Raw genomic sequence first — 144179 nt, 5'->3', positions numbered from 1 at the left:
GACTGTCTTCCATTCTTTTTATTCTTTTTTCTTTTTCCTGCTCTGTGGCAGTTATTTCCCCCATTCTATCTTCCAACTCACTTGTTCATTCTTCTGCCTCAGTTATTCTGCTGTTTGTAGCATCTAGAGTATTTGTAATTTCGGTTATTTTGTTATCTATTACTGTTTGTTTGTTCTTTAGTTCTTCTGAGTCCTTATTAACTGTTTCTTGTATTTTCTCTATTTTGTTATCGAGATTTTGGATCATCTTTACTATCATTACTCTGAATGCTTTTTCAGGCAATTTTCCTATTTCCTCTTCATTTATTTGGTCTTGTGTATTTTCACCTTGTTCCTTCATCTGTGACATATTTTTTTGTCATCTCATTTTTCCCCCACTTTGGATGGGTGGGATTGTGTTCCTCTCCCACTGGGTGTTTGGTCTGAGGTTTCAAGCACTGGAGTTTGTAGGCTGTTGAGTATAGCTGGGCCTTCGTGTTGAGTTGAGAACCTCTGGGAGACCTCACTCAGATGAATATTCCCTGCGAACTGGGTTTCCCTGCTAGTCCAATGTTTTGGACTCAGAGCTCCCACCTCAGGAGCTCAGACCTGACCCTGGGCTTGTGAATCAAGATCCCACAAGCCATGTGGAGCAGGAAAATGAAAACAATTTTAAAAAAAGGTAGGAGAAGAGCAGAGCAATAGCAAGATAAAAAATACGGTAATAGGAAACTAACAGATGTGTTAGAAAATTTTAAAAAACAATGGAGCAACAGCTGGAAGGTAAAACAACTGCAATCGCCTAAGTGAGGAGGTGGAAAGAAAAAAAAAGAAAACAAAAAGCCAGAAAAGGCCTTGGCTGTGGGGGTGGGTCTTAGACAAGGGATGGCGGGGCGGGGGGGGGGTGATTTCAGCAGTGGGCAGGGCCTACACTGCGAAAAGGCCTTGGGGGTGGTGGGGAATGGGGCTTAGGCCCAATGAGGCAGAGGGGCCCAGGAATGCCTCTGGTCCTGCGGGCAAAGGACCAGGTCAAGGTACCGAGTGAGCTCCCTGGGCCCGAGTTGGTGGGAGAAATGCTAGGCACCTCCCCTAGTTCTCCAATCTTGGAGGGTCGCTCCCCCTTGGTTTCTCTTCTTCCTCACCCCCTCTCTTCTATTCCCCCAGGACCCTCACAGCTGCAGGGGGCACTGAAAGGCAGGAGACCAGACTCTGATGCCCAACAGGCTTCTCAGGGCCAACTGGGCTAGGGTAACGCCTGCGGCACTTCCCCAGATCTCCCAGTCTCCTAAGGTTCCTGTCTGCCTCTCTTCCTCTCCCCCACCCCCCACTCTCCTAGGTCCCAAGCAGCTGGAGGGGGCCTGGAGTGTGAAAGCCCAGGTCTGTGAGCCTAGCAGGCTTCCCAGAGCTAGTAGGCAGGGGAAATACCTTCTCCGCCTCCCTTGATCCTCCAATCCCAGAAGGCCCCCTCCCCTGCCTGCCTCTGCTCTTCTTCCCTGCTTTCCTTCTACACCCCTAGGACCAGTGAGACCAAGAAGGGCCCCTGGAGGACTGAAGACCAGGCCTGGGGGCACAACAGGCCTCCCGGTGCCAAGTGGGTAGGGAGATTTCCCGCAGTGTCTACCCCTGATCCTCTGGTCCTGCAAGGTCCCCCCCCCCCACTGCTGTCTGCCTCTCTTCCTCTTCTCCTCTCCTACCTCCCTCCCAGGCTTGTACGACCCACTCAGCCAGAGAGACCGAGGGACCAGACTCAGGAGCCCAGCAGGCTTCTTGGGCCAGTGGGCAGCGGAAATGCCTTCCACTCCTCCCCTGATCCTCTGATCCCAGAGCATCCCTCCCCTCTTCTGTCGCTCTTCTTTTCCCCCCACCGCTTCCCTCCTGTACTTCTAGGATCAACGGCCTGGAGGAACCTTGGAAGGTGGAGGACCCGCCCAGAAGAAATACCCAGCGGTGCCTCCCCTATTCTTCTGACCTGGAGAGATCCCTTCCCACCCCCACTGTCTGCCTCGCCACCCCCCCACACCCCCAGGATCCTCGTGCCGGAGGGGGGCCTGGAGAGTAAAGGACCAAGCCTGGGAGCCCAGGTGGCCTCCCTGGCCAAGAGGGCAGGCAAAGTGCCCTCTCGCCTCCCCATCCCCCAATCTCAAGGCCCCCACCCCACCTGTCCACCTCTCCACCTCCTCACTCCTCCTCCCTCCTTCACACACCCCCAGGACCCAGGCAGCGCAGAGGGGGCCTTGGAGGGTGGATGACCCTGCTGGGGGGCCCAGCAGGCCCTCCAGCTGGGGAGCTCAGCAGGCCTCCTGGCCTCCTGGATGGGAGAAACCCAGTTGCAGTTTCCTGATCTCCCCAGCCCTCAACGGTCCCTCCAGACCTCCCCCAGCCACCCCCCAGGGGCGCTGGTCCAGGGTGGCTTCCCCTTCCTCGCCCCCCTGACTTGCCCCAGGTCCTACCTGGTTGCTGCGGGGTTCCCGCAGTCTGCTTGGGTCTCAGGTCCCCCGCTGGCATCTGGCAACTGATCTATTTGTGGGGAGATGTGATCTCTGCGTCTTCCCAGGCTGTCATCTTGACTCCGCCCCCTTCATTAATATGTAAATAAAATATTAATTAACATTATATCATTATGAACTCAGGATCAATGAACAAGTGTAGGATTATGACTTCCTTTATACTTTTACAACATTCCTTGAGGCCTTTAGATTTCCTCCTTTGATTTCCCTACCCCTTGTCTTCCCACTCTATTACAGGAGATTGAATATGGTTCCCTGTGTTATACAGTAAGACCTTGTTGTTTATCTATTTCATATATAGTAGTTTGTATCTGCTAATCCCAAACTCCTAATTTATTTCTTCCCCACCCACTTTCCTCTTTGCTAACCACAAATTTGTTTTCTATGTCTATGAGTCTGTCTCTGTTTTGTAAATAGGTTCATTTGTATCCTATTTTAGATGCCACACGTAAGTAACATCATATGGTGTTTATCTTCCTCTTCCTGACTTATTTCCCTTAGTATGATAATCTCCAGGTCCATCCATGTTGCTTCCAATGGCATTATTTCATTCTTTATCATGGCCCCGTAAGTATTCTATTGTATACATGTAGCAGATCTTTATGTGCTCCTCTGTAGATGGACATTAGTTTGCTCACATGTCTTGGCTACTGTAGATAGTGCTGCTGTGAACATTGGGGTGCGTGTATCTTTTCAAATTGCAGTTTTTTCTGGATAGAGGCCCCAGACTGGGATTGCTGGGTCACATGGCAACTCTATTTTGAGTTTTTCTAAGAAACCTCCATACTGTTTTCTAAAATAGCTGCACCAATTTACATTCCTACCTCCAGTGTAGGAGGGTTCCCTTTTCTCCAGGCCCTCTCCAGCATTTCTTATTTGTAGCCTTTTTCTCTTTTTTTTTAAACCTTGAAGATCACCGTTTTTAAAATTTATTTATTTATTTATTTATTAATTAATTAATTTATTTATTTATTGCCTGCATTGGGTCTTTGTTGCTGGGCCCGGGCTTTCTCTAGTTGTGATGAGCAGGGGCTGCTCTTCATTGTGGTGCGCAGGCTTCTCAGTGCAGTGGCTTCTCTTGCTGCGGAGCTCAGGCTCTAGGCTGGCAGGCTTCAGTAGTTGCAGGGTGCGGACTCAGTAGTTGGGGCGCACGGGCTCAGTTGCTCTGCGGCATGTAGGATCTTCCCGGACCAGGGATTGAACCCGTGTCCCCTGCATTGGCAGGTGGGTTCTTAACCACTGTGCCACCAGGGAAGCCCTGTCGACTTTTTAATGATGGCCATTCTGACTGATGTGAGGTGCTACCTCATTGTATTTTTCATTTGCATTTCTCTAATAATTAGTGATATTGAGCATCTTTTCATGTGCCTGTTGGCCATCCGAATATCTCCTTTGGAGAAATGTCTATTTAGGTACATGGACACATCTTTATCCTCCAGAGTTCATAGTTCACATGAGGGGTTATTCCTGGTATTACACATTCTGTGTGTTTAGATGAATATATAATGATATGTATCCACCATTGTAGTATCATACAGGGTGTTTTCACTACCCTAAAATCCCTCTGTGTTCTGCCTCCCTGCAATACTGTCAACGACTGATTTTTTTATGTCTCCATGGTTTTGCCTTTTCCAGAATTCAGGTGGTTGGGAGGGATCATCCAGTGTGCAGGCCGCCCTTTCAGACTGGCTTCTTTCACTTAGTAGTATGTGTTTAAGTTTCTTCCATGTCTTTTCATGAATTGGTAACTCATTTTTAGCACTGAATAATATTCCATTGTCTGTTTATACCACAGTGTATTTATCCATTCACTTTCTAAAGGACATCTTGAATGCGTCCAAGTTTTGGCAGTTATAAATAAAGTTCCCGTAAGTTTCCGTGTTCAGGTTTTCATGTGGACATAGATGTCAGCATTTGAGTACATGCCAAGAACAGTGATTCCTGGATTGTGTGAGATGAGTATGTTTAGTTTTGTAGGAAACTGCCAGACTGTCTTCCAAAGTGGCTGCATCATTTTGCATTCCCACTAGTAGTGTATGAATTTGCGTTGCTTTGCATCCTCTCCAGTATTTGCTGTTGTCAGTGTTTTGGATTTTGGCCATCCTAAAAGGTGTGTGGTGGTATCTCATTGTTGTAATTCTCAATTCCTGGGACTTCCCTGGTGGCACAGTGGTTAAGAGTCTGCCTGCCAATGCAAGGGACATGGGTTTGATCCCTGGTCCAGGAAGATCCCACATGCCACGGGGCAACTAAGCCCATGTGCCACAACCACTGAGCCTGCACTCTAGAGCCCGCCAGCCACAACTACTGAGCCCATGTGCCGCAAGTACTGAAGCACCTAGGGCCAGTGCTCAGCAACAAGAGAAGCCACTGAAATAAGAAGCCTGTGCACCACAACAAAGAGTAGCCCACCCTTGCTACAGCTAGAGAAAGCCCTCGCAGCAACGAAGACCCAATGCAGCCAAGAACAAATAAATAAATAAATTTATAAAAAAATCTCAATTCCCTAATGACATGTGATATTGAACACCTTTTCATATGTTTCCTTGCCGTGTGTATATCTTCTTTAGTGAGGTGTCTGTTAAGACCTTTTGCCCATTTTTAAAAATTAGACTCTCCATTTTCTTATTGCTGTTTTAAGAATTCTTTGTAAATGTTGAATGATAGTCCTTTATCAGATCTGCCTTTTGCAGATATTTTCTCGTAACCTGTGGCTTGTCTTTCCTTTCTCTTGACATTGTCTTTTGCAGAGCAGAAGTTTTGAATTGTCATGAAGTCCAGTTTACCAATTATTTCTTTCCTGGATTGTACTTTGGTGTTGTATTTAAAATATCATCATCATACTTGTCACCTAGGTTTTCTTCTGTGTTATCTTCTGGGAGTTCTGTGGTTTTGCAATTCAGTGTGAACCATTTGAGTTAATGTTTGTGGAAGGTGTAAAGTCTGTGTCTAGATTCATTTTTTTTTCGCGTGTGGATGTCCAATTATTCCAGCATCATTTGTTGAAAAGACTATCCTTGTTCTACTGTCCTTTGCTGCCTTTGTCAAAGATTAATTGTCTATGTTTGTGTAAGTATTTCTAGGCTCTGTATTCTGTTTCATACATTTATTTTGTTATTCTTTTATGAATATCATCCTGTCTTGATCACTGCAGCTTTATAGTAAGTTTTGAAGTCAGGTGGAGTCAGTCCTCAGACTTGCTTTTCTTTACTTAAAAGTCTGTTCCTAGTTTCTCCAAACCTGTACAACTCCTTTATTTCAGTGGGTTCATGCATGTCTATGTTTTAATCCTTCCTGCTCTTACGAAGCCTATCCTGACCACCTTATCAGTCACTTCACTTTCTTTGTTTATTTAATAATTTATATTGAAATTTGTAGCTAGTCATCTTTTCTTTTTTCTTTTTAAATTTTATTTATGTATTTATTATTTTTGGGGGGTACACCAAGTTCAATCATCTGTTTTTATACTCATATCCCTGTATTCCCTCCCTCCCTTGACTCCCCCCCCACCCTCCCTCGAGTCCCCCCCACCCTCCCTGTCCCAGTCCTCTAAGGCATCTTCCATCCTCGAGTTGAACTCCCTTTGTTATACAACAGCTTCCCACTGGTTATCTACTTTACACTTGGTAATATATATATGTCTGTGCTACTCTCTTGCTTCGTCTCAGCTTCCCCTTCACCTCCCGGCCCCTCCCAAGCCTCGAGTTCTCCAGTCCATTCTCTGCACCTGCGTCCTTGTTCTTGTCCCTGAGATCATCAGTACCATTTTTAGATTCCGTATATGTGAGTTAGCATACAATATCTGTCTTTCTCTTTCGGACTGACTTCACTCTGTATGACAGACTCTAGGTCTATCCACCTCATTACATAGAGCTCCATCTCATCCCTTTTTATAGCTGAGTAATCTTCCATTGTATATATATGCCACATCTTCTTTATCCATTCATTTGTTGATGGGCATTTAGGTTGCTTCCATGTCCTGGCTATTGTAAATAGTGCTGCAATAAACATTATGGTACATGTTTCTTTTGGGATTATGGTTTTCTTTGGGTATGTGCTCAGTAGTGGGATTACTGGATCATATGGTAGTTCTAGTTGTAGTTTTTTAAAGAACCTCCGAATTGTTTTCCATAGTGGTTGTACCAACTTACAATCCCACCAATAGTGCAGGAGAGTTCCCTTTTCTCCACACCCTCTCCAACATTTGTTGTTTCCAGATTTTGTGATGATGGCCATTCTGATCGGCGTGAGGTGACACCTCATTGTGGCTTTGACTTGCATTTCTCTAATGATTAGTGATGTTGAGCATCTTTTCATGTGTTTGTTGGCCATCTGTTTGTCTTCTTTGGAGAAATGTCTATTTAGGTCTTCCGCCCATTTGTGGATTGGGTTATTTGCTTTTTTGGTATGAAGCTGCATGAGCTGCTTGTATATTTTGGAGGTTAATCCTTTGTCCGTTGTTTCATAGGCAACTATTTTTTCCCATTCTGAGGGTTGCCTTTTAGTCTTGTTTATGGTTTCTTTCGCTGTGCCAAAGCTTTTAAGTTTTATGAGGTCCCATTTGTTTATTCTTGATTTTATTTCCGTGATTCTAGGAGGTGGGTCAGAAAGGACCTTGCTTTGATGGATGTCATAGAGTGTTCTGCCTATGTTTTCCTCGAGGAGTTTGATAGTGTCTGGCCTTCCATGTAGGTCTTTAATCCCTTTGGAGTTTCTTTTTGTGTATGGTGTTAGGAAGTGTTCTAAGTTCATTCTTTTACATGTTGCTGTCCAATTTTCCCAGCACCACTTATTGAAGAGGCTGTCTTTTTTCCATTGTATATTCGTGCCTCCTTTGTCAAAGATAAGCTGCCCATATATGCTTGGGTTTACCTCTGAGTTCTTTATTCTGTTCTATTGATCTCACTTTCTATTTTTGTGCCAGTACCATACTGTCTTGATCATGGTGGCCTTGTAGTATAGTTTGAAGTCAGGAAGCCTAATTCCACCAACTCCGTCTTTCCTTCTCAAGATTGCTTTGGCTATTCGGGGTCTTTTGTGTTTCCATACAAATCGTAAGATTTCTTGTTCTAGTTCTGTGAAAAATGCCGTTGGTAATTTGATCGGGATTGCGTTGAATCTGCAAATTGTTTTGGGTAAGATAGTCATTTTCACAATATTGATTCTTCCAATCCAAGAACATGGTATGTCCCTCCATCTGTTTGTGTCGTCTTTGATTTCTTTTATCAGTGTCTTAAAGTTTTCTGCATACAGATCTTTTGCCTCCTTAGGCAGATTTACTCCTAGGTATTTTCTTCTTTTGGTTGCAATGGTAAATGGGAGAGTTTCCTTAATTTCTCTTTCTGCTCTTTCATTGTTAGTGTATAGGAATGCAAGAGATTTCTGTGCATTAATTTTGTATCCTGCTACTTTACTAAATTCATCTATCAGTGCTAGCAGTTTTCTGGTAGCATCTTTAGGGTTTTCTATATATAATATCATGTCATCTGCAAAGAGTGACAATTTGACTTCTTCTTTTCCAATTTGGATTCCTTTTATTGCTTTGTCTTCTCTGATTGCTGTGGCTCAAACTTCTAAAACTATGTTGAATCTTCGCCCTTTTTTTCCTGATGAGACTGGCTAATGGTTTATCAATTTTGTTATCTTCTCAAAGAACCAGCTTTTAGTTTTATTGATCTTTGGTGTTGTTTCCTTCATTTCTTTTGCATTTATTTCTGATATGATCTTTCTGATTTCTTTCCTTCTGCTCACTTTGGGGTTTTTTTCTTCTTTCTGTAATTGTTTTAGGTGTTAAGGTTAGGTTGTTTATTTGATATTTTTCTTGTTTCTTGAGCTAGGACTGTATTGCTATCAACTTCCCTCTTAGAACTGCTTTTGCTGCATCCCATAGATTTTGGGTTGTTGTGTTTTCATTGTCATTTGTTTCTAGGTATTTTTTGATTTCCTCTTTGATTTCTTGAGTGATTTCTTGGTTGTTTAATAGCATATTGTTTAGTCGCCATGTGTTTGTATTTTTTCCAGTTTTTTTCCAGTAATTGATATGTAGTCTCATGTCATTGTGGTCAGAGAAAATGCTTGATACGATTTCAATTTTTTTGAATTTACTGAGGCTTGATTTGTGACCCAAGATGTGATCTCTCCTAGAAAATTTTCCATGTGCACTTGAGAAGAAAGTGTATTCTGTCGTTTTGGGATGGAATGTCCTATAAATATTCATTAAGTCGAGATGGCCTAATGTGTCATGTAAAGGTTGCATGTCCTTATTTATTTTCTGTTTGGATGATCTGTCCATTGATGTAAGTGGGGTGTTCAAGTCTCGTCCTATTATTCTGTTACTGTCGATTTCCCCTTTTATGGCTGTTAGCATTTGCCTTATGTATTGAGGTGCTCCTATGTTGGGTGCATAGATATTTACAGTTGTTCTATGTTCTTCTTGGGTGGATCCCTTGATCATTCTGTAGTGTCCTTCCTTGTCTCTTGTAATAGTCTTTACTTTAAAGTCTAATGTGTCTGATATGAGTATTGCTACTCCAGCTTTCTTTTGACTTCCATTTGCATGGAATATCTTTTTCCATCCCTTTACTTTCAGTCTATATATGTCCCTTGGTCTGAAGTGGGTTTCTTGTAGGCAGCATATGTAAGGGTCTTGTTTTTGTATCCATTCAGCCAGTTTATGTCTTTTGGTTGGAGCATTTAATCCATGTACAATTCATGTGATGATTGACATGTATGTTCCTATTACCATTTTGTTCATTGTTTTGGGTTTGTTTTTGTAGATCTGTTCCTTCTCTTGTATTTCCTGCTTCGAAAAGTTCCTTTAGCAATTGTTGTAAGGCTGGTTTGGTGGTGCTGAATTCTCTTAGCTGTTGCTTGTCTGTAAAGCTTTTGATTTCTCCATGGAATCTGAATGAGATTCTTGCTGGGTAGAGTATGCTTGCCTGTAGGTTTTTCTCTCTCAGGACTTTCAATATATCCTGCCACTCCCTTCTGGCCTGCAGAGTTTCTGCAGAAACATAAGCTGTTATCCTTTTGCGTTATTTGTTGCTTTTCTCTTGCTGCTTTTAATATGTTTTCTTTGTGTTTAATTTTCATTAGTTTGGTTAATATGTGCCTCAGTGTATTTCTCCTTGGGTTTATTCTAGATGGGACTCTCTGCACTTCTTGGACTTGATGAATTATTTCCTTTCCCATGTTGGGGAAGTTTTCCACTATAACCTCTTCAAATATTTTCTCAGACCCTTTCGTTGTTTTTCTTCTGGGATGCCTATGATTCGAATGTTGGTGGGCTTAATGTTGTCACCAAGGTCCCTGAGACTGTCTTCCATTCTTTTTATTCTTTTTTCTTTTTCTTGCTCTGTGGCAGTTATTTCCCCCATTCTATCTTCCAACTCACTTGTTCATTCTTCTGCCTCAGTTATTCTGCTGTTTGTAGCATCTAGAGTATTTGTAATTTCGGTTATTTTGTTATCTATTACTGTTTGTTTGTTCTTTAGTTCTTCTGAGTCCTTATTAACTGTTTCTTGTATTTTCTCTATTTTGTTATCGAGATTTTGGATCATCTTTACTATCATTACTCTGAATGCTTTTTCAGGCAACTTTCCTAATTCCTCTTCATTTATTTGGTCTTGTGTATTTTCACCTTGTTCCTTCATCTGTGACATATTTTTTTGTCATCTCATTTTTCCCCCACTTTGGATGGGTGGGATTGTGTTCCTCTCCCACTGGGTGTTTGGTCTGAGGTTTCAAGCACTGGAGTTTGTAGGCTGTTGAGTATAGCTGGGTCTTCGTGTTGAGTTGAGAACCTCTGGGAGACCTCACTCAGATGAATATTCCCTGCGAACTGGGTTTCCCTGCTAGTCCAATGTTTTGGACTCAGAGCTCCCACCTCAGGAGCTCAGACCTGACCCTGGGCTTGTGAATCAAGATCCCACAAGCCATGTGGAGCAGGAAAATGAAAACAATTTTAAAAAAAGGTAGGAGAACAGCAGAGCAATAGCAAGATAAAAAATACGGTAATAGGAAACTAACAGATGTGTTAGAAAAATTTAAAAAACAATGGAGCAACAGCTGGAAGGTAAAACAACTGCAATCGCCTAAGTGAGGAGGTGGAAAGAAAAAAAAAGAAAACAAAAAGCCAGAAAAGGCCTTGGCTGTGGGGGTGGGTCTTAGACAAGGGATGGCGGGGCGGGGGGGGGGTGATTTCAGCAGTGGGCAGGGCCTACACTGCGAAAAGGCCTTGGGGGTGGTGGGGAATGGGGCTTAGGCCCAATGAGGCAGAGGGGCCCAGGAATGCCTCTGGTCCTGCGGGCAAAGGACCAGGTCAAGGTACCCAGTGAGCTCCCTGGGCCCGAGTTGGTGGGAGAAATGCTAGGCACCTCCCCTAGTTCTCCAATCTTGGAGGGTCGCTCCTCCTTGGTTTCTCTTCTTCCTCACCCCCTCTCTTCTATTCCCCCAGGACCCTCACAGCTGCAGGGGGCACTGAAAGGCAGGAGACCAGACTCTGATGCCCAACAGGCTTCTCAGGGCCAACTGGGCTAGGGTAACGCCTGCGGCACTTCCCCAGATCTCCCAGTCTCCTAAGGTTCCTGTCTGCCTCTCTTCCTCTCCCCCACCCCCCACTCTCCTAGGTCCCAAGCAGCTGGAGGGGGCCTGGAGTGTGAAAGCCCAGGTCTGTGAGCCTAGCAGGCTTCCCAGAGCTAGTAGGCAGGGGAAATACCTTCTCCGCCTCCCTTGATCCTCCAATCCCAGAAGGCCCCCTCCCCTGCCTGCCTCTGCTCTTCTTCCCTGCTTTGCTTCTACACCCCTAGGACCAGTGAGACCAAGAGGGGCCCCTGGAGGACTGAAGACCAGGCCTGGGGGCACAACAGGCCTCCCGGTGCCAAGCGGGTAGGGAGATTTCCCGCAGTGTCTACCCCTGATCCTCTGGTCCTGCAAGGTCCCCCCCACCACTGCTGTCTGCCTCTCTTCCTCTTCTCCTCTCCTACCTCCCTCCCAGGCTTGTATGACCCACTCAGCCAGAGAGACCGAGGGACCAGACTCAGGAGCCCAGCAGGCTTCTTGGGCCAGTGGGCAGCGGAAATGCCTTCCACTCCTCCCCTGATCCTCTGATCCCAGAGCATCCCTCCCCTCTTCTGTCGCTCTTCTTTTCCCCCCACCGCTTCCCTCCTGTACTTCTAGGATCAACGGCCTGGAGGAGCCTTGGAAGGTGGAGGACCCGCCCAGAAGAAATACCCAGCGGTGCCTCCCCTATTCTTCTGACCTGGAGAGATCCCTTCCCACCCCCACTGTCTGCCTCGCCACCCCCCCACACCCCCAGGATGCTCGTGCCGGAGGGGGGCCTGGAGAGTAAAGGACCAAGCCTGGGATCCCAGGTGGCCTCCCTGGCCAAGAGGGCAGGCAAAGTGCCCTCTCGCCTCCCCATCCCCCAATCTCAAGGCCCCCACCCCACCTGTCCACCTCTCCACCTCCTCACTCCTCCTCCCTCCTTCACACACCCCCAGGACCCAGGCAGCCCAGCGGGGGCCTTGGAGGGTGGATGACCCTGCTGGGGGGCCCAGCAGGCCCTCCAGCTGGGGAGCTCAGCAGGCCTCCTGGCCTCCTGGGTGGGAGAAACCCAGTTGCAGTTTCCTGATCTCCCCAGCCCTCAACGGTCCCTCCAGACCTCCCCTAGCCACCCCCCAGGGGCGCTGGTCCAGTGTGGCTTCCCCTTCCCCGCCCCCCTGACTTGCCCCAGGTCCTACCTGGTTGCTGCGGGGTTCCCGCAGTCTGCTTGGGTCTCAGGTCCCCCGCTGGCATCTGGCAACTGATCTATTTGTGGGGAGATGTGATCTCTGCGTCTTCCCAGGCTGTCATCTTGACTCCGCCCCCTTCATTAATATGTAAATAAAATATTAATTAACATTATATCATTATGAACTCAGGATCAATGAACAAGTGTAGGATTATGACTTCCTTTATACTTTTACAACATTCCTTGAGGCCTTTAGATTTCCTCCTTTGATTTCCCTACCCCTTGTCTTCCCACTCTATTACAGGAGATTGAATATGGTTCCCTGTGTTATACAGTAAGACCTTGTTGTTTATCTATTTCATATATAGTAGTTTGTATCTGCTAATCCCAAACTCCTAATTTATCTCTTCCCCACCCACTTTCCTCTTTGCTAACCACAAATTTGTTTTCTATGTCTATGAGTCTGTCTCTGTTTTGTAAATAGGTTCATTTGTATCCTATTTTAGATGCCACACGTAAGTAACATCATATGGTGTTTATCTTCCTCTTCCTGACTTATTTCCCTTAGTATGATAATCTCCAGGTCCATCCATGTTGCTTCCAATGGCATTATTTCATTCTTTATCATGGCCCCGTAAGTATTCTATTGTATACATGTAGCAGATCTTTATGTGCTCCTCTGTAGATGGACATTAGGTTGCTCACATGTCTTGGCTACTGTAGATAGTGCTGCTGTGAACATTGGGGTGCGTGTATCTTTTCAACTTGCAGTTTTTTCTGGATAGAGGCCCCAGACTGGGATTGCTGGGTCACATGGCAACTCTATTTTGAGTTTTTTTAAGAAACCTCCATACTGTTTTCTAAAATAGCTGCACCAATTTACATTCCTACCTCCAGTGTAGGAGGGTTCCCTTTTCTCCAGGCCCTCTCCAGCATTTCTTATTTGTAGCCTTTTTCTCTTTTTTTTTAAACCTTGAAGATCACCTTTTTTAAAATTTATTAATTATTTAATTAATTAATTAATTAATTAATTTATTTATTGGCTGCATTGGGTCTTTGTTGCTGGGCCCGGGCTTTCTCTAGTTGTGATGAGCAGGGGCTGCTCTTCATTGTGGTGCGCAGGCTTCTCAGTGCAGTGGCTTCTCTTGCTGCGGAGCTCAGGCTCTAGGCTGGCAGGCTTCAGTAGTTGCAGGGTGCGGACTCAGTAGTTGGGGCGCACGGGCTCAGTTGCTCTGCGGCATGTAGGATCTTCCCGGACCAGGGATTGAACCCGTGTCCCCTGCATTGGCAGGTGGGTTCTTAACCACTGCGCCACCAGGGAAGCCCTGTCGACTTTTTAATGATGGCCATTCTGAGTGTTGTGAGGTGCTACCTCATTGTATTTTTGATTTGCATTTCTCTAATAATTAGTGATATTGAGCATCTTTTCATGTGCCTGTTGGCCATCCGAATATCTCCTTTGGAGAAATGTCTATTTAGGTACATGGACACATCTTTATCCTCCAGAGTTCATAGTTCACATGAGGGGTTATTCCTGGTATTACACATTCTGTGTGTTTAGATGAATATATAATGATATGTATCCACCATTGTAGTATCATACAGGGTGTTTTCACTACCCTAAAAACCCTCTGTGTTCTGCCTCCCTGCAATACTGTCAACGACTGATTTTTTTATGTCTCCATGGTTTTGCCTTTTCCAGAATTCAGGTGGTTGGGAGGGATCATCCAGTGTGCAGGCCGCCCTTTCAGACTGGCTTCTTTCACTTAGTAGTATGTGTTTAAGTTTCTTCCATGTCTTTTCATGAATTGGTAACTCATTTTTAGCACTGAATAATATTCCATTGTCTGTTTATACCACAGTGTATTTATCCATTCACTTTCTAAAGGACATCTTGAATGCGTCCAAGTTTTGGCAGTTATAAATAAAGTTCCCGTAAGTTTCCATGTTCAGGTTTTCATGTGGACATAGATGTCAGCATTTGAGTACATGCCAAGAACAGTGATTCCTGGATTGTGTGAGATGAGTATGTTTAGTTTTGTAGGAAACTGCCAGACTGTCTTCCAAAGTGGCTGCATCATTTTGCATTCCCACTAGTAGTGTATGAATTTGCGTTGCTTTGCATCCTCTCCAGTATTTGCTGTTGTCAGTGTTTTGGATTTTGGCCATCCTAAAAGGTGTGTGGTGGTATCTCATTGTTGTAATTCTCAATTCCTGGGACTTCCCTGGTGGCACAGTGGTTAAGAGTCTGCCTGCCAATGCAAGGGACATGGGTTTGATCCCTGGTCCAGGAAGATCCCACATGCCACGGGGCAACTAAGCCCATGTGCCACAACCACTGAGCCTGCACTCTAGAGCCCGCCAGCCACAACTACTGAGCCCATGTGCCGCAAGTACTGAAGCACCTAGGGCCAGTGCTCAGCAACAAGAGAAGCCACTGAAATAAGAAGCCTGTGCACCACAACAAAGAGTAGCCCACCCTTGCTACAGCTAGAGAAAGCCCTCGCAGCAACGAAGACCCAATGCAGCCAAGAACAAATAAATAAATAAATTTATAAAAAAATCTCAATTCCCTAATGACATGTGATATTGAACACCTTTTCATATGTTTCCTTGCCGTGTGTATATCTTCTTTAGTGAGGTGTCTGTTAAGACCTTTTGCCCATTTTTAAAAATTAGACTCTCCATTTTCTTATTGCTGTTTTAAGAATTCTTTGTAAATGTTGAATGAGAGTCCTTTATCAGATCTGCCTTTTGCAGATATTTTCTCGTAACCTGTGGCTTGTCTTTCCTTTCTCTTGACATTGTCTTTTGCAGAGCAGAAGTTTTGAATTGTCATGAAGTCCAGTTTACCAATTATTTCTTTCCTGGATTGTACTTTGGTGTTGTATTTAAAATATCCTCATCATACTTGTCACCTAGATTTTCTTCTGTGTTATCTTCTGGGAGTTCTGTGGTTTTGCATTTTAGTGTGATCCATTTGAGTTACTGTTTGTGGAAGGTGTAAAGTCTGTGTCTAGATTCATTTTTTTTTCGCGTGTGGATGTCCAATTATTCCAGCATCATTTGTTGAAAAGACTATCCTTGCTCTACTGTCCTTTGCTGCCTTTGTCAAAGATTAATTGTCTATGTTTGTGTAAGTATTTCTAGGCTCTGTATTCTGTTTCATACATTTATTTTGTTATTCTTTTATGAATATCATCCTGTCTTGATCACTGCAGCTTTATAGTAAGTTTTGAAGTCAGGTGGAGTCAGTCCTCAGACTTGCTTTTCTTTACTTAAAAGTCTGTTCCTAGTTGCTCCAAACCTGTACAACTCCTTTATTTCAGTGGGTTCATGCATGTCTATGTTTTAATCCTTCCTGCTCTTACGAAGCCTATCCTGACCACCTTATCAGTCACTTCACTTTCTTTGTTTATTTAATAATTTATATTGAAATTTGTAGCTAGTCATCTTTTCTTTTTTGTTTTTAAATTTTATTTATGTATTTATTATTTTTGGGGGGTACACCAAGTTCAATCATCTGTTTTTATACACATATCCCCGTATTCCCTCCCTCCCTTGACTCCCCCCCCACCCTCCCTCGAGTCCCCCCCACCCTCCCTGTCCCAGTCCTCTAAGGCATCTTCCATCCTCGAGTTGAACTCCCTTTGTTATACAACAGCTTCCCACTGGTTATCTACTTTACACTTGGTAATATATATATGTCTGTGCTACTCTCTTGCTTCGTCTCAGCTTCCCCTTCACCTCCCGGCCCCTCCCAAGCCTCGAGTTCTCCAGTCCATTCTCTGCACCTGCGTCCTTGTTCTTGTCCCTGAGATCATCAGTACCATTTTTAGATTCCGTATATGTGAGTTAGCATACAATATCTGTCTTTCTCTTTCGGACTGACTTCACTCTGTATGACAGACTCTAGGTCTATCCACCTCATTACATAGAGCTCCATCTCATCCCTTTTTATAGCTGAGTAATCTTCCATTGTATATATATGCCACATCTTCTTTATCCATTCATTTGTTGATGGGCATTTAGGTTGCTTCCATGTCCTGGCTAATGTAAATAGTGCTGCAATAAACATTATGGTACATGTTTCTTTTGGGATTATGGTTTTCTTTGGGTATGTGCTCAGTAGTGGGATTACTGGATCATATGGTAGTTCTAGTTGTAGTTTTTTAAAGAACCTCCGAATTGTTTTCCATAGTGGTTGTACCAACTTACAATCCCACCAATAGTGCAGGAGAGTTCCCTTTTCTCCACACCCTCTCCAACATTTGTTGTTTCCAGATTTTGTGATGATGGCCATTCTGATCGGCGTGAGGTGACACCTCATTGTGGCTTTGACTTGCATTTCTCTAATGATTAGTGATGTTGAGCATCTTTTCATGTGTTTGTTGGCCATCTGTTTGTCTTCTTTGGAGAAATGTCTATTTAGGTCTTCTGCCCATTTGTGGATTGGGTTATTTGCTTTTTTGGTATGAAGCTGCATGAGCTGCTTGTATATTTTGGAGGTTAATCCTTTGTCCGTTGTTTCATAGGCAACTATTTTTTCCCATTCTGAGGGTTGCCTTTTAGTCTTGTTTATGGTTTCTTTCGCTGTGCCAAAGCTTTTAAGTTTTATGAGGTGCCATTTGTTTATTCTTGATTTTATTTCCATGATTCTAGGAGGTGGGTCAGAAAGGACCTTGCTTTGATGGATGTCATAGAGTGTTCTGCCTATGTTTTCCTCGAGGAGTTTGATAGTGTCTGGCCTTCCATGTAGGTCTTTAATCCCTTTGGAGTTTCTTTTTGTGTATGGTGTTAGGAAGTGTTCTAAGTTCATTCTTTTACATGTTGCTGTCCAATTTTCCCAGCACCACTTATTGAAGAGGCTGTCTTTTTTCCATTGTATATTCGTGCCTCCTTTGTCAAAGATAAGCTGCCCATATATGCTTGGGTTTACCTCTGAGTTCTTTATTCTGTTCTATTGATCTCACTTTCTATTTTTGTGCCAGTACCATACTGTCTTGATCATGGTGGCCTTGTAGTATAGTTTGAAGTCAGGAAGCCTAATTCCACCAACTCCGTCTTTCCTTCTCAAGATTGCTTTGGCTATTCGGGGTCTTTTGTGTTTCCATACAAATCGTAAGATTTCTTGTTCTAGTTCTGTGAAAAATGCCGTTGGTAATTTGATCGGGATTGCGTTGAATCTGCAAATTGTTTTGGGTAAGATAGTCATTTTCACAATATTGATTCTTCCAATCCAAGAACATGGTATGTCCCTCCATCTGTTTGTGTCATCTCTGATTTCTTTTATCAGTGTCTTAAAGTTTTCTGCATACAGATCTTTTGCCTCCTTAGGCAGATTTACTCCTAGGTATTTTCTTCTTTTGGTTGCAATGGTAAATGGGAGAGTTTCCTTAATTTCTCTTTCTGCTCTTTCATTGTTAGTGTATAGGAATGCAAGAGATAACTGTGCATTAATTTTGTATCCTGCTACTTTACTAAATTCATCTATCAGTGCTAGCAGTTTTCTGGTAGCATCTTTAGGGTTTTCTATATATAATATCATGTCATCTGCAAAGAGTGACAATTTGACTTCTTCTTTTCCAATTTGGATTCCTTTTATTTCTTTGTCTTCTCTGATTGCTGTGGCTCAAACTTCTAAAACTATGTTGAATCTTCTCCCTTTTTTTCCTGATGAGACTGGCTAATGGTTTATCAATTTTGTTATCTTCTCAAAGAACCAGCTTTTAGTTTTATTGATCTTTGATGTTGTTTCCTTCATTTCTTTTGCATTTATTTCTGATATGATCTTTCTGATTTCTTTCCTTCTGCTCACTTTGGGGTTTTTTCTTCTTTCTGTAATTGTTTTAGGTGTTAAGGTTAGGTTGTTTATTTGATATTTTTCTTGTTTCTTGAGCTAGGACTGTATTGCTATCAACTTCCCTCTTAGAACTGCTTTTGCTGCATCCCATAGATTTTGGGTTGTTGTGTTTTCATTGTCATTTGTTTCTAGGTATTTTTTGATTTCCTCTTTGATTTCTTGAGTGATTTCTTGGTTGTTTAATAGCATATTGTTTAGTCGCCATGTGTTTGTATTTTTTCCAGTTTTTTTCCAGTAATTGATATGTAGTCTCATGTCACTGTGGTCAGAGAAAATGCTTGATACGATTTCAATTTTTTTGAATTTACTGAGGCTTGATTTGTGACCCAAGATGTGATCTCTCCTAGAAAATTTTCCATGTGCACTTGAGAAGAAAGTGTATTCTGTCGTTTTGGGATGGAATGTCCTATAAATATTCATTAAGTCGAGATGGCCTAATGTGTCATGTAAAGGTTGCATGCCCTTATTTATTTTCTGCTTGGATGATCTGTCCATTGACGTAAGTGGGGTGTTCAAGTCTCGTCCTATTATTCTGTTACTGTCGATTTCCCCTTTTATGGCTGTTAGCATTTGCCTTATGTATTGAGGTGCTCCTATGTTGGGTGCATAGATATTTACAGTTGTTCTATGTTCTTCTTGGGTGGATCGCTTGATCATTCTGTAGTGTCCTTCCTTGTCTCTTGTAATAGTCTTTACTTTAAAGTCTAATGTGTCTGATATGAGTATTGCTACTCCAGCTTTCTTTTGACTTCCATTTGCATGGAATATCTTTTTCCATCCCTTTACTTTCAGTCTATATATGTCCCTTGGTCTGAAGTGGGTTTCTTGTAGGCAGCATATGTAAGGGTCTTGTTTTTGTATCCATTCAGCCAGTTTATGTCTTTTGGTTGGAGCATTTAATCCATGTACAATTCATGTGATGATTGACATGTATGTTCCTATTACCATTTTGTTCATTGTTTTGGGTTTGTTTTTGTAGATCTGTTCCTTCTCTTGTATTTCCTGCTTCGAAAAGTTCCTTTAGCAATTGTTGTAAGGCTGGTTTGGTGGTGCTGAATTCTCTTAGCTGTTGCTTGTCTGTAAAGCTTTTGATTTCTCCATGGAATCTGAATGAGATTCTTGCTGGGTAGAGTATGCTTGCCTGTAGGTTTTTCTCTCTCAGGACTTTCAATATATCCTGCCACTCCCTTCTGGCCTGCAGAGTTTCTGCAGAAACATAAGCTGTTATCCTTTTGCGTTATTTGTTGCTTTTCTCTTGCTGCTTTTAATATGTTTTCTTTGTGTTTAATTTTCATTAGTTTGGTTAATATGTGCCTCAGTGTATTTCTCCTTGGGTTTATTCTAGATGGGACTCTCTGCACTTCTTGGACTTGATGAATTATTTCCTTTCCCATGTTGGGGAAGTTTTCCACTATAACCTCTTCAAATATTTTCTCAGACCCTTTCGTTGTTTTTCTTCTGGGATGCCTATGATTCGAATGTTGGTGGGCTTAATGTTGTCACCAAGGTCCCTGAGACTGTCTTCCATTCTTTTCATTCTTTTTTCTTTTTCCTGCTCTGTGGCAGTTATTTCCCCCATTCTATCTTCCAACTCACTTGTTCATTCTTCTGCCTCAGTTATTCTGCTGTTTGTAGCATCTAGAGTATTTGTAATTTCGGTTATTTTGTTATCTATTACTGTTTGTTTGTTCTTTAGTTCTTCTGAGTCCTTATTAACTGTTTCTTGTATTTTCTCTATTTTGTTATCGAGATTTTGGATCATCTTTACTATCATTACTCTGAATGCTTTTTCAGGCAATTTTCCTATTTCCTCTTCATTTATTTGGTCTTGTGTATTTTCACCTTGTTCCTTCATCTGTGACATATTTTTTTGTCATCTCATTTTTCCCCCACTTTGGATGGGTGGGATTGTGTTCCTCTCCCACTGGGTGTTTGGTCTGAGGTTTCAAGCACTGGAGTTTGTAGGCTGTTGAGTATAGCTGGGTCTTCGTGTTGAGTTGAGAACCTCTGGGAGACCTCACTCAGATGAATATTCCCTGCGAACTGGGTTTCCCTGCTAGTCCAATGTTTTGGACTCAGAGCTCCCACCTCAGGAGCTCAGACCTGACCCTGGGCTTGTGAATCAAGATCCCACAAGCCATGTGGAGCAGGAAAATGAAAACAATTTTAAAAAAAGGTAGGAGAACAGCAGAGCAATAGCAAGATAAAAAATACAGTAATAGGAAACTAACAGATGTGTTAGAAAAATTTAAAAAACAATGGAGCAACAGCTGGAAGGTAAAACAACTGCAATCGCCTAAGTGAGGAGGTGGAAAGAAAAAAAAAGAAAACAAAAAGCCAGAAAAGGCCTTGGCTGTGGGGGTGGGTCTTAGACAAGGGATGGCGGGGTGGGGGGGGGTGATTTCAGCAGTGGGCAGGGCCTACACTGCGAAAAGGCCTTGGGGGTGGTGGGGAATGGGGCTTAGGCCCAAGAGGCAGAGGGGCCCAGGAATGCCTCTGGTCCTGCGGGCAAAGGACCAGGTCAAGGTACCCAGTGAGCTCCCTGGGCCCGAGTTGGTGGGAGAAATGCTAGGCACCTCCCCTAGTTCTCCAATCTTGGAGGGTCGCTCCCCCTTGGTTTCTCTTCTTCCTCACCCCCTCTCTTCTATTCCCCCAGGACCCTCACAGCTGCAGGGGGCACTGAAAGGCAGGAGACCAGACTCTGATGCCCAACAGGCTTCTCAGGGCCAACTGGGCTAGGGTAACGCCTGCGGCACTTCCCCAGATCTCCCAGTCTCCTAAGGTTCCTGTCTGCCTCTCTTCCTCTCCCCCACCCCCCACTCTCCTAGGTCCCAAGCAGCTGGAGGGGGCCTGGAGTGTGAAAGCCCAGGTCTGTGAGCCTAGCAGGCTTCCCAGAGCTAGTAGGCAGGGGAAATACCTTCTCCGCCTCCCTTGATCCTCCAATCCCAGAAGGCCCCCTCCCCTGCCTGCCTCTGCTCTTCTTCCCTGCTTTGCTTCTACACCCCTAGGACCAGTGAGACCAAGAGGGGCCCCTGGAGGACTGAAGACCAGGCCTGGGGGCACAACAGGCCTCCCGGTGCCAAGTGGGTAGGGAGATTTCCCGCAGTGTCTACCCCTGATCCTCTGGTCCTGCAAGGTCCCCCCCGCCACTGCTGTCTGCCTCTCTTCCTCTTCTCCTCTCCTACCTCCCTCCCAGGCTTGTACGACCCACTCAGCCAGAGAGACCGAGGGACCAGACTCAGGAGCCCAGCAGGCTTCTTGGGCCAGTGGGCAGCGGAAATGCCTTCCACTCCTCCCCTGATCCTCTGATCCCAGAGCATCCCTCCCCTCTTCTGTCGCTCTTCTTTTCCCCCCACCGCTTCCCTCCTGTACTTCTAGGATCAACGGCCTGGAGGAGCCTTGGAAGGTGGAGGACCCGCCCAGAAGAAATACCCAGCTGTGCCTCCCCTATTCTTCTGACCTGGAGAGATCCCTTCCCACCCCCACTGTCTGCCTCGCCACCCCCCCACACCCCCAGGATGCTCGTGCCGGAGGGGGGCCTGGAGAGTAAAGGACCAAGCCTGGGAGCCCAGTCGGCCTCCCTGGCCAAGAGGGCAGGCAAAGTGCCCTCTCGCCTCCCCATCCCCCAATCTCAAGGCCCCCAACCCACCTGTCCAACTCTCCACCTCCTCACTCCTCCTCCCTCCTTCACACACCCCCAGGACCCAGGCAGCCCAGCGGGGACCTTGGAGGGTGGAGGACCCTGCTGGGGGGCCCAGCAGGCCCTCCAGCTGGGGAGCTCAGCAGGCCTCCTGGCCTCCTGGGTGGGAGAAACCCAGTTGCAGTTTCCTGATCTCCCCAGCCCTCAACGGTCCCTCCAGACCTCCCCCAGCCACCCCCCAGGGGCGCTGGTCCAGTGTGGCTTCCCCTTCCCCGCCCCCCTGACTTGCCCCAGGTCCTACCTGGTTGCTGCGGGGTTCCCGCAGTCTGCTTGGGTCTCAGGTCCCCCGCTGGCATCTGGCAACTGATCTATTTGTGGGGAGATGTGATCTCTGCGTCTTCCCAGGCTGTCATCTTGACTCCGCCCCCTTCATTAATATGTAAATAAAATATTAATTAACATTATATCATTATGAACTCAGGATCAATGAACAAGTGTAGGATTATGACTTCCTTTATACTTTTACAACATTCCTTGAGGCCTTTAGATTTCCTCCTTTGATTTCCCTACCCCTTGTCTTCCCACTCTATTACAGGAGATTGAATATGGTTCCCTGTGTTATACAGTAAGACCTTGTTGTTTATCTATTTCATATATAGTAGTTTGTATCTGCTAATCCCAAACTCCTAATTTATCTCTTCCCCACCCACTTTCCTCTTTGCTAACCACAAATTTGTTTTCTATGTCTATGAGTCTGTCTCTGTTTTGTAAATAGGTTCATTTGTATCCTATTTTAGATGCCACACGTAAGTAACATCATATGGTGTTTATCTTCCTCTTCCTGACTTATTTCCCTTAGTATGATAATCTCCAGGTCCATCCATATTGCTTCCAATGGCATTATTTCATTCTTTATCATGGCCCCGTAAGTATTCTATTGTATACATGTAGCAGATCTTTATGTGCTCCTCTGTAGATGGACATTAGGTTGCTCACATGTCTTGGCTACTGTAGATAGTGCTGCTGTGAACATTGGGGTGCGTGTATCTTTTCAAATTGCAGTTTTTTCTGGATAGAGGCCCCAGACTGGGATTGCTGGGTCACATGGCAACTCTATTTTGAGTTTTTTTAAGAAACCTCCATACTGTTTTCTAAAATAGCTGCACCAATTTACATTCCTACCTCCAGTGTAGGAGGGTTCCCTTTTCTCCAGGCCCTCTCCAGCATTTCTTATTTGTAGCCTTTTTCTCTTTTTTTTTAAACCTTGAAGATCACCTTTTTTAAAATTTATTAATTTATTTATTTATTTATTTATTTATTTATTTATTTATTTATTGGCTGCATTGGGTCTTTGTTGCTGGGCCCGGGCTTTCTCTAGTTGTGATGAGCAGGGGCTGCTGTTCATTGTGGTGCGCAGGCTTCTCAGTGCAGTGGCTTCTCTTGCTGCGGAGCTCAGGCTCTAGGCTGGCAGGCTTCAGTAGTTGCAGGGTGCGGACTCAGTAGTTGGGGCGCACGGGCTCAGTTGCTCTGCGGCATGTAGGATCTTCCCGGACCAGGGATTGAACCCGTGTCCCCTGCATTGGCAGGTGGGTTCTTAACCACTGCGCCACCAGGGAAGCCCTGTCGACTTTTTAATGATGGCCATTCTGAGTGTTGTGAGGTGCTACCTCATTGTATTTTTGATTTGCATTTCTCTAATAATTAGTGATATTGAGCATCTTTTCATGTGCCTGTTGGCCATCCGAATATCTCCTTTGGAGAAATGTCTATTTAGGTACATGGACACATCTTTATCCTCCAGAGTTCATAGTTCACATGAGGGGTTATTCCTGGTATTACACATTCTGTGTGTTTAGATGAATATATAATGATATGTATCCACCATTGTAGTATCATACAGGGTGTTTTCACTACCCTAAAAACCCTCTGTGTTCTGCCTCCCTGCAATACTGTCAACGACTGATTTTTTTATGTCTCCATGGTTTTGCCTTTTCCAGAATTCAGGTGGTTGGGAGGGATCATCCAGTGTGCAGGCCGCCCTTTCAGACTGGCTTCTTTCACTTAGTAGTATGTGTTTAAGTTTCTTCCATGTCTTTTCATGAATTGGTAACTCATTTTTAGCACTGAATAATATTCCATTGTCTGTTTATACCACAGTGTATTTATCCATTCACTTTCTAAAGGACATCTTGAATGCGTCCAAGTTTTGGCAGTTATAAATAAAGTTCCCGTAAGTTTCCGTGTTCAGGTTTTCATGTGGACATAGATGTCAGCATTTGAGTACATGCCAAGAACAGTGATTCCTGGATTGTGTGAGATGAGTATGTTTAGTTTTGTAGGAAACTGCCAGACTGTTTTCCAAAGTGGCTGCATCATTTTGCATTCCCACTAGTAGTGTATGAATTTGCGTTGCTTTGCATCCTCTCCAGTATTTGCTGTTGTCAGTGTTTTGGATTTTGGCCATCCTAAAAGGTGTGTGGTGGTATCTCATTGTTGTAATTCTCAATTCCTGGGACTTCCCTGGTGGCACAGTGGTTAAGAGTCTGCCTGCCAATGCAAGGGACATGGGTTTGATCCCTGGTCCAGGAAGATCCCACATGCCACGGGGCAACTAAGCCCATGTGCCACAACCACTGAGCCTGCACTCTAGAGCCCGCCAGCCACAACTACTGAGCCCATGTGCCGCAAGTACTGAAGCACCTAGGGCCAGTGCTCAGCAACAAGAGAAGCCACTGAAATAAGAAGCCTGTGCACCGCAACAAAGAGTAGCCCACCCTTGCTACAGCTAGAGAAAGCCCTCGCAGCAACGAAGACCCAATGCAGCCAAGAACAAATAAATAAATAAATTTATAAAAAAATCTCAATTCCCTAATGACATGTGATATTGAACACCTTTTCATATGTTTCCTTGCCGTGTGTATATCTTCTTTAGTGAGGTGTCTGTTAAGACCTTTTGCCCATTTTTAAAAATTAGACTCTCCATTTTCTTATTGCTGTTTTAAGAATTCTTTGTAAATGTTGAATGAGAGTCCTTTATCAGATCTGCCTTTTGCAGATATTTTCTCGTAACCTGTGGCTTGTCTTTCCTTTCTCTTGACATTGTCTTTTGCAGAGCAGAAGTTTTGAATTGTCATGAAGTCCAGTTTACCAATTATTTCTTTCCTGGATTGTACTTTGGTGTTGTATTTAAAATATCCTCATCATACTTGTCACCTAGATTTTCTTCTGTGTTATCTTCTGGGAGTTCTGTGGTTTTGCATTTTAGTGTGATCCATTTGAGTTAATGTTTGTGGAAGGTGTAAAGTCTCTGTCTAGATGCATTTTTTTTTCGCGTGTGGATGTCCAATTATTCCAGCATCATTTGTTGAAAAGACTATCCTTGTTCTACTGTCCTTTGCTGCCTTTGTCAAAGATTAATTGTCTATGTTTGTGTAAGTATTTCTAGGCTCTGTATTCTGTTTCATACATTTATTTTGTTATTCTTTTATGAATATCATCCTGTCCTGATCACTGCAGCTTTATAGTAAGTTTTGAAGTCAGGTGGATTCAGTCCTCAGACTTGCTTTTCTTTACTTAAAAGTCTGTTGCTAGTTGCTCCAAACCTGTACAACTCCTTTATTTCAGTGGGTTCATGCATGTCTATGTTTTAATCCTTCCTGCTCTTACGAAGCCTATCCTGACCACCTTATCAGTCACTTCACTTTCTTTGTTTATTTAATAATTTATATTGAAATTTGTAGCTAGTCATCTTTTCTTCTTTGTTTTTAAATTTTATTTATGTATTTATTATTTTTGGGGGGTACACCAAGTTCAATCATCTGTTTTTATACACATATCCCCGTATTCCCTCCCTCCCTTGACTCCCCCCCACCCTCCCTCGAGTCCCCCCCACCCTCCCTGTCCCAGTCCTCTAAGGCATCTTCCATCCTCGAGTTGAACTCCCTTTGTTATACAACAGCTTCCCACTGGTTATCTACTTTACACTTGGTAATATATATATGTCTGTGCTACTCTCTTGCTTCGTCTCAGCTTCCCCTTCACCTCCCGGCCCCTCCCAAGCCTCGAGTTCTCCAGTCCATTCTCTGCACCTGCGTCCTTGTTCTTGTCCCTGAGATCATCAGTACCATTTTTAGATTCCGTATATGTGAGTTAGCATACAATATCTGTCTTTCTCTTTCGAACTGACTTCACTCTGTATGACAGACTCTAGGTCTATCCACCTCATTACATAGAGCTCCATCTCATCCCTTTTTATAGCTGAGTAATCTTCCATTGTATATATATGCCACATCTTCTTTATCCATTCATTTGTTGATGGGCATTTAGGTTGCTTCCATGTCCTGGCTAATGTAAATAGTGCTGCAATAAACATTATGGTACATGTTTCTTTTGGGATTATGGTTTTCTTTGGGTATGTGCTCAGTAGTGGGATTACTGGATCATATGGTAGTTCTAGTTGTAGTTTTTTAAAGAACCTCCGAATTGTTTTCCATAGTGGTTGTACCAACTTACAATCCCACCAATAGTGCAGGAGAGTTCCCTTTTCTCCACACCCTCTCCAACATTTGTTGTTTCCAGATTTTGTGATGATGGCCATTCTGATCGGCGTGAGGTGACACCTCATTGTGGCTTTGACTTGCATTTCTCTAATGATTAGTGATGTTGAGCATCTTTTCATGTGTTTGTTGGCCATCTGTTTGTCTTCTTTGGAGAAATGTCTATTTAGGTCTTCTGCCCATTTGTGGATTGGGTTATTTGCTTTTTTGGTATGAAGCTGCATGAGCTGCTTGTATATTTTGGAGGTTAATCCTTTGTCCGTTGTTTCATAGGCAACTATTTTTTCCCATTCTGAGGGTTGCCTTTTAGTCTTGTTTATGGTTTCTTTCGCTGTGCCAAAGCTTTTAAGTTTTATGAGGTGCCATTTGTTTATTCTTGATTTTATTTCCATGATTCTAGGAGGTGGGTCAGAAAGGACCTTGCTTTGATGGATGTCATAGAGTGTTCTGCCTATGTTTTCCTCGAGGAGTTTGATAGTGTCTGGCCTTCCATGTAGGTCTTTAATCCCTTTGGAGTTTCTTTTTGTGTATGGTGTTAGGAAGTGTTCTAAGTTCATTCTTTTACATGTTGCTGTCCAATTTTCCCAGCACCACTTATTGAAGAGGCTGTCTTTTTTCCATTGTATATTCGTGCCTCCTTTGTCAAAGATAAGCTGCCCATATATGCTTGGGTTTACCTCTGAGTTCTTTATTCTGTTCTATTGATCTCACTTTCTATTTTTGTGCCAGTACCATACTGTCTTGATCATGGTGGCCTTGTAGTATAGTTTGAAGTCAGGAAGCCTAATTCCACCAACTCCGTCTTTCCTTCTCAAGATTGCTTTGGCTATTCGGGGTCTTTTGTGTTTCCATACAAATCGTAAGATTTCTTGTTCTAGTTCTGTGAAAAATGCCGTTGGTAATTTGATCGGGATTGCGTTGAATCTGCAAATTGTTTTGGGTAAGATAGTCATTTTCACAATATTGATTCTTCCAATCCAAGAACATGGTATGTCCCTCCATCTGTTTGTGTCATCTCTGATTTCTTTTATCAGTGTCTTAAAGTTTTCTGCATACAGATCTTTTGCCTCCTTAGGCAGATTTACTCCTAGGTATTTTCTTCTTTTGGTTGCAATGGTAAATGGGAGAGTTTCCTTAATTTCTCTTTCTGCTCTTTCATTGTTAGTGTATAGGAATGCAAGAGATAACTGTGCATTAATTTTGTATCCTGCTACTTTACTAAATTCATCTATCAGTGCTAGCAGTTTTCTGGTAGCATCTTTAGGGTTTTCTATATATAATATCATGTCATCTGCAAAGAGTGACAATTTGACTTCTTCTTTTCCAATTTGGATTCCTTTTATTTCTTTGTCTTCTCTGATTGCTGTGGCTCAAACTTCTAAAACTATGTTGAATCTTCTCCCTTTTTTTCCTGATGAGACTGGCTAATGGTTTATCAATTTTGTTATCTTCTCAAAGAACCAGCTTTTAGTTTTATTGATCTTTGATGTTGTTTCCTTCATTTCTTTTGCATTTATTTCTGATATGATCTTTCTGATTTCTTTCCTTCTGCTCACTTTGGGGTTTTTTCTTCTTTCTGTAATTGTTTTAGGTGTTAAGGTTAGGTTGTTTATTTGATATTTTTCTTGTTTCTTGAGCTAGGACTGTATTGCTATCAACTTCCCTCTTAGAACTGCTTTTGCTGCATCCCATAGATTTTGGGTTGTTGTGTTTTCATTGTCATTTGTTTCTAGGTATTTTTTGATTTCCTCTTTGATTTCTTGAGTGATTTCTTGGTTGTTTAATAGCATATTGTTTAGTCGCCATGTGTTTGTATTTTTTCCAGTTTTTTTCCAGTAATTGATATGTAGTCTCATGTCACTGTGGTCAGAGAAAATGCTTGATACGATTTCAATTTTTTTGAATTTACTGAGGCTTGATTTGTGACCCAAGATGTGATCTCTCCTAGAAAATTTTCCATGTGCACTTGAGAAGAAAGTGTATTCTGTCGTTTTGGGATGGAATGTCCTATAAATATTCATTAAGTCGAGATGGCCTAATGTGTCATGTAAAGGTTGCATGTCCTTATTTATTTTCTGCTTGGATGATCTGTCCATTGACGTAAGTGGGGTGTTCAAGTCTCGTCCTATTATTCTGTTACTGTCGATTTCCCCTTTTATGGCTGTTAGCATTTGCCTTATGTATTGAGGTGCTCCTATGTTGGGTGCATAGATATTTACAGTTGTTCTATGTTCTTCTTGGGTGGATCGCTTGATCATTCTGTAGTGTCCTTCCTTGTCTCTTGTAATAGTCTTTACTTTAAAGTCTAATGTGTCTGATATGAGTATTGCTACTCCAGCTTTCTTTTGACTTCCATTTGCATGGAATATCTTTTTCCATCCCTTTACTTTCAGTCTATATATGTCCCTTGGTCTGAAGTGGGTTTCTTGTAGGCAGCATATGTAAGGGTCTTGTTTTTGTATCCATTCAGCCAGTTTATGTCTTTTGGTTGGAGCATTTAATCCATGTACAATTCATGTGATGATTGACATGTATGTTCCTATTACCATTTTGTTCATTGTTTTGGGTTTGTTTTTGTAGATCTGTTCCTTCTCTTGTATTTCCTGCTTCAAAAAGTTCCTTTAGCAATTGTTGTAAGGCTGGTTTGGTGGTGCTGAATTCTCTTAGCTGTTGCTTGTCTGTAAAGCTTTTGATTTCTCCATGGAATCTGAATGAGATTCTTGCTGGGTAGAGTATGCTTGCCTGTAGGTTTTTCTCTCTCAGGACTTTCAATATATCCTGCCACTCCCTTCTGGCCTGCAGAGTTTCTGCAGAAACATAAGCTGTTATCCTTTTGCGTTATTTGTTGCTTTTCTCTTGCTGCTTTTAATATGTTTTCTTTGTGTTTAATTTTCATTAGTTTGGTTAATATGTGCCTGAGTGTATTTCTCCTTGGGTTTATTCTAGATGGGACTCTCTGCACTTCTTGGACTTGATGAATTATTTCCTTTCCCATGTTGGGGAAGTTTTCCACTATAACCTCTTCAAATATTTTCTCAGACCCTTTCGTTGTTTTTCTTCTGGGATGCCTATGATTCGAATGTTGGTGGGCTTAATGTTGTCACCAAGGTCCCTGAGACTGTCTTCCATTCTTTTCATTCTTTTTTCTTTTTCCTGCTCTGTGGCAGTTATTTCCCCCATTCTATCTTCCAACTCACTTGTTCATTCTTCTGCCTCAGTTATTCTGCTGTTTGTAGCATCTAGAGTATTTGTAATTTCGGTTATTTTGTTATCTATTACTGTTTGTTTGTTCTTTAGTTCTTCTGAGTCCTTATTAACTGTTTCTTGTATTTTCTCTATTTTGTTATCGAGATTTTGGATCATCTTTACTATCATTACTCTGAATGCTTTTTCAGGCAATTTTCCTATTTCCTCTTCATTTATTTGGTCTTGTGTATTTTCACCTTGTTCCTTCATCTGTGACATATTTTTTTGTCATCTCATTTTTCCCCCACTTTGGATGGGTGGGATTGTGTTCCTCTCCCACTGGGTGTTTGGTCTGAGGTTTCAAGCACTGGAGTTTGTAGGCTGTTGAGTATAGCTGGGTCTTCGTGTTGAGTTGAGAACCTCTGGGAGACCTCACTCAGATGAATATTCCCTGCGAACTGGGTTTCCCTGCTAGTCCAATGTTTTGGACTCAGAGCTCCCACCTCAGGAGCTCAGACCTGACCCTGGGCTTGTGAATCAAGATCCCACAAGCCATGTGGAGCAGGAAAATGAAAACAATTTAAAAAAAAGGTAGGAGAAGAGCAGAGCAATAGCAAGATAAAAAATACGGTAATAGGAAACTAACAGATGTGTTAGAAAAATTTAAAAAACAATGGAGCAACAGCTGGAAGGTAAAACAACTGCAATCGCCTAAGTGAGGAGGTGGAAAGAAAAAAAAAGAAAACAAAAAGCCAGAAAAGGCCTTGGCTGTGGGGGTGGGTCTTAGACAAGGGATGGCGGGGTGGGGGGGGGGTGATTTCAGCAGTGGGCAGGGCCTACACTGCGAAAAGGCCTTGGGGGTGGTGGGGAATGGGGCTTAGGCCCAATGAGGCAGAGGGGCCCAGGAATGCCTCTGGTCCTGCGGGCAAAGGACCAGGTCAAGGTACCCAGTGAGCTCCCTGGGCCCGAGTTGGTGGGAGAAATGCTAGGCACCTCCCCTAGTTCTCCAATCTTGGAGGGTCGCTCCCCCTTGGTTTCTCTTCTTCCTCACCCCCTCTCTTCTATTCCCCCAGGACCCTCACAGCTGCAGGGGGCACTGAAAGGCAGGAGACCAGACTCTGATGCCCAACAGGCTTCTCAGGGCCAACTGGGCTAGGGTAACGCCTGCGGCACTTCCCCAGATCTCCCAGTCTCCTAAGGTTCCTGTCTGCCTCTCTTCCTCTCCCCCACCCCCCACTCTCCTAGGTCCCAAGCAGCTGGAGGGGGCCTGGAGTGTGAAAGCCCAGGTCTGTGAGCCTAGCAGGCTTCCCAGAGCTAGTAGGCAGGGGAAATACCTTCTCCGCCTCCCTTGATCCTCCAATCCCAGAAGGCCCCCTCCCCTGCCTGCCTCTGCTCTTCTTCCCTGTTTTGCTTCTACACCCCTAGGACCAGTGAGACCAAGAGGGGCCCCTGGAGGACTGAAGACCAGGCCTGGGGGCACAACAGGCCTCCCGGTGCCAAGTGGGTAGGGAGATTTCCCACAGTGTCTACCCCTGATCCTCTGGTCCTGCAAGGTCCCCCCCGCCACTGCTGTCTGCCTCTCTTCCTCTTCTCCTCTCCTACCTCCCTCCCAGGCTTGTATGACCCACTCAGCCAGAGAGACCGAGGGACCAGACTCAGGAGCCCAGCAGGCTTCTTGGGCCAGTGGGCAGCGGAAATGCCTTCCACTCCTCCCCTGATCCTCTGATCCCAGAGCATCCCTCCCCTCTTCTGTCGCTCTTCTTTTCCCCCCACCGCTTCCCTCCTGTACTTCTAGGATCAACGGCCTGGAGGAGCCTTGGAAGGTGGAGGACCCGCCCAGAAGAAATACCCAGCGGTGCCTCCCCTATTCTTCTGACCTGGAGAGATCCCTTCCCACCCCCACTGTCTGCCTCGCCACCCCCCCACACCCCCAGGATGCTCGTGCCGGAGGGGGGCCTGGAGAGTAAAGGACCAAGCCTGGGAGCCCAGTCGGCCTCCCTGGCCAAGAGGGCAGGCAAAGTGCCCTCTCGCCTCCCCATCCCCCAATCTCAAGGCCCCCAACCCACCTGTCCACCTCTCCACCTCCTCACTCCTCCTCCCTCCTTCACACACCCCCAGGACCCAGGCAGCCCAGCGGGGACCTTGGAGGGTGGATGACCCTGCTGGGGGGCCCAGCAGGCCCTCCAGCTGGGGAGCTCAGCAGGCCTCCTGGCCTCCTGGGTGGGAGAAACCCAGTTGCAGTTTCCTGATCTCCCCAGCCCTCAACGGTCCCTCCAGACCTCCCCCAGCCACCCCCCAGGGGCGCTGGTCCAGTGTGGCTTCCCCTTCCCCGCCCCCCTGTCTTGCCCCAGGTCCTACCTGGTTGCTGCGGGGTTCCCGCAGTCTGCTTGGGTCTCAGGTCCCCCGCTGGCATCTGGCAACTGATCTATTTGTGGGGAGATGTGATCTCTGCGTCTTCCCAGGCTGTCATCTTGACTCCGCCCCCTTCATTAATATGTAAATAAAATATTAATTAACATTATATCATTATGAACTCAGGATCAATGAACAAGTGTAGGATTATGACTTCCTTTATACTTTTACAACATTCCTTGAGGCCTTTAGATTTCCTCCTTTGATTTCCCTACCCCTTGTCTTCCCACTCTATTACAGGAGATTGAATATGGTTCCCTGTGTTATACAGTAAGACCTTGTTGTTTATCTATTTCATATATAGTAGTTTGTATCTGCTAATCCCAAACTCCTAATTTATCTCTTCCCCACCCACTTTCCTCTTTGCTAACCACAAATTTGTTTTCTATGTCTATGAGTCTGTCTCTGTTTTGTAAATAGGTTCATTTGTATCCTATTTTAGATGCCACACGTAAGTAACATCATATGGTGTTTATCTTCCTCTTCCTGACTTATTTCCCTTAGTATGATAATCTCCAGGTCCATCCATATTGCTTCCAATGGCATTATTTCATTCTTTATCATGGCCCCGTAAGTATTCTATTGTATACATGTAGCAGATCTTTATGTGCTCCTCTGTAGATGGACATTAGGTTGCTCACATGTCTTGGCTACTGTAGATAGTGCTGCTGTGAACATTGGGGTGCGTGTATCTTTTCAAATTGCAGTTTTTTCTGGATAGAGGCCCCAGACTGGGATTGCTGGGTCACATGGCAACTCTATTTTGAGTTTTTTTAAGAAACCTCCATACTGTTTTCTAAAATAGCTGCACCAATTTACATTCCTACCTCCAGTGTAGGAGGGTTCCCTTTTCTCCAGGCCCTCTCCAGCATTTCTTATTTGTAGCCTTTTTCTCTTTTTTTTTAAACCTTGAAGATCACCTTTTTTAAAATTTATTAATTTATTTATTTATTTATTTATTTATTTATTTATTTATTTATTGGCTGCATTGGGTCTTTGTTGCTGGGCCCGGGCTTTCTCTAGTTGTGATGAGCAGGGGCTGCTGTTCATTGTGGTGCGCAGGCTTCTCAGTGCAGTGGCTTCTCTTGCTGCGGAGCTCAGGCTCTAGGCTGGCAGGCTTCAGTAGTTGCAGGGTGCGGACTCAGTAGTTGGGGCGCACGGGCTCAGTTGCTCTGCGGCATGTAGGATCTTCCTGGACCAGGGATTGAACCCGTGTCCCCTGCATTGGCAGGTGGGTTCTTAACCACTGCGCCACCAGGGAAGCCCTGTCGACTTTTTAATGATGGCCATTCTGACTGTTGTGAGGTGCTACCTCATTGTATTTTTGATTGGCATTTCTCTAATAATTAGTGATATTGAGCATCTTTTCATGTGCCTGTTGGCCATCCGAATATCTCCTTTGGAGAAATGTCTATTTAGGTACATGGACACATCTTTATCCTCCAGAGTTCATAGTTCACATGAGGGGTTATTCCTGGTATTACACATTCTGTGTGTTTAGATGAATATATAATGATATGTATCCACCATTGTAGTATCATACAGGGTGTTTTCACTACCCTAAAAACCCTCTGTGTTCTGCCTCCCTGCAATACTGTCAACGACTGATTTTTTTATGTCTCCATGGTTTTGCCTTTTCCAGAATTCAGGTGGTTGGGAGGGATCATCCAGTGTGCAGGCCGCCCTTTCAGACTGGCTTCTTTCACTTAGTAGTATGTGTTTAAGTTTCTTCCATGTCTTTTCATGAATTGGTAACTCATTTTTAGCACTGAATAATATTCCATTGTCTGTTTATACCACAGTGTATTTATCCATTCACTTTCTAAAGGACATCTTGAATGCGTCCAAGTTTTGGCAGTTATAAATAAAGTTCCCGTAAGTTTCCGTGTTCAGGTTTTCATGTGGACATAGATGTCAGCATTTGAGTACATGCCAAGAACAGTGATTCCTGGATTGTGTGAGATGAGTATGTTTAGTTTTGTAGGAAACTGCCAGACTGTTTTCCAAAGTGGCTGCATCATTTTGCATTCCCACTAGTAGTGTATGAATTTGCGTTGCTTTGCATCCTCTCCAGTATTTGCTGTTGTCAGTGTTTTGGATTTTGGCCATCCTAAAAGGTGTGTGGTGGTATCTCATTGTTGTAATTCTCAATTCCTGGGACTTCCCTGGTGGCACAGTGGTTAAGAGTCTGCCTGCCAATGCAAGGGACATGGGTTTGATCCCTGGTCCAGGAAGATCCCACATGCCACGGGGCAACTAAGCCCATGTGCCACAACCACTGAGCCTGCACTCTAGAGCCCGCCAGCCACAACTACTGAGCCCATGTGCCGCAAGTACTGAAGCACCTAGGGCCAGTGCTCAGCAACAAGAGAAGCCACTGAAATAAGAAGCCTGTGCACCGCAACAAAGAGTAGCCCACCCTTGCTACAGCTAGAGAAAGCCCTCGCAGCAACGAAGACCCAATGCAGCCAAGAACAAATAAATAAATAAATTTATAAAAAAATCTCAATTCCCTAATGACATGTGATATTGAACACCTTTTCATATGTTTCCTTGCCGTGTGTATATCTTCTTTAGTGAGGTGTCTGTTAAGACCTTTTGCCCATTTTTAAAAATTAGACTCTCCATTTTCTTATTGCTGTTTTAAGAATTCTTTGTAAATGTTGAATGAGAGTCCTTTATCAGATCTGCCTTTTGCAGATATTTTCTCGTAACCTGTGGCTTGTCTTTCCTTTCTCTTGACATTGTCTTTTGCAGAGCAGAAGTTTTGAATTGTCATGAAGTCCAGTTTACCAATTATTTCTTTCCTGGATTGTACTTTGGTGTTGTATTTAAAATATCATCATCATACTTGTCACCTAGATTTTCTTCTGTGTTATCTTCTGGGAGTTCTGTGGTTTTGCATTTTAGTGTGATCCATTTGAGTTAATGTTTGTGGAAGGTGTAAAGTCTGTGTCTAGATTCATTTTTTTTTCGCGTGTGGATGTCCAATTATTCCAGCATCATTTGTTGAAAAGACTATCCTTGTTCTACTGTCCTTTGCTGCCTTTGTCAAAGATTAATTGTCTATGTTTGTGTAAGTATTTCTAGGCTCTGTATTCTGTTTCATACATTTATTTTGTTATTCTTTTATGAATATCATCCTGTCCTGATCACTGCAGCTTTATAGTAAGTTTTGAAGTCAGGTGGAGTCAGTCCTCAGACTTGCTTTTCTTTACTTAAAAGTCTGTTGCTAGTTGCTCCAAACCTGTACAACTCCTTTATTTCAGTGGGTTCATGCATGTCTATGTTTTAATCCTTCCTGCTCTTACGAAGCCTATCCTGACCACCTTATCAGTCACTTCACTTTCTTTGTTTATTTAATAATTTATATTGAAATTTGTAGCTAGTCATCTTTTCTTCTTTGTTTTTAAATTTTATTTATGTATTTATTATTTTTGGGGGGTACACCAAGTTCAATCATCTGTTTTTATACACATATCCCCGTATTCCCTCCCTCCCTTGACTCCCCCCCCACCCTCCCTCGAGTCCCCCCCACCCTCCCTGTCCCAGTCCTCTAAGGCATCTTCCATCCTCGAGTTGAACTCCCTTTGTTATACAACAGCTTCCCACTGGTTATCTACTTTACACTTGGTAATATATATATGTCTGTGCTACTCTCTTGCTTCGTCTCAGCTTCCCCTTCACCTCCCGGCCCCTCCCAAGCCTCGAGTTCTCCAGTCCATTCTCTGCACCTGCGTCCTTGTTCTTGTCCCTGAGATCATCAGTACCATTTTTAGATTCCGTATATGTGAGTTAGCATACAATATCTGTCTTTCTCTTTCGGACTGACTTCACTCTGTATGACAGACTCTAGGTCTATCCACCTCATTACATAGAGCTCCATCTCATCCCTTTTTATAGCTGAGTAATCTTCCATTGTATATATATGCCACATCTTCTTTATCCATTCATTTGTTGATGGGCATTTAGGTTGCTTCCATGTCCTGGCTATTGTAAATAGTGCTGCAATAAACATTATGGTACATGTTTCTTTTGGGATTATGGTTTTCTTTGGGTATGTGCTCAGTAGTGGGATTACTGGATCATATGGTAGTTCTAGTTGTAGTTTTTTAAAGAACCTCCGAATTGTTTTCCATAGTGGTTGTACCAACTTACAATCCCACCAATAGTGCAGGAGAGTTCCCTTTTCTCCACACCCTCTCCAACATTTGTTGTTTCCAGATTTTGTGATGATGGCCATTCTGATCGGCGTGAGGTGACACCTCATTGTGGCTTTGACTTGCATTTCTCTAATGATTAGTGATGTTGAGCATCTTTTCATGTGTTTGTTGGCCATCTGTTTGTCTTCTTTGGAGAAATGTCTATTTAGGTCTTCTGCCCATTTGTGGATTGGGTTATTTGCTTTTTTGGTATGAAGCTGCATGAGCTGCTTGTATATTTTGGAGGTTAATCCTTTGTCCGTTGTTTCATAGGCAACTATTTTTTCCCATTCTGAGGGTTGCCTTTTAATCTTGTTTATGGTTTCTTTCGCTGTGCAAAAGCTTTTAAGTTTTATGAGGTGCCATTTGTTTATTCTTGATTTTATTTCCATGATTCTAGGAGGTGGATCAGAAAGGACCTTGCTTTGATGGATGTCATAGAGTGTTCTGCCTATGTTTTCCTCGAGGAGTTTGATAGTGTCTGGCCTTCCATGTAGGTCTTTAATCCCTTTGGAGTTTCTTTTTGTGTATGGTGTTAGGAAGTGTTCTAAGTTCATTCTTTTACATGTTGCTGTCCAATTTTCCCAGCACCACTTATTGAAGAGGCTGTCTTTTTTCCATTGTATATTCGTGCCTCCTTTGTCAAAGATAAGCTGCCCATATATGCTTGGGTTTACCTCTGAGTTCTTTATTCTGTTCTATTGATCTCACTTTCTATTTTTGTGCCAGTACCATACTGTCTTGATCATGGTGGCCTTGTAGTATAGTTTGAAGTCAGGAAGCCTAATTCCACCAACTCCGTCTTTCCTTCTCAAGATTGCTTTGGCTATTCGGGGTCTTTTGTGTTTCCCTACAAATCGTAAGATTTCTTGTTCTAGTTCTGTGAAAAATGCCGTTGGTAATTTGATCGGGATTGCGTTGAATCTGCAAATTGTTTTGGGTAAGATAGTCATTTTCACAATATTGATTCTTCCAATCCAAGAACATGGTATGTCCCTCCATCTGTTTGTGTCGTCTCTGATTTCTTTTATCAGTGTCTTATAGTTTTCTGCATACAGATCTTTTGCCTCCTTAGGCAGATTTACTCCTAGGTATTTTCTTCTTTTGGTTGCAATGGTAAATGGGAGAGTTTCCTTAATTTCTCTTTCTGCTCTTTCGTTGTTAGTGTATAGGAATGCAAGAGATTTCTGTGCATTAATTTTGTATCCTGCTACTTTACTAAATTCATCTATCAGTGCTAGCAGTTTTCTGGTAGCATCTTTAGGGTTTTCTATATATAATATCATGTCATCTGCAAAGAGTGACAATTTGACTTCTTCTTTTCCAATTTGGATTCCTTTTATTTCTTTGTCTTCTCTGATTGCTGTGGCTCAAACTTCTAAAACTATGTTGAATCTTCTCCCTTTTTTTCCTGATGAGACTGGCTAATGGTTTATCAATTTTGTTATCTTCTCAAAGAACCAGCTTTTAGTTTTATTGATCTTTGGTGTTGTTTCCTTCATTTCTTTTGCATTTATTTCTGATATGATCTTTCTGATTTCTTTCCTTCTGCTCACTTTGGGGTTTTTTTGTTCTTTCTGTAATTGTTTTAGGTGTTAAGGTTAGGTTGTTTATTTGATATTTTTCTTGTTTCTTGAGCTAGGGCTGTATTGCTATCAACTTCCCTCTTAGAACTGCTTTTGCTGCATCCCATAGATTTTGGGTTGTTGTGTTTTCATTGTCATTTGTTTCTAGGTATTTTTTGATTTCCTCTTTGATTTCTTGAGTGATTTCTTGGTTGTTTAATAGCATATTGTTTAGTCGCCATGTGTTTGTATTTTTTCCAGTTTTTTTCCAGTAATTGATATGTAGTCTCATGTCATTGTGGTCAGAGAAAATGCTTGATACGATTTCAATTTTTTTGAATTTACTGAGGCTTGATTTGTGACCCAAGATGTGATCTCTCCTAGAAAATTTTCCATGTGCACTTGAGAAGAAAGTGTATTCTGTCGTTTTGGGATGGAATGTCCTATAAATATTCATTAAGTCGAGATGGCCTAATGTGTCATGTAAAGGTTGCATGTCCTTATTTATTTTCTGCTTGGATGATCTGTCCATTGATGTAAGTGGGGTGTTCAAGTCTCGTCCTATTATTCTGTTACTGTCGATTTCCCCTTTTATGGCTGTTAGCATTTGCCTTATGTATTGAGGTGCTCCTATGTTGGGTGCATAGATATTTACAGTTGTTCTATGTTCTTCTTGGGTGGATCCCTTGATCATTCTGTAGTGTCCTTCCTTGTCTCTTGTAATAGTCTTTACTTTAAAGTCTAATGTGTCTGATATGAGTATTGCTACTCCAGCTTTCTTTTGACTTCCATTTGCATGGAATATCTTTTTCCATCCCTTTACTTTCAGTCTATATATGTCCCTTGGTCTGAAGTGGGTTTCTTGTAGGCAGCATATGTAAGGGTCTTGTTTTTGTATCCATTCAGCCAGTTTATGTCTTTTGGTTGGAGCATTTAATCCATGTACAATTCATGTGATGATTGACATGTATGTTCCTATTACCATTTTGTTCATTGTTTTGGGTTTGTTTTTGTAGATCTGTTCCTTCTCTTGTATTTCCTGCTTCGAAAAGTTCCTTTAGCAATTGTTGTAAGGCTGGTTTGGTGGTGCTGAATTCTCTTAGCTGTTGCTTGTCTGTAAAGCTTTTGATTTCTCCATGGAATCTGAATGAGATTCTTGCTGGGTAGAGTATGCTTGCCTGTAGGTTTTTCTCTCTCAGGACTTTCAATATATCCTGCCACTCCCTTCTGGCCTGCAGAGTTTCTGCAGAAACATAAGCTGTTATCCTTTTGCGTTATTTGTTGCTTTTCTCTTGCTGCTTTTAATATGTTTTCTTTGTGTTTAATTTTCATTAGTTTGGTTAATATGTGCCTGAGTGTATTTCTCCTTGGGTTTATTCTAGATGGGACTCTCTGCACTTCTTGGACTTGATGAATTATTTCCTTTCCCATGTTGGGGAAGTTTTCCACTATAACCTCTTCAAATATTTTCTCAGACCCTTTCGTTGTTTTTCTTCTGGGATGCCTATGATTCGAATGTTGGTGGGCTTAATGTTGTCACCAAGGTCTCTGAGACTGTCTTCCATTCTTTTTATTCTTTTTTCTTTTTCCTGCTCTGTGGCAGTTATTTCCCCCATTCTATCTTCCAACTCACTTGTTCATTCTTCTGCCTCAGTTATTCTGCTGTTTGTAGCATCTAGAGTATTTGTAATTTCGGTTATTTTGTTATCTATTACTGTTTGTTTGTTTGTTCTTTAGTTCTTCTGAGTCCTTATTAACTGTTTCTTGTATTTTCTCTATTTTGTTATCGAGATTTTGGATCATCTTTACTATCATTACTCTGAATGCTTTTTCAGGCAATTTTCCTATTTCCTCTTCATTTATTTGGTCTTGTGTATTTTCACCTTGTTCCTTCATCTGTGACATATTTTTTTGTCATCTCATTTTTCCCCCACTTTGGATGGGTGGGATTGTGTTCCTCTCCCACTGGGTGTTTGGTCTGAGGTTTCAAGCACTGGAGTTTGTAGGCTGTTGAGTATAGCTGGGTCTTCGTGTTGAGTTGAGAACCTCTGGGAGACCTCACTCAGATGAATATTCCCTGCGAACTGGGTTTCCCTGCTAGTCCAATGTTTTGGACTCAGAGCTCCCACCTCAGGAGCTCAGACCTGACCCTGGGCTTGTGAATCAAGATCCCACAAGCCATGTGGAGCAGGAAAATGAAAACAATTTTAAAAAAAGGTAGGAGAAGAGCAGAGCAATAGCAAGATAAAAAATACGGTAATAGGAAACTAACAGATGTGTTAGAAAAATTTAAAAAACAATGGAGCAACAGCTGGAAGGTAAAACAACTGCAATCGCCTAAGTGAGGAGGTGGAAAGAAAAAAAAAGAAAACAAAAAGCCAGAAAAGGCCTTGGCTGTGGGGGTGGGTCTTAGACAAGGGATGGCGGGGCGGGGGGCGGGTGATTTCAGCAGTGGGCAGGGCCTACACTGCGAAAAGGCCTTGGGGGTGGTGGGGAATGGGGCTTAGGCCCAATGAGGCAGAGGGGCCCAGGAATGCCTCTGGTCCTGCGGGCAAAGGACCAGGTCAAGGTACCGAGTGAGCTCCCTGGGCCCGAGTTGGTGGGAGAAATGCTAGGCACCTCCCCTAGTTCTCCAATCTTGGAGGGTCGCTCCTCCTTGGTTTCTCTTCTTCCTCACCCCCTCTCTTCTATTCCCCCAGGACCCTCACAGCTGCAGGGGGCACTGAAAGGCAGGAGACCAGACTCTGATGCCCAACAGGCTTCTCAGGGCCAACTGGGCTAGGGTAACGCCTGCGGCACTTCCCCAGATCTCCCAGTCTCCTAAGGTTCCTGTCTGCCTCTCTTCCTCTCCCCCACCCCCCACTCTCCTAGGTCCCAAGCAGCTGGAGGGGGCCTGGAGTGTGAAAGCCCAGGTCTGTGAGCCTAGCAGGCTTCCCAGAGCTAGTAGGCAGGGGAAATACCTTCTCTGCCTCCCTTGATCCTCCAATCCCAGAAGGCCCCCTCCCCTGCCTGCCTCTGCTCTTCTTCCCTGCTTTCCTTCTACACCCCTAGGGCCAGTGAGACCAAGAGGGGCCCCTGGAGGACTGAAGACCAGGCCTGGGGGCACAACAGGCCTCCCGGTGCCAAGTGGGTAGGGAGATTTCCCGCAGTGTCTACCCCTGATCCTCTGGTCCTGCAAGGTCCCCCCCGCCGCTGCTGTCTGCCTCTCTTCCTCTTCTCCTCTCCTACCTCCCTCCCAGGCTTGTACGACCCACTCAGCCAGAGAGACCGAGGGACCAGACTCAGGAGCCCAGCAGGCTTCTTGGGCCAGTGGGCAGCGGAAATGCCTTCCACTCCTCCCCTGATCCTCTGATCCCAGAGCATCCCTCCCCTCTTCTGTCGCTCTTCTTTTCCCCCCACCGCTTCCCTCCTGTACTTCTAGGATCAACGGCCTGGAGGAACCTTGGAAGGTGGAGGACCCGCCCAGAAGAAATACCCAGCGGTGCCTCCCCTATTCTTCTGACCTGGAGAGATCCCTTCCCACCCCCACTGTCTGCCTCGCCACCCCCCCACACCCCTAGGATGCTCGTGCCGGAGGGGGGCCTGGAGAGTAAAGGACCAAGCCTGGGAGCCCAGTCAGCCTCCCTGGCCAAGAGGGCAGGCAAAGTGCCCTCTTGCCTCCCCATCCCCCAATCTCAAGGCCCCCACCCCACCTGTCCACCTGTCCACCTCCTCACTCCTCCTCCCTCCTTCACACACCCCCAGGACCCAGGCAGCCCAGCGGGGACCTTGGAGGGTGGATGACCCTGCTGGGGGGCCCAGCAGGCCCTCCAGCTGGGGAGCTCAGCAGGCCTCCTGGCCTCCTGGGTGGGAGAAACCCAGTTGCAGTTTCCTGATCTCCCCAGCCCTCAACGGTCCCTCCAGACCTCCCCCAGCCACCCCCCAGGGGCGCTGGTCCAGTGTGGCTTCCCCTTCCCCACCCCCCTGACTTGCCCCAGGTCCTACCTGGTTGCTGCGGGGTTCCCGCAGTCTGCTTGGGTCTCAGGTCCCCCGCTGGCATCTGGCAACTGATCTATTTGTGGGGAGATGTGATCTCTGCGTCTTCCCAGGCTGTCATCTTGACTCCGCCCCCTTCATTAATATGTAAATAAAATATTAATTAACATTATATCATTATGAACTCAGGATCAATGAACAAGTGTAGGATTATGACTTCCTTTATACTTTTACAACATTCCTTGAGGCCTTTAGATTTCCTCCTTTGATTTCCCTACCCCTTGTCTTCCCACTCTATTACAGGAGATTGAATATGGTTCCCTGTGTTATACAGTAAGACCTTGTTGTTTATCTATTTCATATATAGTAGTTTGTATCTGCTAATCCCAAACTCCTAATTTATCTCTTCCCCACCCACTTTCCTCTTTGCTAACCACAAATTTGTTTTCTATGTCTATGAGTCTGTCTCTGTTTTGTAAATAGGTTCATTTGTATCCTATTTTAGATGCCACACGTAAGTAACATCATATGGTGTTTATCTTCCTCTTCCTGACTTATTTCCCTTAGTATGATAATCTCCAGGTCCATCCATGTTGCTTCCAATGGCATTATTTCATTCTTTATCATGGCCCCGTAAGTATTCTATTGTATACATGTAGCAGATCTTTATGTGCTCCTCTGTAGATGGACATTAGGTTGCTCACATGTCTTGGCTACTGTAGATAGTGCTGCTGTGAACATTGGGGTGCGTGTATCTTTTCAAATTGCAGTTTTTTCTGGATAGAGGCCCCAGACTGGGATTGCTGGGTCACATGGCAACTCTATTTTGAGATTTTTTAAGAAACCTCCATACTGTTTTCTAAAATAGCTGCACCAATTTACATTCCTACCTCCAGTGTAGGAGGGTTCCCTTTTCTCCAGGCCCTCTCCAGCATTTCTTATTTGTAGCCTTTTTCTCTTTTTTTTTAAACCTGAAGATCACCTTTTTTAAAATTTATTAATTTATTTATTTATTTATTTATTTATTTATTTATTTATTGGCTGCATTGGGTCTTTGTTGCTGGGCCCGGGCTTTCTCTAGTTGTGATGAGCAGGGGCTGCTCTTCATTGTGGTGCGCAGGCTTCTCAGTGCAGTGGCTTCTCTTGCTGCGGAGCTCAGGCTCTAGGCTGGCAGGCTTCAGTAGTTGCAGGGTGCGGACTCAGTAGTTGGGGCGCACGGGCTCAGTTGCTCTGCGGCATGTAGGATCTTCCCGGACCAGGGATTGAACCCGTGTCCCCTGCATTGGCAGGTGGGTTCTTAACCACTGCGCCACCAGGGAAGCCCTGTCGACTTTTTAATGATGGCCATTCTGACTGTTGTGAGGTGCTACCTCATTGTATTTTTGATTTGCATTTCTCTAATAATTAGTGATATTGAGCATCTTTTCATGTGCCTGTTGGCCATCCGAATATCTCCTTTGGAGAAATGTCTATTTAGGTACATGGACACATCTTTATCCTCCAGAGTTCATAGTTCACATGAGGGGTTATTCCTGGTATTACACATTCTGTGTGTTTAGATGAATATATAATGATATGTATCCACCATTGTAGTATCATACAGGGTGTTTTCACTACCCTAAAAACCCTCTGTGTTCTGCCTCCCTGCAATACTGTCAACGACTGATTTTTTTATGTCTCCATGGTTTTGCCTTTTCCAGAATTCAGGTGGTTGGGAGGGATCATCCAGTGTGCAGGCCGCCCTTTCAGACTGGCTTCTTTCACTTAGTAGTATGTGTTTAAGTTTCTTCCATGTCTTTTCATGAATTGGTAACTCATTTTTAGCACTGAATAATATTCCATTGTCTGTTTATACCACAGTGTATTTATCCATTCACTTTCTAAAGGACATCTTGAATGCGTCCAAGTTTTGGCAGTTATAAATAAAGTTCCCGTAAGTTTCCGTGTTCAGGTTTTCATGTGGACATAGATGTCAGCATTTGAGTACATGCCAAGAACAGTGATTCCTGGATTGTGTGAGATGAGTATGTTTAGTTTTGTAGGAAACTGCCAGACTGTTTTCCAAAGTGGCTGCATCATTTTGCATTCCCACTAGTAGTGTATGAATTTGCGTTGCTTTGCATCCTCTCCAGTATTTGCTGTTGTCAGTGTTTTGGATTTTGGCCATCCTAAAAGGTGTGTGGTGGTATCTCATTGTTGTAATTCTCAATTCCTGGGACTTCCCTGGTGGCACAGTGGTTAAGAGTCTGCCTGCCAATGCAAGGGACATGGGTTTGATCCCTGGTCCAGGAAGATCCCACATGCCACGGGGCAACTAAGCCCATGTGCCACAACCACTGAGCCTGCACTCTAGAGCCCGCCAGCCACAACTACTGAGCCCATGTGCCGCAAGTACTGAAGCACCTAGGGCCAGTGCTCAGCAACAAGAGAAGCCACTGAAATAAGAAGCCTGTGCACCGCAACAAAGAGTAGCCCACCCTTGCTACAGCTAGAGAAAGCCCTCGCAGCAACGAAGACCCAATGCAGCCAAGAACAAATAAATAAATAAATTTATAAAAAAATCTCAATTCCCTAATGACATGTGATATTGAACACCTTTTCATATGTTTCCTTGCCGTGTGTATATCTTCTTTAGTGAGGTGTCTGTTAAGACCTTTTGCCCATTTTTAAAAATTAGACTCTCCATTTTCTTATTGCTGTTTTAAGAATTCTTTGTAAATGTTGAATGAGAGTCCTTTATCAGATCTGCCTTTTGCAGATATTTTCTCGTAACCTGTGGCTTGTCTTTCCTTTCTCTTGACATTGTCTTTTGCAGAGCAGAAGTTTTGAATTGTCATGAAGTCCAGTTTACCAATTATTTCTTTCCTGGATTGTACTTTGGTGTTGTATTTAAAATATCCTCATCATACTTGTCACCTAGATTTTCTTCTGTGTTATCTTCTGGGAGTTCTGTGGTTTTGCATTTTAGTGTGATCCATTTGAGTTAATGTTTGTGGAAGGTGTAAAGTCTGTGTCTAGATTCATTTTTTTTTCGCGTGTGGATGTCCAATTATTCCAGCATCATTTGTTGAAAAGACTATCCTTGCTCTACTGTCCTTTGCTGCCTTTGTCAAAGATTAATTGTCTATGTTTGTGTAAGTATTTCTAGGCTCTGTATTCTGTTTCATACATTTATTTTGTTATTCTTTTATGAATATCATCCTGTCCTGATCACTGCAGCTTTATAGTAAGTTTTGAAGTCAGGTGGAGTCAGTCCTCAGACTTGCTTTTCTTTACTTAAAAGTCTGTTCCTAGTTGCTCCAAACCTGTACAACTCCTTTATTTCAGTGGGTTCATGCATGTCTATGTTTTAATCCTTCCTGCTCTTACAAAGCCTATCCTGACCACCTTATCAGTCACTTCACTTTCTTTGTTTATTTAATAATTTATATTGAAATTTGTAGCTAGTCATCTTTTCTTCTTTGTTTTTAAATTTTATTTATGTATTTATTATTTTTGGGGGGTACACCAAGTTCAATCATCTGTTTTTATACACATATCCCCGTATTCCCTCCCTCCCTTGACTCCCCCCCCACCCTCCCTCGAGTCCCCCCCACCCTCCCTGTCCCAGTCCTCTAAGGCATCTTCCATCCTCGAGTTGAACTCCCTTTGTTATACAACAGCTTCCCACTGGTTATCTACTTTACACTTGGTAATATATATATGTCTGTGCTACTCTCTTGCTTCGTCTCAGCTTCCCCTTCACCTCCCGGCCCCTCCCAAGCCTCGAGTTCTCCAGTCCATTCTCTGCACCTGCGTCCTTGTTCTTGTCCCTGAGATCATCAGTACCATTTTTAGATTCCGTATATGTGAGTTAGCATACAATATCTGTCTTTCTCTTTCGGACTGACTTCACTCTGTATGACAGACTCTAGGTCTATCCACCTCATTACATAGAGCTCCATCTCATCCCTTTTTATAGCTGAGTAATCTTCCATTGTATATATATGCCACATCTTCTTTATCCATTCATTTGTTGATGGGCGTTTAGGTTGCTTCCATGTCCTGGCTATTGTAAATAGTGCTGCAATAAACATTATGGTACATGTTTCTTTTGGGATTATGGTTTTCTTTGGGTATGTGCTCAGTAGTGGGATTACTGGATCATATGGTAGTTCTAGTTGTAGTTTTTTAAAGAACCTCCGAATTGTTTTCCATAGTGGTTGTACCAACTTACAATCCCACCAATAGTGCAGGAGAGTTCCCTTTTCTCCACACCCTCTCCAACATTTGTTGTTTCCAGATTTTGTGATGATGGCCATTCTGATCGGCGTGAGGTGACACCTCATTGTGGCTTTGACTTGCATTTCTCTAATGATTAGTGATGTTGAGCATCTTTTCATGTGTTTGTTGGCCATCTGTTTGTCTTCTTTGGAGAAATGTCTATTTAGGTCTTCCGCCCATTTGTGGATTGGGTTATTTGCTTTTTTGGTATGAAGCTGCATGAGCTGCTTGTATATTTTGGAGGTTAATCCTTTGTCCGTTGTTTCATAGGCAACTATTTTTTCCCATTCTGAGGGTTGCCTTTTAATCTTGTTTATGGTTTCTTTCGCTGTGCAAAAGCTTTTAAGTTTTATGAGGTCCCATTTGTTTATTCTTGATTTTATTTCCATGATTCTAGGAGGTGGATCAGAAAGGACCTTGCTTTGATGGATGTCATAGAGTGTTCTGCCTATGTTTTCCTCGAGGAGTTTGATAGTGTCTGGCCTTCCATGTAGGTCTTTAATCCCTTTGGAGTTTCTTTTTGTATATGGTGTTAGGAAGTGTTCTAATTTCATTCTTTTACATGTTGCTGTCCAATTTTCCCAGCACCACTTATTGAAGAGGCTGTCTTTTTTCCATTGTATATTCGTGCCTCCTTTGTCAAAGATAAGCTGCCCATATATGCTTGGGTTTACCTCTGAGTTCTTTATTCTGTTCTATTGATCTCACTTTCTATTTTTGTGCCAGTACCATACTGTCTTGATCATGGTGGCCTTGTAGTATAGTTTGAAGTCAGGAAGCCTAATTCCACCAACTCCGTCTTTCCTTCTCAAGATTGCTTTGGCTATTCGGGGTCTTTTGTGTTTCCCTACAAATCGTAAGATTTCTTGTTCTAGTTCTGTGAAAAATGCCGTTGGTAATTTGATCGGGATTGCGTTGAATCTGCAAATTGTTTTGGGTAAGATAGTCATTTTCACAATATTGATTCTTCCAATCCAAGAACATGGTATGTCCCTCCATCTGTTTGTGTCGTCTCTGATTTCTTTTATCAGTGTCTTATAGTTTTCTGCATACAGATCTTTTGCCTCCATAGGCAGATTTACTCCTAGGTATTTTCTTCTTTTGGTTGCAATGGTAAATGGGAGAGTTTCCTTAATTTCTCTTTCTGCTCTTTCGTTGTTAGTGTATAGGAATGCAAGAGATTTCTGTGCATTAATTTTGTATCCTGCTACTTTACTAAATTCATCTATCAGTGCTAGCAGTTTTCTGGTAGCATCTTTAGGGTTTTCTATATATAATATCATGTCATCTGCAAAGAGTGACAATTTGACTTCTTCTTTTCCAATTTGGATTCCTTTTATTTCTTTGTCTTCTCTGATTGCTGTGGCTCAAACTTCTAAAACTATGTTGAATCTTCTCCCTTTTTTTCCTGATGAGACTGGCTAATGGTTTATCAATTTTGTTATCTTCTCAAAGAACCAGCTTTTAGTTTTATTGATCTTTGGTGTTGTTTCCTTCATTTCTTTTGCATTTATTTCTGATATGATCTTTCTGATTTCTTTCCTTCTGCTCACTTTGGGGTTTTTTCTTCTTTCTGTAATTGTTTTAGGTGTTAAGGTTAGGTTGTTTATTTGATATTTTTCTTGTTTCTTGAGCTAGGACTGTATTGCTATCAACTTCCCTCTTAGAACTGCTTTTGCTGCATCCCATAGATTTTGGGTTGTTGTGTTTTCATTGTCATTTGTTTCTAGGTATTTTTTGATTTCCTCTTTGATTTCTTGAGTGATTTCTTGGTTGTTTAATAGCATATTGTTTAGTCGCCATGTGTTTGTATTTTTTCCAGTTTTTTTCCAGTAATTGATATGTAGTCTCATGTCACTGTGGTCAGAGAAAATGCTTGATACGATTTCAATTTTTTTGAATTTACTGAGGCTTGATTTGTGACCCAAGATGTGATCTCTCCTAGAAAATTTTCCATGTGCACTTGAGAAGAAAGTGTATTCTGTCGTTTTGGGATGGAATGTCCTATAAATATTCATTAAGTCGAGATGGCCTAATGTGTCATGTAAAGGTTGCATGTCCTTATTTATTTTCTGCTTGGATGATCTGTCCATTGATGTAAGTGGGGTGTTCAAGTCTCGTCCTATTATTCTGTTACTGTCGATTTCCCCTTTTATGGCTGTTAGCATTTGCCTTATGTATTGAGGTGCTCCTATGTTGGGTGCATAGATATTTACAGTTGTTCTATGTTCTTCTTGGGTGGATCCCTTGATCATTCTGTAGTGTCCTTCCTTGTCTCTTGTAATAGTCTTTACTTTAAAGTCTAATGTGTCTGATATGAGTATTGCTACTCCAGCTTTCTTTTGACTTCCATTTGCATGGAATATCTTTTTCCATCCCTTTACTTTCAGTCTATATATGTCCCTTGGTCTGAAGTGGGTTTCTTGTAGGCAGCATATGTAAGGGTCTTGTTTTTGTATCCATTCAGCCAGTTTATGTCTTTTGGTTGGAGCATTTAATCCATGTACAATTCATGTGATGATTGACATGTATGTTCCTATTACCATTTTGTTCATTGTTTTGGGTTTGTTTTTGTAGATCTGTTCCTTCTCTTGTATTTCCTGCTTCGAAAAGTTCCTTTAGCAATTGTTGTAAGGCTGGTTTGGTGGTGCTGAATTCTCTTAGCTGTTGCTTGTCTGTAAAGCTTTTGATTTCTCCATGGAATCTGAATGAGATTCTTGCTGGGTAGAGTATGCTTGCCTGTAGGTTTTTCTCTCTCAGGACTTTCAATATATCCTGCCACTCCCTTCTGGCCTGCAGAGTTTCTGCAGAAACATAAGCTGTTATCCTTTTGCGTTATTTGTTGCTTTTCTCTTGCTGCTTTTAATATGTTTTCTTTGTGTTTAATTTTCATTAGTTTGGTTAATATGTGCCTGAGTGTATTTCTCCTTGGGTTTATTCTAGATGGGACTCTCTGCACTTCTTGGACTTGATGAATTATTTCCTTTCCCATGTTGGGGAAGTTTTCCACTATAACCTCTTCAAATATTTTCTCAGACCCTTTCGTTGTTTTTCTTCTGGGATGCCTATGATTCGAATGTTGGTGGGCTTAATGTTGTCACCAAGGTCTCTGAGACTGTCTTCCATTCTTTTTATTCTTTTTTCTTTTTCCTGCTCTGTGGCAGTTATTTCCCCCATTCTATCTTCCAACTCACTTGTTCATTCTTCTGCCTCAGTTATTCTGCTGTTTGTAGCATCTAGAGTATTTGTAATTTCGGTTATTTTGTTATCTATTACTGTTTGTTTGTTTGTTCTTTAGTTCTTCTGAGTCCTTATTAACTGTTTCTTGTATTTTCTCTATTTTGTTATCGAGATTTTGGATCATCTTTACTATCATTACTCTGAATGCTTTTTCAGGCAATTTTCCTATTTCCTCTTCATTTATTTGGTCTTGTGTATTTTCACCTTGTTCCTTCATCTGTGACATATTTTTTTGTCATCTCATTTTTCCCCCACTTTGGATGGGTGGGATTGTGTTCCTCTCCCACTGGGTGTTTGGTCTGAGGTTTCAAGCACTGGAGTTTGTAGGCTGTTGAGTATAGCTGGGTCTTCGTGTTGAGTTGAGAACCTCTGGGAGACCTCACTCAGATGAATATTCCCTGCGAACTGGGTTTCCCTGCTAGTCCAATGTTTTGGACTCAGAGCTCCCACCTCAGGAGCTCAGACCTGACCCTGGGCTTGTGAATCAAGATCCCACAAGCCATGTGGAGCAGGAAAATGAAAACAATTTTAAAAAAAGGTAGGAGAGGAGCAGAGCAATAGCAAGATAAAAAATACGGTAATAGGAAACTAACAGATGTGTTAGAAAAAATTAAAAAACAATGGAGCAACAGCTGGAAGGTAAAACAACTGCAATCGCCTAAGTGAGGAGGTGGAAAGAAAAAAAAAGAAAACAAAAAGCCAGAAAAGGCCTTGGCTGTGGGGGTGGGTCTTAGACAAGGGATGGCGGGGCGGGGGGCGGGTGATTTCAGCAGTGGGCAGGGCCTACACTGCGAAAAGGCCTTGGGGGTGGTGGGGAATGGGGCTTAGGCCCAATGAGGCAGAGGGGCCCAGGAATGCCTCTGGTCCTGCGGGCAAAGGACCAGGTCAAGGTACCCAGTGAGCTCCCTGGGCCCGAGTTGGTGGGAGAAATGCTAGGCACCTCCCCTAGTTCTCCAATCTTGGAGGGTCGCTCCCCCTTGGGTTCTCTTCTTCCTCACCCCCTCTCTTCTATTCCCCCAGGACCCTCACAGCTGCAGGGGGCACTGAAAGGCAGGAGACCAGACTCTGATGCCCAACAGGCTTCTCAGGGCCAACTGGGCTAGGGTAACGCCTGCGGCACTTCCCCAGATCTCCCAGTCTCCTAAGGTTCCTGTCTGCCTCTCTTCCTCTCCCCCACCCCCCACTCTCCTAGGTCCCAAGCAGCTGGAGGGGGCCTGGAGTGTGAAAGCCCAGGTCTGTGAGCCTAGCAGGCTTCCCAGAGCTAGTAGGCAGGGGAAATACCTTCTCCGCCTCCCTTGATCCTCCAATCCCAGAAGGCCCCCTCCCCTGCCTGCCTCTGCTCTTCTTCCCTGCTTTCCTTCTACACCCCTAGGACCAGTGAGACCAAGAGGGGCCCCTGGAGGACTGAAGACCAGGCCTGGGGGCACAACAGGCCTCCCGGTGCCAAGTGGGTAGGGAGATTTCCCGCAGTGTCTACCCCTGATCCTCTGGTCCTGCAAGGTCCCCCCCGCCACTGCTGTCTGCCTCTCTTCCTCTTCTCCTCTCCTACCTCCCTCCCAGGCTTGTATGACCCACTCAGCCAGAGAGACCGAGGGACCAGACTCAGGAGCCCAGCAGGCTTCCTGGGCCAGTGGGCAGCGGAAATGCCCTCCACTCCTCCCCTGATCCTCTGATCCCAGAGCATCCCTCCCCTCTTCTGTCGCTCTTCTTTTCCCCCCACCGCTTCCCTCCTGTACTTCTAGGATCAACGGCCTGGAGGAACCTTGGAAGGTGGAGGACCCGCCCAGAAGAAATACCCAGCGGTGCCTCCCCTATTCTTCTGACCTGGAGAGATCCCTTCCCACCCCCACTGTCTGCCTCGCCACCCCCCCACACCCCTAGGATGCTCGTGCCAGAGGGGGGCCTGGAGAGTAAAGGACCAAGCCTGGGAGCCCAGTCGGCCTCCCTGGCCAAGAGGGCAGGCAAAGTGCCCTCTCGCCTCCCCATCCCCCAATCTCAAGGCCCCCACCCCACCTGTCCACCTCTCCACCTCCTCACTCCTCCTCCCTCCTTCACACACCCCCAGGACCCAGGCAGCCCAGCGGGGACCTTGGAGGGTGGATGACCCTGCTGGGGGGCCCAGCAGGCCCTCCAGCTGGGGAGCTCAGCAGGCCTCCTGGCCTCCTGGGTGGGAGAAACCCAGTTGCAGTTTCCTGATCTCCCCAGCCCTCAACGGTCCCTCCAGACCTCCCCCAGCCACCCCCCAGGGGCGCTGGTCCAGTGTGGCTTCCCCTTCCCCGCCCCCCTGACTTGCCCCAGGTCCTACCTGGTTGCTGCGGGGTTCCCGCAGTCTGCTTGGGTCTCAGGTCCCCCGCTGGCATCTGGCAACTGATCTATTTGTGGGGAGATGTGATCTCTGCGTCTTCCCAGGCTGTCATCTTGACTCCGCCCCCTTCATTAATATGTAAATAAAATATTAATTAACATTATATCATTATGAACTCAGGATCAATGAACAAGTGTAGGATTATGACTTCCTTTATACTTTTACAACATTCCTTGAGGCCTTTAGATTTCCTCCTTTGATTTCCCTACCCCTTGTCTTCCCACTCTATTACAGGAGATTGAATATGGTTCCCTGTGTTATACAGTAAGACCTTGTTGTTTATCTATTTCATATATAGTAGTTTGTATCTGCTAATCCCAAACTCCTAATTTATCTCTTCCCCACCCACTTTCCTCTTTGCTAACCACAAATTTGTTTTCTATGTCTATGAGTCTGTCTCTGTTTTGTAAATAGGTTCATTTGTATCCTATTTTAGATGCCACACGTAAGTAACATCATATGGTGTTTATCTTCCTCTTCCTGACTTATTTCCCTTAGTATGATAATCTCCAGGTCCATCCATGTTGCTTCCAATGGCATTATTTCATTCTTTATCATGGCCCCGTAAGTATTCTATTGTATACATGTAGCAGATCTTTATGTGCTCCTCTGTAGATGGACATTAGGTTGCTCACATGTCTTGGCTACTGTAGATAGTGCTGCTGTGAACATTGGGGTGCGTGTATCTTTTCAAATTGCAGTTTTTTCTGGATAGAGGCCCCAGACTGGGATTGCTGGGTCACATGGCAACTCTATTTTGAGTTTTTTTAAGAAACCTCCATACTGTTTTCTAAAATAGCTGCACCAATTTACATTCCTACCTCCAGTGTAGGAGGGTTCCCTTTTCTCCAGGCCCTCTCCAGCATTTCTTATTTGTAGCCTTTTTCTCTTTTTTTTTAAACCTTGAAGATCACCTTTTTTAAAATTTATTTATTTATTTATTTATTTATTTATTTATTTATTTATTTATTTATTTATTGGCTGCATTGGGTCTTTGTTGCTGGGCCCGGGCTTTCTCTAGTTGTGATGAGCAGGGGCTGCTGTTCATTGTGGTGCGCAGGCTTCTCAGTGCAGTGGCTTCTCTTGCTGCGGAGCTCAGGCTCTAGGCTGGCAGGCTTCAGTAGTTGCAGGGTGCGGACTCAGTAGTTGGGGCGCACGGGCTCAGTTGCTCTGCGGCATGTAGGATCTTCCTGGACCAGGGATTGAACCCGTGTCCCCTGCATTGGCAGGTGGGTTCTTAACCACTGCGCCACCAGGGAAGCCCTGTCGACTTTTTAATGATGGCCATTCTGACTGTTGTGAGGTGCTACCTCATTGTATTTTTGATTGGCATTTCTCTAATAATTAGTGATATTGAGCATCTTTTCATGTGCCTGTTGGCCATCCGAATATCTCCTTTGGAGAAATGTCTATTTAGGTACATGGACACATCTTTATCCTCCAGAGTTCATAGTTCACATGAGGGGTTATTCCTGGTATTACACATTCTGTGTGTTTAGATGAATATATAATGATATGTATCCACCATTGTAGTATCATACAGGGTGTTTTCACTACCCTAAAAACCCTCTGTGTTCTGCCTCCCTGCAATACTGTCAACGACTGATTTTTTTATGTCTCCATGGTTTTGCCTTTTCCAGAATTCAGGTGGTTGGGAGGGATCATCCAGTGTGCAGGCCGCCCTTTCAGACTGGCTTCTTTCACTTAGTAGTATGTGTTTAAGTTTCTTCCATGTCTTTTCATGAATTGGTAACTCATTTTTAGCACTGAATAATATTCCATTGTCTGTTTATACCACAGTGTATTTATCCATTCACTTTCTAAAGGACATCTTGAATGCGTCCAAGTTTTGGCAGTTATAAATAAAGTTCCCGTAAGTTTCCGTGTTCAGGTTTTCATGTGGACATAGATGTCAGCATTTGAGTACATGCCAAGAACAGTGATTCCTGGATTGTGTGAGATGAGTATGTTTAGTTTTGTAGGAAACTGCCAGACTGTTTTCCAAAGTGGCTGCATCATTTTGCATTCCCACTAGTAGTGTATGAATTTGCGTTGCTTTGCATCCTCTCCAGTATTTGCTGTTGTCAGTGTTTTGGATTTTGGCCATCCTAAAAGGTGTGTGGTGGTATCTCATTGTTGTAATTCTCAATTCCTGGGACTTCCCTGGTGGCACAGTGGTTAAGAGTCTGCCTGCCAATGCAAGGGACATGGGTTTGATCCCTGGTCCAGGAAGATCCCACATGCCACGGGGCAACTAAGCCCATGTGCCACAACCACTGAGCCTGCACTCTAGAGCCCGCCAGCCACAACTACTGAGCCCATGTGCCGCAAGTACTGAAGCACCTAGGGCCAGTGCTCAGCAACAAGAGAAGCCACTGAAATAAGAAGCCTGTGCACCACAACAAAGAGTAGCCCACCCTTGCTACAGCTAGAGAAAGCCCTCGCAGCAACGAAGACCCAATGCAGCCAAGAACAAATAAATAAATAAATTTATAAAAAAATCTCAATTCCCTAATGACATGTGATATTGAACACCTTTTCATATGTTTCCTTGCCGTGTGTATATCTTCTTTAGTGAGGTGTCTGTTAAGACCTTTTGCCCATTTTTAAAAATTAGACTCTCCATTTTCTTATTGCTGTTTTAAGAATTCTTTGTAAATGTTGAATGAGAGTCCTTTATCAGATCTGCCTTTTGCAGATATTTTCTCGTAACCTGTGGCTTGTCTTTCCTTTCTCTTGACATTGTCTTTTGCAGAGCAGAAGTTTTGAATTGTCATGAAGTCCAGTTTACCAATTATTTCTTTCCTGGATTGTACTTTGGTGTTGTATTTAAAATATCCTCATCATACTTGTCACCTAGATTTTCTTCTGTGTTATCTTCTGGGAGTTCTGTGGTTTTGCATTTTAGTGTGATCCATTTGAGTTACTGTTTGTGGAAGGTGTAAAGTCTGTGTCTAGATTCATTTTTTTTTCGCGTGTGGATGTCCAATTATTCCAGCATCATTTGTTGAAAAGACTATCCTTGTTCTACTGTCCTTTGCTGCCTTTGTCAAAGATTAATTGTCTATGTTTGTGTAAGTATTTCTAGGCTCTGTATTCTGTTTCATACATTTATTTTGTTATTCTTTTATGAATATCATCCTGTCTTGATCACTGCAGCTTTATAGTAAGTTTTGAAGTCAGGTGGAGTCAGTCCTCAGACTTGCTTTTCTTTACTTAAAAGTCTGTTCCTAGTTGCTCCAAACCTGTACAACTCCTTTATTTCAGTGGGTTCATGCATGTCTATGTTTTAATCCTTCTTGCTCTTACGAAGCCTATCCTGACCACCTTATCAGTCACTTCACTTTCTTTGTTTATTTAATAATTTATATTGAAATTTGTAGCTAGTCATCTTTTCTTTTTTGTTTTTAAATTTTATTTATGTATTTATTATTTTTGGGGGGTACACCAAGTTCAATCATCTGTTTTTATACACATATCCCCGTATTCCCTCCCTCCCTTGACTCCCCCCCACCCTCCCTCGAGTCCCCCCCACCCTCCCTGTCCCAGTCCTCTAAGGCATCTTCCATCCTCGAGTTGAACTCCCTTTGTTATACAACAGCTTCCCACTGGTTATCTACTTTACAGTTGGTAATATATATATGTCTGTGCTACTCTCTTGCTTCGTCTCAGCTTCCCCTTCACCTCCCGGCCCCTCCCAAGCCTCGAGTTCTCCAGTCCATTCTCTGCACCTGCGTCCTTGTTCTTGTCCCTGAGATCATCAGTACCATTTTTAGATTCCGTATATGTGAGTTAGCATACAATATTTGTCTTTCTCTTTCGGACTGACTTCACTCTGTATGACAGACTCTAGGTCTATCCACCTCATTACATAGAGCTCCATCTCATCCCTTTTTATAGCTGAGTAATCTTCCATTGTATATATATGCCACATCTTCTTTATCCATTCATTTGTTGATGGGCATTTAGGTTGCTTCCATGTCCTGGCTATTGTAAATAGTGCTGCAATAAACATTATGGTACATGTTTCTTTTGGGATTATGGTTTTCTTTGGGTATGTGCTCAGTAGTGGGATTACTGGATCATATGGTAGTTCTAGTTGTAGTTTTTTAAAGAACCTCCGAATTGTTTTCCATAGTGGTTGTACCAACTTACAATCCCACCAATAGTGCAGGAGAGTTCCCTTTTCTCCACACCCTCTCCAACATTTGTTGTTTCCAGATTTTGTGATGATGGCCATTCTGATCGGCGTGAGGTGACACCTCATTGTGGCTTTGACTTGCATTTCTCTAATGATTAGTGATGTTGAGCATCTTTTCATGTGTTTGTTGGCCATCTGTTTGTCTTCTTTGGAGAAATGTCTATTTAGGTCTTCCGCCCATTTGTGGATTGGGTTATTTGCTCTTTTGGTATGAAGCTGCATGAGCTGCTTGTATATTTTGGAGGTTAATCCTTTGTCCGTTGTTTCATAGGCAACTATTTTTTCCCATTCTGAGGGTTGCCTTTTAATCTTGTTTATGGTTTCTTTCGCTGTGCAAAAGCTTTTAAGTTTTATGAGGTGCCATTTGTTTATTCTTGATTTTATTTCCATGATTCTAGGAGGTGGATCAGAAAGGACCTTGCTTTGATGGATGTCATAGAGTGTTCTGCCTATGTTTTCCTCGAGGAGTTTGATAGTGTCTGGCCTTCCATGTAGGTCTTTAATCCCTTTGGAGTTTCTTTTTGTGTATGGTGTTAGGAAGTGTTCTAAGTTCATTCTTTTACATGCTGCTGTCCAATTTTCCCAGCACCACTTATTGAAGAGGCTGTCTTTTTTCCATTGTATATTCGTGCCTCCTTTGTCAAAGATAAGCTGCCCATATATGCTTGGGTTTACCTCTGAGTTCTTTATTCTGTTCTATTGATCTCACTTTCTATTTTTGTGCCAGTACCATACTGTCTTGATCATGGTGGCCTTGTAGTATAGTTTGAAGTCAGGAAGCCTAATTCCACCAACTCCGTCTTTCCTTCTCAAGATTGCTTTGGCTATTCGGGGTCTTTTGTGTTTCCCTACAAATCGTAAGATTTCTTGTTCTAGTTCTGTGAAAAATGCCGTTGGTAATTTGATCGGGATTGCGTTGAATCTGCAAATTGTTTTGGGTAAGATAGTCATTTTCACAATATTGATTCTTCCAATCCAAGAACATGGTATGTCCCTCCATCTGTTTGTGTCGTCTCTGATTTGTTTTATCAGTGTCTTAAAGTTTTCTGCATACAGATCTTTTGCCTCCTTAGGCAGATTTACTCCTAGGTATTTTCTTCTTTTGGTTGCAATGGTAAATGGGAGAGTTTCCTTAATTTCTCTTTCTGCTCTTTCGTTGTTAGTGTATAGGAATGCAAGAGATTTCTGTGCATTAATTTTGTATCCTGCTACTTTACTAAATTCATCTATCAGTGCTAGCAGTTTTCTGGTAGCATCTTTAGGGTTTTCTATATATAATATCATGTCATCTGCAAAGAGTGACAATTTGACTTCTTCTTTTCCAATTTGGATTCCTTTTATTTCTTTGTCTTCTCTGATTGCTGTGGCTCAAACTTCTAAAACTATGTTGAATCTTCTCCCTTTTTTTCCTGATGAGACTGGCTAATGGTTTATCAATTTTGTTATCTTCTCAAAGAACCAGCTTTTAGTTTTATTGATCTTTGATGTTGTTTCCTTCATTTCTTTTGCATTTATTTCTGATATGATCTTTCTGATTTCTTTCCTTCTGCTCACTTTGGGGTTTTTTCTTCTTTCTGTAATTGTTTTAGGTGTTAAGGTTAGGTTGTTTATTTGATATTTTTCTTGTTTCTTGAGCTAGGACTGTATTGCTATCAACTTCCCTCTTAGAACTGCTTTTGCTGCATCCCATAGATTTTGGGTTGTTGTGTTTTCATTGTCATTTGTTTCTAGGTATTTTTTGATTTCCTCTTTGATTTCTTGAGTGATTTCTTGGTTGTTTAATAGCATATTGTTTAGTCGCCATGTGTTTGTATTTTTTCCAGTTTTTTTCCAGTAATTGATATGTAGTCTCATGTCACTGTGGTCAGAGAAAATGCTTGATACGATTTCAATTTTTTTGAATTTACTGAGGCTTGATTTGTGACCCAAGATGTGATCTCTCCTAGAAAATTTTCCATGTGCACTTGAGAAGAAAGTGTATTCTGTCGTTTTGGGATGGAATGTCCTATAAATATTCATTAAGTCGAGATGGCCTAATGTGTCATGTAAAGGTTGCATGTCCTTATTTATTTTCTGCTTGGATGATCTGTCCATTGATGTAAGTGGGGTGTTCAAGTCTCGTCCTATTATTCTGTTACTGCCGATTTCCCCTTTTATGGCTGTTAGCATTTGCCTTATGTATTGAGGTGCTCCTATGTTGGGTGCATAGATATTTACAGTTGTTCTATGTTCTTCTTGGGTGGATCCCTTGATCATTCTGTAGTGTCCTTCCTTGTCTCTTGTAATAGTCTTTACTTTAAAGTCTAATGTGTCTGATATGAGTATTGCTACTCCAGCTTTCTTTTGACTTCCATTTGCATGGAATATCTTTTTCCATCCCTTTACTTTCAGTCTATATATGTCCCTTGGTCTGAAGTGGGTTTCTTGTAGGCAGCATATGTAAGGGTCTTGTTTTTGTATCCATTCAGCCAGTTTATGTCTTTTGGTTGGAGCATTTAATCCATGTACAATTCATGTGATGATTGACATGTATGTTCCTATTACCATTTTGTTCATTGTTTTGGGTTTGTTTTTGTAGATCTGTTCCTTCTCTTGTATTTCCTGCTTCGAAAAGTTCCTTTAGCAATTGTTGTAAGGCTGGTTTGGTGGTGCTGAATTCTCTTAGCTGTTGCTTGTCTGTAAAGCTTTTGATTTCTCCATGGAATCTGAATGAGATTCTTGCTGGGTAGAGTATGCTTGCCTGTAGGTTTTTCTCTCTCAGGACTTTCAATATATCCTGCCACTCCCTTCTGGCCTGCAGAGTTTCTGCAGAAACATAAGCTGTTATCCTTTTGCGTTATTTGTTGCTTTTCTCTTGCTGCTTTTAATATGTTTTCTTTGTGTTTAATTTTCATTAGTTTGGTTAATATGTGCCTCAGTGTATTTCTCCTTGGGTTTATTCTAGATGGGACTCTCTGCACTTCTTGGACTTGATGAATTATTTCCTTTCCCATGTTGGGGAAGTTTTCCACTATAACCTCTTCAAATATTTTCTCAGACCCTTTCGTTGTTTTTCTTCTGGGATGCCTATGATTCGAATGTTGGTGGGCTTAATGTTGTCACCAAGGTCTCTGAGACTGTCTTCCATTCTTTTCATTCTTTTTTCTTTTTCCTGCTCTGTGGCAGTTATTTCCCCCATTCTATCTTCCAACTCACTTGTTCATTCTTCTGCCTCAGTTATTCTGCTGTTTGTAGCATCTAGAGTATTTGTAATTTCGGTTATTTTGTTATCTATTACTGTTTGTTTGTTCTTTAGTTCTTCTGAGTCCTTATTAACTGTTTCTTGTATTTTCTCTATTTTGTTATCGAGATTTTGGATCATCTTTACTATCATTACTCTGAATGCTTTTTCAGGCAATTTTCCTATTTCCTCTTCATTTATTTGGTCTTGTGTATTTTCACCTTGTTCCTTCATCTGTGACATATTTTTTTGTCATCTCATTTTTCCCCCACTTTGGATGGGTGGGATTGTGTTCCTCTCCCACTGGGTGTTTGGTCTGAGGTTTCAAGCACTGGAGTTTGTAGGCTGTTGAGTATAGCTGGGTCTTCGTGTTGAGTTGAGAACCTCTGGGAGACCTCACTCAGATGAATATTCCCTGCGAACTGGGTTTCCCTGCTAGTCCAATGTTTTGGACTCAGAGCTCCCACCTCAGGAGCTCAGACCTGACCCTGGGCTTGTGAATCAAGATCCCACAAGCCATGTGGAGCAGGAAAATGAAAACAATTTTAAAAAAAGGTAGGAGAAGAGCAGAGCAATAGCAAGATAAAAAATACGGTAATAGGAAACTAACAGATGTGTTAGAAAAATTTAAAAAACAATGGAGCAACAGCTGGAAGGTAAAACAACTGCAATCGCCTAAGTGAGGAGGTGGAAAGAAAAAAAAAGAAAACAAAAAGCCAGAAAAGGCCTTGGCTGTGGGGGTGGGTCTTAGACAAGGGATGGCGGGGCAGGGGGGGGGTGATTTCAGCAGTGGGCAGGGCCTACACTGCGAAAAGGCCTTGGGGGTGGTGGGGAATGGGGCTTAGGCCCAATGAGGCAGAGGGGCCCAGGAATGCCTCTGGTCCTGCGGGCAAAGGACCAGGTCAAGGTACCCAGTGAGCTCCCTGGGCCCGAGTTGGTGGGAGAAATGCTAGGCACCTCCCCTAGTTCTCCAATCTTGGAGGGTCGCTCCCCCTTGGGTTCTCTTCTTCCTCACCCCCTCTCTTCTATTCCCCCAGGACCCTCACAGCTGCAGGGGGCACTGAAAGGCAGGAGACCAGACTCTGATGCCCAACAGGCTTCTCAGGGCCAACTGGGCTAGGGTAACGCCTGCGGCACTTCCCCAGATCTCCCAGTCTCCTAAGGTTCCTGTCTGCCTCTCTTCCTCTCCCCCACCCCCCACTCTCCTAGGTCCCAAGCAGCTGGAGGGGGCCTGGAGTGTGAAAGCCCAGGTCTGTGAGCCTAGCAGGCTTCCCAGAGCTAGTAGGCAGGGGAAATACCTTCTCCGCCTCCCTTGATCCTCCAATCCCAGAAGGCCCCCTCCCCTGCCTGCCTCTGCTCTTCTTCCCTGCTTTGCTTCTACACCCCTAGGACCAGTGAGACCAAGAGGGGCCCCTGGAGGACTGAAGACCAGGCCTGGGGGCACAACAGGCCTCCCGGTGCCAAGTGGGTAGGGAGATTTCCCGCAGTGTCTACCCCTGATCCTCTGGTCCTGCAAGGTCCCCCCCGCCACTGCTGTCTGCCTCTCTTCCTCTTCTCCTCTCCTACCTCCCTCCCAGGCTTGTACGACCCACTCAGCCAGAGAGACCAAGGGACCAGACTCAGGAGCCCAGCAGGCTTCTTGGGCCAGTGGGCAGCGGAAATGCCTTCCACTCCTCCCCTGATCCTCTGATCCCAGAGCATCCCTCCCCTCTTCTGTCGCTCTTCTTTTCCCCCCACCGCTTCCCTCCTGTACTTCTAGGATCAACGGCCTGGAGGAACCTTGGAAGGTGGAGGACCCGCCCAGAAGAAATACCCAGCGGTGCCTCCCCTATTCTTCTGACCTGGAGAGATCCCTTCCCACCCCCACTGTCTGCCTCGCCACCCCCCCACACCCCTAGGATGCTCGTGCCGGAGGGGGGCCTGGAGAGTAAAGGACCAAGCCTGGGAGCCCAGTCGACCTCCCTGGCCAAGAGGGCAGGCAAAGTGCCCTCTCGCCTCCCCATCCCCCAATCTCAAGGCCCCCAACCCACCTGTCCAACTCTCCACCTCCTCACTCCTCCTCCCTCCTTCACACACCCCCAGGACCCAGGCAGCCCAGCGGGGGCCTTTGAGGGTGGATGACCCTGCTGGGGGGCCCAGCAGGCCCTCCAGCTGGGGAGCTCAACAGGCCTCCTGGCCTCCTGGGTGGGAGAAACCCAGTTGCAGTTTCCTGATCTCCCCAGCCCTCAACGGTCCCTCCAGACCTCCCCCAGCCACCCCCCAGGGGCGCTGGTCCAGTGTGGCTTCCCCTTCCCCGCCCCCCTGACTTGCCCCAGGTCCTACCTGGTTGCTGCAGGGTTCCCGCAGTCTGCTTGGGTCTCAGGTCCCCCGCTGGCATCTGGCAACTGATCTATTTGTGGGGAGATGTGATCTCTGCGTCTTCCCAGGCTGTCATCTTGACTCCGCCCCCTTCATTAATATGTAAATAAAATATTAATTAACATTATATCATTATGAACTCAGGATCAATGAACAAGTGTAGGATTATGACTTCCTTTATACTTTTACAACATTCCTTGAGGCCTTTAGATTTCCTCCTTTGATTTCCCTACCCCTTGTCTTCCCACTCTATTACAGGAGATTGAATATGGTTCCCTGTGTTATACAGTAAGACCTTGTTGTTTATCTATTTCATATATAGTAGTTTGTATCTGCTAATCCCAAACTCCTAATTTATCTCTTCCCCACCCACTTTCCTCTTTGCTAACCACAAATTTGTTTTCTATGTCTATGAGTCTGTCTCTGTTTTGTAAATAGGTGCATTTGTATCCTATTTTAGATGCCACACGTAAGTAACATCATATGGTGTTTATCTTCCTCTTCCTGACTTATTTCCCTTAGTATGATAATCTCCAGGTCCATCCATGTTGCTTCCAATGGCATTATTTCATTCTTTATCATGGCCCCGTAAGTATTCTATTGTATACATGTAGCAGATCTTTATGTGCTCCTCTGTAGATGGACATTAGGTTGCTCACATGTCTTGGCTACTGTACATAGTGCTGCTGTGAACATTGGGGTGCGTGTATCTTTTCAAATTGCAGTTTTTTCTGGATAGAGGCCCCAGACTGGGATTGCTGGGTCACATGGCAACTCTATTTTGAGTTTTTTTAAGAAACCTCCATACTGTTTTCTAAAATAGCTGCACCAATTTACATTCCTACCTCCAGTGTAGGAGGGTTCCCTTTTCTCCAGGCCCTCTCCAGCATTTCTTATTTGTAGCCTTTTTCTCTTTTTTTTTTAAACCTTGAAGATCACCTTTTTTAAAATTTATTAATTAATTAATTAATTTATTTATTTATTTATTGGCTGCATTGGGTCTTTGTTGCTGGGCCCGGGCTTTCTCTAGTTGTGATGAGCAGGGGCTGCTCTTCATTGTGGTGTGCAGGCTTCTCAGTGCAGTGGCTTCTCTTGCTGCGGAGCTCAGGCTCTAGGCTGGCAGGCTTCAGTAGTTGCAGGGTGCGGACTCAGTGGTTGGGGCGCACGGGCTCAGTTGCTCTGCGGCATGTAGGATCTTCCCGGACCAGGGATTGAACCCGTGTCCCCTGCATTGGCAGGTGGGTTCTTAACCACTGCGCCACCAGGGAAGCCCTGTCGACTTTTTAATGATGGCCATTCTGACTGTTGTGAGGTGCTACCTCATTGTATTTTTGATTGGCATTTCTCTAATAATTAGTGATATTGAGCATCTTTTCATGTGCCTGTTGGCCATCCGAATATCTCCTTTGGAGAAATGTCTATTTAGGTACATGGACACATCTTTATCCTCCAGAGTTCATAGTTCACATGAGGGGTTATTCCTGGTATTACACATTCTGTGTGTTTAGATGAATATATAATGATATGTATCCACCATTGTAGTATCATACAGGGTGTTTTCACTACCCTAAAAACCCTCTGTGTTCTGCCTCCCTGCAATACTGTCAACGACTGATTTTTTTATGTCTCCATGGTTTTGCCTTTTCCAGAATTCAGGTGGTTGGGAGGGATCATCCAGTGTGCAGGCCGCCCTTTCAGACTGGCTTCTTTCACTTAGTAGTATGTGTTTAAGTTTCTTCCATGTCTTTTCATGAATTGGTAACTCATTTTTAGCACTGAATAATATTCCATTGTCTGTTTATACCACAGTGTATTTATCCATTCACTTTCTAAAGGACATCTTGAATGCGTCCAAGTTTTGGCAGTTATAAATAAAGTTCCCGTAAGTTTCCGTGTTCAGGTTTTCATGTGGACATAGATGTCAGCATTTGAGTACATGCCAAGAACAGTGATTCCTGGATTGTGTGAGATGAGTATGTTTAGTTTTGTAGGAAACTGCCAGACTGTTTTCCAAAGTGGCTGCATCATTTTGCATTCCCACTAGTAGTGTATGAATTTGCGTTGCTTTGCATCCTCTCCAGTATTTGCTGTTGTCAGTGTTTTGGATTTTGGCCATCCTAAAAGGTGTGTGGTGGTATCTCATTGTTGTAATTCTCAATTCCTGGGACTTCCCTGGTGGCACAGTGGTTAAGAGTCTGCCTGCCAATGCAAGGGACATGGGTTTGATCCCTGGTCCAGGAAGATCCCACATGCCACGGGGCAACTAAGCCCATGTGCCACAACCACTGAGCCTGCACTCTAGAGCCCGCCAGCCACAACTACTGAGCCCATGTGCCGCAAGTACTGAAGCACCTAGGGCCAGTGCTCAGCAACAAGAGAAGCCACTGAAATAAGAAGCCTGTGCACCGCAACAAAGAGTAGCCCACTCTTGCTACAGCTAGAGAAAGCCCTCGCAGCAACGAAGACCCAATGCAGCCAAGAACAAATAAATAAATAAATTTATAAAAAAATCTCAATTCCCTAATGACATGTGATATTGAACACCTTTTCATATGTTTCCTTGCCGTGTGTATATCTTCTTTAGTGAGGTGTCTGTTAAGACCTTTTGCCCATTTTTAAAAATTAGACTCTCCATTTTCTTATTGCTGTTTTAAGAATTCTTTGTAAATGTTGAATGAGAGTCCTTTATCAGATCTGCCTTTTGCAGATATTTTCTCGTAACCTGTGGCTTGTCTTTCCTTTCTCTTGACATTGTCTTTTGCAGAGCAGAAGTTTTGAATTGTCATGAAGTCCAGTTTACCAATTATTTCTTTCCTGGATTGTACTTTGGTGTTGTATTTAAAATATCCTCATCATACTTGTCACCTAGATTTTCTTCTGTGTTATCTTCTGGGAGTTCTGTGGTTTTGCATTTTAGTGTGATCCATTTGAGTTACTGTTTGTGGAAGGTGTAAAGTCTGTGTCTAGATTCATTTTTTTTTCGCGTGTGGATGTCCAATTATTCCAGCATCATTTGTTGAAAAGACTATCCTTGTTCTACTGTCCTTTGCTGCCTTTGTCAAAGATTAATTGTCTATGTTTGTGTAAGTATTTCTAGGCTCTGTATTCTGTTTCATACATTTATTTTGTTATTCTTTTATGAATATCATCCTGTCTTGATCACTGCAGCTTTATAGTAAGTTTTGAAGTCAGGTGGAGTCAGTCCTCAGACTTGCTTTTCTTTACTTAAAAGTCTGTTCCTAGTTGCTCCAAACCTGTACAACTCCTTTATTTCAGTGGGTTCATGCATGTCTATGTTTTAATCCTTCTTGCTCTTACGAAGCCTATCCTAACCACCTTATCAGTCACTTCACTTTCTTTGTTTATTTAATAATTTATATTGAAATTTGTAGCTAGTCATCTTTTCTTTTTTGTTTTTAAATTTTATTTATGTATTTATTATTTTTTGGGGGTACACCAAGTTCAATCATCTGTTTTTATACACATATCCCCGTATTCCCTCCCTCCCTTGACTCCCCACCCACCCTCCCTCGAGTCCCCCCCACCCTCGCTGTCCCAGTCCTCTAAGGCATCTTCCATCCTCGAGTTGAACTCCCTTTGTTATACAACAGCTTCCCACTGGTTATCTACTTTACAGTTGGTAATATATATATGTCTGTGCTACTCTCTTGCTTCGTCTCAGCTTCCCCTTCACCTCCCGGCCCCTCCCAAGCCTCGAGTTCTCCAGTCCATTCTCTGCACCTGCGTCCTTGTTCTTGTCCCTGAGATCATCAGTACCATTTTTAGATTCCGTATATGTGAGTTAGCATACAATATTTGTCTTTCTCTTTCGGACTGACTTCACTCTGTATGACAGACTCTAGGTCTATCCACCTCATTACATAGAGCTCCATCTCATCCCTTTTTATAGCTGAGTAATCTTCCATTGTATATATATGCCACATCTTCTTTATCCATTCATTTGTTGATGGGCATTTAGGTTGCTTCCATGTCCTGGCTATTGTAAATAGTGCTGCAATAAACATTATGGTACATGTTTCTTTTGGGATTATGGTTTTCTTTGGGTATGTGCTCAGTAGTGGGATTACTGGATCATATGGTAGTTCTAGTTGTAGTTTTTTAAAGAACCTCCGAATTGTTTTCCATAGTGGTTGTACCAACTTACAATCTCACCAATAGTGCAGGAGAGTTCCCTTTTCTCCACACCCTCTCCAACATTTGTTGTTTCCAGATTTTGTGATGATGGCCATTCTGATCGGCGTGAGGTGACACCTCATTGTGGCTTTGACTTGCATTTCTCTAATGATTAGTGATGTTGAGCATCTTTTCATGTGTTTGTTGGCCATCTGTTTGTCTTCTTTGGAGAAATGTCTATTTAGGTCTTCCGCCCATTTGTGGATTGGGTTATTTGCTTTTTTGGTATGAAGCTGCATGAGCTGCTTGTATATTTTGGAGGTTAATCCTTTGTCCGTTGTTTCATAGGCAACTATTTTTTCCCATTCTGAGGGTTGCCTTTTAATCTTGTTTATGGTTTCTTTCGCTGTGCAAAAGCTTTTAAGTTTTATGAGGTGCCATTTGTTTATTCTTGATTTTATTTCCATGATTCTAGGAGGTGGATCAGAAAGGACCTTGCTTTGATGTATGTCATAGAGTGTTCTGCCTATGTTTTCCTCGAGGAGTTTGATAGTGTCTGGCCTTCCATGTAGGTCTTTAATCCCTTTGGAGTTTCTTTTTGTGTATGGTGTTAGGAAGTGTTCTAAGTTCATTCTTTTACATGTTGCTGTCCAATTTTCCCAGCACCACTTATTGAAGAGGCTGTCTTTTTTCCATTGTATATTCGTGCCTCCTTTGTCAAAGATAAGCTGCCCATATATGCTTGGGTTTACCTCTGAGTTCTTTATTCTGTTCTATTGATCTCACTTTCTATTTTTGTGCCAGTACCATACTGTCTTGATCATGGTGGCCTTGTAGTATAGTTTGAAGTCAGGAAGCCTAATTCCACCAACTCCGTCTTTCCTTCTCAAGATTGCTTTGGCTATTCGGGGTCTTTTGTGTTTCCCTACAAATCGTAAGATTTCTTGTTCTAGTTCTGTGAAAAATGCCGTTGGTAATTTGATCGGGATTGCGTTGAATCTGCAAATTGTTTTGGGTAAGATAGTCATTTTCACAATATTGATTCTTCCAATCCAAGAACATGGTATGTCCCTCCATCTGTTTGTGTCGTCTCTGATTTCTTTTATCAGTGTCTTAAAGTTTTCTGCATACAGATCTTTTGCCTCCTTAGGCAGATTTACTCCTAGGTATTTTCTTCTTTTGGTTGCAATGGTAAATGGGAGAGTTTCCTTAATTTCTCTTTCTGCTCTTTCGTTGTTAGTGTATAGGAATGCAAGAGATTTCTGTGCATTAATTTTGTATCCTGCTACTTTACTAAATTCATCTATCAGTGCTAGCAGTTTTCTGGTAGCATCTTTAGGGTTTTCTATATATAATATCATGTCATCTGCAAAGAGTGACAATTTGACTTCTTCTTTTCCAATTTGGATTCCTTTTATTTCTTTGTCTTCTCTGATTGCTGTGGCTCAAACTTCTAAAACTATGTTGAATCTTCTCCCTTTTTTTCCTGATGAGACTGGCTAATGGTTTATCAATTTTGTTATCTTCTCAAAGAACCAGCTTTTAGTTTTATTGATCTTTGATGTTGTTTCCTTCATTTCTTTTGCATTTATTTCTGATATGATCTTTCTGATTTCTTTCCTTCTGCTCACTTTGGGGTTTTTTCTTCTTTCTGTAATTGTTTTAGGTGTTAAGGTTAGGTTGTTTATTTGATATTTTTCTTGTTTCTTGAGCTAGGACTGTATTGCTATCAACTTCCCTCTTAGAACTGCTTTTGCTGCATCCCATAGATTTTGGGTTGTTGTGTTTTCATTGTCATTTGTTTCTAGGTATTTTTTGATTTCCTCTTTGATTTCTTGAGTGATTTCTTGGTTGTTTAATAGCATATTGTTTAGTCGCCATGTGTTTGTATTTTTTCCAGTTTTTTTCCTGTAATTGATATGTAGTCTCATGTCACTGTGGTCAGAGAAAATGCTTGATACGATTTCAATTTTTTTGAATTTACTGAGGCTTGATTTGTGACCCAAGATGTGATCTCTCCTAGAAAATTTTCCATGTGCACTTGAGAAGAAAGTGTATTCTGTCGTTTTGGGATGGAATGTCCTATAAATATTCATTAAGTCGAGATGGCCTAATGTGTCATGTAAAGGTTGCATGTCCTTATTTATTTTCTGCTTGGATGATCTGTCCATTGATGTAAGTGGGGTGTTCAAGTCTCGTCCTATTATTCTGTTACTGCCGATTTCCCCTTTTATGGCTGTTAGCATTTGCCTTATGTATTGAGGTGCTCCTATGTTGGGTGCATAGATATTTACAGTTGTTCTATGTTCTTCTTGGGTGGATCCCTTGATCATTCTGTAGTGTCCTTCCTTGTCTCTTGTAATAGTCTTTACTTTAAAGTCTAATGTGTCTGATATGAGTATTGCTACTCCAGCTTTCTTTTGACTTCCATTTGCATGGAATATCTTTTTCCATCCCTTTACTTTCAGTCTATATATGTCCCTTGGTCTGAAGTGGGTTTCTTGTAGGCAGCATATGTAAGGGTCTTGTTTTTGTATCCATTCAGCCAGTTTATGTCTTTTGGTTGGAGCATTTAATCCATGTACAATTCATGTGATGATTGACATGTATGTTCCTATTACCATTTTGTTCATTGTTTTGGGTTTGTTTTTGTAGATCTGTTCCTTCTCTTGTATTTCCTGCTTCGAAAAGTTCCTTTAGCAATTGTTGTAAGGCTGGTTTGGTGGTGCTGAATTCTCTTAGCTGTTGCTTGTCTGTAAAGCTTTTGATTTCTCCATGGAATCTGAATGAGATTCTTGCTGGGTAGAGTATGCTTGCCTGTAGGTTTTTCTCTCTCAGGACTTTCAATATATCCTGCCACTCCCTTCTGGCCTGCAGAGTTTCTGCAGAAACATAAGCTGTTATCCTTTTGCGTTATTTGTTGCTTTTCTCTTGCTGCTTTTAATATGTTTTCTTTGTGTTTAATTTTCATTAGTTTGGTTAATATGTGCCTCAGTGTATTTCTCCTTGGGTTTATTCTAGATGGGACTCTCTGCACTTCTTGGACTTGATGAATTATTTCCTTTCCCATGTTGGGGAAGTTTTCCACTATAACCTCTTCAAATATTTTCTCAGACCCTTTCATTGTTTTTCTTCTGGGATGCCTATGATTCGAATGTTGGTGGGCTTAATGTTGTCACCAAGGTCTCTGAGACTGTCTTCCATTCTTTTTATTCTTTTTTCTTTTTCCTGCTCTGTGGCAGTTATTTCCCCCATTCTATCTTCCAACTCACTTGTTCATTCTTCTGCCTCAGTTATTCTGCTGTTTGTAGCATCTAGAGTATTTGTAATTTCGGTTATTTTGTTATCTATTACTGTTTGTTTGTTTGTTCTTTAGTTCTTCTGAGTCCTTATTAACTGTTTCTTGTATTTTCTCTATTTTGTTATCGAGATTTTGGATCATCTTTACTATCATTACTCTGAATGCTTTTTCAGGCAATTTTCCTATTTCCTCTTCATTTATTTGGTCTTGTGTATTTTCACCTTGTTCCTTCATCTGTGACATATTTTTTTGTCATCTCATTTTTCCCCCACTTTGGATGGGTGGGATTGTGTTCCTCTCCCACTGGGTGTTTGGTCTGAGGTTTCAAGCACTGGAGTTTGTAGGCTGTTGAGTATAGCTGGGTCTTCATGTTGAGTTGAGAACCTCTGGGAGACCTCACTCAGATGAATATTCCCTGCGAACTGGGTTTCCCTGCTAGTCCAATGTTTTGGACTCAGAGCTCCCACCTCAGGAGCTCAGACCTGACCCTGGGCTTGTGAATCAAGATCCCACAAGCCATGTGGAGCAGGAAAATGAAAACAATTTTAAAAAAAGGTAGGAGAAGAGCAGAGCAATAGCAAGATAAAAAATACGGTAATAGGAAACTAACAGATGTGTTAGAAAAATTTAAAAAACAATGGAGCAACAGCTGGAAGGTAAAACAACTGCAATCGCCTAAGTGAGGAGGTGGAAAGAAAAAAAAAGAAAACAAAAAGCCAGAAAAGGCCTTGGCTGTGGGGGTGGGTCTTAGACAAGGGATGGCGGGGCAGGGGGTGGGTGATTTCAGCAGTGGGCAGGGCCTACACTGCGAAAAGGCCTTGGGGGTGGTGGGGAATGGGGCTTAGGCCCAATGAGGCAGAGGGGCCCAGGAATGCCTCTGGTCCTGCGGGCAAAGGACCAGGTCAAGGTACCGAGTGAGCTCCCTGGGCCCGAGTTGGTGGGAGAAATGCTAGGCACCTCCCCTAGTTCTCCAATCTTGGAGGGTCGCTCCCCCTTGGTTTCTCTTCTTCCTCACCCCCTCTCTTCTATTCCCCCAGGACCCTCACAGCTGCAGGGGGCACTGAAAGGCAGGAGACCAGACTCTGATGCCCAACAGGCTTCTCAGGGCCAACTGGGCTAGGGTAACGCCTGCGGCACTTCCCCAGATCTCCCAGTCTCCTAAGGTTCCTGTCTGCCTCTCTTCCTCTCCCCCACCCCCCACTCTCCTAGGTCCCAAGCAGCTGGAGGGGGCCTGGAGTGTGAAAGCCCAGGTCTGTGAGCCTAGCAGGCTTCCCAGAGCTAGTAGGCAGGGGAAATACCTTCTCCGCCTCCCTTGATCCTCCAATCCCAGAAGGCCCCCTCCCCTGCCTGCCTCTGCTCTTCTTCCCTGCTTTGCTTCTACACCCCTAGGACCAGTGAGACCAAGAGGGGCCCCTGGAGGACTGAAGACCAGGCCTGGGGGCACAACAGGCCTCCCGGTGCCAAGTGGGTAGGGAGATTTCCCGCAGTGTCTACCCCTGATCCTCTGGTCCTGCAAGGTCCCCCCCGCCACTGCTGTCTGCCTCTCTTCCTCTTCTCCTCTCCTACCTCCCTCCCAGGCTTGTACGACCCACTCAGCCAGAGAGACCGAGGGACCAGACTCAGGAGCCCAGCAGGCTTCTTGGGCCAGTGGGCAGCGGAAATGCCTTCCACTCCTCCCCTGATCCTCTGATCCCAGAGCATCCCTCCCCTCTTCTGTCGCTCTTCTTTTCCCCCCACCGCTTCCCTCCTGTACTTCTAGGATCAACGGCCTGGAGGAACCTTGGAAGGTGGAGGACCCGCCCAGAAGAAATACCCAGCGGTGCCTCCCCTATTCTTCTGACCTGGAGAGATCCCTTCCCACCCCCACTGTCTGATTCGCCACCCCCCCACACCCCTAGGATGCTCGTGCCGGAGGGGGGCCTGGAGAGTAAAGGACCAAGCCTGGGAGCCCAGTCGACCTCCCTGGCCAAGAGGGCAGGCAAAGTGCCCTCTCGCCTCCCCATCCCCCAATCTCAAGGCCCCCAACCCACCTGTCCAACTCTCCACCTCCTCACTCCTCCTCCCTCCTTCACACACCCCCAGGACCCAGGCAGCCCAGCGGGGGCCTTTGAGGGTGGATGACCCTGCTGGGGGGCCCAGCAGGCCCTCCAGCTGGGGAGCTCAACAGGCCTCCTGGCCTCCTGGGTGGGAGAAACCCAGTTGCAGTTTCCTGATCTCCCCAGCCCTCAACAGTCCCTCCAGACCTCCCCCAGCCACCCCCCAGGGGCGCTGGTCCAGTGTGGCTTCCCCTTCCCCGCCCCCCTGACTTGCCCCAGGTCCTACCTGGTTGCTGCAGGGTTCCCGCAGTCTGCTTGGGTCTCAGGTCCCCCGCTGGCATCTGGCAACTGATCTATTTGTGGGGAGATGTGATCTCTGCGTCTTCCCAGGCTGTCATCTTGACTCCGCCCCCTTCATTAATATGTAAATAAAATATTAATTAACATTATATCATTATGAACTCAGGATCAATGAACAAGTGTAGGATTATGACTTCCTTTATACTTTTACAACATTCCTTGAGGCCTTTAGATTTCCTCCTTTGATTTCCCTACCCCTTGTCTTCCCACTCTATTACAGGAGATTGAATATGGTTCCCTGTGTTATACAGTAAGACCTTGTTGTTTATCTATTTCATATATAGTAGTTTGTATCTGCTAATCCCAAACTCCTAATTTATCTCTTCCCCACCCACTTTCCTCTTTGCTAACCACAAATTTGTTTTCTATGTCTATGAGTCTGTCTCTGTTTTGTAAATAGGTGCATTTGTATCCTATTTTAGATGCCACACGTAAGTAACATCATATGGTGTTTATCTTCCTCTTCCTGACTTATTTCCCTTAGTATGATAATCTCCAGGTCCATCCATGTTGCTTCCAATGGCATTATTTCATTCTTTATCATGGCCCCGTAAGTATTCTATTGTATACATGTAGCAGATCTTTATGTGCTCCTCTGTAGATGGACATTAGGTTGCTCACATGTCTTGGCTACTGTAGATAGTGCTGCTGTGAACATTGGGGTGCGTGTATCTTTTCAAATTGCAGTTTTTTCTGGATAGAGGCCCCAGACTGGGATTGCTGGGTCACATGGCAACTCTATTTTGAGTTTTTTTAAGAAACCTCCATACTGTTTTCTAAAATAGCTGCACCAATTTACATTCCTACCTCCAGTGTAGGAGGGTTCCCTTTTCTCCAGGCCCTCTCCAGCATTTCTTATTTGTAGCCTTTTTCTCTTTTTTTTTTAAACCTTGAAGATCACCTTTTTTAAAATTAATTAATTAATTAATTTATTTATTTATTTATTGGCTGCATTGGGTCTTTGTTGCTGGGCCCGGGCTTTCTCTAGTTGTGATGAGCAGGGGCTGCTCTTCATTGTGGTGTGCAGGCTTCTCAGTGCAGTGGCTTCTCTTGCTGCGGAGCTCAGGCTCTAGGCTGGCAGGCTTCAGTAGTTGCAGGGTGCGGACTCAGTAGTTGGGGCGCACGGGCTCAGTTGCTCTGCGGCATGTAGGATCTTCCCGGACCAGGGATTGAACCCGTGTCCCCTGCATTGGCAGGTGGGTTCTTAACCACTGCGCCACCAGGGAAGCCCTGTCGACTTTTTAATGATGGCCATTCTGAGTGTTGTGAGGTGCTACCTCATTGTATTTTTGATTTGCATTTCTCTAATAATTAGTGATATTGAGCATCTTTTCATGTGCCTGTTGGCCATCCGAATATCTCCTTTGGAGAAATGTCTATTTAGGTACATGGACACATCTTTATCCTCCAGAGTTCATAGTTCACATGAGGGGTTATTCCTGGTATTACACATTCTGTGTGTTTAGATGAATATATAATGATATGTAGCCACCATTGTAGTATCATACAGGGTGTTTTCACTACCCTAAAAACCCTCTGTGTTCTGCCTCCCTGCAATACTGTCAACGACTGATTTTTTTATGTCTCCATGGTTTTGCCTTTTCCAGAATTCAGGTGGTTGGGAGGGATCATCCAGTGTGCAGGCCGCCCTTTCAGACTGGCTTCTTTCACTTAGTAGTATGTGTTTAAGTTTCTTCCATGTCTTTTCATGAATTGGTAACTCATTTTTAGCACTGAATAATATTCCATTGTCTGTTTATACCACAGTGTATTTATCCATTCACTTTCTAAAGGACATCTTGAATGCGTCCAAGTTTTGGCAGTTATAAATAAAGTTCCCGTAAGTTTCCGTGTTCAGGTTTTCATGTGGACATAGATGTCAGCATTTGAGTACATGCCAAGAACAGTGATTCCTGGATTGTGTGAGATGAGTATGTTTAGTTTTGTAGGAAACTGCCAGACTGTTTTCCAAAGTGGCTGCATCATTTTGCATTCCCACTAGTAGTGTATGAATTTGCGTTGCTTTGCATCCTCTCCAGTATTTGCTGTTGTCAGTGTTTTGGATTTTGGCCATCCTAAAAGGTGTGTGGTGGTATCTCATTGTTGTAATTCTCAATTCCTGGGACTTCCCTGGTGGCACAGTGGTTAAGAGTCTGCCTGCCAATGCAAGGGACATGGGTTTGATCCCTGGTCCAGGAAGATCCCACATGCCACGGGGCAACTAAGCCCATGTGCCACAACCACTGAGCCTGCACTCTAGAGCCCGCCAGCCACAACTACTGAGCCCATGTGCCGCAAGTACTGAAGCACCTAGGGCCAGTGCTCAGCAACAAGAGAAGCCACTGAAATAAGAAGCCTGTGCACCACAACAAAGAGTAGCCCACCCTTGCTACAGCTAGAGAAAGCCCTCGCAGCAACGAAGACCCAATGCAGCCAAGAACAAATAAATAAATAAATTTATAAAAAAATCTCAATTCCCTAATGACATGTGATATTGAACACCTTTTCATATGTTTCCTTGCCGTGTGTATATCTTCTTTAGTGAGGTGTCTGTTAAGACCTTTTGCCCATTTTTAAAAATTAGACTCTCCATTTTCTTATTGCTGTTTTAAGAATTCTTTGTAAATGTTGAATGATAGTCCTTTATCAGATCTGCCTTTTGCAGATATTTTCTCGTAACCTGTGGCTTGTCTTTCCTTTCTCTTGACATTGTCTTTTGCAGAGCAGAAGTTTTGAATTGTCATGAAGTCCAGTTTACCAATTATTTCTTTCCTGGATTGTACTTTGGTGTTGTATTTAAAATATCCTCATCATACTTGTCACCTAGATTTTCTTCTGTGTTATCTTCTGGGAGTTCTGTGGTTTTGCATTTTAGTGTGATCCATTTGAGTTACTGTTTGTGGAAGGTGTAAAGTCTGTGTCTAGATTCATTTTTTTTTCGCGTGTGGATGTCCAATTATTCCAGCATCATTTGTTGAAAAGACTATCCTTGTTCTACTGTCCTTTGCTGCCTTTGTCAAAGATTAATTGTCTATGTTTGTGTAAGTATTTCTAGGCTCTGTATTCTGTTTCATACATTTATTTTGTTATTCTTTTATGAATATCATCCTGTCTTGATCACTGCAGCTTTATAGTAAGTTTTGAAGTCAGGTGGAGTCAGTCCTCAGACTTGCTTTTCTTTACTTAAAAGTCTGTTCCTAGTTGCTCCAAACCTGTACAACTCCTTTATTTCAGTGGGTTCATGCATGTCTATGTTTTAATCCTTCTTGCTCTTACGAAGCCTATCCTGACCACCTTATCAGTCACTTCACTTTCTTTGTTTATTTAATAATTTATATTGAAATTTGTAGCTAGTCATCTTTTCTTTTTTGTTTTTAAATTTTATTTATGTATTTATTATTTTTTGGGGGTACACCAAGTTCAATCATCTGTTTTTATACACATATCCCCGTATTCCCTCCCTCCCTTGACTCCCCACCCACCCTCCCTCGAGTCCCCCCCACCCTCGCTGTCCCAGTCCTCTAAGGCATCTTCCATCCTCGAGTTGAACTCCCTTTGTTATACAACAGCTTCCCACTGGTTATCTACTTTACAGTTGGTAATATATATATGTCTGTGCTACTCTCTTGCTTCGTCTCAGCTTCCCCTTCACCTCCCGGCCCCTCCCAAGCCTCGAGTTCTCCAGTCCATTCTCTGCACCTGCGTCCTTGTTCTTGTCCCTGAGATCATCAGTACCATTTTTAGATTCCGTATATGTGAGTTAGCATACAATATTTGTCTTTCTCTTTCGGACTGACTTCACTCTGTATGACAGACTCTAGGTCTATCCACCTCATTACATAGAGCTCCATCTCATCCCTTTTTATAGCTGAGTAATCTTCCATTGTATATATATGCCACATCTTCTTTATCCATTCATTTGTTGATGGGCATTTAGGTTGCTTCCATGTCCTGGCTATTGTAAATAGTGCTGCAATAAACATTATGGTACATGTTTCTTTTGGGATTATGGTTTTCTTTGGGTATGTGCTCAGTAGTGGGATTACTGGATCATATGGTAGTTCTAGTTGTAGTTTTTTAAAGAACCTCCGAATTGTTTTCCATAGTGGTTGTACCAACTTACAATCTCACCAATAGTGCAGGAGAGTTCCCTTTTCTCCACACCCTCTCCAACATTTGTTGTTTCCAGATTTTGTGATGATGGCCATTCTGATCGGCGTGAGGTGACACCTCATTGTGGCTTTGACTTGCATTTCTCTAATGATTAGTGATGTTGAGCATCTTTTCATGTGTTTGTTGGCCATCTGTTTGTCTTCTTTGGAGAAATGTCTATTTAGGTCTTCCGCCCATTTGTGGATTGGGTTATTTGCTTTTTTGGTATGAAGCTGCATGAGCTGCTTGTATATTTTGGAGGTTAATCCTTTGTCCGTTGTTTCATAGGCAACTATTTTTTCCCATTCTGAGGGTTGCCTTTTAATCTTGTTTATGGTTTCTTTCGCTGTGCAAAAGCTTTTAAGTTTTATGAGGTGCCATTTGTTTATTCTTGATTTTATTTCCATGATTCTAGGAGGTGGATCAGAAAGGACCTTGCTTTGATGGATGTCATAGAGTGTTCTGCCTATGTTTTCCTCGAGGAGTTTGATAGTGTCTGGCCTTCCATGTAGGTCTTTAATCCCTTTGGAGTTTCTTTTTGTGTATGGTGTTAGGAAGTGTTCTAAGTTCATTCTTTTACATGTTGCTGTCCAATTTTCCCAGCACCACTTATTGAAGAGGCTGTCTTTTTTCCATTGTATATTCGTGCCTCCTTTGTCAAAGATAAGCTGCCCATATATGCTTGGGTTTACCTCTGAGTTCTTTATTCTGTTCTATTGATCTCACTTTCTATTTTTGTGCCAGTACCATACTGTCTTGATCATGGTGGCCTTGTAGTATAGTTTGAAGTCAGGAAGCCTAATTCCACCAACTCCGTCTTTCCTTCTCAAGATTGCTTTGGCTATTCGGGGTCTTTTGTGTTTCCCTACAAATCGTAAGATTTCTTGTTCTAGTTCTGTGAAAAATGCCGTTGGTAATTTGATCGGGATTGCGTTGAATCTGCAAATTGTTTTGGGTAAGATAGTCATTTTCACAATATTGATTCTTCCAATCCAAGAACATGGTATGTCCCTCCATCTGTTTGTGTCGTCTCTGATTTCTTTTATCAGTGTCTTAAAGTTTTCTGCATACAGATCTTTTGCCTCCTTAGGCAGATTTACTCCTAGGTATTTTCTTCTTTTGGTTGCAATGGTAAATGGGAGAGTTTCCTTAATTTCTCTTTCTGCTCTTTCGTTGTTAGTGTATAGGAATGCAAGAGATTTCTGTGCATTAATTTTGTATCCTGCTACTTTACTAAATTCATCTATCAGTGCTAGCAGTTTTCTGGTAGCATCTTTAGGGTTTTCTATATATAATATCATGTCATCTGCAAAGAGTGACAATTTGACTTCTTCTTTTCCAATTTGGATTCCTTTTATTTCTTTGTCTTCTCTGATTGCTGTGGCTCAAACTTCTAAAACTATGTTGAATCTTCTCCCTTTTTTTCCTGATGAGACTGGCTAATGGTTTATCAATTTTGTTATCTTCTCAAAGAACCAGCTTTTAGTTTTATTGATCTTTGATGTTGTTTCCTTCATTTCTTTTGCATTTATTTCTGATATGATCTTTCTGATTTCTTTCCTTCTGCTCACTTTGGGGTTTTTTCTTCTTTCTGTAATTGTTTTAGGTGTTAAGGTTAGGTTGTTTATTTGATATTTTTCTTGTTTCTTGAGCTAGGACTGTATTGCTATCAACTTCCCTCTTAGAACTGCTTTTGCTGCATCCCATAGATTTTGGGTTGTTGTGTTTTCATTGTCATTTGTTTCTAGGTATTTTTTGATTTCCTCTTTGATTTCTTGAGTGATTTCTTGGTTGTTTAATAGCATATTGTTTAGTCGCCATGTGTTTGTATTTTTTCCAGTTTTTTTCCTGTAATTGATATGTAGTCTCATGTCACTGTGGTCAGAGAAAATGCTTGATACGATTTCAATTTTTTTGAATTTACTGAGGCTTGATTTGTGACCCAAGATGTGATCTCTCCTAGAAAATTTTCCATGTGCACTTGAGAAGAAAGTGTATTCTGTCGTTTTGGGATGGAATGTCCTATAAATATTCATTAAGTCGAGATGGCCTAATGTGTCATGTAAAGGTTGCATGTCCTTATTTATTTTCTGCTTGGATGATCTGTCCATTGATGTAAGTGGGGTGTTCAAGTCTCGTCCTATTATTCTGTTACTGTTGATTTCCCCTTTTATGGCTGTTAGCATTTGCCTTATGTATTGAGGTGCTCCTATGTTGGGTGCATAGATATTTACAGTTGTTCTATGTTCTTCTTGGGTGGATCCCTTGATCATTCTGTAGTGTCCTTCCTTGTCTCTTGTAATAGTCTTTACTTTAAAGTCTAATGTGTCTGATATGAGTATTGCTACTCCAGCTTTCTTTTGACTTCCATTTGCATGGAATATCTTTTTCCATCCCTTTACTTTCAGTCTATATATGTCCCTTGGTCTGAAGTGGGTTTCTTGTAGGCAGCATATGTAAGGGTCTTGTTTTTGTATCCATTCAGCCAGTTTATGTCTTTTGGTTGGAGCATTTAATCCATGTACAATTCATGTGATGATTGACATGTATGTTCCTATTACCATTTTGTTCATTGTTTTGGGTTTGTTTTTGTAGATCTGTTCCTTCTCTTGTATTTCCTGCTTCGAAAAGTTCCTTTAGCAATTGTTGTAAGGCTGGTTTGGTGGTGCTGAATTCTCTTAGCTGTTGCTTGTCTGTAAAGCTTTTGATTTCTCCATGGAATCTGAATGAGATTCTTGCTGGGTAGAGTATGCTTGCCTGTAGGTTTTTCTCTCTCAGGACTTTCAATATATCCTGCCACTCCCTTCTGGCCTGCAGAGTTTCTGCAGAAACATAAGCTGTTATCCTTTTGCGTTATTTGTTGCTTTTCTCTTGCTGCTTTTAATATGTTTTCTTTGTGTTTAATTTTCATTAGTTTGGTTAATATGTGCCTGAGTGTATTTCTCCTTGGGTTTATTCTAGATGGGACTCTCTGCACTTCTTGGACTTGATGAATTATTTCCTTTCCCATGTTGGGGAAGTTTTCCACTATAACCTCTTCAAATATTTTCTCAGACCCTTTCGTTGTTTTTCTTCTGGGATGCCTATGATTCGAATGTTGGTGGGCTTAATGTTGTCACCAAGGTCTCTGAGACTGTCTTCCATTCTTTTCATTCTTTTTTCTTTTTCCTGCTCTGTGGCAGTTATTTCCCCCATTCTATCTTCCAACTCACTTGTTCATTCTTCTGCCTCAGTTATTCTGCTGTTTGTAGCATCTAGAGTATTTGTAATTTCGGTTATTTTGTTATCTATTACTGTTTGTTTGTTCTTTAGTTCTTCTGAGTCCTTATTAACTGTTTCTTGTATTTTCTCTATTTTGTTATCGAGATTTTGGATCATCTTTACTATCATTACTCTGAATGCTTTTTCAGGCAATTTTCCTATTTCCTCTTCATTTATTTGGTCTTGTGTATTTTCACCTTGTTCCTTCATCTGTGACATATTTTTTTGTCATCTCATTTTTCCCCCACTTTGGATGGGTGGGATTGTGTTCCTCTCCCACTGGGTGTTTGGTCTGAGGTTTCAAGCACTGGAGTTTGTAGGCTGTTGAGTATAGCTGGGTCTTCGTGTTGAGTTGAGAACCTCTGGGAGACCTCACTCAGATGAATATTCCCTGCGAACTGGGTTTCCCTGCTAGTCCAATGTTTTGGACTCAGAGCTCCCACCTCAGGAGCTCAGACCTGACCCTGGGCTTGTGAATCAAGATCCCACAAGCCATGTGGAGCAGGAAAATGAAAACAATTTTAAAAAAAGGTAGGAGAACAGCAGAGCAATAGCAAGATAAAAAATACGGTAATAGGAAACTAACAGATGTGTTAGAAAAATTTAAAAAACAATGGAGCAACAGCTGGAAGGTAAAACAACTGCAATCGCCTAAGTGAGGAGGTGGAAAGAAAAAAAAAGAAAACAAAAAGCCAGAAAAGGCCTTGGCTGTGGGGGTGGGTCTTAGACAAGGGATGGCGGGGCGGGGGGCGGGTGATTTCAGCAGTGGGCAGGGCCTACACTGCGAAAAGGCCTTGGGGGTGGTGGGGAATGGGGCTTAGGCCCAATGAGGCAGAGGGGCCCAGGAATGCCTCTGGTCCTGCGGGCAAAGGACCAGGTCAAGGTACCGAGTGAGCTCCCTGGGCCCGAGTTGGTGGGAGAAATGCTAGGCACCTCCCCTAGTTCTCCAATCTTGGAGGGTCGCTCCCCCTTGGTTTCTCTTCTTCCTCACCCCCTCTCTTCTATTCCCCCAGGACCCTCACAGCTGCAGGGGGCACTGAAAGGCAGGAGACCAGACTCTGATGCCCAACAGGCTTCTCAGGGCCAACTGGGCTAGGGTAACGCCTGCGGCACTTCCCCAGATCTCCCAGTCTCCTAAGGTTCCTGTCTGCCTCTCTTCCTCTCCCCCACCCCCCACTCTCCTAGGTCCCAAGCAGCTGGAGGGGGCCTGGAGTGTGAAAGCCCAGGTCTGTGAGCCTAGCAGGCTTCCCAGAGCTAGTAGGCAGGGGAAATACCTTCTCTGCCTCCCTTGATCCTCCAATCCCTGAAGGCCCCCTCCCCTGCCTGCTTCTGCTCTTCTTCCCTGCTTTCCTTCTACACCCCTAGGACCAGTGAGACCAAGAGGGGCCCCTGGAGGACTGAAGACCAGGCCTGGGGGCACAACAGGCCTCCCGGTGCCAAGTGGGTAGGGAGATTTCCCGCAGTGTCTACCCCTGATCCTCTGGTCCTGCAAGGTCCCCCTCCGCCACTGCTGTCTGCCTCTCTTCCTCTTCTCCTCTCCTACCTCCCTCCCAGGCTTGTACGACCCACTCAGCCAGAGAGACCGAGGGACCAGACTCAGGAGCCCAGCAGGCTTCTTGGGCCAGTGGGCAGCGGAAATGCCTTCCACTCCTCCCCTGATCCTCTGATCCCAGAGCATCCCTCCCCTCTTCTGTCGCTCTTCTTTTCCCCCCACCGCTTCCCTCCTTTACTTCTAGGATCAACGGCCTGGAGGAGCCTTGGAAGGTGAAGGACCCGCCCAGAAGAAATACCCAGCGGTGCCTCCCCTATTCTTCTGACCTGGAGAGATCCCTTCCCACTCCCACTGTCTGCCTCGCCACCCCCCCACACCCCCAGGATCCTCATGCCGGAGGGGGGCCTGGAGAGTAAAGGACCAAGCCTGGGAGCCCAGTCGGCCTCCCTGGCCAAGAGGGCAGGCAAAGTGCCCTCTCGCCTCCCCATCCCCCAATCTCAAGGCCCCCACCCCACCTGTCCACCTCTCCACCTCCTCACTCCTCCTCCCTCCTTCACACACCCCCAGGACCCAGGCAGCCCAGTGGGGGCCTTGGAGGGTGGATGACCCTGCTGGGGGGCCCAGCAGGCCCTCCAGCTGGGGAGCTCAGCAGGCCTCCTGGCCTCCTGGGTGGGAGAAACCCAGTTGCAGTTTCCTGATCTCCCCAGCCCTCAACGGTCCCTCCAGACCTCCCCCAGCCACCCCCCAGGGGCGCTGGTCCAGTGTGGCTTCCCCTTCCCCCCCCCCCGACTTGCCCCAGGTCCTACCTGGTTGCTGCGGGGTTCCCGCAGTCTGCTTGGGTCTCAGGTCCCCCGCTGGCATCTGGCAACTGATCTATTTGTGGGGAGATGTGATCTCTGCGTCTTCCCAGGCTGTCATCTTGACTCTGCCCCCTTCAATAATATGTAAATAAAATATTAATTAACATTATATCATTATGAACTCAGGATCAATGAACAAGTGTAGGATTATGACTTCCTTTATACTTTTACAACATTCCTTGAGGCCTTTAGATTTCCTCCTTTGATTTCCCTACCCCTTGCCTTCCACTCTATTACAGGAGATTGAATATGGTTCCCTGTGTTATACAGTAAGACCTTGTTGTTTATCTATTTCATATATAGTAGTTTGTATGTGCTAATCCCAAACTCCTAATTTATCTCTTCCCCACCCACTTTCCCCTTTGCTAACCACAAATTTGTTTTCTATGTCTATGAGTCTGTCTCTGTTTTGTAAATAGGTTCATTTGTATCCTATTTTAGATGCCACACGTAAGTAACATCATATGGTGTTTATCTTCCTCTTCCTGACTTATTTCCCTTAGTATGATAATCTCCAGGTCCATCCATGTTGCTTCCAATGGCATTATTTCATTCTTTATCATGGCCCCGTAAGTATTCTATTGTATACATGTAGCAGATCTTTATGTGCTCCTCTGTAGATGGACATTAGGTTGCTCACATGTCTTGGCTACTGTAGATAGTGCTGCTGTGAACATTGGGGTGCGTGTATCTTTTCAAATTGCAGTTTTTTCTGGATAGAGGCCCCAGACTGGGATTGCTGGGTCACATGGCAACTCTATTTTGAGTTTTTTTAAGAAACCTCCATACTGTTTTCTAAAATAGCTGCACCAATTTACATTCCTACCTCCAGTGTAGGAGGGTTCCCTTTTCTCCAGGCCCTCTCCAGCATTTCTTATTTGTAGCCTTTTTCTCCTTTTTTTTAAACCTTGAAGATCACCGTTTTTAAAATTTATTTATTTATTTATTTATTTATTTATTTATTTATTTATTTATTTATTGGCTGCATTGGGTCTTTGTTGCTGGGCCCGGGCTTTCTCTAGTTGTGATGAGCAGGGGCTGCTCTTCGTTGTGGTGCGCAGGCTTCTCAGTGCAGTGGCTTCTCTTGCTGCGGAGCTCAGGCTCTAGGCTGGCAGGCTTCAGTAGTTGCAGGGTGCGGACTCAGTAGTTGGGGCGCATGGGCTCAGTTGCTCTGCGGCATGTAGGATCTTCCCGGACCAGGGATTGAACCCGTGTCCCCTGCATTGGCACGTGGGTTCTTAACCACTGCGCCACCAGGGAAGCCCTGTCGACCTTTTAATGATGGCCATTCTGAGTGTTGTGAGGTGCTACCTCATTGTATTTTTGATTTGCATTTCTCTAATAATTAGTGATATTGAGCATCTTTTCATGTGCCTGTTGGCCATCCGAATATCTCCTTTGGAGAAATGTCTATTTAGGTACATGGACACATCTTTATCCTCCAGAGTTCATAGTTCACATGAGGGGTTATTCCTGGTATTAAACATTCTGTGTGTTTAGATGAATATATAATGATATGTATCCACCATTGTAGTATCATACAGGGTGTTTTCACTACCCTAAAATCCCTCTGTGTTCTGCCTCCCTGCAATACTGTCAACGACTGATTTTTTTATGTCTCCATGGTTTTGCCTTTTCCAGAATTCAGATAGTTGGGAGGGATCATCCAGTGTGTAGGCAGCCCTTTCAGACTGGCTTCTTTCACTTAGTAGTATGTGTTTAAGTTTCTTCCATGTCTTTTCATGAATTGGTAACTCATTTTTAGCACTGAATAATATTCCATTGTCTGTTTATACCACAGTGTATTTATCCATTCACTTTCTAAAGGACATCTTGAATGCGTCCAAGTTTTGGCAGTTATAAATAAAGTTCCCGTAAGTTTCCGTGTTCAGGTTTTCATGTGGACATAGATGTCAGCATTTGAGTACATGCCAAGAACAGTGATTCCTGGATTGTGTGAGATGAGTATGTTTAGTTTTGTAGGAAACTGCCAGACTGTCTTCCAAAGTGGCTGCATCATTTTGCATTCCCACTAGTATTGTTTGAATTTGTGTTGCTTTGCATCCTCTCCAGTATTTGCTGTTGTCAGTGTTTTGGATTTTGGCCATCCTAAAAGGTGTGTGGTGGTATCTCATTGTTTTAATTCTCAATTCCTGGGACTTCCCTGGTGGCACAGTGGTTAAGAGTCTGCCTGCCAATGCAAGGGACATGGGTTTGATCCCTGGTCCAGGAAGATCCCACATGCCACGGGGCAACTAAGCCCATGTGCCACAACCACTGAGCCTGCACTCTAGAGCCCGCCAGCCACAACTACTGAGCCCATGTGCCACAAGTACTGAAGCACCTAGGGCCAGTGCTCTGCAACAAGAGAAGCCACTGAAATAAGAAGCCCGTGCACCGCAACAAAGAGTAGCCCACACTTGCTACAGCTAGAGAAAGCCCTCACAGCAATGAAGACCCAATGCAGCCAAGAACAAATAAATAAATAAATAAATTTATAAAAAAATCTCAATTCCCTAATGACATGTGATATTGAACACCTTTTCATATGCTTCCTTGCCATGTGTATATCTTCTTTAGTGAGGTGTCTGTTAAGACCTTTTGCCCATTTTTAAAAATTAGATTCTCCATTTTCTTATTGCTGTTTTAAGAATTCTTTGTAAATGTTGAATGATAGTCCTTTATCAGATCTGCCTTTTGCAGATATTTTCTCGTAACCTGTGGCTTGTCTTTCCCTTCTCTTGACATTGTCTTTTGCAGAGCAGAAGTTTTGAATTGTCATGAAGTCCAGTTTACCAATTATTTCTTTCCTGGATTGTACTTTGGTGTTGTATTTAAAATATCATCATCATACTTGTCACCTAGATTTTCTTCTGTGTTATCTTCTGGGAGTTCTGTGGTTTTGCATTTTAGTGTGGTCCATTTGAGTTACTGTTTGTGGAAGGTGTAAAGTCTGTGTCTAGATGCATTTTTTTTTCGCGTGTGGATGTCCAATTATTCCAGCATCATTTGTTGAAAAGACTATCCTTGTTCTACTGTCCTTTGCTGCCTTTGTCAAAGATTAATTGTCTATGTTTGTGTAAGTATTTCTAGGCTCTGTATTCTGTTTTGTAGATTTATTTTGTTATTCTTTTATGAATAACATCCTGTCTTGATTACTGCAGCTTTATAGTAAGTTTTGAAGTCAGGTGGAGTCAGTCCTCAGACTTGCTTTTCTTTACTTAAAAGTCTGTTCCTAGTTGCTCCAAACCTGTACAACCACTTTATTTCAGTGGGTTCTTGCATGTCTATTTTTTAATCCTTCCTGCTCTTACGAAGCCTATCCTGACCACCTTATCAGTCACTTCACTTTCTTTGTTTATTTAATAATTTATATTGACATTTGTAGCTAGTCATCTTTTCTTTTTTTTTTTTTAATTTTATTTATTTATTTATTATTTTTTGGGGGGTACACCAAGTTCAATCATCTGTTTTTATACACATATCCCCGTATTCCCTCCCTCCCTCGAGTCCCCCCCACCCTCCCTGTCCCAGTCCTCTAAGGCATCTTCCATCCTCGAGTTGAACTCCCTTTGTTATACAACAGCTTCCCACTGGCTATCTACTTTACACTTGGTAGTATATATATGTCTGTGCTACTCTCTTGCTTCGTCTCAGCTTCCCCTTCACCTCCCGGCCCCTCCCAAACCTCGAGTTCTCCAGTCCATTCTCTGCACCTGCGTCCTTGTTCTTGTCTCTGAGATCATCAGTACCATTTTTAGATTCCGTATATGTGAGTTAGCATACAATATTTGTCTTTCTCTTTCTGACTGACTTCACTCTGTATGACAGACTCTAGGTCTATCCACCTCATTACATAGAGCTCCATCTCATCCCTTTTTATAGCTGAGTAATCTTCCATTGTATATATATGCCACATCTTCTTTATCCATTCATTTGTTGATGGGCATTTAGGTTGCTTCCATGTCCTGGCTATTGTAAATAGTGCTGCAATAAACATTATGGTACATGTTTCTTTTGGGATTATGGTTTTCTTTGGGTATATGCTCAGTAGTGGGATTACTGGATCATATGGTAGTTCTAGTTGTAGTTTTTTAAGGAACCTCCAAATTGTTTTCCATAGTGGTTGTACCAACTTACAATCCCACCAATAGTGCAGGAGAGTTCCCTTTTCTCCACACCCTCTCCAACATTTGTTGTTTCCAGATTTTGTGATGATGGCCATTCTGATCGGTGTGAGGTGACACCTCGTTGTGGCTTTGACTTGCATTTCTCTAATGATTAGTGATGTTGAGCATCCTTTCATGTGTTTGTTGGCCATCTGTTTGTCTTCTTTGGAGAAATGTCTATTTAGGTCTTCCGCCCATTTGTGGATTGGGTTATTTGCTTTTTTGGTATGAAGCTGCATGAGCTGCTTGTATATTTTGGAGGTTAATCCTTTGTCCGTTGTTTCATAGGCAACTATTTTTTCCCATTCTGAGGGTTGCCTTTTAGTCTTGTTTATGGTTTCCTTCGCTGTGCCAAAGCTTTTAAGTTTTATGAGGTGCCATTTGTTTATTCTTGATTTTATTTCCATGATTCTAGGAGGTGGGTCAGAAAGGATCTTGCTTTGATGGATGTCATAGAGCGTTCTGCCTATGTTTTCCTCGAGGAGTTTGATAGTGTCTGGCCTTCCATGTAGGTCTTTAATCCATTTGGAGTTTCTTTTTGTGTATGGTGTTAGGAAGTGTTCTACTTTCATTCTTTTACATGTTGCTGTCCAATTTTCCCAGCACCACTTATTGAAGAGGCTGTCTTTTTTCCATTGTATATTCGTGCCTCCTTTGTCAAAGATAAGCTGCCCATATATGCTTGGGTTTACCTCTGAGTTCTTTATTCTGTTCTATTGATCTCACTTTCTATTTTTGTGCCAGTATCATACTGTCTGGATCATGGTGGCCTTGTAGTATAGTTTGAAGTCAGGAAGCCTAATTCCACCAACTCCGTCTTTCCTTCTCAAGATTGCTTTGGCTATTCGGGGTCTTTTGTGTTTCCCTACAAATCGTAAGATTTCTTGTTCTAGTTCTGTGAAAAATGCCGTTGGTAATTTGATCGGGATTGCGTTGAATCTGTAAATTGTTTTGGGTAAGATAGTCATTTTCACAATATTGATTCTTCCAATCCAAGAACATGGTATGTCCCTCCATCTGTTTGTGTCGTCTTTGATTTCTTTTATCAGTGTCTTATAGTTTTCTGCATACAGATCTTTTGCCTCCTTAGGCAGATTTACTCCTAGGTATTTTCTTCTTTTGGTTGCAATGGTAAATGGGAGAGTTTCCTTAATTTCTCTTTCTGCTCTTTCGTTGTTAGTGTATAGGAATGCAAGAGATTTCTGTGCATTAATTTTGTATCCTGCTACTTTACTAAATTCATCTATCAGTGCTAGCAGTTTTCTGGTAGCATCTTTAGGGTTTTCTATATATAATATCATGTCATCTGCAAAGAGTGACAATTTGACTTCTTCTTTTCCAATTTGGATTCCTTTTATTTCTTTGTCTTCTCTGATTGCTGTGGCTCAAACTTCTAAAACTATGTTGAATCTTCGCCCTTTTTTTCCTGATGAGTCTGGCTAATGGTTTATCAATTTTGTTATCTTCTCAAAGAACCAGCTTTTAGTTTTATTGATCTTTGATGTTGTTTCCTTCATTTCTTTTGCATTTATTTCTGATATGATCTTTCTGATTTCTTTCCTTCTGCTCACTTTGGGGTTTTTTCTTCTTTCTGTAATTGTTTTAGGTGTTAAGGTTAGGTTGTTTATTTGATATTTTTCTTGTTTCTTGAGCTAGGACTGTATTGCTATCAACTTCCCTCTTAGAACTGCTTTTGCCGCATCCCATAGATTTTGGGTTGTTGTGTTTTCATTGTCATTTGTTTCTAGGTATTTTTTGATTTCCTCTTTGATTTCTTGAGTGATTTCTTGGTTGTTTAATAGCATATTGTTTAGTCGCCATGTGTTTGTATTTTTTCCAGTTTGTTTACAGTAATTGATATGTAGTCTCATGTCATTGTGGTCAGAGAAAATGCTTGATACGATTTCAATTTTTTTGAATTTACTGAGGCTTGATTTGTGACCCAAGATGTGATCTCTCCTAGAAAATTTTCCATGTGCACTTGAGAAGAAAGTGTATTCTGTCGTTTTGGGATGGAATGTCCTATAAATATTCATTAAGTCGAGATGGCCTAATGTGTCATGTAAAGGTTGCATGTCCTTATTTATTTTCTGTTTGGATGATCTGTCCATTGATGTAAGTGGGGTGTTCAAGTCTCGTCCTATTATTCTGTTACTGTTGATTTCCCCTTTTATGGCTGTTAGCATTTGCCTTATGTATTGAGGTGCTCCTATGTTGGGTGCATAGATATTTACAGTTGTTCTATGTTCTTCTTGGGTGGATCCCTTGATCATTCTGTAGTGTCCTTCCTTGTCTCTTGTAATAGTCTTTACTTTAAAGTCTAATGTGTCTGATATGAGTATTGCTACTCCAGCTTTCTTTTGACTTCCATTTGCATGGAATATCTTTTTCCATCCCTTTACTTTCAGTCTATATATGTCCCTTGGTCTGAAGTGGGTTTCTTGTAGGCAGCATATGTAAGGGTCTTGTTTTTGTATCCATTCAGCCAGTTTATGTCTTTTGGTTGGAGCATTTAATCCATGTACAATTCATGTGATGATTGACATGTATGTTCCTATTACCATTTTGTTCATTGTTTTGGGTTTGTTTTTGTAGATCTGTTCCTTCTCTTGTATTTCCTGCTTCGAAAAGTTCCTTTAGCAATTGTTGTAAGGCTGGTTTGGTGGTGCTGAATTCTCTTAGCTGTTGCTTGTCTGTAAAGCTTTTGATTTCTCCATGGAATCTGAATGAGATTCTTGCTGGGTAGAGTATGCTTGCCTGTAGGTTTTTCTCTCTCAGGACTTTCAATATATCCTGCCACTCCCTTCTGGCCTGCAGAGTTTCTGCAGAAACATAAGCTGTTATCCTTTTGCGTTATTTGTTGCTTTTCTCTTGCTGCTTTTAATATGTTTTCTTTGTGTTTAATTTTCATTAGTTTGGTTAATATGTGCCTGAGTGTATTTCTCCTTGGGTTTATTCTAGATGGGACTCTCTGCACTTCTTGGACTTGATGAATTATTTCCTTTCCCATGTTGGGGAAGTTTTCCACTATAACCTCTTCAAATATTTTCTCAGACCCTTTCGTTGTTTTTCTTCTGGGATGCCTATGATTCGAATGTTGGTGGGCTTAATGTTGTCACCAAGGTCCCTGAGACTGTCTTCCATTCTTTTCATTCTTTTTTCTTTTTCCTGCTCTGTGGCAGTTATTTCCCCCATTCTATCTTCCAACTCACTTGTTCATTCTTCTGCCTCAGTTATTCTGCTGTTTGTAGCATCTAGAGTATTTGTAATTTCGGTTATTTTGTTATCTATTACTGTTTGTTTGTTCTTTAGTTCTTCTGAGTCCTTATTAACTGTTTCTTGTATTTTCTCTATTTTGTTATCGAGATTTTGGATCATCTTTACTATCATTACTCTGAATGCTTTTTCAGGCAATTTTCCTATTTCCTCTTCATTTATTTGGTCTTGTGTATTTTCACCTTGTTCCTTCATCTGTGACATATTTTTTTGTCATCTCATTTTTCCCCCACTTTGGATGGGTGGGATTGTGTTCCTCTCCCACTGGGTGTTTGGTCTGAGGTTTCAAGCACTGGAGTTTGTAGGCTGTTGAGTATAGCTGGGTCTTCGTGTTGAGTTGAGAACCTCTGGGAGACCTCACTCAGATGAATATTCCCTGCGAACTGGGTTTCCCTGCTAGTCCAATGTTTTGGACTCAGAGCTCCCACCTCAGGAGCTCAGACCTGACCCTGGGCTTGTGAATCAAGATCCCACAAGCCATGTGGAGCAGGAAAATGAAAACAATTTTAAAAAAAGGTAGGAGAAGAGCAGAGCAATAGCAAGATAAAAAATACGGTAATAGGAAACTAACAGATGTGTTAGAAAAATTTAAAAAACAATGGAGCAACAGCTGGAAGGTAAAACAACTGCAATCGCCTAAGTGAGGAGGTGGAAAGAAAAAAAAAGAAAACAAAAAGCCAGAAAAGGCCTTGGCTGTGGGGGTGGGTCTTAGACAAGGGATGGCGGGGCGGGGGGCGGGTGATTTCAGCAGTGGGCAGGGCCTACACTGCGAAAAGGCCTTGGGGGTGGTGGGGAATGGGGCTTAGGCCCAATGAGGCAGAGGGGCCCAGGAATGCCTCTGGTCCTGCGGGCAAAGGACCAGGTCAAGGTACCCAGTGAGCTCCCTGGGCCCGAGTTGGTGGGAGAAATGCTAGGCACCTCCCCTAGTTCTCCAATCTTGGAGGGTCGCTCCCCCTTGGTTTCTCTTCTTCCTCACCCCCTCTCTTCTATTCCCCCAGGACCCTCACAGCTGCAGGGGGCACTGAAAGGCAGGAGACCAGACTCTGATGCCCAACAGGCTTCTCAGGGCCAACTGGGCTAGGGTAACGCCTGCGGCACTTCCCCAGATCTCCCAGTCTCCTAAGGTTCCTGTCTGCCTCTCTTCCTCTCCCCCACCCCCCACTCTCCTAGGTCCCAAGCAGCTGGAGGGGGCCTGGAGTGTGAAAGCCCAGGTCTGTGAGCCTAGCAGGCTTCCCAGAGCTAGTAGGCAGGGGAAATACCTTCTCTGCCTCCCTTGATCCTCCAATCCCTGAAGGCCCCCTCCCCTGCCTGCTTCTGCTCTTCTTCCCTGCTTTCCTTCTACACCCCTAGGACCAGTGAGACCAAGAGGGGCCCCTGGAGGACTGAAGACCAGGCCTGGGGGCACAACAGGCCTCCCGGTGCCAAGTGGGTAGGGAGATTTCCCGCAGTGTCTACCCCTGATCCTCTGGTCCTGCAAGGTCCCCCTCCGCCACTGCTGTCTGCCTCTCTTCCTCTTCTCCTCTCCTACCTCCCTCCCAGGCTTGTACGACCCACTCAGCCAGAGAGACCGAGGGACCAGACTCAGGAGCCCAGCAGGCTTCTTGGGCCAGTGGGCAGCGGAAATGCCTTCCACTCCTCCCCTGATCCTCTGATCCCAGAGCATCCCTCCCCTCTTCTGTCGCTCTTCTTTTCCCCCCACCGCTTCCCTCCTTTACTTCTAGGATCAACGGCCTGGAGGAGCCTTGGAAGGTGAAGGACCCGCCCAGAAGAAATACCCAGCGGTGCCTCCCCTATTCTTCTGACCTGGAGAGATCCCTTCCCACTCCCACTGTCTGCCTCGCCACCCCCCCACACCCCCAGGATCCTCATGCCGGAGGGGGGCCTGGAGAGTAAAGGACCAAGCCTGGGAGCCCAGTCGGCCTCCCTGGCCAAGAGGGCAGGCAAAGTGCCCTCTCGCCTCCCCATCCCCCAATCTCAAGGCCCCCACCCCACCTGTCCACCTCTCCACCTCCTCACTCCTCCTCCCTCCTTCACACACCCCCAGGACCCAGGCAGCCCAGTGGGGGCCTTGGAGGGTGGATGACCCTGCTGGGGGGCCCAGCAGGCCCTCCAGCTGGGGAGCTCAGCAGGCCTCCTGGCCTCCTGGGTGGGAGAAACCCAGTTGCAGTTTCCTGATCTCCCCAGCCCTCAACGGTCCCTCCAGACCTCCCCCAGCCACCCCCCAGGGGCGCTGGTCCAGTGTGGCTTCCCCTTCCCCCCCCCCCGACTTGCCCCAGGTCCTACCTGGTTGCTGCGGGGTTCCCGCAGTCTGCTTGGGTCTCAGGTCCCCCGCTGGCATCTGGCAACTGATCTATTTGTGGGGAGATGTGATCTCTGCGTCTTCCCAGGCTGTCATCTTGACTCTGCCCCCTTCAATAATATGTAAATAAAATATTAATTAACATTATATCATTATGAACTCAGGATCAATGAACAAGTGTAGGATTATGACTTCCTTTATACTTTTACAACATTCCTTGAGGCCTTTAGATTTCCTCCTTTGATTTCCCTACCCCTTGCCTTCCACTCTATTACAGGAGATTGAATATGGTTCCCTGTGTTATACAGTAAGACCTTGTTGTTTATCTATTTCATATATAGTAGTTTGTATGTGCTAATCCCAAACTCCTAATTTATCTCTTCCCCACCCACTTTCCCCTTTGCTAACCACAAATTTGTTTTCTATGTCTATGAGTCTGTCTCTGTTTTGTAAATAGGTTCATTTGTATCCTATTTTAGATGCCACACGTAAGTAACATCATATGGTGTTTATCTTCCTCTTCCTGACTTATTTCCCTTAGTATGATAATCTCCAGGTCCATCCATGTTGCTTCCAATGGCATTATTTCATTCTTTATCATGGCCCCGTAAGTATTCTATTGTATACATGTAGCAGATCTTTATGTGCTCCTCTGTAGATGGACATTAGGTTGCTCACATGTCTTGGCTACTGTAGATAGTGCTGCTGTGAACATTGGGGTGCGTGTATCTTTTCAAATTGCAGTTTTTTCTGGATAGAGGCCCCAGACTGGGATTGCTGGGTCACATGGCAACTCTATTTTGAGTTTTTTTAAGAAACCTCCATACTGTTTTCTAAAATAGCTGCACCAATTTACATTCCTACCTCCAGTGTAGGAGGGTTCCCTTTTCTCCAGGCCCTCTCCAGCATTTCTTATTTGTAGCCTTTTTCTCCTTTTTTTTAAACCTTGAAGATCACCGTTTTTAAAATTTATTTATTTATTTATTTATTTATTTATTTATTTATTTATTGGCTGCATTGGGTCTTTGTTGCTGGGCCCGGGCTTTCTCTAGTTGTGATGAGCAGGGGCTGCTCTTCGTTGTGGTGCGCAGGCTTCTCAGTGCAGTGGCTTCTCTTGCTGCGGAGCTCAGGCTCTAGGCTGGCAGGCTTCAGTAGTTGCAGGGTGCGGACTCAGTAGTTGGGGCGCATGGGCTCAGTTGCTCTGCGGCATGTAGGATCTTCCCGGACCAGGGATTGAACCCGTGTCCCCTGCATTGGCACGTGGGTTCTTAACCACTGCGCCACCAGGGAAGCCCTGTCGACCTTTTAATGATGGCCATTCTGAGTGTTGTGAGGTGCTACCTCATTGTATTTTTGATTTGCATTTCTCTAATAATTAGTGATATTGAGCATCTTTTCATGTGCCTGTTGGCCATCCGAATATCTCCTTTGGAGAAATGTCTATTTAGGTACATGGACACATCTTTATCCTCCAGAGTTCATAGTTCACATGAGGGGTTATTCCTGGTATTAAACATTCTGTGTGTTTAGATGAATATATAATGATATGTATCCACCATTGTAGTATCATACAGGGTGTTTTCACTACCCTAAAATCCCTCTGTGTTCTGCCTCCCTGCAATACTGTCAACGACTGATTTTTTTATGTCTCCATGGTTTTGCCTTTTCCAGAATTCAGATAGTTGGGAGGGATCATCCAGTGTGTAGGCAGCCCTTTCAGACTGGCTTCTTTCACTTAGTAGTATGTGTTTAAGTTTCTTCCATGTCTTTTCATGAATTGGTAACTCATTTTTAGCACTGAATAATATTCCATTGTCTGTTTATACCACAGTGTATTTATCCATTCACTTTCTAAAGGACATCTTGAATGCGTCCAAGTTTTGGCAGTTATAAATAAAGTTCCCGTAAGTTTCCGTGTTCAGGTTTTCATGTGGACATAGATGTCAGCATTTGAGTACATGCCAAGAACAGTGATTCCTGGATTGTGTGAGATGAGTATGTTTAGTTTTGTAGGAAACTGCCAGACTGTCTTCCAAAGTGGCTGCATCATTTTGCATTCCCACTAGTATTGTTTGAATTTGTGTTGCTTTGCATCCTCTCCAGTATTTGCTGTTGTCAGTGTTTTGGATTTTGGCCATCCTAAAAGGTGTGTGGTGGTATCTCATTGTTTTAATTCTCAATTCCTGGGACTTCCCTGGTGGCACAGTGGTTAAGAGTCTGCCTGCCAATGCAAGGGACATGGGTTTGATCCCTGGTCCAGGAAGATCCCACATGCCACGGGGCAACTAAGCCCATGTGCCACAACCACTGAGCCTGCACTCTAGAGCCCGCCAGCCACAACTACTGAGCCCATGTGCCACAAGTACTGAAGCACCTAGGGCCAGTGCTCTGCAACAAGAGAAGCCACTGAAATAAGAAGCCCGTGCACCGCAACAAAGAGTAGCCCACACTTGCTACAGCTAGAGAAAGCCCTCGCAGCAATGAAGACCCAATGCAGCCAAGAACAAATAAATAAATAAATAAATTTATAAAAAAATCTCAATTCCCTAATGACATGTGATATTGAACACCTTTTCATATGCTTCCTTGCCATGTGTATATCTTCTTTAGTGAGGTGTCTGTTAAGACCTTTTGCCCATTTTTAAAAATTAGATTCTCCATTTTCTTATTGCTGTTTTAAGAATTCTTTGTAAATGTTGAATGATAGTCCTTTATCAGATCTGCCTTTTGCAGATATTTTCTCGTAACCTGTGGCTTGTCTTTCCCTTCTCTTGACATTGTCTTTTGCAGAGCAGAAGTTTTGAATTGTCATGAAGTCCAGTTTACCAATTATTTCTTTCCTGGATTGTACTTTGGTGTTGTATTTAAAATATCATCATCATACTTGTCACCTAGATTTTCTTCTGTGTTATCTTCTGGGAGTTCTGTGGTTTTGCATTTTAGTGTGGTCCATTTGAGTTACTGTTTGTGGAAGGTGTAAAGTCTGTGTCTAGATGCATTTTTTTTTCGCGTGTGGATGTCCAATTATTCCAGCATCATTTGTTGAAAAGACTATCCTTGTTCTACTGTCCTTTGCTGCCTTTGTCAAAGATTAATTGTCTATGTTTGTGTAAGTATTTCTAGGCTCTGTATTCTGTTTTGTAGATTTATTTTGTTATTCTTTTATGAATAACATCCTGTCTTGATTACTGCAGCTTTATAGTAAGTTTTGAAGTCAGGTGGAGTCAGTCCTCAGACTTGCTTTTCTTTACTTAAAAGTCTGTTCCTAGTTGCTCCAAACCTGTACAACCACTTTATTTCAGTGGGTTCTTGCATGTCTATTTTTTAATCCTTCCTGCTCTTACGAAGCCTATCCTGACCACCTTATCAGTCACTTCACTTTCTTTGTTTATTTAATAATTTATATTGACATTTGTAGCTAGTCATCTTTTCTTTTTTTTTTTAAATTTTATTTATTTATTTATTATTTTTTGGGGGGTACACCAAGTTCAATCATCTGTTTTTATACACATATCCCCGTATTCCCTCCCTCCCTCGAGTCCCCCCCACCCTCCCTGTCCCAGTCCTCTAAGGCATCTTCCATCCTCGAGTTGAACTCCCTTTGTTATACAACAGCTTCCCACTGGCTATCTACTTTACACTTGGTAGTATATATATGTCTGTGCTACTCTCTTGCTTCGTCTCAGCTTCCCCTTCACCCCCCGGCCCCTCCCAAACCTCGAGTTCTCCAGTCCATTCTCTGCACCTGCGTCCTTGTTCTTGTCTCTGAGATCATCAGTACCATTTTTAGATTCCGTATATGTGAGTTAGCATACAATATTTGTCTTTCTCTTTCTGACTGACTTCACTCTGTATGACAGACTCTAGGTCTATCCACCTCATTACATAGAGCTCCATCTCATCCCTTTTTATAGCTGAGTAATCTTCCATTGTATATATATGCCACATCTTCTTTATCCATTCATTTGTTGATGGGCATTTAGGTTGCTTCCATGTCCTGGCTATTGTAAATAGTGCTGCAATAAACATTATGGTACATGTTTCTTTTGGGATTATGGTTTTCTTTGGGTATATGCTCAGTAGTGGGATTACTGGATCATATGGTAGTTCTAGTTGTAGTTTTTTAAGGAACCTCCAAATTGTTTTCCATAGTGGTTGTACCAACTTACAATCCCACCAATAGTGCAGGAGAGTTCCCTTTTCTCCACACCCTCTCCAACATTTGTTGTTTCCAGATTTTGTGATGATGGCCATTCTGATCGGTGTGAGGTGACACCTCGTTGTGGCTTTGACTTGCATTTCTCTAATGATTAGTGATGTTGAGCATCCTTTCATGTGTTTGTTGGCCATCTGTTTGTCTTCTTTGGAGAAATGTCTATTTAGGTCTTCCGCCCATTTGTGGATTGGGTTATTTGCTTTTTTGGTATGAAGCTGCATGAGCTGCTTGTATATTTTGGAGGTTAATCCTTTGTCCGTTGTTTCATAGGCAACTATTTTTTCCCATTCTGAGGGTTGCCTTTTAGTCTTGTTTATGGTTTCCTTCGCTGTGCCAAAGCTTTTAAGTTTTATGAGGTGCCATTTGTTTATTCTTGATTTTATTTCCATGATTCTAGGAGGTGGGTCAGAAAGGATCTTGCTTTGATGGATGTCATAGAGCGTTCTGCCTATGTTTTCCTCGAGGAGTTTGATAGTGTCTGGCCTTCCATGTAGGTCTTTAATCCATTTGGAGTTTCTTTTTGTGTATGGTGTTAGGAAGTGTTCTACTTTCATTCTTTTACATGTTGCTGTCCAATTTTCCCAGCACCACTTATTGAAGAGGCTGTCTTTTTTCCATTGTATATTCGTGCCTCCTTTGTCAAAGATAAGCTGCCCATATATGCTTGGGTTTACCTCTGAGTTCTTTATTCTGTTCTATTGATCTCACTTTCTATTTTTGTGCCAGTATCATACTGTCTGGATCATGGTGGCCTTGTAGTATAGTTTGAAGTCAGGAAGCCTAATTCCACCAACTCCGTCTTTCCTTCTCAAGATTGCTTTGGCTATTCGGGGTCTTTTGTGTTTCCCTACAAATCGTAAGATTTCTTGTTCTAGTTCTGTGAAAAATGCCGTTGGTAATTTGATCGGGATTGCGTTGAATCTGTAAATTGTTTTGGGTAAGATAGTCATTTTCACAATATTGATTCTTCCAATCCAAGAACATGGTATGTCCCTCCATCTGTTTGTGTCGTCTTTGATTTCTTTTATCAGTGTCTTATAGTTTTCTGCATACAGATCTTTTGCCTCCTTAGGCAGATTTACTCCTAGGTATTTTCTTCTTTTGGTTGCAATGGTAAATGGGAGAGTTTCCTTAATTTCTCTTTCTGCTCTTTCGTTGTTAGTGTATAGGAATGCAAGAGATTTCTGTGCATTAATTTTGTATCCTGCTACTTTACTAAATTCATCTATCAGTGCTAGCAGTTTTCTGGTAGCATCTTTAGGGTTTTCTATATATAATATCATGTCATCTGCAAAGAGTGACAATTTGACTTCTTCTTTTCCAATTTGGATTCCTTTTATTTCTTTGTCTTCTCTGATTGCTGTGGCTCAAACTTCTAAAACTATGTTGAATCTTCGCCCTTTTTTTCCTGATGAGTCTGGCTAATGGTTTATCAATTTTGTTATCTTCTCAAAGAACCAGCTTTTAGTTTTATTGATCTTTGATGTTGTTTCCTTCATTTCTTTTGCATTTATTTCTGATATGATCTTTCTGATTTCTTTCCTTCTGCTCACTTTGGGGTTTTTTTGTTCTTTCTGTAGTTGTTTTAGGTGTTAAGGTTAGGTTGTTTATTTGATATTTTTCTTGTTTCTTGAGCTAGGACTGTATTGCTATCAACTTCCCTCTTAGAACTGCTTTTGCCGCATCCCATAGATTTTGGGTTGTTGTGTTTTCATTGTCATTTGTTTCTAGGTATTTTTTGATTTCCTCTTTGATTTCTTGAGTGATTTCTTGGTTGTTTAATAGCATATTGTTTAGTCGCCATGTGTTTGTATTTTTTCCAGTTTGTTTCCAGTAATTGATATGTAGTCTCATGTCATTGTGGTCAGAGAAAATGCTTGATACGATTTCAATTTTTTTGAATTTACTGAGGCTTGATTTGTGACCCAAGATGTGATCTCTCCTAGAAAATTTTCCATGTGCACTTGAGAAGAAAGTGTATTCTGTCGTTTTGGGATGGAATGTCCTATAAATATTCATTAAGTCGAGATGGCCTAATGTGTCATGTAAAGGTTGCATGTCCTTATTTATTTTCTGTTTGGATGATCTGTCCATTGATGTAAGTGGGGTGTTCAAGTCTCGTCCTATTATTCTGTTACTGTTGATTTCCCCTTTTATGGCTGTTAGCATTTGCCTTATGTATTGAGGTGCTCCTATGTTGGGTGCATAGATATTTACAGTTGTTCTATGTTCTTCTTGGGTGGATCCCTTGATCATTCTGTAGTGTCCTTCCTTGTCTCTTGTAATAGTCTTTACTTTAAAGTCTAATGTGTCTGATATGAGTATTGCTACTCCAGCTTTCTTTTGACTTCCATTTGCATGGAATATCTTTTTCCATCCCTTTACTTTCAGTCTATATATGTCCCTTGGTCTGAAGTGGGTTTCTTGTAGGCAGCATATGTAAGGGTCTTGTTTTTGTATCCATTCAGCCAGTTTATGTCTTTTGGTTGGAGCATTTAATCCATGTACAATTCATGTGATGATTGACATGTATGTTCCTATTACCATTTTGTTCATTGTTTTGGGTTTGTTTTTGTAGATCTGTTCCTTCTCTTGTATTTCCTGCTTCGAAAAGTTCCTTTAGCAATTGTTGTAAGGCTGGTTTGGTGGTGCTGAATTCTCTTAGCTGTTGCTTGTCTGTAAAGCTTTTGATTTCTCCATGGAATCTGAATGAGATTCTTGCTGGGTAGAGTATGCTTGCCTGTAGGTTTTTCTCTCTCAGGACTTTCAATATATCCTGCCACTCCCTTCTGGCCTGCAGAGTTTCTGCAGAAACATAAGCTGTTATCCTTTTGCGTTTTCCCTTCTATGTTATTTGTTGCTTTTCTCTTGCTGCTTTTAATATGTTTTCTTTGTGTTTAATTTTCATTAGTTTGGTTAATATGTGCCTCAGTGTATTTCTCCTTGGGTTTATTCTAGATGGGACTCTCTGCACTTCTTGGACTTGATGAATTATTTCCTTTCCCATGTTGGGGAAGTTTTCCACTATAACCTCTTCAAATATTTTCTCAGACCCTTTCTTTGTTTTTCTTCTGGGATGCCTATGATTCGAATGTTGGTGGGCTTAATGTTGTCACCAAGGTCTCTGAGACTGTCTTCCATTCTTTTTATTCTTTTTTCTTTTTCCTGCTCTGTGGAGGTTATTTCCCCCATTCTATCTTCCAACTCACTTGTTCATTCTTCTGCCTCAGTTATTCTGCTGTTTGTAGCATCTAGAGTATTTGTAATTTCGGTTATTTTGTTATCTATTACTGTTTGTTTGTTCTTTAGTTCTTCTGAGTCCTTATTAACTGTTTCTTGTATTTTCTCTATTTTGATATCGAGATTTTGGATCATCTTTACTATCATTACTCTCAATGCTTTTTCAGGCAATTTTCCTATTTCCTCTTCATTTATTTGGTCTTGTGTATTTTCACCTTGTTCCTTCATCTGTGACATATTTTTTTGTCATCTCATTTTTCCCCCACTTTGGATGGGTGGGATTGTGTTCCTCTCCCACTGGGTGTTTGGTCTGAGGTTTCAAGCACTGGAGTTTGTAGGCTGTTGAGTATAGCTGGGTCTTCGTGTTGAGTTGAGAACCTCTGGGAGACCTCACTCAGATGAATATTCCCTGCGAACTGGGTTTCCCTGCTAGTCCAATGTTTTGGACTCAGAGCTCCCACCTCAGGAGCTCAGACCTGACCCTGGGCTTGTGAATCAAGATCCCACAAGCCATGTGGAGCAGGAAAATGAAAACAATTAAAAAAAATGGTAGGAGAAGAGCAGAGCAATAGCAAGATAAAAAATACGGTAATAGGAAACTAACAGATGTGTTAGAAAAAATTTAAAAAACAATGGAGCAACAGCTGGAAGGTAAAACAACTGCAATCGCCTAAGTGAGGAGGTGGAAAGAAAAAAAAAGAAAACAAAAAGCCAGAAAAGGCCTTGGCTGTGGGGGTGGGTCTTAGACAAGGGATGGCGGGGCAGGGGGGGGGGAGTTCAGCAGTGGGCAGGGCCTACACTGCGAAAAGGCCTTGGGGGTGGTGGGGAATGGGGCTTAGGCCCAATGAGGCAGAGGGGCCCAGGAATGCCTCTGGTCCTGCGGGCAAAGGACCAGGTCAAGGTACCCAGTGAGCTCCCTGTGCCCGAGTTGGTGGGAGAAATGCTAGGCACCTCCCCTAGTTCTCCAATCTTGGAGGGTCACTCCCCCTTGGGTTCTCTTCTTCCTCACCCCCTCTCTTCTATTCCCCCAGGACCCTCACAGCTGCAGGGGGCACTGAAAGGCAGGAGACCAGACTCTGATGCCCAACAGGTTTCTCAGGGCCAACTGGGCTAGGGTAACGCCTGTGGCACTTCCCCAGATCTCCCAGTCTCCTAAGGTTCCTGTCTGCCTCTCTTCCTCTCCCCCACTCCCCACTCTCCTAGGTCCCAAGCAGCTGGAGGGGGCCTGGAGTGTGAAAGCCCAGGTCTGTGAGCCTAGCAGGCTTCCCAGAGCTAGTAGGCAGGGGAAATACCTTCTCCGCCTCCCTTGATCCTCCAATCCCTGAAGGCCCCCTCCCCTGCCTGCTTCTGCTCTTCTTCCCTGCTTTCCTTCTACACCCCTAGGACCAGTGAGACCAAGAGGGGCCCCTGGAGGACTGAAGACCAGGCCTGGGGGCACAACAGGCCTCCCGGTGCCAAGTGGGTAGGGAGATTTCCCGCAGTGTCTACCCCTGATCCTCTGGTCCTGCAAGGTCCCCCCCGCCACTGCTGTCTGCCTCTCTTCCTCTTCTCCTCTCCTACCTCCCTCCCAGGCTTGTACGACCCACTCAGCCAGAGAGACTGAGGGACCAGCCTCAGGAGCCCAGCAGGCTTCTTGGGCCAGTGGGCAGCGGAAATGCCTTCCACTCCTCCCCTGATCCTCTGATCCCAGAGCATCCCTCCCCTCTTCTGTCGCTCTTCTTTTCCCCCCACCGCTTCCCTCCTGTACTTCTAGGATCAACGGCCTGGAGGAGCCTTGGAAGGTGGAGGACCCGCCCAGAAGAAATACCCAGCGGTGCCTCCCCTATTCTTCTGACCTGGAGAGATCCCTTCCCACCCCCACTGTCTGCCTCGCCACCCCCCCACACCCCCAGGATCCTCATGCCGGAGGGGGGCCTGGAGAGTAAAGGACCAAGCCTGGGAGCCCAGTCGGCCTCCCTGGCCAAGAGGGCAGGCAAAGTGCCCTCTCGCCTCCCCATCCCCCAATCTCAAGGCCCCCACCCCACCTGTCCACCTGTCCACCTCCTCACTCCTCCTCCCTCCTTCACACACCCCCAGGACCCAGGCAGCCCAGTGGGGGCCTTGGAGGGTGGATGACCCTGCTGGGGGGCCCAGCAGGCCCTCCAGCTGGGGAGCTCAGCAGGCCTCCTGGCCTCCTGGGTGGGAGAAACCCAGTTGCAGTTTCCTGATCTCCCCAGCCCTCAACGGTCCCTCCAGACCTCCCCCAGCCACCCCCCAGGGGCGCTGGTCCAGTGTGGCTTCCCCTTCCCCTCCCCCTGACTTGCCCCAGGTCCTACCTGGTTGCTGCGGGGTTCCCGCAGTCTGCTTGGGGCTCAGGTCCCCCGCTGGCATCTGGCAACTGATCTATTTGTGGGGAGATGTGATCTCTGCGTCTTCCCAGGCTGTCATCTTGACTCTGCCCCCTTCATTAATATGTAAATAAAATATTAATTTACATTATATCATTATGAACTCAGGATCAATGAACAAGTGTAGGATTATGACTTCCTTTATACTTTTACAACATTCCTTGAGGCCTTTAGATTTCCTCCTTTGATTTCCCTACCCCTTGCCTTCCACTCTATTACAGGAGATTGAATATGGTTCCCTGTGTTATACAGTAAGACCTTGCTGTTTATCTATTTCATATATAGTAGTTTGTATGTGCTAATCCCAAACTCCTAATTTATCTCTTCCCCACCCACTTTCCCCTTTGCTAACCACAAATTTGTTTTCTATGTCTATGAGTCTGTCTCTGTTTTGTAAATAGGTTCATTTGTATCCTATTTTAGATGCCACACGTAAGTAACATCATATGGTGTTTATCTTCCTCTTCCTGACTTATTTCCCTTAGTATGATAATCTCCAGGTCCATCCATGTTGCTTCCAATGGCATTATTTCATTCTTTATCATGGCCCCGTAAGTATTCTATTGTATACATGTAGCAGATCTTTATGTGCTCCTCTGTAGATGGACATTAGGTTGCTCGCATGTCTTGGCTACTGTAGATAGTGCTGCTGTGAACATTGGGGTGCGTGTATCTTTTCAAATTGCAGTTTTTTCTGGATAGAGGCCCCAGACTGGGATTGCTGGGTCACATGGCAACTCTATTTTGAGTTTTTTTAAGAAACCTCCATACTGTTTTCTAAAATAGCTGCACCAATTTACATTCCTACCTCCAGTGTAGGAGGGTTCCCTTTTCTCCAGGCCCTCTCCAGCATTTCTTATTTGTAGCCTTTTTCTCCTTTTTTTTAAACCTTGAAGATCACCGTTTTTAAAATTTATTTATTTATTTATTTATTTATTTATTTATTTATTTATTTATTTATTGGCTGTATTGGGTCTTTGTTGCTGGGCCCGGGCTTTCTCTAGTTGTGATGAGCAGGGGCTGCTCTTCGTTGTGGTGCGCAGGCTTCTCAGTGCAGTGGCTTCTCTTGCTGCGGAGCTCAGGCTCTAGGCTGGCAGGCTTCAGTAGTTGCAGGGTGCGGACTCAGTAGTTGGGGCGCACGGGCTCAGTTGCTCTGCGGCATGTAGGATCTTCCCGGACCAGGGATTGAACCCGTGTCCCCTGCATTGGCACGTGGGTTCTTAACCACTGCGCCACCAGGGAAGCCCTGTCGACTTTTTAATGATGGCCATTCTGACTGTTGTGAGGTGCTACCTCATTGTATTTTTGATTTGCATTTCTCTAATAATTAGTGATATTGAGCATCTTTTCATGTGCCTGTTGGCCATCCGAATATCTCCTTTGGAGAAATGTCTATTTAGGTACATGGACACATCTTTATCCTCCAGAGTTCATAGTTCACATGAGGGGTTATTCCTGGTATTACACATTCTGTGTGTTTAGATGAATATATAATGATATGTATCCACCATTGTAGTATCATACAGGGTGTTTTCACTACCCTAAAAACCCTCTGTGTTCTGCCTCCCTGCAATACTGTCAATGACTGATTTTTTTATGTCTCCATGGTTTTGCCTTTTCCAGAATTCAGATAGTTGGGAGGGATCATCCAGTGTGTAGGCAGCCCTTTCAGACTGGCTTCTTTCACTTAGTAGTATGTGTTTAAGTTTCTTCCATGTCTTTTCATGAATTGGTAACTCATTTTTAGCACTGAATAATATTCCATTGTCTGTTTATACCACAGTGTATTTATCCATTCACTTTCTAAAGGACATCTTGAATGCGTCCAAGTTTTGGCAGTTATAAATAAAGTTCCCGTAAGTTTCCGTGTTCAGGTTTTCATGTGGACATAGATGTCAGCATTTGAGTACATGCCAAGAACAGTGATTCCTGGATTGTGTGAGATGAGTATGTTTAGTTTTGTAGGAAACTGCCAGACTGTCTTCCAAAGTGGCTGCATCATTTTGCATTCCCACTAGTAGTGTTTGAATTTGTGTTGCTTTGCATCCTCTCCAGTATTTGCTGTTGTCAGTGTTTTGGATTTTGGCCATCCTAAAAGGTGTGTGGTGGTATCTCATTGTTTTAATTCTCAATTCCTGGGACTTCCCTGGTGGCACAGTGGTTAAGAGTCTGCCTGCCAATGCAAGGGACATGGGTTTGATCCCTGGTCCAGGAAGATCCCACATGCCACGGGGCAACTAAGCCCATGTGCCACAACCACTGAGCCTGCACTCTAGAGCCCGCCAGCCACAACTACTGAGCCCATGTGCCACAAGTACTGAAGCACCTAGGGCCAGTGCTCTGCAACAAGAGAAGCCACTGAAATAAGAAGCCCGTGCACTGCAACAAAGAGTAGCCCACCCTTGCTACAGCTAGAGAAAGCCCTCGCAGCAACGAAGACCCAATGCAGCCAAGAATAAATAAATAAATAAATAAATTTATAAAAAAAATCTCAATTCCCTAATGACATGTGATATTGAACACCTTTTCATATGCTTCCTTGCCATGTGTATATCTTCTTTAGTGAGGTGTCTGTTAAGACCTTTTGCCCATTTTTAAAAATTAGATTCTCCATTTTCTTATTGCTGTTTTAAGAATTCTTTGTAAATGTTGAATGATAGTCCTTTATCAGATCTGCCTTTTGCAGATATTTTCTCGTAACCTGTGGCTTGTCTTTCCCTTCTCTTGACATTGTCTTTTGCAGAGCAGAAGTTTTGAATTGTCATGAAGTCCAGTTTACCAATTATTTCTTTCCTGGATTGTACTTTGGTGTTGTATTTAAAATATCCTCATCATACTTGTCACCTAGATTTTCTTCTGTGTTATCTTCTGGGAGTTCTGTGGTTTTGCATTTTAGTGTGGTCCATTTGAGTTACTGCTTGTGAAAGGTGTAAAGTCTGTGTCTAGATGCATTTTTTTTTCGCGTGTGGATGTCCAATTATTCCAGCATCATTTGTTGAAAAGACTATCCTTGTTCTACTGTCCTTTGCTGCCTTTGTCAAAGATTAATTGTCTATGTTTGTGTAAGTATTTCTAGGCTCTGTATTCTGTTTCATACATTTATTTTTTTATTCTTTTATGAATAACATCCTGTCTTGATCACTGCAGCTTTATAGTAAGTTTTGAAGTCAGGTGGAGTCAGTCCTCAGACTTGCTTTTCTTTACTTAAAAGTCTGTTCCTAGTTGCTCCAAACCTGTACAACCACTTTATTTCAGTGGGTTCATGCATGTCCATTTTTTAATCCTTCCTGCTCTTACGAAGCCTATCCTGACCACCTTATCAGTCACTTCACTTTCTTTGTTTATTTAATAATTTATATTGACATTTGTAGCTAGTCATCTTTTCTTTTTTTTTTTAAATTTTATTTATTTATTTATTTATTATTTTTTGGGGGGTACACCAAGTTCAATCATCTGTTTTTATACACATATCCCCGTATTCCCTCCCTCCCTCGAGTCCCCCCCACCCTCCCTGTCCCAGTCCTCTAAGGCATCTTCCATCCTCGAGTTGAACTCCCTTTGTTATACAACAGCTTCCCACTGGCTATCTACTTTACACTTGGTAGTATATATATGTCTGTGCTACTCTCTTGCTTCGTCTCAGCTTCCCCTTCACCCCCCGGCCCCTCCCAAACCTCGAGTTCTCCAGTCCATTCTCTGCACCTGCGTCCTTGTTCTTGTCTCTGAGATCATCAGTACCATTTTTAGATTCCGTATATGTGAGTTAGCATACAATATTTGTCTTTCTCTTTCTGACTGACTTCACTCTGTATGACAGACTCTAGGTCTATCCACCTCATTACATAGAGCTCCATCTCATCCCTTTTTATAGCTGAGTAATCTTCCATTGTATATATATGCCACATCTTCTTTATCCATTCATTTGTTGATGGGCATTTAGGTTGCTTCCATGTCCTGGCTATTGTAAATAGTGCTGCAATAAACATTATGGTACATGTTTCTTTTGGGATTATGGTTTTCTTTGGGTATATGCTCAGTAGTGGGATTACTGGCTCATATGGTAGTTCTAGTTGTAGTTTTTTAAGGAACCTCCAAATTGTTTTCCATAGTGGTTGTACCAACTTACAATCCCACCAATAGTGCAGGAGAGTTCCCTTTTCTCCACACCCTCTCCAACATTTGTTGTTTCCAGATTTTGTGATGATGGCCATTCTGATCGGCGTGAGGTGGCACTTCGTTGTGGCTTTGACTTGCATTTCTCTAATGATTAGTGATGTTGAGCATCCTTTCATGTGTTTGTTGGCCATCTGTTTGTCTTCTTTGGAGAAATGTCTATTTAGGTCTTCCGCCCATTTGTGGATTGGGTTATTTGCTTTTTTGGTATTAAGCTGCATGAGCTGCTTGTATATTTTGGAGGTTAATCCTTTGTCCGTTGTTTCATAGGCAACTATTTTTTCCCATTCTGACGGTTGCCTTTTAGTCTTCTTTATGGTTTCCTTCGCTGTGCCAAAGCTTTTAAGTTTTATGAGGTCCCATTTGTTTATTCTTGATTTTATTTCCATGATTCTAGGAGGTGGGTCAGAAAGGATCTTGCTTTGATGGATGTCATAGAGCGTTCTGCCTATGTTTTCCTCGAGGAGTTTGATAGTGTCTGGCCTTCCATGTAGGTCTTTAATCCATTTGGAGTTTCTTTTTGTGTATGGTGTTAGGATGTGTTCTACTTTCATTCTTTTACATGTTGCTGTCCAATTTTCCCAGTACCACTTATTGAAGAGGCTGTCTTTTTTCCATTGTATATTCGTGCCTCCTTTGTCAAAGATAAGCTGCCCATATATGCTTGGGTTTACCTCTGAGTTCTTTATTCTGTTCTATTGATCTCACTTTCTATTTTTGTGCCAGTACCATACTGTCTGGATCATGGTGGCCTTGTAGTATAGTTTGAAGTCAGGAAGCCTAATTCCACCAACTCCGTCTTTCCTTCTCAAGATTGCTTTGGCTATTCGGGGTCTTTTGTGTTTCCCTACAAATCGTAAGATTTCTTGTTCTAGTTCTGTGAAAAATGCCGTTGGTAATTTGATCGGGATTGCGTTGAATCTGCAAATTGTTTTGGGTAAGATAGTCATTTTCACAATATTGATTCTTCCAATCCAGGAACATGGTATGTCCCTCCATCTGTTTGTGTCGTCTTTGATTTCTTTTATCAGTGTCTTAAAGTTTTCTGCATACAGATCTTTTGCCTCCTTAGGCAGGTTTATTCCTATTTATTTTATTCCTTTGGTTGCAATGGTAAATGGAAGAGTTTCCTTAATTTCTCTTTCTGCTCTTCCGTTGTTAGTGTATAGGAATGCAAGAGATTTCTGTGCATTAATTTTGTATCCTGCTGCTTTATTAAACTCATCAATTAGTGCTAGCAGTTTTCTGGTAGCATCTTTAGGGTTTTCTATATATGATATCATGTCATCTGCAAAGAGTGACATTTTTATTTCTTCTTTTCCAATTTGGATTCCTTTTATTTCTTTGTCTTCTCTGATTGCTGTGGCTCAAACTTCCAAAACTATGTTGAATAATAGTGGTGAGAGTGGACACCCTTGTCTTGTTCCTGTTCTTAGAGGCAATTCTTCCAGTTTTTCCCCATTGAGAACGATGTTGGCTTTGGGTTTCTCATATATGGCTTTTATTTTGTTCAGGTAATTTCCTTCTATGTCCATTTTCTGAAGAGCTGTTATCATAAATGGATGTTGAACATTGTCAAAAGCTTTTTCTGCATCTATTGAGATGATCATATGGTTTTTATCCTTCAGTTTGTTGATATGATGTATCACGTTGATTGATTTGCGTATATTGAAGAATCTTTGCATCCCAGGGATAAACCCCACTTGATCATGGTGTATGATTTTTTTAATGTGCTGTTGGAGTCTGTTAGCTAGTATTTAGTTGAGGATTTTTGCATCTATATTCATCAGTGATATCGGTCTATAATTTTCTTTTTTTGTGACATCTTTGCCTGGTTTTGGTATCAGGGTGATGGTAGCCTCGTAGAATGAGTTTGGGAGTGTTCTGCCTTCTGCAATATTTTGGAAGAGTTTGAGCAGGATAGGTGTTGGCTCTTCTCTAAATATTTGATAGAATTCGCCCGTGAACCCATCTGGTCCTGGGCTTTTGTGTGTTGGGAGATTTTTAATCACTGCCTCAATTTCCGTACTTGTGATTGGTCTGTTCATGGTTTCTATTTCTTCCTGGTTCAGTCTTGGAAGACTGTATTTTTCTAAGAATGTATCCATTTCTTCCAGGTTATCCAATTGATTGGCATAGAGTTGCTTGTAGTCGTCTCTCATGATCTTTTGTATTTCTGAGGTGTCCGTTGTGACTTCTCCTTTTTCATTTCTAATTCTGTTGATTTGCATCTTCTCCCTTTTTTTCTTGATGAGTCTGGCTAGTGGTTTATCAATTTTGTTAATTTTCTGAAAGAACCAGCTTTTAGTTTTATTAATTTTTGCTATGGCTTCCTTCCTTTCTTTTTCATTTATTTCTGCTCTGATCTTTATGATTTCTTTCCCTCTGCTCACTTTGGGGTTTCTTTGTTCTTCTTTTTCTAATTGTTTTAGGTGTAAGGTTAGGTTGTTCTTTGTTTATTTAATAATTTATATTGAAATTTGTAGCTAGTCATCTTTTCTTAAAAAGAAAATTTATATGTGGCAAGGTTCTTCCCTGAATATCTGTCACTCTCATCAGAAATAATTGTCACTGAAAGGAAAATCAACAAGTCTCCACAATAATTGCCTCAAGTTCCCATATGTTCCTGTGGCTTGCACTGTCACGCTTTCCCATCCACTTCATAACATCTTGTCTCTTGTCTCTGCATGTCCTGGATCAAATGTTCTCCTTTCTGCCAGCCCTTGAATTGGCTAATTCCTAGTCAAGACGAAGCTCAGACCTAATTTCTCCTTCTACTTCCAAGCAGGCAGACATCTCCCTAAACGGTTCTCCACCTTTATTCCTTTCTGTCGTATTTCGTTTTCTACACTGAGCTTAAGTGCTGTAATAGATTTCTTAGTTTTCTGAGGAAAAGGACAGTTTCTTATTAATTTTGATACTCACGAACAACTACGCCAGTGGCCACTACATAGCAGTTGCTCCATAATGTATGTGTGTTGAATTCCTGATTAAAACTAGAGCTGCTGAAAGTCGACTGCATCTGGGTGATTTCCTTATGTCTAGGTGTCCCTCAGGTTACTTTCTGGTACTAAAAAAGATAGAGAAGTGGACTGAGCTTTCAATGGCAAACCTGGAGCTTTAGTATAACCTGTCTTATATCTTCCAAGTAAGCACAGGCAAGATGGGACATTTCTTTATTTTTCTTATTTGTTTATGTCTTATCAATTTATTTTGAATTCTTGAGTAACTTGGAAAAAGTAATTTGAAGTGGGCCATAGTTTTCCATCGAGTTTTACACTTTTTACTACCTTTGAACTAAAGGTAAAATAATTACATAATGGAATAATTATATAATGACAATGCAGAGAGCGAAGTAAAGCGATATTTATTTTGACCACCTGCTATGCCCCAGACTCTGAGCTAGGCACTCTGGTTTCATTCTCTCATTCAGTTCTCACCATAGCTCTAAGAGAGAGGTACAGTTACCACCATTTTAAGATTTAAAATAAAAATGAAACAAATAGCTGAAGCAAAACTGTGATACTCTTATTGTGAGTGCTCTCCCTTAAAGGAATGTGACCAATGGCAGTGATATGTTTTGCCAATATGGAATTATTTTAGAACAATACAGTAATCTTTTATTTGGGATTTTAGTCATTTTGATAATGGAATTTATTAAAATTTAAACAGTGCAGAAACTGGCATCAGTTTCCTTATTTGTAAATTAAGTGGCTTCAATAGATCCTCTCTGGGGACTTTTCCTACTCAAATATTTTGTGATTTAAAAAATTTTCAGTTTTGTTCACCTTTTGATATAGTTAATTAACAGAGATATGACTAGTTAGTAGAAAAAAAATCAGGAGAATAATCTAGGAATTACCACAATTTACAAACTGGAAAATCAGTCCTTTAGTAGACAACGAACCGTGTAATTTTTTTATGAAGTTATTTCCATTCCTTTGATATTTACATATATTTTAATGGCTTTGTTTTTATATTTCAGAGAAATTGCAATCATATGAAACTTTAGAGGTTTTTTTCAAAGAAGTATTACAAATTCTTTTAACAAGTTCTATGAAAAACTGCTTTCAAAACCCGAATTATTAAAATTAATATTAAATCTCTAAAGATATATTTTTCAGCAGATGGGAGAATACTTAGACTATTAAACCTAATTCATAAATCACCATCTAGAGTAATGAGACTTTAATGTTCTCTTCAGTTTTTCCATTAACTTAAAGTGTCCAGGGCTTCAGATAAGTTATTTTGCTACAATCACTGTGGGACAAATATATATGATTCTGTTGCTATGGAGAACTTACTCCTTAAATATGTGTTTTCCCTTCTGTATTGACATCTCTAATTCCTTTCTATATTCCCATAATCTAACATATCAAAGACTATAAGTATTCTAAAACTTTTTTATTATGATTATTGATATATAAAATATGTATCAGAGATTATGGTAATATTAAAAATGAAGAATTAAAAGTTGAGCTTTTTTTAAGGTAAAAATATTGTAGCTACCAAGAATCAGAGCCCATCATTAATTCTAAAAGCTACTGACTCATTTATGTTATGATCCAGATATGATAATGGCCTGATTTATATAACTTGATGGAAAAATTGGAAATTTGAATTTTAAATGTCAAAGTCAGAGTTCCCAGAAGTGATGTGTCTGAATATTTAGTACCACAAAGTGCTCCAAGAAGATAAATTTGAGAAATGCATTCTTAGAGATTCAGCATGTATGTTATATACGTCTTGCAGTTATGAAAGCGGTTTAATCTGGTTTAATACAACACTTTGCTAATGATATTGAAATAGTTATTTTCATAATTAAAATATTAGTTGATTTTGAAAATTGTTCTACCTAACTAACTCTGAGAAATATTGCAATATGTCAATAATCCAAACTTTTATGATGACATATTTTTGCACTTTACTCCTAAGGATTGTCAATATTTTGATCAAATGTTGAACATACCTTTAAAAGGTGAATAAGTAGAATTATTTCTAGATTTTTAAATTTGCCAATCACATAGTATGATTGGTTTCTAAAAATAAAGCCAGAAGATTGAACATAATATTTTGCAGGATAATTTGACAATAAATGGACTAAGCAATCTGAAAATCCTCCCAATAAAAATACTAAAATATAAAGTAAAATAAGATAAATATATTTTAAAGCATCGCAGAATTGCAATAAAGTAAGGAGAATCCTCTTGGGTCACAGATAAAGGTGGCACGTGAAGCAGGCTTTTGTGGGTAGGTGAACCCTAGGAGAAAATCTGTGAGCTGAATTTGTTGGAGCCCTGAAAAAGGAGGGCTAAGGGAGAAGTGTGTGTGTGTGTGTGTGTGTGTGTGTGTGTGTGTGTCGGGGGGGGTGGGGTAGTTTGGATTTTAATGGTAATCCAGCTACAGTGTCTTCTGATGATGGGCACATGCAATCATATTCTATATATTGGAGATCTGCACTTTAGTGAAATGGTGGCTTAGAAAAATCTGCTTACTTGGACAATGAGATGATAGGAAGCTTGTTGGGACAGGCATAGGCTCTTAGGCCATTGTATGGAAATAATCTGATCCCCTGAGGATTTGATAGCCTGGATCAGCCCTCACACAAGTTTGGGTTTTGAGTATGAACTACCTGTGAGGTCCAGGAAACCCCAAGCTAACGAATTAAATCACGAGTGGTCTCTACATCACACCTACTATGATGGTTATAATCAATAAAGTGGAAAGTATCAAGTGTTAGCCAGGATGTGGAGAAATTGGAACCCTCATACATTATGGTGGGAATGTAAAATGGTGGAGCTGCTGGGGTAAACAGTTTGATGGTTCCTCCAAAAGTTAAACACAGATCTACCGTATGACCCAGTAATTCCATTCCTAGGTACATATCTAAACAAATTAAAAGCAAGGACTTAAGTATTTGTACACCAATTTTTATAACAGCATTATCCAAAACAGCTGAAAGGTAGAAACAACCTTAAGTGTCTATCAACAGATGAATGGATAAACAAAATGTGGTATATACATACAGTGGACTATTATTCAGCCACGAAAAGGAATGAAATCTTAATATATGCTACAACATGCATAGACTCTGAAAACATTATTTTAAGTGAAATAAGCCAGACAGAGAAGGACAAATATTGTATGATTCCGCTTATATGAGGTACCTAGAATAGGCAAATTCCTAGATACAGAAAATAGAGATTACCTGAGGTTGTGGGAGGGAAAAATGGAAAGTTATTGTTTAATGGATACAAAATTTATGCTGGAGATGAAGAAAAAGTTTTGGGCATAAAAGTGGTTCACACAACACTGTGAATGTATTTAATGTCACTGAACTGTATATTTACAAATGGTTAAAATGATAAATATTTTGTTGTGTATACTTTACCAAAATTAAAAAAAATGGTCTGAGACTGGTGGTCACCTTGAAGCACTTGAAGGGAGCATATACAAAACATCCTCAGAGGGACTTCCTCTCTCATTTTGAACTGTGCAGGTATTAGGTCTCAATGAAGATAAACCCACAATTTAAATTGTAGAACATATGAGGAAATATTTACTCCATGAACTAGAATCAACAGATCAGAAAACATCAAGATTATATCCCTAAGAATTTCAGCCAACACAACTCATTCTCAAACGTAATAAAAGAAATAAGAAGACAATGGAAGAATACCTTCAGAATATCAAGAGGATATAACTGTAATCTGGAATTCTACCTCAGTTAAATTTTCACACAAGTGTCAAGATAAAATGAATTATTGTCATCAATAAGATCTTATTGTTGTCAGTAAGATCTGAGAGTTTCAAATTGTTAAAAGGTGTTTTTGCATTTTTACAAATCTCTTTATTGTCTGACTTGACTGTCTGGCTGGATTTACACATCTGCTTCTGCATTCAACCTCATGCAATATCATGCACTATCTAGCCTCTGGAAAACCACAGTACACTCATGAATGAATGAGAATGACAAAAACAATGTCTTAGTAATAATTAAAAAGAGTTTCTCAGTATGGTATTAATATAAAAACAGACACATAGACCAATGGAACAGAATTGAGAGCCCAAGAAATAATCCCACACATACAGGGCCAATTAATATTTAACAAGGCAGCCAAAAATACTCAATGGGGAAAGGATAGTGGTGATACTTCAATAAATGGTGTTGAAAAAGCTGGATATTCACATGCAAAAGAATGAAATTGGACCCCTATCTTAATGCCATTCACAAAAATTAATTCAAAATGGACTAAGGACTTTTATATATAAGAACTGAAACTATAAAAATTCCAGAAGAAAGCATAGGCGAAAATCTGCTTGACATTGGATTGGCAATGGATTTTTTGGGATATGACACCTAAAGCACAAGCAACAAAAGTAAAAATCAACAATTGGGACTACATCAAGTGAAAAAGTTTCTGCACTACAAAAGAAACAATCAAGAAAATGTAAAGGCAACCTGCAGAATGGGGGAACATATTTGCAAACCATACATCTGATAAGGGATTTATATCCAAAATATAAGGAACTCACACAATTCAATCGCAAGACGCAAAAATCTGATTAAAAAATGGGCAGAGAGCCTGAATAGACATTTTTCCAAAGACATACAAATGGCCAAGTACATGAAAAAATGCTCAATATCATTATTGAGGAAATGCAAATCCAAACCACAATGAGATATCACCTCACACCTATTAGAATGTCTGTTATCCAAAAGATGAGGTAATACATGCGGTGAAGATGTGGAGAAGAGGGAATCTTTGTGCACTGTTGGTGGAAGTGTAAATTATCGGTACAGCCATTATCGAAAGCTGGCAATATGGAGGTTCCTGAAAAACAAACAAACAGCTATGACATGATCCAGCCCTATACCAGCCCAAATGGACTAAGATATCCACCACCACCAAAGGTTCTTGGGGACCCTCATGGGTTCAGACCGCAATTTGAAAATCATACTTTGAGAATGAGATTATATGATTGCATTAAAAATACAGCTATGTGCTGTTCTTAAGAAAAATATCTTAAACATAAGGAGAAGTTGAAAGTACAAGGGTGACAAAAGATAGACTAAAAAACATGCATGTGTATTAGAATCAGGCTTGGCAGACTTTAAGGCAAAATGTATTACTGAAGATAAAGAGGATAACAATATTATGAGTAATATTCTTTGAGAGCATCTACTAACCCTAAACTTCCAACGTACCTAATAAATTAGCCCCTAGATATATAAAAAAACAAATTTGACAAATTCATAATCTTAGAAAAGTATGTTACCACATAGTGGAATATGTTAACATGTATCTGTGTATAATTACTAGGTTCTCAGACAAGTGAACAACAAAATAAACCAGCTTGTTCTGATTGACCTACGGATATGCCGGCACTCTTACTAATGCCAGATATTTCATAAAGTGTGTGAATTTAACCTGCATAATGCTGAAGGTTAAAACTGTGGCTCTCACAGCCTTATGTTCCCACTGAGATGCTTCCTAATAAAGATTGAGTTAATTTGGGGGGAAGTAATTTAGGCACCCAAGGATTCTTAATTAACTCTTGAGCTATCGAGATGCTTTATTGCACTCATTAGGAAATATTGTTTGGATGACTGCTGTAAAGATGTTATACTTATTCAAAATAAATGTAGCTTGCTTCCAATAAAGAATAGTGAGGAACCTTCTCCATGCTTAAGAACGTGGAAGTAAAGAAATACGATTGCCTCTCAGGGATAAATTATTATTTTTTTAATAGTTAATGCCATACTTTTTAAAATTAGTTACTTTATTTATTTATTGGCTGTGTTGTGTCTTTGATGCTGCACACAGGCTTTCTCTAGTTGCTGTGAGCAGGGCTACTCTTCATTGTGGTGCCCGGGCTCCTCATTGCAGTAGCTTCTCTTGTTGCAGAGCACAGGCTCTAGGCACTCGCACTCCAGTAGTTGTGGCACATAGGCTCAATAGTTGTGGCTCATGGGCTCTAGAGCGCAGGCTCAATAGTTGTGGTGCATGGGCTTAGTTGGCCTGTGGCATGTGGGATCTTCCTGGAGCAGGGATTGAACCTGTATCCCCTGCATTGGCAGGCAGATTCTTAACCACTGCTCCATCTAGGAAGTCCCAGATATAAATTATTACATCAGTTCATACTGGATCAGAAAAGAGATATTCCAAGAGAAAAACAAATATTGTATGCTAACTCATATATACGGAATCTAAAAAAAATTTTTAAAAAATGGTACTGATGAACCCAGTGACAGAATAAGAATAAAGATGCAGATGCAGAGAATGGACTGGAGGACATGGGGTTGGGGGGGTGGGGGGCGAAGGGGAAGCTGGGACGAAGTGAGAGAGTGGCATAGACATATATATACTACCAACTGTAAAATAGCTAGTGGGAAGTTGCTGTATAACAAAGGGAGATCAACTCGATGTTGGGTGATGCTTTAGAGGGCCGGGGGGGGAGGGTGGGGGGACATCGCGGGAGGGAGGGGATATGGGGATATGTGTATAAGTACAACTGATTCACTTTGGTGTACCTCATAAGCTGGTACAGGAGTGTAAAGCAATTATATTCCAATAAAGAGCTTAAAAAAATAAGAAAAGAGATATTCAAGAATTCACTTTAAATGAATCAGATAATAATTTACTGGGCATTGTTTTAAATGTTTTACTCATAAACTGCACTGTTAGGCTTACCCATAACCTTATTGAAAATTTTAATACATTGAAGAAAAGACTATCATACTAAAGAATATCATGCCCCTTTTAGGAAAGGAAAGTTTTTAAGTAATTTTTCCCAGAGTGTCCCTAGCACTAACCAGGAAAAGCTTGCCTTGGCTAACAAATCTGATGATGTGACCCTTGCTACATACCTAGTGGGGTAGCTGGGTAACTCTGGTCATCCAGGGGAGACAACTTATCTTGCTCTGATTCTTTGCTTTTTCTTTTTTTTTTTCTTTGCTTTTTCAAGAGATGTTTTCAACTATAGCTATATTCACCTATAATTTACAAATCATAATTTGAACACAAGACATAATTGTTCTCTGTAAAATGAAAGTAACATCCTTTAAAAAACAATACCAGTTGTTTCTGAATTTGGTTACCATGAATCAATTCCCCAGAGTCTGATTTGCTTACATGTACCAGAAATCAAAATCCCAGACATCCAAAGCTGAACTGGAATGAGATGATGGTCCTGAGGTTCTCCTGACTGCGTGGGCCTGTTGGGAAGCCAACAGATCTCTCCTGAGAGGTAACTGACCTCACTGCCATGTGTTGTATCCTCATTGCAACACTTATTACGCCAAGTATGGACATGCTCTGGCTCATCCTGTGTTTGGTCATTTGATGAGAATAAATCAGTACCTTTCCCCCTACTGTTTTTCATAGATTTGACAACAAATACATTGGACCCCTAGTACACTGTTAGGACGGCAGAGAGTTAAGGTGAAATAGAAATTCCCAGGCTGCCAACATTTTAATACTGTAGAAATGAGTAAACAAGTAAGCAATAGTACGAGACTTTTGTAAGTGAGGATTCTACAAGGGATGAAGAAAATGGCTGTGGTGTTCAGAGGAGATAGAAATCACCTCTGCTAGAGGGGAAAGACAATGGGGGAGGTAGTATGTAAAACAACCTTGAAGAATTGTGACTGCTAAAGCAGTGTTTTCAAATCTATTTAAAAATTCTTTCTTCTCCCCAACACATATACTTAAACCCCCTTGGTGGCTTCCTACTGTTCAAGAACAAAAAGGCTAGAGTATTTAGCATGCGTGTTTCTCCAGCTTTAATTGATCCTGCGCCCTCTAGTACTCTGGTCTTCTTTTGGCTCCTGTAGCATGCCGTGCTCCCTCCTGCTGTAACGATTTTGGACATGCCACTCACTCCCTCTGCCTGAAACCCATTCACCCACCATCTCATCTGTATTTCCCAGTTTGCTCTTCTAAAGTCTCTTGATGTCAATTAAAAATTTATCTCATCAAAGTCTACTTGTTATGTTATAAATGAGATCCACTTGTTAAATGCTGTCATGTACCATCTCACTTCTATTCCCAGTGTGTGTGTCGTGCTGTTTCACACTTCTAATTACACGTTCCTGTGTGATTATTTGATTTGTCTGAACCCAGATACTCCAGACTATAAACTCAGAGATGAAACCTTATCTGCTTTTTTTTTTGGATTGGATGCTTACCAGCCTGAATACAGTCACCCATCACCTGACCCCTGGTTGCTATGCAATAAATATTTATTGAATGAATGAGAAATGCAGAAAAGCAGAAGTTGTTCAGATCATGGGCAAAGTGCAAACCAAAATACAGAGGTGGAAAGAGCTGCCCAAGCTTAAGGACATAGGAAATTTTGTTTTGTTTTGTTTTTTTATAAATTTATTTATTTATTGGCTGCGGTGGGTCTTTGTTGCTGCGCACGGGCTTTCAAGTGGGGGCTACTCTTCTTTGCAGTGCACAGGCTTCTCAAGTGCGGTTGCTTCTCTTGTGGAGCACAGGCTTCAGGCCTGTAGGCTTCAGTAGTTGTGGCACACGGGCTTAGTTGCTCCGTGGCACGTGGGATCTTCCCTGACCAGGGCTCGAACCCGTGTTCCCTGCATTGGCAGGTGGATTCTTAACCACTGCGCCCCCAGGAAAGCCCCCAGGAAATTCTGTTTTAATGGCAGAGAGTTATTACTGAACTGCAGGGTATACGGGAAGGAGTTAATGCCGCAGGAAGCAGCTAATCCTCACTAAAAACACTCCTTGCTACTGACCAGATTCTTGACAACAAAAATGGGTTGTTTTTCAAGTGGTAGAAAAGTGTACCAAAGGTTGAATCATTTAGAGAAACAATTAGTAATGTTTCAAATGTATTTGTTTGTGGATCGTATGAAATATGGTCCAGATCAAGTACCAATGCAAAACCAAAGCCTTGACAGAAATGAACAAAGCACCTTGTCTACGCATGCATTGACATTGTTAGGTTTTCAGAAAGAACTGTATTCTTAGAGCAAACCGTGAGTAGATATGGTTTCCTTTTTTAAAAAGGGTATTAATGTAAAATTTACATACAGTGAAATGCACAGATCATAAGAGCATAATTTGAAGAGTTTTGACAAATTCACGTAAATCTAACCCACATCATTTTCAAGATAATAGAAATTTTCCTTCCTCCCAATTTCTTCTTGTCCCTTCCCAGTCAACTCCCTTTCCTATAGGAAACTACTGCTGTGGACTAAACCCATAAAGTAGTTTTGCCTGTTCTGCATCTTCATATCAATGAATCTGGTTTCTTTCACTCAGAGTATTTTGGAGATTCATTCCTGTTGTTGCATACAGCAGTGGTTCATTCCTTTGTGTCACTTCACAGTATTCCGTTGTCTGAATATAGCACAGTTTGTTTACTTACTTTCCTTTTGACATACATTTGGATTGTTTCCATTTAGGGCTTACTGTGAATAAATGATATAAATTATAAATATTAACTTCATATCAACTTGTGAATAAATTTGCCATGAACATTCTTGTACACACATTTGTGGACATACATTTACATTAATTTCAGGTATATATCCAGGGAATTGATGGGACATAGGTAGGAATTTAAGGCTATAAGAAACCTCACAGCTGTCTTCCAAATCTTGTGACATTTTACCCTCTCACTAGCGATGTGTGAGAGTTCTGGTTGTTGCCACCAACACTTGGTATTGTCATTGCTTTTCATTTGAGTCATCCTAGTATGTGTGTAGTGGTATTGCATTTGGGGTTTAATTTTAATTTCCCTGATAAACATGTTAAGCACTTTTCATGTCTTACTTGTCATTTGTATATTTTTCCTTTGTAAAGTATCTGTTCAATCTTTTGCCAGTTTTTTTTCACATGAGGTTGTCTTATTGTTAGTGATTTGTAGGACTTATTTATGTATTCTGGAAACAAGTTCTTTGTCTGATATATATTTTGCAAAGATTTTCTCCTGGTCTGTGGCTTGCTTATTAATGTTCTTAATGGTGTCTCTGGTGAGCAGAAGTTTTTAATTTGAATGAAATCTAGTTTTTTTTCTGTTTTGTTTTTTTATTGTTAGCGCTTTCTGTCTTCTAAGAAGTGTTTGCCTAAATCAAGTTGGCAAAGAAATTCTCCTAAAATTTTCCTAGATGTATCAACATTTTAGCTTTTGCTTTTAGGTTCATGATCTTAAGTAAGTGTGGGTTTCTTTCTGTGATTTTTATGCCTTTCCCTTGATCAACTTGTCTGTCCTTATGCCAATACTGCACTAGTTTGATTACTATAAATTTATAGTATTTCTTGAATAAGTACTGTAAATTCTCCAATCTATTTCTCCTTTTTCAAGATTAGTTTTCTAGATATTTTGCATTTCATATACATTTTGGAACCAACTTACCAGTTTCTAAAAGCGAAACAAATGTTAAAAAGCCTGCTGGGATTGTGATTGGGATTGCATTCAATCTACAGATCAATTTGGGAAAAAATAACATTTTAGAAATATTGAGCTTTCCAATTCATAGATGTCTATTTCTCTTTTAGTGCAGGTGTTCTTTAATTTTTTCTCAGCTATGATTAGTAGTTTTTAGTGAGGAGCTCTTGCACATATTTTACTAAGTTTATCTCTGAGTATTGTATTTTTTATATTTTTAATATTATTATATATGATGGTTTTAAATTTCATTTTCTGAGTGCTCATTGCTAAAATCTAGAAAAACACTTGATTTTTGTATTTGACCTGTATTGGTATCCTGTAACCTTGCTAAAGGTACATAAGAGTTCTAGAAGTTGTTTTGTAGATTCTTTGGCATTTTCTATATAAACAATTATATGTAAATAAGGGAGAGTTTTAGTTTTTTCTTTCCAATGTTTATACTTTTTTTCCCATATTGTTTCATTGGCTAGAACTTCAAGAAAAATGTTGAATAGAAGTGGTGAGCGTGGACATCTCTTGCTTGTTCCCAATCTTAAAAAGAAAGCCTTCAGTCCTTTACCATCAAATATACTTTTAACTGTAGGTTTTCTACAAATATCTCTTATAAGAGTCTATTCCTAAAGTGTTAACTTTTTTTTTTTATCATGAAGAGATGTTGACTTTTTTCTGTCTCTATTGAGATGATCATACAATTTTCCATTTTAATGTTTATATGGTTAACTGTATTAATTGATTTTCTGGTGTTGAACTAACTTTGCCTTCCTGTGAAAAATTTCACTCAGTTGTGGTATATTTTCTCTTTTATACATTGCTAGATTTAATTACTAATATTTTGTTAAGGACTTTTGTGTCTATGTTCATGAGAGATATTGGTCTGTAAATTTTTTTTTTTGTAATGTCATTATCTGGTTTTGGTATCAAGATTATCCGAGCCTCATACAATGAGTTGGAAAGTATTTCTTCTCCTTCTATTTTCTGAAAAAAAATTGTTTAGAATTAGTATTATTTCTTCCTTACATGCTAGTAGAATTCACCAGAGACTCCAGATTAGCCTGGAATTTTCCTTGAGGGAAAGCTTCTGATTACAAATTCAAAGCGATGTTGTAGTACTCAGATTTTCTAACTTCTTGTGTCTGTTTTGGCAATTTGTGTCTCCTCCCCTCAGGTTTTTTCTTGCATTTGTCCTGAGTTGTCCAGTTTTTCAGCAAAAAATCTTTAATAATATTACTTTTTGATATTCAATGTATGCAGTTTCCCTAGTGACACCCTCTTTCATTCTTGATGCTAGTATTTTCCCCCCTCTTTTATTCTTGGTCAGTCTAGGTATAGGTTTATCAATTTTATTAATCTTTTCAAAGAATCAACTTTTGACTTTGTTGATTATCTCTAGTGTTTGTTTAAATTCTGTTTCATTGATTTCTGCTTCTATATTTATTATTTTCTTCCTTTTGTTTATTTGCATTTAATTTAGTTTTCTTTTTAAAGCTAAAGTTGAACTTACTTCTTCTCTTCTAATATAGAGCTATAAATTTCCCTTTAGCCGTATTGCACAAATTTGTACCTGTTTTGCTTTCATTATCATTTAGTTAAAAGTATTACCTAATTATTCTATGCTTTTTTTGGACCTATGGAAGTATTTAGAAATGTATTGCTTAATTTTCCAATATTTTGATATTTTCAAATATTTGATATCTGATATTTTGTGTTCATTGATTTTTTTTAAATTTTATTTATTTATTTATTTATTTATTTATTTATTACTTATTTTATTGCCTGTGTTGGGTCTTTTTTTTTTTTTTTTGCTGTGCTTGGGCTTTCTTTAGTTGCAGTGAGTGGGGGTTACTCTTCATTGTGTTGCGCGGGCTGCTCATTGCTGTGGCTTCTCTTGTTGTGGAGCACCGGCTCTAGGCACATGGGCTTCAGGAGTTGCAGCACATGAGCTCGATAGTTGTGACTCACAGGCTCTAAAGTGCAGGCTCAATAGTTGTGGCGCACGGGCTTAGTTGCTCCGCGGTATGTGGGACCTTCCTGGAGCAGGGCTCGAACCCGTGCCCCTGCATTGGCAGGTGGATTCTTAACCACTGCATCACCTAGGAAGCCGTGTTCATTGATTTTTAATTTAATTTTATTGTGGTCAGAGAGCATACTTTGCATGATTTTAATCTTATTACATTTTTTGAGACTTCTTTTTTGCTCAGTACAGGATTTTTCTTGGTGAATATTACACGTGCACTTTAAAGGAATATGTATTCTCTAGATGCTAGGTGTAGTATCCATAAATACAATCAGTTAGATGAAATTGGTTGATAATATTACATCTTTTATATTTTTTCTGATTTTTCAGTTTCCTTATTCTGTCAGTGACTGAGAGAGGAATGTTAAAATATCTAACTATAATTGTGGCTTTGTCAGTTCTCCCCTTTCATTTTTTTCATTTTTTTTAAGTATGTGGTTTGAAACTCTGTGCATTGAAAGAGGATTACGGCTTTTTTTAAAGCACTTTATTGGATATAATTGCTTTACACTGTTGTACCAGTTTCTGCTGTGCAACAAAGTGAATCAGCTGTATTTATGCATATATCCCCATATCCCCTCCCTCCTACGACTCCCTCCCACACTCCCTATCCCAGCCCTCTAAGTCATCACCCATCATAGAGTTGAGGTCCCTGTGTTATACAGCAGCTTCCCACTATCTATTTTACATTTGGTAGTGTATATATGTCAGTGCTACTCTCTCAGTTTGTCCCAGCTTCCCCTTTGCCCCACCCTCTGTGTCCTCAATCTGTGCTCTATATCTGCCTCTTTATTCTTGCCCTGTCACTGGGTTCATCAGTACCATTCTTTTAGATTCCATATATGCGTTAGCATAGAGTATTTGTTTTTCTCTTTCTGGCTTACTTCGCTCTGTATGACAGTCTCTAGGTCCATCCACCTCACTATAAATAACTCAGTTTCATTCCTTTTTATGGCTGAGTAACATACCATTGTCTAAGTGTGCCACATCTTCTTTATCCATTCATCTGTTGGTGGGTATTTAGGTTACTTTCATGTCCTGGCTATTGTAAATAGTGCCGCAATGAACATTGTGATACATATTTCTTTTTGGATTACGGTTTTCTCAGGGTATATGCCCGGGAGTGGGATTTCTGGGTCATATGGTAGTTCTATTTTTAGTTTTTTAAGGAACCTCCAAACTGTTTTCCATAGTGGCTGTACCAACTTACATTCCCACCAACAGTGCAGGAGGGTTCCCTTTTCTCCACACCCTCTCCAGCATTTATTGTTTCTAGGTTTTCTGATGATGCCCATTCTGACCAGTGTGAGGTGATACGTCATTGTGGCTTTGACTTGCATTTCTCTAATGATTAGTGATGTTGAGCATCTTTTCATGTGTTCATTAGCCATCTGTATGTCTTCTTTGGAGAAATGTCTGTTTAGGTCTTCCACCCATTTTTGGATTGGGTTGTTTGTTTTTTTGATATTGAGCTGCATGAGCTGCTTGTATATTTTGGAGGTTAATCCTTTGTCCGTTGCTTTGTTGGCAAATATTTTCTCCCATTCTGAGGATTGTCTTCTTGTCTTGTTTATGATTTTCTTTTGCTGTGCAAAAGCTTTTAAGTTTCATGAGGTCCCATTTGTTTATTTTTGATTTTATTTCCTTTATTCTAGGAGGTGGGTCAGAAAGGATCTTGCTTTGATTTATGTCATAGAGTGTTCTGCCTATGTTTTCCTCTAGGAGTTTGATAGTGTCTGGCCTTCCATGTAGGTCTTTAATCCATTTGGAGTTTCTTTTTGTGTAGGATGTTAGGAAGTGTTCTAATTTCATTCTTTTACATGTAGCTGTCCAATTTTCCCAGCTCCACTTATTGAAGAGGCTGTCTTTTCTCCATTGTATGTTCTTGCCTCCTTTGTCAAAGACAAGGTGCCCATATGTGCGTGAGTTTATCTCTGGGCTCTCTATTCTGTTCCATTGATCTTCCTTTCTATTTTTGTGCCAGTACCATACTGTCTTGATCACTGTAGCCTTGTAGTACAGTTTGAAGTCAGGAAGCCTGATTCCTCCAGCTCCATCTTTCCTTCTCAAGATTGCTTTGGCTATTCGGGGTCTTTTGTGTTTCCATACAAATAATAAAATTCCTTGTTTTAGTTCTGTGAAAAATGCCACTGGTAAACTGATAAGGATTGCATTGAATCTGTCAATTGCTTTGGGTAATATAGTCATTTTCACAATATTGATTCTTCCAATCTAAGAACATGGTATGTCCCTTCATCTGTTTGTATAGGATTTCTTGATAATTTGACTCTTTAGCATCTTGACACGTACTTTTTTAACCCTTCATGTGTTTATAAATGGCTGTTTTTAAAGACCTTACTTTCCAACGCCAACATCTGTGTCATCTTTGAGACTGTTTGTTTTGTCTATTGTTTCTCATGGTTACCTATTATACCTTCCTATGTCTTCACACATCTAGTCATTTTTTATAGTCTGCAGGGAATTGTAGATGCTATATTATTGAGAATCTAGATTTTCTTGTTTTCATATAAAGATCACTGAGTTTCATACTTATGGGCAGGTAATGTACTAGAGGGTCAGCTTGATCCTATTGAGGCTTGGTTTAAGACTTTATTTTGTTTCGCTTGGGATGGCCTTAGTGTAACTCCCCTGAAGCAGATCCATTTTGGGCTCTCAACTAAATGCCCAGAATGTTCAGCAAGTTCTCTCCACCGTGGATAGTTGGAATTCCAGTTTTTCCTAGCATCATATTGTCTCCAGAATCATTATTCAACTCACAGCCCCCCAGTAACTGTTCTGTTCTAGTCCTTGTAACATTTTGCCCTGTACATAGTATAAAGTAGTATTTGGCCCAGACTCAGTGGAATCCTGTGAAGATTTCTGTTCCTTTTCTGAACATCTTATTCCTCTCTGGTACCTTTCCAGCAAATTCCAGTTCCCTCAGCATCCCCAAACATTGATTTCTGTTTCCTCCAATCAGTATGATCACTGTTTTCTTTTTGGACTCAGCTTGCTTCCACTTCATTTTGGAAAGAGGGCTCCCAGGAAAAAGTCAGAGTGAATGTGTCGCCTCATGCATTTCTCTTTTCTGAAGGATTATATCCCGTTCTTTCTGTTGTCCAGTGCCTAAAAGCAATAGCTTGACATGGTTTTTCCAGTTCTGTAGTTTTTTCTGGCTGTATTCTATCATGGCCAGAGCTCAAAGTCCACATAGATGTTAAAATATTGTCCCCAGTACATCTTGTCTTTATAAAAACAATGTGGAGGTAATAATATAATAAAATGTTTGGAAGTGATTTATCAAAATAATATACATCTACTAACTTTCCTATATACATATTACCTGTGAAATGTTCTAGTTTAAAAAGAAAGCAACAAATAACAGAAATCTAACATGTGCCTAATTTACTTTAGGTTTTTCTCAACTGCTTCTCCTCCTCCTCCTCATCTTTCTCACCCATAATTTTTAACTTATCATTCTTCCACCTTTCAAGGTTTGTCCAGTTTGTTTCTGTCCACACTTACTCAGGGACATTAACCCTCTAGGGATGTGTGTCATTAGGAGCTCTTTGTTATTACTCTTTGCAAATAGTCTAACTTGATTTTAAATGTTCTGGGTCTAAACAGTTTTTACAATCTTCCAGAGACAACAAGTTTGAGGGCTTTTCTATCATCTCTCCTTGTTTCTGTCTCTTTTCTTTGCCATGAAGGAGGAATTCCCACGTAAAGGATGCTCTTGGTATCAACTGGGTGCCTTCCAGCTGCTTCTAGAGTATTGGTTGAGCTCTCTACTGCTGTTGAACGACTCCTTTAATTTTACTTTAAGCGATACACAAATAAAATGTAGATTATCTTTGTCAAAAGGTTTTTCACAGATGCATCAATAGACTGGAAGTGTGGAAATCAGCATTAAGACGTCCAAAAAGACGTCTTTTTTTTTAAAGACTTGCAAAGTGTTGAGATAATGTGGTATTTCCAGACTGATGTCTAATGTTATAAATGTACACAATGTACCTTGCTTTCAAAAACTACTGGTTTCTGTATTCCCTTACATCTCAAGAATAGACTTATAAATATTTATTTAGCTCATGCTCTGTGTCTGGCACTGGGCTGGGACAGAGTAACTTCTTTTAGATAATTGACCAGAAGAAAATAGTCCCAGTAGGTTGCAAAAAGGTGATTCCTTTAGTATTTGATATTTATTTATTTATTTATTTATTTATTTATTTGCTGCATTGGGTCTTCATTGTGGTACACAGGCTTCTCATTGTGATGGCTTCTCTTGTTGCAGAGCACGCGCTCTAGGGTGTGCAGGCTTCAGTAGTTGCGGTGCAAGGGCTCAGTAGTTGTGACTCATGAGCTCTAGAGCACAGGCTCAGTAGTTGTGGCTCAGGGGCTTAGTTGCTCCACAGCATGTGGGATCTCCCTGGACCAGGAATCAGACTCGTGTTCTCTGCATTGGCAGGTGAATTCTTAACTGCTGCACCACCAGGGAAGTCCATTTGATAATTATTTTAGTTGGCTGATGTGAATTTGAGGGGGGCCTAAAGGACACATGCAAGAGGGAAAAAACCTCTCCTAGCTGCATAGCAGAAGTCATAGAGAACAGGGAAAATGACACATGCCAATTTGTACCCAGTGATTTGATCTTGAAATCACCTTGTGCCTGTTCTTAATCTTCATTTGCTCTGCAATAGTAAGTTTGTGTATTATATCCAAAGTGAGCATAAGTGTTTGGAAAATTAAATTACTGCTCCATTGACTCTAAAAAGAGTCAATCTAAGACAACTAAATTTTATGTCACTATGGAAAAAAAAGACTTTTTTCCAAAAGTTTATATTTAGAATTGGTAGGTTGTATTAAATAGTATTATAGTAGATTTATCCTAGACCAATGTGGAAATCCTCAATTAATTATGTGCGAGGATTCACAGTAAATATTAATAGTGAAAATAAACAACAGAAACTTAAATTGACAGTAAAAACCACACACAGCAAAACTACAAAATTTGAATGGAGAAATTTGGATTTGATAGATTTATGTCTGCAAAAGAACACTTGAAAAGGCAAAAACTACAAAGTATAAAAGTGGATAGGACTTCCCTGCTGGCGCAGTGGTTAAGAATCTGCCTGCCAATGCAGGGGACACGGGTTTGAGCCCTGGTCCAGGAAGATCCCACATGCTGTGGAGCAACTAAGCCCGTGTGCCATAACTACTGAGTCCATGTGCCGCATTTACTGAAGCCCGAGAGCCTAGAGCCTGTGGTCCGCAACCAAGAGAAGCCACTGCACTGAGAAGCCTGTGCACCACAACAAAGGGTAGCCCCTGCTTGCCACAACTAGAGAAAGCCCGCAGGCAGCAACAAATAACCAATGCAGCCAAAAATAAATAAATAAGTAAAATAATACATTTAAAAAAAAGAGTGGATTTATGAGGGAATTCCCTTGTGGTCCAGGGGTTAGGACTCCATGCTTCCACTGCAGAGGGCACAGTTTCAATCCCTGGTTGGGGAACTAAGATCCCATGTGCCATGGCATGGCCAAAAAATGAAAAGTGGATATGGAAAACAAACTGATTAATCAAAGGAAAGCTTAATGTAAAATGTTATAGAAAGTAATGGATACCTGGTGAATATTTTCAAATAAAATTTCAATGAAGACAAAATTCTTATTTAAATATTTACATTTATAAAGAAATATCGACGCATTCTCAGGATTAAAACAGTGGGATCAATAAAAGGGGGACAGGTTAAACATCTTCTGCATGTGCAAAATACATCTAAAACAAGTTACATTGTTTATACAAAAGTGTAACAATTTTTCTAACATTTTTATTACAATATTTGCTCAGTCTTCTTAGTGGTAGTTAAAATCATAGCTATTAAGATAGATGCTGTTAAATCTGAAAAAGTTGAAACCCAGTGTACAAATGTTCTGATAGTTATATCAAAGTGTATTGCATCCCTTGCTTTAAAAATTCTTCCATATCTGGTGTAACTCTTCATTTTATGGAGTCATTCACATTTGCAAATATTCACTTGCAAAATGTATTTGAATTGAAATCAAACTTACCTGTCACGTCCTCAGCAGAGAATATCTAGGTCCCTTAAATGCAAGTGGGACTTGGTAAGTCCCCAAGATGCTTTGGTAAATTCCAAGGTGCCAGATAAGCTCAAATCCATTTTGGAAAAGGTGTTTTTCACATGTCCTGTCCCCTTCCCTACTCCATTAGAGAGACTGTTAAATAATCTTGTTTTCTACAAAATTAAAGTTATATGAATACAAAGTACTAACATTCTGAAGTTCAGGGTAAAAATTAACCTCATGTAAGCTGTTTAGTGGGAGAGGTATGACATGAGTGGGAAAGTAATGACGAAAATGAGTAAGTATATGCATGTCTTATATGTAAGCTAAGAAGAGAAACCACACTCAGCACATTTTTAACGACAGGGCCATGAAACTGGAAAGACTTTGAAGGATATGATGTACAGTTCTTCTTAATGTGTATGTTGAAAATGGAATGCACTTCTCTGCCTTTAATTTAGTTCTTCTCCCGCAAAGCTAAGCACCAGCGAGAGGTTTATTTAAAAATGCATTTGTCATTGTACAATCCACAGATCACCCCATTTGAGTGTTTAAGTGACTCTTAGTCCCGTGTAACAGAAGAGAAATAAAACCACACCAGTATATCAAAGAAAGTATGTTTAATCTTCTAAACTTTATGTGCCAACTCCGTCATAAAGAAATGAAATAAAAATTTTACTTAAAAGTTATTTAAAACAGTAGCACACTTTTTCTTAAAAGATCAAATCATTCTAATGTTACACTGACCTGAAGAAACTATTGACAGAGAAAAATAAGCAAAATGTATATATGAAACTTCCTGCCTATCAACAAAAAAGGGGGGAAAAGATACGAAGAGTGTGCAGAGGTCTTTTTTACAAATGGGAACATATAAGCTAGCCAAAAGTCTTTATACAATATTAACTTTGATGAGTGTAGATAAGAGAAAGTGGAACATATCATTTTGCTCAGTCCATTTACCACTTCACAGTATGGGCTAACCCATTTGTTTATACATGCTGTTAGTATTTTAAATTTGTGTACTTTTTTTTTTTGTACTTTTTAAGTGTTTGGTTTTCCTTTTCTTTCACTCATAATTATTTCTCCAAGTGTGAAACTTTTTATATATTTTTTTTTGTATCACTGCTTCCATCAGTATAGAGCCTGATTTTGATTATCTAGTTTATTTACGCTCCATGCAGGAGGAAAATTACCCCCATATATTAAGACCTCTGTAGATTTAGTAGAAAAAGCATCCCCAGCAGCTCTTGAGACATAGCAGCTGTGAGTTCCTAAGAGTAAATTGAGTGAAATTAAAGCACAGGTAGGTCATTTGGCACAAGTAGGCAACTGTCACGTTAGCTTTTACTTTCTTAGGTAATGGAATTGGTTACATAATGCTTTATAATTCCAAGAGAAGTACTGTTTGGTCTTCTGAAATCTAAACTTCTAAGATTTAAGACAGTGATGAAAGGCAAATGGCAACTTGGCTGACTTCTTAGCTGTTTAGTGTGGTGTGTGGTGTTTTGTGATGAGAACACACTACTAAGGAACTGTTATCAAGATTGGCTCTGGCAGTGCAGTGGAGGATGTGAGATGGAGAGCTGAGAGCCCAAGCCTCACGTTCAGTGACACTCAGGATCCTTTAGTGTCTGTGGGATTAGGATGTTCTGGGAAAAGCAGAGTACCATTTATTTTAATTTCAAAGCTTATACAAGTCTACTTGCCTTGGCCTCTGTTTTTATGTCGTAAAAATTTCAACAATTGCTATTAAATATGATAAAATAAAACTTAAAGCAAATAAAATCAGGAAATTACTATTGTTATGGCTGTTACTACTAAAATCTGAAACAGTGGCGAGTCAGTCCCTTGTGGAGGCTGAACATCCTTGCACACGGCCCATCCTTAGAGTAGGAGCAGGGTACGTATAAAGGATAATATTATGCAGGCCCAAAGATCTGCATCCCCAAAAGCAAGCATTCATTTTGGGCTGCACCCAACACGTTTCTCAGACTCTTGAGCAGAGTCTGACCCACTGGTCTAAAGGAAATAAATACTCATCTGAAGCAAATATTCATTTCAGCAGAAGCAGAGCATATAACCAGGGACATGTATTATCCTATAAAAGTCCAGTCAAAGATTCTTTTTCTGCAGAATCTTCTGAAAACAATTGGGTGAGAAGCTGCAACGTCTTGTATTTAATTCGTGCCAAGATCACTTAGTCTCGGGGAGCAGACATTTGCACGTGTGTCATTATTCCCGCCTCCCACAGACATGGCAGGTATTGCTATGCAGTCTTTTTTCAGGCAGCCAGTTCCAATAAACCGGAGGGTACTGCAGATTAAAATCTTCTGACTATTTTTGATCTAGTCCAGCGAATTTGATGCTGAAATCGGATGGCCCTAGAGACTGACTTAAATTTACTGAGTAATGTAATTAGCAAAATACTTTGTATGGTTGAAGCATAAAATGTGTATACCCTTGAGGAGCTTTGAATCTTGTAGGAGAGTTAAGACACAGACTGTCATCCTGAGGTACTAAGTGACAATTGAGCAAGGTGGTCAGGAGGCTCCCACAGGAAATCTAGATGAGAGGAGAGAGCTGGAAGATGTTAAAGGTTTAAGGAAACAAACAGCAGTGATCAGGGAAGTTGGCTAAGGGGGGGCGGAATAGAGAAGTAAGGAGGTAAGATCCAGAGTGGAAGAGAATTGCTAGGAAGAGCTCCAGGGTTAATGATCACTGATCCTGAAGAGCAGGTGTTTACTGTCTGCTCCACTCTGCGTTGTCTGTTGGCACGTAGGTGCCCAGAGTTAGAAAGAAGGATTGTTGGAGCCACTGATGCTTCAGGGTTTCTCTAATGCCTAATAATATAAGGAATATGTTTGGATTAATTGAAGCTGTTTTTTTTTTAATGGACAACAAACAGTGAAATCAAACCCATTCTTGAATATTAAGTTTTATAAGATTGGGGAACACTAAGGCATTTTGATACTATTAGTAACTAGACATAGAAATGTACCTTTGTAAAATGTATAATTAATTAAATACTTTATGGATAGCCTTTGTGTGTATCTTTTACAACTTAAACCAGATATTCTCACTGTACATTTATGAGAGGAAACAAATAGTTCTTTATGTGATTTGTAGAAATTATTTTTGCCATGGAACTCTTCCTGAAGTTATCTTCGAATTTTCTTTTCCCTAGCACATTCCACTTATGCTACAGATACATTGTAAGTGCTCCATTCAATACTGCTGCATAGGCAGCTTTCTTTCAGTTCCAGTGATTAAATTTACTGAAAGTAACTATGTAAACTTATGTTAATTCTAAAGAACAAAAATTATCTACTATTATATCCAAAAAGACATTAATTCTATGAATATGCCAAAGTCAATGTCTGTATTTGTTGAACATGTTACAGACTCTGTTTACTGATTGATATCTCCAACTAACCTTCTATTTTTGCAGAAATGCACAATGTCTAATTGTATGCAACTGGATATAAACTTCAAAAGTGCTTACTTGGGTTATTCTCTTTTGGGAAAGGAAATTTCTATGAATATAACCAAGGTTTCTCTTTTATCTAGTTTTAAAATAGTTGAAAACATAAAGCAGTGGATGCTCTATATTTGAACAGATTTCCTAGTGGGATCTCAGAGCTTAAATACTGTTACCAGGATTGCAGATCGTCAGTCTATGTGATACAGCCTATCAAATTACCGATTTCATACATGGGCAGATGGCAGAGGGGCCTGGCAGAAGCTCAGTTTTCAAGTTGTGAGAGAGAGAGAGAGAGAGTGTGTGTGTGTGTGTGTGTGTGGTGTAACTGCTAAAGAACAAAGGTCTTTTACTCTGAAAGGCAAAAATAATTGCAAAGGTTACCTAGGAAATATTTGTCAGCCCAACACTGAAAACTAACTCTTGAGTCTTGGACTTATGCATGCAAAGAATACTTTACCTAACTAAAACAAAACAAAACAAAAAATTGTAAGGCTGCTGATTTACCTAAACTATGGTATCAATTTTCTATAAAAACCAAAAATAAAACAATGGTGAACACATGAAATAGTTGAAGGATGATTCAATTTGTAAAAAAAATTGGAATTTAACATTAATTTTTACTCTTTGAAAACTGGAGAATTATATTCTTCATTAGTGAGAGATAGATTGTAATTTTAAAAAAATGTGCGTCTTTCCATGTATAAGAATCTAAAATACTCTTTTTTATAACCTCCCATTCTCTGTCTTTTTAAAAAAATAACAATTCTTTATTCAACTTGAGCTCATCTCTTCTGAGAAATAAATGAAAGACTTTCAAAGAACTGTTAGCTGCAGAGCAGCCCTTGAATCCGTTGTGCTCCTTTGCTGTGTCTGTGGAGGATACAGTTGTTTCATTAGCTCCTGGGGCTCATTGAGCTTCTGGAAAACCTCAGCTGTTTTCCTTTTAAAATTATTCTGTCATCTGACCAATTTCAGTCATTTTTCATGAGAACGGTCAGAAACGAGGGATTTTTTTCCCTCCCTTTTTTTCTGACCTAAGATGTGGTAAGTAAGCAAACAAATTTCCAGTCAAATTTCTGGTGGAACCTGTCCCAGGAAACAAGATATTTTGAGGAGAAAATGAGTTGGCCCTTGCCTGGAGGCTAGATGTGGGTAAACCATCCATCTTCTCTGGCGATGGAAGACGGCCACACGTTTGGCAGCAAATGCTCCGTCGGCTGACAGAGCGGGCAGTTGACAGAGCAAGGAAAGTGCACATGGTGCATTGTCAAGTATCGGGGTGACAAGCAGCAGTCGTAATTAAGCTGTACTGAACAGCTCATTGCCTTGGGTGATGATAACTACGACTTCCCAAAGGCACCCTCCTGTTTTGTCTCTCGTGTCCTCACGGAGACAGGCAATGATGTCAGAGTTGTCATCACCAGCACAATTCATCAGCCCTCTCCTTAATTAAAACCTTCCCTCTCGTCTTCACATTAACATTTTTATGTTTCCCATCTTTAGAAATTACTTCCGTTGCTCTTTGGAGACAAATCACTGTATAAATCCCCAAACACAAGCAAATAAGTCAGCCCAATTACGTGTTGTAAGGCAGTTCCTTCATTTATATGTGCCTATTTGAAAGGAGAAAGAAAATTATTAGAGAAACTTCTGATGAATATCAAAATACTGTATTTTGATAGATAGAAGCACTAAAATGAATTATGCAATGAAATGACATGGTATTCTGTAAAACCAGTATTATATATATCATCAAATATCTTTGCATAAAGATTGAGTTGTTTCCATTAGAGGTAAAAGAAGAGAAAAGAAGTTTACTTAGCAGATAATTAGAAAAAATATTTTTACAAAACTAATGTGTCTTTATTTTAAAAAGCATAAAATTTGAGTCAAGGTTAAATATTGAATTAGAATTCCATATTCAAGGGAAATAAAATGTATTAAGTTTGATTAAACGAGAAACCAACACACATTTTAAAAAAAGCAGCTGTTCAAAGAGTGTTTATGATATGGCAATTAGTCCCTGACCAAATGCATAATAAAAAACTGAGAGTTCTAATTAATAAGGATTCTTCTGAGATGTTTCAAGGTTGGTATTTTGAGCCAGGTACTAAATGAATACAAAATATAACTTGTTAATTTCTTCAAATATATGCAAATTATGTGACATTTGATGTCCCTGCATAATAAAATGTTACTTTTGAAAGTCAAGTAGAAAGGAATAAAGTATGATCGTTCAGGTTCTGTTACAAAAAAAACTGAGGGTTCTGTGAATTCACTGTATGTAAATTTCTCATGAGTTTTCAGGGAAGAGTTTTTGATCTGTATGTACCATAGAAGACCAGGCATTAAACAACAGACACATCAGGGCTGTGGACCTCATATTCCTGAAAAATCCAGGTGGCACACAAATCCACAGTGGTTAATATGGTTATCTTTTGCTATTATTGTTATTGTTTTGTTGATGTTATTATTGTTTAGTCGAAACTCAAGTAAAGCTGCTCCTTCCATAGTAATTTATTTGCTCTGGAGCAATGCCAATCGAATAAGCATGTGATGCAGAAGATTGAATAGGATATTCTCCCCTGATTATTTCTAGTCCTCACACAGGTAGGACAGGTACTAGGGAAGAGCACTACTTTCACTTGCTGAGTGTCTGTCTTTTCACCAGGAGTCAAGATAGTTAATAAGACAAATGCATTTGCCTGGACCCGGAGGGGAAAATATTCTCCATCATTTCCACTTCTCACTTTTCTCCTCCTTTTTGTTTTTTAAAAATAATCCCCACCATTACTGAAAAGTTTGCTGGTAGGTAAAAGAGTCCCCAGAAGACTCCCACAAATCTGTAATGGGGGATTTTTTATTTACCTATAATGGACTTGAATGAACATGCGAGTGAGAAGGTGGAAGCTAGAATATTCTCCCATCTTGTATGAATATATCAGTCCCCTCTTGCTTCCCACTGCATATTCTTGCCTATGCATATCAATCAGTTTAAGAGCAGGAATTTTGGGGAAAGTTCTAGGTTTAAGTACTGGCTTCTGCCCTTATGGGTCATGTGACTCTAGGCAGGTCAGTTATACTTTCTGGGCTTCGGTTACCTCATATGTAAAAATATAGAATCATGATAATACCGACTTTAGAGGCATATTGAGATGAATACATGAGACTATGTAAGGAATTTAGTGTAGTCAGGCATATATAAACACTGAATAAATGGTACTTATTATACTTGGACGGCATGAAAAGAATTTCCCATTACCGAGGAAAGGAAAATTATTTTTCACAAAATCATTCACTCTGGCAATTAACAGTGCATATGAAAAAGATGAAATATAGTAATGGATCCTCAAGGGCAAATGATAGGAAAAAGAATTGCTTTGGGGGTACCTACATTTTGTGTCAGAAAAGAACAGCCTTGTGGGCAACCCAGTCAAATACACAGCTATGGGAACCCTTGTCCCAGCTTTGGGGGCACAGTGTTACCACCCCAGATATTTTGGAAATTTAGCTCCCATTAAGCTTGTGGCAAGGTCCTTGATCTACCGTGAAAGCTTAAGGCTGTCCTGTGAGCCAGCATGAGAGAACTGAGTTTAAGTGTATTCTTCATTGGGATTGAGCTTGTGATGGATTAGCCTTTTTAGGGCCAGGATGGGCCACTTGAGTGTCTCAGAGATGCCCTGGGCTACCCCACCGAAAGATATTATTTGATAGCTCTCTGTGGTAGCATAACACATCCTGTGGTTTGTTATTTATTCTGCTATTGTCCCCAGTCCAAACCCAGCTGATTTTTGGCTGACTAAAGTTCACTGCCTTTTCAAGCCTGATAAATTTTTCTGCTTTGTTCTCTCTTTCATCGCTGACCTCCTTTTGTCCTACCTATTCTACCTTCCTGCTCTGTGCTGGTAAGACTATTCTAGGTTTCCTTGCCTGAGCATTTGGTTTGATCCTTACTGTCAAAGCTTTTGCCTATATTTGTAAAGTTTCTGACATAAATTCAAGTACCACCAGAGATAGCTCATTTCCTACTCACCTGCCCTAATGATCCGGTATTATACTCCATCTCTCTCTCCTAGCCTTGACAGTCTTACTCCTCTGTCCCTAAGTCCTAGTTGCCTGGCACAAATTTCACCTTTGTCAAACCTGCCACTTGACATATTGCACACCTACAACAGACTAGCTCAGTGAAGCTGGAAAAAAATTACACAATCACAGCTGCATTCATTATGTGCTATATATAGCTACAAGACAACGTTAAATTTATGACAAGTCTCAAAGGAACACTCAGTTAAGCCCAGCAGTCCAGTGATATTTCCTTTGTCAATCTTCCCTCACATTCCCCAAAAGATTCCCTATAAAATATTCTCTTACTTCAAACATCCAAAATCCTATCCACTTTTCTCACTCTCATCTATTGACCTTATTTCACCAATAGAATAGAAACAAAGCATAAGAAAACCAGCTTATGTTTTCACTGCCAAACCCTCAAAAACCTCTGGCTTTGAAAACCAACAGGGCTTACCTCCTAAGGAACCGTAGGGCTGTAGGGAATGGTGATTCTGATCTTAAAGGGCTGACGCGCAGATTCATTTACCCTGGGACTCAGTCTACAAACAGCAATTTGAAAAGAGCCTAGGCCATATGTGAAGGGGATTCATTTGCTATTCTTAAAACATCTGCCAGAAGGACAGAAGCTTGTTGGGACTCTCTCCAGGGACAGACATGCTAGTGGGTGCCATTTGTGTACTCTCACTTTAACTTGCACCCACACCCCCATGCTCCTGCTGTAGCCCTGCCAGAGGCAGCAGGTGAGTGCCCCATCCCCTGTGTCACTGCCATAATCCTGTTGGAGGTGGTGGGCGAGTGCCCACCCCTCCATGTATGTTCCTGTCACTTCATTGGACGTGGTGGGTGAATATCCTGCCTCCCCCACAAACCCCCAAAGCCAGTGGGCACACGCAGCCCACACAGAGGATGCCCCTTGAGTATCGGGCTCTGGTGGCTGGGTGGATTGCATTTCTGAGCCCATGGTTCTGAAACAGAGACACTTCAAGAGACAGCCAATAACTAGGACAGGATTTAACAATAAAGCTCATTGCCTACATGGGGCCACCTCTTCCAGACTGGGAGAGATAGCTGTCTTACCTAACACACAGAAACAAACATGAAGAGTCAAGCAAAATGAGGAAATAGAAGAATAGGTTCCAAACAAAAGAGCAAGATAAATCTCCAGGAAAAAAAAAATGAAATGGGAAGATAAGTAATTTACATGATGAAGAATTCAGAGTAATGGTCCTAAAGATGCTCACTGAACTCAGGAGGAGAATGGAAGAGCAGAGAGAACTTCAGCAAAGAGATAGAAAATATCAGTATAAGTACTAAACAGAAGTCACAGAACTGAAGAATACAATAACTGAACTGAAAAGATACATTTATAGGGGTTCAACAGTGGGCTTAGATGAAGCAGAAGAAAAAAATTAGTGATCTGGGAGACAGGACAGTGGAACGTACCCAAACAAAGCAGCAAGGAAAAATAAAAGATGGCTTAAGGGACCTGTGGAACAACATCAAGCAAAGTAATATTCATATTATAGGGGTCCTATAAGGACAAGAGGCAGGGAGAGGAGCAGGAAACTTATTTGAAGAAATAATGGCTGAAAACTTCCCTAACCTGGGTAAGGAAACAGATGTCCAGATCCAAGAAGCCCAGAGAGTTCCTAACAAGAGGAACCCAAAGAGACCCACACCAAGACACGTTGTAATTAAAATGCCGGAAGTCAAAGAGAATCTTAAAAGCAGCAGGAGAAAAACAATTTGTTATGTATAAGGGAACCCCCACAAGACTAACAGCAGATTTCTCAGCTGAAACCTTGCAGATCAGAAGGGATTGGCATGATGTATACAAAAGGCTTAACGGAAAAAACTTCCAACCAAGAGTACTTTACCCAGCAAGATTATCATTCAAATTTGAAGAAGAGATCAAAAGTTTTCTAGACTAGCAAAAGCTAAGGAAGTTCATCAACACTAAACTGGCTGTACAAGAAGTGTTAAAGGGTCTTCTTTCAGGTGAAAAGAAAGGGTACTAATTAGTAACCAGAAAACATAGGAAAGTAAAAATCTCACTAATAAAGGTAATATGTAGTAAAGGAAATGGATTAATCACTTATAAAGCTAGTATGAAGGTTAAAAGAGGAAAATAGTAAAAACTATACAATAATTAGTTAATTATGGATACACAAAAATTTTTTAATGTAAAATGTGACATCAAAAATATAAAATGGGGGGAGTGTAAAAATGTAGACTTGTAGAATGTGTTCACATTTGCTATCAATTTAAAATAAACTGTTATATATAGAGACTGTTATATGTGAGCCTCATGGTAACCTTAAAGCAGACACCTGTAATAGATACACAAAAGGTAACGAGAAAGGCATCTAAGCATAACACTACAGAAGATCATCAACAACAAGAGAAGAAAGCAAGAGAGAAGAAACAGAGAGGAACTATGAAACAGCCAGAAAAAAAAATTAACAAAATGGCAATTAGTACATACCTATCAATAATTATTTTAAATGTAAATGCACTAATTTCTCCAAGCAAAAGACATAGGGTGGCTGAATGGATAAAAAAACAAGACCCACCTATATGCTGCCTAATCTAGTAAGAAAAAGAATCTCATCTGTCTGGGCAGGTTATACAGAAGGTAACAAACAACTACTTCTGAGAGCAGACTGAATACTGCTACACAAATTTGTCATTTTAAATAGAGAGAAAATGACATTCTAGTACTGTGTTAATGTAATATTTTAGCAGTGAAGAATTCATGGTTTTTCTCTTTATCTTACAAATAAACTCATAAAAGCTGAGCCGACTTTGCCAACATTTTAATGGCTTTCATTGCTTCTCTTCCGACTCATCATTTGCAGTTATTATAAACTAAGACAGTTAATTTTCTTGAAACCGTCGAAACTTTCTCTGCCCATACAAGTTTTCTACTGTCTTCTTTAACTTGCTGTACAGAATATTTGCTTTAAGAAGAAACTACTCTTTTTTCCCACTGATAAATAAAAATACATCCCGTTACTTTGTCTACATATATAATCTTTTAATCATTGTTCCCAGAATAGCTTCAACACTCATTTTAAACCAAAATGTCCGATTTATTTTTCGCAAAGAAAATTGAAAGATAAGTAATAACTGTTTCATGCACAATCTTGTTAGCATACCAGCAAATTTCATGAACACACAAAAACCAACTACCTACAGCTACAAGCACCATTTTTACACCTTCAGAAAGTGGCAAAAATGAACATGTTAAGTAAAGAAAAAGTATTTATGTGAATATGAAAGAATATGTGAATAATAAGAAAACATAAATATGTAACTAATAAGCAAATACTGGTGACCAATATTTCAGTATTCTATTTTATACAGAAATTATCCAAGTATTCAAAGATTATTTATTAATTAATCCAGTGTAATATTAGTACAGGGTTTTAAAGTTAACTAAAAAACTTGGAAACTATGTCTAAGCAGATATGCCACTGAGTATAATTACTATTGACAAAAGAAGTCTGTTAGAATTATATTTCAGTTTAATTGAATACAACTTTTTTTTTTGCATTGGTTTCACCACACCCCCCGCATGCTTCTCAAACATGTAATCTCAGAACTTCCAACCACACAGCAAAGTAGACCCTATTAGCCCTGTTTAAAGATGAATTAACTGAAACACTTGGATGGTAAGTGGTGGAACCTGTATTCTATCCTCAATCTATCTTTTTTTTTTTTTTTTATTATTTTATTTTATTTTTTTTGGGGGGGTACACCAGGTTCAATCAACTGTTTTTATACACATATCCCCATCTTCCCTCCCTTCCTTGACGCCCCCCCCCGATTCCCCCCCGCCCGCCCTACCCCAGTCCTCTAAGGCATCTTCCATCCTCGAGTTGGACTCCCTTTGTTATACAACAACTTCCCACTGACTATTTTACAGTTGGTAGTATATATATGTCTGTACTACTCTCCCGCTTCTTCTCAGTTTCCCCTTCATCCCCCGCCCCCTCCCATACCTCGAGTTCTCCAGTCCATTCCCTGTATCTGCTTCCCTGTTCTTGTCACTGAGTTCATCAGTACCATTTTTAGATTCCGTATATGTGAGTTAGCATACAATATTTGTCCTTCTCTTTCTGACTTACTTCACTCTGTATGACAGATTGTAGTTCTATCCACCTCATTACATATAGCTCCATCTCATCCCTTTTTATAGCTGAGTAATATTCCATTGTATATATATGCCACACCTTCTGGATCCATTCATTTGTTGATGGGCATTTAGGTTGCTTCCATGTCCTGGCTATTGTAAAGAGTGCTGCAATAAACATTATGGTACAAGTTTCTTTTGGGATTATGGTTTTCTTTGGGTATATGCCCAGGAGTGGGATTACTGGATCATATGGTAGTTCTATTTGTAGTTTTTTAAGGAACCTCCAAATTGTTTTCCATAGTGGCTGTACCAACTTACAGTCCCACCAACAGTGCAGGAGAGTTCCCTTTTCTCCACACCCTCTCCAACATTTGTTGTTTCCAGACTTTGTGATGATGGCCATTCTGATGGGTGTGAGGTGATACCTCATTGTGGCTTTGACTTGCATTTCTCTGATGATGAGTGATGTTGAGCATCTTTTCATGTGTTTGTTGGCCATCTGTATGTCTTCTTTGGAGAAATGTCTATTTAGGTCTTCTGCCCATTTGTGGATTGGGTTATTTGCTTTTTTGGTATGAAGCTGCATGAGCTGCTTGTATATTTTGGAGGTTAATCCTTTGTCCGTTGTTTCATAGGCAATTATTTTTTCCCATTCTGAGGGTTGCCTTTTAGTCTTGTTTATGGTTTCTTTTGCTGTGCAAAAGCTTTTAAGTTTCAGGAGGTCCCATTCGTTTATTCTTGATTTTATTTCCATGATTCTAGGAGGTGGGTCCAAAAGGATGTTGCTTTGATGTATGTCAAAGAGTGTTCTGCCTATGTTTTCCTCTAGGAGTTTGATAGTGTCTGGCCTTATATGTAGGTCTTTAATCCATTTGGAGTTTATTTTTGTGTATGGTGTTAGGAAGTGTTCTAATTTCATTCTTTTACATGTTGCTGTCCAATTTTCCCAGCACCACTTATTGAAGAGGCTGTCTTTTTTCCATTGTATACTCGTGCCTCCTTTGTCAAAGATAAGGTGCCCATATGTGTTTGGGCTTACTTCTGAGTTCTCTATTCTGTTCCATTGATCTTCCTTTCTATTTTTGTGCCAGTACCATACTGTCTTGATCACTATGGCCTTGTAGTATAGTTTGAAGTCAGGAAGCCTGATTCCACCAACTCCATTTTTCCTTCTCAAGATTGCTTTGGCTATTCGGGGTCTTTTGCGTTTCCATACAAATCGTAAGATTTCTTGCTCTAGTTCTGTGAAAAATGCCATTGGTACTCTGATCGGGATTGCATTAAATCTGTAAATTGCTTTGGGTAGTACAGTCATTTTCACGATGTTGATTCTTCCAATCCAGGAACATGGTATATCCCTCCATCTGTTTATGTCATCTTTGATTTCTTTCATCAATGTCTTAAAGTTTTCTGCATACAGATCTTTTGCCTCCTTAGGCAGGTTTATTCCTAGGTATTTTATTCTTTTGGTTGCAATGGTGAATGGGAGAGTTTCCTTAATTTCTCTTTCTGCTCTTCCGTTGTTAGTGTATAGGAATGCAAGAGATTTCTGTGCATTAATTTTGTATCCTGCTACTTTACTAAACTCATCAATGAGTGCTAGCAGTTTTCTGGTAGAGTCTTTAGGGTTTTCTATATATAGTATCATGTCATCTGCAAAGAGTGATAATTTTACTTCTTCTTTTCCAATTTGGATTCCTTTAATTTCTTTTTCTTCTCTGATTGCTGTGGCTAACACTTCCAAAACTATGTTGAATAACAGTGGTGAGAGTGGACACCCTTGTCTTGTTCCTGTTCTTAGAGGGAATTCTTCCAGTTTTTCTCCATTGAGAACAATGTTGGCTTTTGGTTTGTCATATATGGCTTTTATGATGTTGAGGTAATTTCCTTCTATGCCCATTTTCTGGAGAGCTTTTATCATAAATGGATGTTGAACTTTGTCAAAAGCTTTTTCTGCATCTATTGAAATGATCATATGGTTTTTTTCCTTCAGTGTGTTGATATGATGTATCACGTTGATTGATTTGCGTATATTGAAGAATCCTTGCATCCCAGGGATAAACCCCACTTGATCGTGGTGTATGATTTTTTTAATGTGCTGTTGCAGTCTGTTAGCTAGTATTTTGTTGAGGATTTTTGCATCTATATTCATCAGTGATATTGGTCTGTAGTTTTCTTTTTTTGTGACATCTTTGCCTGGTTTTGGTATCAGGGTGATGGTAGCCTCATAGAATGAGTTTGGGAGTGCTCTGCCTTCTGCAATATTTTGGAAGAGTTTGAGAAGGATAGGTGTTAACTCTTCTCGAAATGTTTGATAGAATTCGCCTGTGAATCCATCTGGTCCTGGGCTTTTGTGTGTTGGGAGATTTTTAATCACTGCCTCAATTTCTGTACTTGTGATTGGTCTGTTCATGGTTTCTATTTCTTCCTGGTTCAGTCTTGGAAGATTGTATTTTTCTAAGAATGTATCCATTTCTTCCAGGTTATCCAATTGATTGGCATATAGTTGCTTGTAGTAGTCTCTCATGATGTTTTGTATTTCTGAGGTGTCCGTTGTGACTTCTCCTTTTTCATTTTTAATTCTGTTGATTTGCATCTTCTCCCTTTTTTTCTTGATGAGTCTGGCTAATGGTTTATCAATTTTGTTAATCTTCTCAAAGAACCAGCTTTTAATTTTATTTATTTTTCTTATGGTTTCTTTCCTTTCTTTTTCATTTATTTCTGCTCTGATCTTTACGATTTCTTTCCTTCTGCTCATTTTGGGGTTTCTTTGTTCTTCTTTCTCTAGTTGTTTGAGGTGTAAGGTTAGGTTCTTTATTCGATCATTTTCTTGTTTCTTAAGGTAGGACTGTATTGCTATAAACTTCCCTCTTAGAACTGCTTTTGCTGCGTCCCATAGGTTTTGGGTTGTTGTGTTTTCGTTGTCATTTGTTTCTAGATACTTTTTGATTTCCTCTTTGATTTCTGTAGTGATTCCTTGGTTGTTTAATAGTGAATTGTTTAGCCTCCATGTGTTTGTATTTTTTGCAGTTTTTTTCCTGTAATTGATATCTAGTCTCATGGCATTGTGGTCTGAGAAGATGCTTGATATGATTTCAATTTTCTTGAATTTGCTGAGGTTTGATTTGTGACCCAAGATGTGATCTATCCTGGAAAATGTTCCGTGTGCACTTGAGAAGAAAGTGTAGTCTGTCGTTTTTGGATGGAATGTCCTATAAATATCAATGAAGTCGAGATGGTCTAATGTGTCATTTAAAGCTTGTGTGTCTTTATTTATTTTCTGTTTGGATGATCTGTCCATTGATGTAAGTGGGGTGTTCAAGTCTCCCACTATAATTGTGTTACTGTCGATGTCCCCTTTTATAGCTGTTAGCATTTGCCTTATGTATTGAGGTGCTCCTATATTGGGGGCATAGATATTTACCATTGTGATATGTTCTTCTTGGATGGATCCCTTGATCATTATGTAGTGCCCTTCCTTGTCTCTTTTAATAGTCTTTACTTTCAAGTCTAATTTGTCTGATATGAGTATTGCTACTCCAGCTTTCTTTTGACTTCCATTTGCATGGAATATCTTTTTCCATCCCTTCACTTTCAGTCTATATGTATCCCTTGGTCTGAAGTGGGTTTCTTGTAGGCAGCATATAGAAGGGTCTTGTTTTTGTATCCATTCAGCCAGTCTGTGTCTTTTGGTTGGAGCATTTAATCCATTGACATTTAAAGTGATTATTGACATGTGTGTTCCAATGACCATTTTCTGAATTGTTTTGGGTTTGTATTTGTAGGTGTTTTCCTTTTCTTGTGTTTCCTACTTAGAGAAGTTCCTTTAGCACTTGTTGTAAGGCTGGTTTGGTGGTGCTGAATTCTCTTCACTTTTGCTTGTCTGGAAAGCTTTGGATTTCTCCCTCAAATCTGAATGAGATTCTTGCTGGGTAAAGTATTCTTGGCTGTAGGTTTCTCTCTTTCAGGACTTTCAGTATATCCTGCCATTCCCTTCTGGCCTGCAGAGTTTCTGTAGAAAGGTCAGCTGTTATCCTGATGGGTTTTCCCTTATATGTTGTTTGTTGCTTTTCTCTTGCTGCTTTTAATATTTTTTTCTTTGTGTTGAATTGTCGTTAGTTTGATTAATATGTGTCTTGGTGTATTTCTCCTTGGGTTTATTCTGTATGGGACTCTCTGTGCTTCTTGGACTTGGTTCATTATTTCCTTTCCCATGTTGGGGAAGTTTTCCACTAGAACCTCTTCAAATATTTTCACAGACCCTTTCTTGTTTTCTTCTTCTTCTGGGATGCCTATAATTCGAATGTTGGTACGTTTAAGGTTATCACTGAGGTCTCTGAGGCTGTCTTCTAGTCTTTTTATTTTTTTATCTTTTTCCTGCTCTGTGGTGTTTATTTCTTCCATTCTATCTTCCAACTCACTTATTCGTTCTTCTGCCTCAGTCATTCTGCTGGTTAGAGCATCTAGAGTATTTTTAATTTCAGTTATTTTGTTATCCATTGCTGTTTGTTTTTCTGAGTTCTTATGAACTGTTTCTTGTACTTTCTCTAATTTGTTATCGAGATTTTGTATCATTTTTACTATCATTACTCTAAATTCTTTTTCAGGCATTTTTCCTATTTCCTCCTCATTTATTTGGTCTTGTGGGTTTTTTTCCTGCTCCTTTGCCTGCATGGTGTTTCTTTGTTTCCTCATGGTTGTCCAAGCTTTTGGGGTTGCTTGTCCTGGTGATAGAGGTGTTTATAGAAGACTGTCCAAGCCTCAGACTAATGTCCAAGTATTGGATTAGATGAATATTCAGTCTTAACACCGCTTGCTCCTTGAGCCAGTCGAGTTACTGTCCAAATTCAATGAGTTGAGCTCGTAGGAATCTCAGAGTTCCACCACCACGAGAGACCCTCGGCTCATGACCGTCTTTTTCCATCTTCAAAGCCAGTGACAATGCGCTGAGTCCTCCTCACACAGCCATGTCTCTGGTTCTCCTCCTCAATCTATCTTGCTTTCCAATTTGCCAAGCTACTTCTGAATGTCTGCGTAACTTGAAAGCTCATATTCCACATTTCACACTTCAACACTTTATTATATATCCTGCCTTATATTATTCACTGATTCACGTGACCAGTCTTAAATAAGTCAGTGACATTTAGTCTTTAGAATACATTAGGATCACTTAGGTGCTTACTTAAAATACATGTTTTTGTTCTCCCTGCCATACCCAAGGTTCAGTTTAGTAGGTTTATGGTAAAGCCAAGGGATGTGCATTTTAACAACTTCTTTCCTTTCCCCACCCCCATGATACTAATTCAAGTTTCTTTTTGAGATACATTGAATTAAACTAAATTTGAGGGACAGAACCATTATATATTGTGCAAGGACTCAACTGTTGGCAAATACTGATATATTTCTATTTTCAACTGACAGTTTATTGGTAGGTTATTAGATACATTGTTTTCAGCTGCACAGAACAACTCCAACCAAAGTGACTTAAATGTAAGGACACTGATTAGCTCACCTAAAAAAAAATCTACAGTTTGGTTAGTTTAGAGGCTTAACAACATCAAGCTCCCGGTTGTTTCACGGTCCCTCCCTCCCTCCCTCCATCCCTCCCTCCCTTCCTTCCTACCTTCCTTCCTTCCATTCTTTTTTTTTTTACCTTTTCACAGCCTTCGCTCATTTCTCACACCCCTGCCCTTTGCCACCTACCAATCTGTTTTCTGTACCTATGAGCTTGATTTTTATTTTTAAATTTTTATTATTATATTTTTTAGATTCTACATATGACAGGTCACATGGTATTTATTTGCCTTTTTCTGCCTAACTTAGTTCACTTAGCACAGTGCCCTCAATCTCTGTCCATGTTACCCCAAATGGCAAAATTTCATTCTTTTTTATGGCTGAATAACATTCCACTGTATATGTATTCTACCTCTTCTTTATCCACTCATCCATCTGTAGACATTTAGGTTGCTTCCATGTCTTGGCTGTTGTTGATAATGCTGTAATGAACATGGGTATGTAGATATCTTTTTGAATAGTGTTTTTTTTTTTTTTTATTTTTTTTATTTTTTTTTTATAAATTTATTTATTTATCTATTTTATTGGCTTTCTTTAGTTGCGGTGAGCAGGGGCTACTCTTCGTTGTGGTGCGCAGGCTGCCCACTGCCGTGGCCTCCCCTGCCGCGGAGCACGGGCTCCAGGCGCATGGGCTCCAGCAGCTGCAGCACATGGGCTCAATAGTTGTGGCTCACGGGCTCTAAAGCGCAGGCTCAATCGTTGTGGCGCACGGGCTTAGTTGCTCCGCGGCATGTGGGATCCCCCTGGGGCAGGGCTCGAACCCACTTCCCCTGCATTGGCA

Source organism: Hippopotamus amphibius, chromosome 13, assembly GCF_030028045.1.
Source record: "Hippopotamus amphibius kiboko isolate mHipAmp2 chromosome 13, mHipAmp2.hap2, whole genome shotgun sequence".
NCBI lineage: Eukaryota > Metazoa > Chordata > Mammalia > Artiodactyla > Hippopotamidae > Hippopotamus > Hippopotamus amphibius.
The sequence above is the reverse complement of the archived record's forward strand: the minus strand, read 5'-3'. Positions refer to the sequence as shown.